This window comes from Malus sylvestris, chromosome 11 (assembly GCF_916048215.2).
Source record: "Malus sylvestris chromosome 11, drMalSylv7.2, whole genome shotgun sequence".
NCBI lineage: Eukaryota > Viridiplantae > Streptophyta > Magnoliopsida > Rosales > Rosaceae > Malus > Malus sylvestris.
Genome location: NC_062270.1, coordinates 2,439,135 through 2,564,778, shown reverse-complemented (window position 1 = coordinate 2,564,778; position 125,644 = coordinate 2,439,135). Strand labels below are relative to the sequence as shown.

Here is a 125,644-nt window from a genome sequence, read left to right as displayed (position 1 = left end):
ATTCACTACACCTTTATTTGTTATTTTTCATTAAAACTAAAAAAAAAAATTTGAACTTTTCTTTAGTTTTCTTTATAAAAAAAATTTCCAAACAACGTAAATTTATTTTTCTACATTTTAAATATTAGTACTATACGCGTTTCAGTGTGTGTGTTTTTAATGTATATAAAAAGCTAAAAACTACGTGTAAAAATCACCTCCTAAGATCAAAAGGTTTGTAATACGTTATCAGATATGCCCTAAATTTTTGGGGAAAAAACAAAAAAAACACACTCACACACACACAAAATTTCCAAATTCCCTTCCTATCCTTCCGATGTCCCTTTGACCAAAAACAGAGAGCTTCTGTAGAGAGGCTCCTTCTTCTACCTCTCCAAACCCCTCGCACTTTTCCACCCCAATTTTCCATCACTTTCCCGAGAAAATTCACCCACAAATCCAAATGGCCACTCGCATCGCCCTCCGCCTCAAATCCCACCTCCTCCGCACCACAACCCCGATCCACCACCACCCGGTATTCAAATCTCCACCTTCCATCTTCTCTCCCCTCTCCACCCCCCATCTCCGCCCTCCATCAAATCCCCACCTCCCCTTCACTCTCCGCTTCCTCTCCACCGCCCGCCGCGGTCCGACCCGCCCCAAACCCGTCGACATCGGCGCCCGGGCTCGCCAGCTCCAAACCCGCCGCCTCTGGACCTACGCCCTGACCTTCAGCTGCATCGCCGGATTCATTGTCATCGTCCTCAACAGCTTCCAAGACCAGCTCGTCTTCTACGTCACCCCAACCGACGCTATCGAGAAATACTCCGCAAACCCTAGCAAGAGCAAGTTCCGGGTCGGCGGCCTCGTCCTCGAAGGTAGCGTCGTCCAGCCGTCTTCCTCGCCGGAGATGGAGTTCGTCGTCACCGATTTGATGACCGATATCTTGGTCCGGTACAAGGGATCATTGCCCGATTTGTTCCGGGAGGGCCACTCGGTGGTGGTGGAGGGATTTGTGAAGCCTTTCACGGAGGAGATTCGGAGGGAGATTTCGACGAAAAGCATATCGGAGAAGGCTAGGAGCGGCGAGTGCTACTTTGCCGCTACAGAGGTTTTGGCCAAGCATGACGAGAAGTACATGCCAGGTGAAGTAGCTGCCGCCATAGAGAAGAATAAGAAGAAGCTGGAGGAGACAGGTGCCGGTGCCGGTGAAGGTGAAGGTGAAGCTGCTAAAGATGGTAAAGATGCTAAGAGCGAGTAGATTGATGGGTATGAGTTAAATTTTGTATCTTTTTCTATTATATTTCGATTTTGTTAGTATATATTAGGTCGTACCCAGTGCACAAGGCTCCCGCTTTACGCAGGGTTTGGGAGAGGTGAATGTCGGCTAGCCTTACCCCCATTTATGGAGAGGCTGCTCCCAATGTTAGTATATATTAGGTGATTGGAGAAATAGGTTACACTTGGATAGTTGGATAATTGGATAATTGATTCAAAAGGATTAATCTTTAGGTGAGGGAATAGGCATTGGTGCTCAGGAAAAGAGATGAATTTTTGGAAATTTGAGGCTTTAGAGTTTCGAATTTTGTTGTTGTAGTGATATAATCTCACTGTTGAATTCTATAATTCTTCATTTTGAATTAGTAAACCAATAATGCCATTAATTGGGAATGGCATAGCGAAATTGGAATTCTTGGCAGGAGTTGTATGAATTTGATAACTTTGAGAATTTACATTCGAGATGTTTCATATTGTCAAGAACATAGAGATGAATCTGCTTTTTTCTCCTTTATGTTCGGTGTGAATTGTGTGTTGTAATCTTTAGAGGCAGTTTGATAACTATTTCGTTTTTAATTTTTAGTTTTTGTTTCACTTTTTTGAAATTGAAATCTTGTTTGGTAACTGAGAACTGAAAGTGAAATGGTTATTAAACGGCCCCTCAGCAACACGAATCACTAGTTCATTATGAATTGTCTGAACAGTTTGTTATTGTGGCATACATTTTGGTTTTTTTGAAGCATTTGTTGTGTTCTATCAGTAGAATTGTTTGAGTATCATCTGGATTACAGTTGAGCTACTTCTCAGATATTGTGAGTTTGCATCTTTGTAGAACCCATCTTCCTACCCTCTACAATGTCTAAGGTTTAGCTTCCAGCACTCTGTACTATGGAGGCACTGTGCACCTCCCGCCAGTAAGAAGCCGAACTTAGGCCCAACACGAACTTCAAACTCTAGAAATACTGAGCCAAGTTATCGGTTAGTTAGAAATCATTCATCAAGACATGGATGTTGTTGGTTGTTTTTCGACAACCAACCTTCGAGGATTAGTTATAATGTTATATATTGCTGGATGACGAGTTTAGAGGATCAGCAAAATCTGAAATATTTGTGCTGATTCTTGGTTGAGGTCAAACAACAAGGCAAAGGTTGTGCCGGAGATTCCCGTATATGGCTACAGTGCGGTAGCCATATACTGGAATTTCTTGTGTCTAGACCAATAGCCATATACTGGAATTTCTTATGTCTACAGTGCGGTAGCCATATACCGGAGATTCCCGTATATGGCTACAGTGCGGTAGCCAAAAAATCCGAAATATTTGAGACCAACAAGAAGTTAGAATTGCTATTGGTGTAGACACAACGGGAAATTCAAGTAAGAATTCCCCTACACAACACCATTGCCATTGTTAGATATATGAATACTCTAGGATGGTTTGATTTTAGCATTCTCGAGCGGACGCTGGCTGCGAGTTCGGTTCTTATTTGCCCGGAGGTTATGAATTTATGTGAGTACGAATGTTAAATGTAATTCTTCTGAACAGTTCTCGTCCCGGTTAGCTTCAAAAGTAGGCATTGTGTATAAGTTAGCTTCTAAACGTCAAATACTTGGTAGAATGTTGCCAGATCGGGGCCAAAGAGATGGCCATGGCCGCTAGACTGCGGCCACTGGCGCTAGAAATGTAATATTGAAGGCCAAAAATAGCAGATTCAGACCACTACTGTATATATATTATGATGAAAGCAGTATAACATCCACAACAAATGGTGAAATCCATCTCCAAAAGAATACAAAAAAAATACCACAACAGTTAAATAGCGGTCTCGGTCTCAAATCTCCCTAATGCCTCAGCAGCGCAAAGAGAGAGAGGAGCACCAAAGAGTAAACAAAAGCGCCAGAAATCGTCACTGGAACTCCGGCTCCAGCGTCCAATGCCGGTGATGGTGCCGGCGCACCATCCTGAGCCGTAACTGAGACAAGCACAATGGCGATTACCATCAAGAACACAGCTTTGCAGATGCTAACTTGCGCCATTTCTAGAGAGGGAGAACAGATAATGGATTGACTGAACTGTAAGAGAGAGAGAGAGAGAGAGATTGTGTTTCTGTTGAGTTGAAAACCTGGAGAGACATGTATTTATAGACCCTTTTAATTTTAATTTTTGTAAATAAACTTAAAAATCTTCAATTTTTGTTTTATGAGAACGAGGATGGTAACGTTAGGAATTGGATCCCCTCATGAGCAAATGATGAGGATCCTCTTGACTTACTAACACGGACCGTTAGATTTTGATCCAACGACTACAATTATTATAATTTTTAGATGAACTTTTTATTTGTAGCCGTTTGATCAAAATTCAACAGTCCGTATTAATGGATTACGAGGATCTCCATCATTGTTCAGGAGGGGATCTAATTCCGGTAACGAATACGTCATGGGCCCCCACGATTGGAAGGTGACATGTCAGCCTTTTGCTTCTTTTCTGTGGTCCCCATAACGGCTCTATTGGTCGGTGGTTGTCTTTGTTGAATAGGGTGGCGATATCTAGACCGTTGAGTAAAGAAAGTTTAACAATGATGCTTTACCAAAGAAAATAAAAGAAAGAAGGAAAGTGTCGACTTGTTTTCACTTCCAAGATTTCTTCATGGGAGATTTTATTTAAAGGAAAACTAAATAAAATGGTTTGAAAATTTTGAGTTTTAACGATAAGGATAAAATAAAGGGTAAAATAAATAATATCATGTTTGACTTTTTAGTGTAAAAATGTAATTTTTAGTTAAAGTGAATAGTATCGTGAGTTTTTCGTTAAAACTCGATTTATTTAAATCCTATATTATTTTACTCTACAGTCAACTTTGTATTTACATTCAACCACCACAGGGTGGCAGGTTGAGGACGAATTTTAGATTCGTATTTCACACGGTATGTTTTAAGTTCGATTATTAGCTCTAGTGAATTTCACGATGGTGCTCAAGGGAAGGATAAAATGCCTCAGTGAGTCTTCCCGACCTCCGAAATGGTGGATTGTTATGACGAATCTGTCAAGTGGTCCCTTTTTTTTCTTTTAAAAAAAAAAAAAAAAACTTAGTATTCTACGACTAGCGTGGTTGAGTACTCTTATCTAAGTTTTCCTTCAAAAATTACTTATAGTTATATAAGACAAACATTTCAAGAAAATTAAGCACGTACTATTAAGAAATTTAATTTGTTTAGGTGTTAAGATAATCCAACATTAACTTATACGGATTTGATGCTTATTAGGTGTCAATTTGATAAAATAAGGTTGATGATCTAAAAATGCCATGAGTTCGATAATTTGATGATAAATGATTCACATTAGGTGGATCCAATTTGAATGTGATCCTTTTATAGGTTTATTGGTGACGGAATTAAGTTTTTACACTTGCCACATCAGATAGCTACATAATTGTAGCACAAGAATGTGATCTCTTTAGCATTTTTTTTTTAATATGTAATTATGCATGCTATTACCCTCACATACAGCAACACAACACTAATTGAGGTCGGTTCTACGAATTCTAGGACGTCATTGGGTCAGTTTTGCACCATGACTTTTGTTAGCTACAAGTACTCTATATCTTTTCTTAAAGTTAATTTCCAAGTCTTTTTAGGTTTTCATCTACCCTTTTTGCGCCGAGCCTCCATCTTATAGTTGCATCTTCTAACCAGAACATTTGTGAGTCTTAATTCATATGTTCAAGCCACCTTATCTGATTTTCTTTCATATTACCCTCACATACAATGATACAAAAATGGGTATGAATATTGTTCGTAAATCCTCCCATAATCTTGACATTTATTACTTAATTTGTTAGTTTGTTATACCCATGCATGTAGGCGTTGTTAATGCAAAAACCATACACGTACGTATTAACCCTTCCAAACCTCACACAAAATCCAACAGATTTCATCCCAAAAATAACAAAACCCTCCTCCGTCGAAAACTATATATATCTCCGTCTGCCCTCCTATCTTCCTCAGGACAGCTACCGACTTCTACAAGCCTCTCCTAACATTCCAATTGGAAGGCTTGTTTTCGATCCATCGACGGACCACACGCCACCCGCAAAATGGCCATGAAGAAGATTGCCTTGGTTGTCCTGGTGGTTGCTGTCTGCATGTCCGCAGCTATGGCAGCTGCACCTCTAAAGGCTGCAGCTGCTACCCCAGCTGCCACCCCTGCGGCAGCTCCCGTCTCCGATGCTTCTGTTCCAGCACCTAATGGAAGCAACATGAACGCCGTTGGATCTCTGATCGGAGCTTCAGTCTTGTCCTTCTTGGCCCTTTACTTGCACTAAATTATCGATGATCAAGTGGAAAAAAAAAGATGAGAGAAATACTTCATCTTTGTAATTAGGGTGTGTACGTGTAATATATTCCCCAGTAAATGAAACTATAGTATTTATTTAAATTTATTCTTCATGATTTACCCTCTTCTTTCCTTCAAGCTTCATATTTATAAAGTCGCGCCAGCCTTAGGTCGGGAAATTTTTTTTATCCTGACGGGAACATAAGTGGTACACCACGTATTTTTATGTAAGTGGTGGAAAATTTTATTTTAAGTTATTAACTTCTTAACATACATATTCTAGAATTTATATAGTAACACGTAATGTACCACTCCATGTGCCAGTCACATTGAAAAATCTCTCCTAGGTCGGCAACTTAATTATTGTCCCGCAAGTTTGTCCATTTGAAAAACCTTCCTTCCGCGACTGCTCCAATGTTGTAGTGTGATGTTCGACAATCAACTCTTCTTGGAATACTCATGTCTTTTTGGGGGTTGATTGGCTTTGTTTCTTGCCTAGCTATTTGAGTTTCCCATAAGCTGATCTCCAAGTATCTTTGGACAAGAATCATAAACTTTTTCCTTCCGTGGACCATGGACCATAATTGCCTCGATTGGATATCATTTTTTTCTCATCACGTTTGAATCTTGACCCCTGTCATTTTAGTTTTTTCCACGTGTAAGATTTCTCAGGACCACCAAAACGGAACAGGATCTTATTCGGATCCTCATACTCAGGATCTGGGGATCAGTTTCATCAGTAATTTTGCAGTTAGAAATCATTATAAATTTTTTATTTAAAATTGAATGCAAATAATACCTAACAAAATATAACAGCACGATTTACAATAAACAACTATGATTAATTGAACATTAGGATTCTCACAAAAAAAAAAAATCCGGAAATGATCGTCATCGCACCAAAATTTCTTTTTTGTGAACCACGTGCCTTGATTTCTCTGAATTGGAGTTGGACCATGGACTGGATCTCGAAGTCTTGAGCTTGGATTGGTTTATTGGACCAACTGCGTGGTCCAATCGTAAAGAAGCGTTAGACCAAGTTATAAAAAATTATAGGCCGCTTGGTCCGGTTGTTTTGTAAGTTAAAAATACAAATAATCACACAAGCCGATGAACAAGTAAACAATGCCAATACTATTGGTGAAACCCTAAATTAACCACGGGACATGGCTTCATAATGAACAAGTAAACCTACTCTCCATATGAGGCATGACTCGTGTTTTTTTTATTTTTTTATTATTACATCAGTATTAACAATGTCATACCAGTTATTGGCCAAACCAAGATCCACGAGCCAGTTTTCGGTTGGCAAACAATGAAAAACGTGAACATATTTCGGTAGAGATGTAACAAAATAGCATAAGCAACCAAATATTTGGACTTCTTTAGGAAAAGGATCCGGCAAGGATCGGGGATCCTAGGGATTCTGCGATCGTTTTTGTTTATCGTACATCGTGTGGTCAAAAACCATTTGGTACTATTTATATTTAATTTTAAATTTTAAAATGATTTCTGACCGTACGATACACAATGAACATACACGATCATAGGATCCCTAAGATCTCCAGGAAAATGATCCGACGAGGATCCTTAAAGTACAAAGCAAAGTAACGTGAAAATATCTTGGCAGAGCTTTATATCTGTAGTTTCTTTCACAAGCAACCGAATAGTTGAAACTTATTTTAGTAGTTCCTGATTAAAAATACAAGGTATATGTAGTCATTGATTGTTGAAATATTGCAGTATTTTTTTTTTAAATGAGGATTAGTTGATGGCTTTGGTATGACAATCTATCCATCCGGGGACTGGGAACACTCAAAGGCATTCAACCTTCTTCTAGCCATTATCGTGTGATTCATTAATACCTGAAATCAAATCTCAATGTGTCGTGTAGACTACGAACTTAGAATTCATCCTAGCTCCTGGACCACCCCGTGGTGGTTGAAATATTGCAATGTTGAAGCGGAGTATTGTTGCTGGCAATTCAAATTTTCATTTGTCTCGTACTAGAAAACGGTGTTGTGTGGAGAGGGTGCGCGTAGTAGTTGGGTATGTTACGTGAATGTCCTAAGACAATTCCTAAACAAAAAAATAAATGTGCATTTGTTTCAATATGTAGGTTGCGTTTAACAAATTATGATCAGATATTAATTAATATTATACGAGTAGGCTAAACCTCACAATGAGCTAGCAATAATGTGGTTCAAATTCGTCTTTGACGAGAATCGAACCTAAGACATCTCACTTACAAATGAAAATGAATACCACTAGACCGTAGTACTAAGTGGTGCTATTATTGGAACTTTAAAAAAGTTATTCTGCAATTTAACTTTCTATATTTAGAAAGAAAAATATACTCATAAGTGCAAAATGATATTTTTGAGTGTTAATGACTCGTTTGGAAGTACTTTTAAAATTGTAGAAAGTGTTTTTTGTGAAACTGTTTTGTAAACCAATATCTAGTAAAATGGAAGTGAAGCACATAACTGGTGCATCTTGCAAGAAATATATTAAGTGTATTTTGAAACCCAAATTTTTTTCTTTCTTTAAAAACGTTTCAGTCATTTCAAAAACACAATGAGCTGAATAACATTCCTATCAATTAAACCAGGCATAATTTAATTTGTTAGCTTTTGTTAGATACAAACTATATTGGGATAGTAGGATGAACGCTGTATAAGTAGGTTGTGTTTAACAAATTATGAGATATTAATAAGGGTGCTATTATTGGAACTTTAAAAAAAATATATTTTGCATTTTTTTTAAACTTTTGATATTTAGAAAAAAAAATATATACTCATCAGAAGTGCAAAATGATTTTTTTGAGTGTCAATGGCTCGTTTGGAAGTGTTTTTAGAATGACGGAAGACATTTTTTGTGAAAATGTATTTTTAAACCAATCTTTAGTAATGGAACTGAATCACATAACTGGTGCATCTTGCAGAAAACAATTAAGTGTTTTTTGAAATCCAAAAATATTTTTCTAAAAGCATTTTCAGTCATTTCAAAAACACTTCCAAACGAGCTCAATAACATTCCTATCAATAAACCAGCCTTAATTTAATTTGTTAGCTTTTGTTAGATACAAACTATATTGGGATAGTAGGGTGAACGCTCTATATGCCATTTATACAAGTCGCTTGCTTATGTTAGTTTGTTATACCATTCTAGACGCCGTAGTTCATGCAAAGCATACAGGTACATACCTTCCCCACCTCAAACAAAAACCCAACAGATTTATTCCAAAAATAGCCAAATGCTCCTCCACAGTTAGAAACTCCAAAGCTATATATAACCCCCAAGCCCCTCCCTAATTTCCTCAGTACAGCTACAAACTACTACGAGATCGATCAATACATACCTCTCTAAATTCTTAACATTCCAATTACAAGGCGTGTTTTCGATCCCTAGACCGACAGCACGCCACCCACAAAATGGCCATGAAGAACATTGCCTTGGTTGTCCTCGTAGTTGCCGTCTGCATCAGCGCAGCAATGGCCGCTGCACCTGTAAAGGGCGCCGCAGCCACCACAGCTGCAGCCACCCCTGCCGCAGCCACCACCGCTGCAGCCACCCCCTCTGCAGCCACCACCGCTGCCACCCCCACCGCTGCAGCTGGCCCTCAAGCTTCTACACCAGCACCTAACGGAAGCAACATGAACGCGGTTGGATCTCTGGTTGGAGCTACACTCTTGTCCTTCTTGGCCATTTACTTGCACTAAATTATTAATCAAGTGATAAAAAAGAATGAGAGAAGTACTTGATCATCTTTAATTAGGGCGTGTGCGTGTACTATATTCCCCAATAAATGAAGCTATAACGCTACTTACACATATTATTCTTGGCCTCGATTCTTTATATCTCTCTTTTCTATCATCTGTTTGCTTCGTTTTGCTATACCACCATTTTAATTAGTGCCATATATAAACGAGCATTACTTTACTATAAACTTTGTGCAGCACGAATTGTATATATAGTCGTTAATGTGCATGGATACGTATATCGATAACACAAAGATAAATTTTGCGAGAAACATCGTGTCCAAGAAAAAAAGTAATGGTTCTTTTTTTTATAGACAATTGAAAATATGATAAAATAAATAACGAATGAAGAAATGTGGGTGGCGATTGAATGATGATGTGAAGTTTTACAAAATAGAGTACTAATTTCCTGAGATTCCACCAGAGGTTCGGATTATGAAGATCTCGTTTTTCTTTTTTGCCTTGGAGATTGAAGATGATCTTCTTCTTCTGCAACAAAGCTGTTACAAAACCAGATTTTCATTCATAGGAAGGTCGATTAGAGCACAGGTTTACGATATCTGGGAGAAGATCTTGACATATGCAGTCAGGAAATATAAATAGCTTTTGATGAGATATAACTAGCGAATTCGATCAGATTTTTTTCACAGTTCATCAGGTTCTTTCAGTTTAAGCACTATCCTAATAAGATCAAGTTTTCTAATCTTGGGCAAGTACTAGCGAATTCGATCAGATTTTTTTCACAGTTCATCAGGTTCTTTCAGTTTAAGCACTATCCTAATAAGATCAAGTTTTCTAATCTTGGGCAAGTCCACATATTTACCTAATGAAACAAGTTGGACTTTGCGTAAAGAGGATTATGATGGAAGGTTGGCCATGCTTGATTTAGCATGAGTCCTAATAATGTTTTGTCCTAAAGGGATGAATGGTGCTTGTAGAAAGCCGGTCTTAGTTTCTTCACTAAGGCGTGTGTTTCAATTGCTTCAACAAACGATCTTCTCCAATGAATTCTTCTCTGTTATCTTCCTTAAGTTCAAAAGAAGTATGACATTTTTCTAATTAAAAGATTGCAGCTAAGTTAATGATATGATCCAAATGTCTTTTAACCAAACAATGCAATGTGCAAGCATAAAGGAGCAAAGGCCCTTGATGTTGAGCAAAGGCCTTCAAATTCCTTTGATGAACGCCGTTCGGATAGAGGTAATCGACAGCTAACAACTGCCGGGCCTTAAAAAAATGTTCCTCTATGTAACTATCTTATCTGGAAGAACACACATATTTCCTGAGTTCAATGCAGGCTGCAGAAAATTTTTGAAAGACAATAACATAAGCATTGTAAATTGTTACCTTTTCCGCCCATGAATCTTTGCACTGAACAATATTTGTGTAATATTATTTTGATTTGCTAACAAAGTCATCTGCAAGAAGGAACGTAGTAAGGAAGAAATGAAAAGAACTTCTGTAAAATTTTTATCTTTTTCTCAAAATTGTGAAGAACAAGAAACCAGCTCCAAATCTCCTCCCCGATTTGCTTTATTGCCGATAATCTTCCATTTTCAAGACCACAGCGCATCGTTCTTACTTCTTCGTTCCATACATGACCGCCTTCGAAGAATCGAAGCGCAAGAGAGTAGCATACAAGTCCAATGAAAGGGAATCATGCAGAAACCATCTGTACTACTCTTAAAGATTAGCTAGACAAGACATGGAAAAAAGAAAAGAACAGAAAGGGTAATGACTGAAAGTACTCAAAGACATGCTTTAAATCAAACATAAATGAGGGATCAAAGTATAAAAAAGAGAGAAGATATGAGGCAAAAGCAAAGGGGGAAAATTAGAACTAATTAGTGACTATTTAGCAAACCTTTTATATTCAAAATTTGTAAAGGCAGTGTTTGCTTGCATTTTGAGGTTCCATGGACATATTCATCATCACTACCATATTTGTGGTTGAAGTGTCACCAATCATATGGCATTCATAGTTTCATTGAGAGTAAAATATAAGTAATCAAATGGAAGTTAAACTATAAAGGCTCGGGTATTGTGGGAAGTCAATTATTTATACCAATTTTTGTAAATAATATGACGTGTTATTGATGATTGAATTATTATTTAAGTATTGATTAAGGTGCATATTTTCTATTGATGACATATCACATGATTTGATAATTTAGTATACCTAGCATACTCATAAAACCTGTGCACAATTATTCAACTATATTTTGTTTAATTTTTAATCTATCATCAAAATTACTTAAGAATTGCTAAGTTTTCTCATAAGATATAATAAATCTGTTGAAACTAAATTGGTCATTACAACAACATATGTGGGTGTAGTCATATTGCCTTGAGCGCATGTACTTCCCATTTTTATACATCCGAGCTCGAGTATTTAATCCACAATGTAGATCAGTTTAAAATATAATACTAATATAAAAATTCCTCAAAACAATATTATTACTTAAAATCTCTAATATTTTTTTCCATAAGTTTTTATTAAACTCGTGATTATGTACATGAATTTGTGATTTATATTTGATAAAATGATAAATACTCACTCTTTGGCAGTCGAAAAGATCTGCTTACATTTTAATAGTAATGTTTAAATTCGTGAATTACCAGTGTTGATTGTTCTACTTCGGCACACTTAGTCCAAACTGGGATGGACCGTATGAAGTCATTGGCATCAGTCGCCCTGACTCTTACACACTTAGAAGCTCCGATGGCAAGACCCTTGGCCATCCATGGAACGCTAATCACTTGAAGTACTACTACAAATAGACTCACGATGTACAAGTGTTGAGCTATAGCCGTTCGGCATCCTATGTAATGAAGGCCATTTGGCAATGAATTCACTAAAGAGGTAATTTAGCCAACTTGGCCCTCACTCTTTTACATTCCTAGCAATGGAACACTCAAGTGTTGAAACCTCAAAGCAGATATATCCAACACGAAACAAAATCTAAGTATGTGTCGACAAGACTATACAAAGAAAGGAACAACCAAACAATGGCTTATATCCAAACAATAGATCTATTCATACACAGCCAAAAAACTTCACTTAAAACAGCTTCACCCAAAAAAAAAAAAAAAAGCTTCCTCCAAAAAGTTTCACCCAGAAAGTTTCATCTACAAAGCTTCACCATCAAAGCTTCACCTAGAAAGCTTCATCTACAAAGCTTCATCTACAAAGCTTCACCATCAAAGCTTCACCTAGAAAGCTTCATCTACAAAGCTTCACCTACAAAGCTTCACCTACAAAGCTTCAACACAAAACCTTGCTCCAAATAAACAAATTTTGTTCACAAAACCCAAGATGCCCTTGAACTTGTACAAAAACACTTGGGTAAACATAAACATTTTTTGTTTTACACCCACAAGGGCCCAAAATTTTCCTTCTTATTTATTCACTTATATATGTTCTCAAACATATTATAATAGATCCAACAACAAGCCAAAGTCCCAAGTTTCATAATGGACAAAAGTACAAGCAATTCATCAATAATGAAGGTGCTACAAAAATTGGAATCTGCCCCAAAATAGAAATCCAACCCAAGAGACTTTTTCTCTCTCTCCCTCTTCCGCCTCCTTTCATCTATCAAATTTCTGCAACCTCTGCTCTTCTCCAATGGAGCTGAATTTTGGACACCCTATAGTTCTTGAGCATATGAACAACTTTCAAGAAGGAACCATTTTTGTTTGAGCGACGGAAATTAAAGTGTTGAAGCTCTAAACATGACAGTCGGATTCTTGCAGATTTCGAAGCTGCTGTGATGTTTCGAAGATCTGGAAGTATTTAACCATTAGTTCATTCTGAATTTTTGATATGTTATGAAAGAGACGATGAGGAACAACTTCAATGAAGAAAGCATGCTGATCTGAACAATAGAAAATGGAGTTTCGAAGCTCACAACAAATCTGACGGGTTGACAGAAAAATAATAACCAGTCACTCATCATACTTGGATTTCTGGAGTTATACTGCTCCGAGGGATCTCAAATTTGGATATGTTGTAGTTCACAAGTTAAGGAACAACTTCGATGAAGAAAGTATGTTGATCTGAGCAAGAGAAAATGGAGTTTTTGAAGCTCACAACAAGTCTGACGCGTTGATATACAAATGACGAACAATCACTCATCATACCTGAATTTCTGGAGTTGTACTGCTCCGATGGATCTCCAATTCGGATATGTTGTAGTTCACGAGCTAAGGAACAACTTTCATGAAGATGGTTTTGCGATCTGAGCCACAGAAAATGGTGTTATATTGAAGAAAAGCTAAAGGAAGACTAAAGGAAAGCAAAAATGGTAAAGCAAAGCAAAAGAAAAGCTAAAGGAAGACAAAATCATGGCACATGATAATGAGTCATACCCTACCCCTCATTGGATTCGAATACACCCATCCTCCAAAATCATGACAAAGGCCACACCCATCCTCCAAAATCATGACAAAGGCCACATTATAGATATCTGTACAAACATTACAAAAAAAAAAAAAAAAAAAAAAAGGCCTAGGCCTCCACTTCTTTGGGCCTAACACATCTTCATAACAAAAAACAGTATATGAAGAAAGAGCCCTGGGTTACCACTTCGAAAAGAAACAAGTGAAGTTTTCCTACTCATGACATTGACTACTAGCTAGACACCTCATTCGGCAACTCTCTTCGCCTGAAGACTTGGGGGACTCCCACCATATGCTACTGCACCTTGATACTCGGCAGTCTCACAACCACTCAGTGACTTGGATTTTTCAAGTCTCCAACCGAGAAGTTTTCCTCACTCGGGAAATTAAGGGAACACTACCTCAAACTACATGCTTCACTCACAAAGCTTCAACAATACAGGTTTCAACAAAAGCAAAAATTCAAAGAACTTTATGAAGAAGGCTTTGGTGTATTTAACACAATATGTTGAAATGAAGCAAAACTTATTTATTAATATTTTCGATAAGCCACAAATATGTACATATACATGAGTCAAAATAAACAAACAAAAGGGAGCCTTCACAAAGGTTGCTTAGGGGAAGTCTCAGCAGTCGGTAGAGCCCCAGAAAGAGAAAGCACCGGAGGGTGGTTATCCGGAGCCTCAGTACTTGACAAAACCCCAGAAGGAGGAGGCATTGGAGGTTCATCATTTGAAGCTTCATTACCAGGTACAGCCCCAGAGGACGAATGCAATAAATGCCTTTGGAACAAACCTACAAACCGCTGATGATCAAGTAAAACCTTACCATCAGATTCCTTCATCTGGTCAAGCTTCCTCTTCATGTTTGTAGCATAGTCATGGGCGAGCCGGTGCAACTGCTTATTCTCATGCTTGAGCCCTCTAATCTCCTGTTTGAGACTCATCACTTCAGCAGCCAATTATTCAACTTGGCGGGTTCTAGCAAATAGGCGTTGGGCCATATTAGACACAGAACCTGCACACTGAACACTAAGAGCCAGAGAGTCCTTAACAGCCAACTCATCAGACCGTTTGGAAAGTAGTCTGTTATCTTTGGGAGTGAGAAGGTTCCTGGCCACCACTGCAGCGGTCATATCATTCTTCATCACAGAATCCCCAACGGTAAGAGGACCAGTAGGGGATATGAAGGATGGGCGCCATATGTTGTCTGGAGAAGGCGTGGCTGTCTCTTCTCCAAGGTTCAAGTCAAAACGACGGTCGGAGGGTCCAGACATTTTCAAATGTGTTGAAGAGGGAAGAAGTCAGACAAATCAAGATCTTAGAAGTGCAAGAAATGAGCTTCTACTGGTAGAGATTCAAGTGTGCTGTGGAACTTAATGCCAGCCTCTATAAAAATCTGCACTCGACGGAGCTTCAGAAATCGAAGAGGCGTTTGCTTTCTCAAAAGCTGGGCTGCTCAGAGACCACGAGGGCCGATCTCAGAAATCGAAGAAGCACCTGCTTTTTCAGCCTCGTCAGCACCTGTCACATGCACACTCAGCTTTGCGGAAATTACGGGCAATCTGTCGAAGATTTCTGGTGAAGTAGAAGGCACGTGAATCTTACTGTTCAATCACCGCTCTCCATATGCACTATCAACTCCTCGGGTACCACATATAACTTTGTCAAAGATCTCTGACAAAGTTTAGGCACGAGAATTTCGAAGTTCCAGCTACCCTACTATTACCCATAAGGGTAAAGGAACAGCACCACTGCTTGACAACTGGAAAGTCCCTATGTGTGTCGACCTCCGTGTTTTGCGGCAAGACAGGTTGGCAAGAACGTCCAACCTTTACTCACATTCGAGAAAAGACTCCCAACATAATTACTTTCTAAAAAACCGGAGTAGCACCGCTTTCCGAATCTCGAGAGTCAGATCCTCGACGGGATTGCTTGTTCGAAAACCGAAGAGGCACAACTCTCAGAACTTCGATAGCCAGATTTCCTTAGATAAAGCTTGTCCGTAATCTTCACACGTAACATCAGCTTTCCAGATACCACATACCACTTTTTCAAAGTGCTCTGACAAAATTAAAACACGTGAAGCTGGCAGCTCCCACTACATTGCTGTGACCAAAAAGGGTAAAGGAATAGCATTACTACTTGTTATTGGGAAATCCCTATATACATTGACCTCCCTCCTCAACGGACAGGAAAACCTGCAAAAATGCTCAACCCTTTCTCGCATTCGAAAAGGCACCCTCAACATAACCTCTCGAAATACTCAGCTTTATTTCCCCCCGATAATACCTCAGCAAATAAGCCACACCAAGAACAAGAGTATCTCATATCATCAGGGTCGAAAGCAAGAGTATCCCATATCATGCTTTCTCCCTGTCTTTGTCTTTGTCCTTGTCCACACCTGCAGGACAAGGAGAAAGAGAGCAGTCAGTCGGAACCTGAAATCAAACCTCCAATTTGGAACTGATTGCCTGGAGCCTTTGCCTGGTTGCTTACTTAGCATTGCTCTCGAGTACTCATCCTCAACTGCTGTCAAGGTCACGAATTCCACCGGCAAATGCCTCATGACAGTTGATCAGATATTGGCTCTTTACACTGAAGCTGCCAAGCGTGGATGAGTCACTATGAAGGAATGTTCTGAATGACCATTTAAATGCAAAGGTTGCACACCACTTCTGCCATGCAAAAGATTGAAGCAGAAGGTTCAACGGTGAGCTGAAACAGATCACTACAGCACGACACCTTTCCATACCACATTCATTATTCCGTCAACAGCAAAACTATCCCATATCATCAAGGTCGAACGTACTCTAGATTTGATGGACTTGTTTTGACCCTCAAATTTTTGAGTCGGCCTTATACTCTGAAAGGCACCAGAAAACCCTCCAGCATAGTTCAAGAATAAGCCTGTGGAAAGTTACTTCTTCAAAAGCAAAAGTATCTCATATCATCTCTTATCCATTTGCTTCTCCTTATCCTGGCAGTTGAATGAGAGACAAGGAGAAGGAGAACAATCAACCGGAAGCCGAAGTCAAACCTCTGATCCTGGGTTGCTTACTTGGAAGTTTGACTGCTTACCTTGTCTGTCACCTCTTTCGGCAGATCTCCTAGCTCGGCGACTTGGGGGACTCCTACTATAGGGTTTGTATCACACTTGACTAAGCCCGAAACTACAACTAAGCTTCAAGTGAAATTGATACATTACCTTGTGCGTCAACATCAGCTAAATACACCATTCCCGGATGGAGGAAAGGTACTTCCAGAGAAGGGCAGATGAAGATCAGACCACACTTCAGTACTTAGAAGTTTCGTGATTACTCAAGGGATTGGATCTTGCAAGTCCCCAACCGAGGAGTTTCCCTCACTCGGGAACTTAGGGGAGCACTGTTTGTACCATACTTGACCAATCCCGAAACTACCGAGCACCGGCCAACGCTATACTGTCAAGGACCCAGAAGAGTTCCCCTCCGACCAGGAGGCCAATCACTACTCGACACGTGTCAAGATTAGAAGCCAATCATAGCGCAGCACGTGTCGACATCAAGAACCAATCATAACATGACACATGTCAATGTGACAAAGCTACAAGTTTTTCTATAAATAGGGGTCATTCCCCCACAATATGGCCTAATGCCATTTGTGTTAAATCATTCACAAGAACTCACTAAATTGAGAGCTTGATCCTTTGTACTTGTGTAAGCCCTTCACTACTAATAAGAACTCCTCTACTCCGTGGACGTAGCCAATCTGGGTGAACCACGTACATCCTGTGTTTGCTTCTCTGTCTCTATTCATTTACGTACTTATCCTCACTAGTGACCGAAGCAACCAAGCGAAGGTCACAAAACCTGACACTTTCTGTTGTACCAAAGTCTTCGCTGATTTTGTGCATCAACAACCAGTATGTTTATTCGTTGTAATTTTTACTCTAAACAAGCTCATGTTATCAAATTCCAAATGGGTTTGGTTTAAATTTTTTTCAGTGTGCCAGGAACAGTTTGGTACATCAAATGTCATAATACAATTAGTCAAATTTTTTTAATTATCCAACAAATTATCTTATTACACTTTTATATCAAACCGTATTTCCATCACATTGAATAATAGTTTTTACTTTGGAAAGAATAAAATCTCAACATTACCATTGTGATTAACCGACCACTACACCTAACCCTTACCAGCATATTTCCCAACCTTTTCGAAGAAAAGGGACAAAAAGGGCAATTCATGAGAGCCAATGGGATCCCGCCACGTCGGACTCATGGTAGAAATAGTAGTTATTAAATTGCACGAGAGGGTCGAACAGGAAAACGAAAAACAGAGAAACACGACTCTCTCTCTCTCTCTGGCTGGCTCTCGCTTTCTCTCTCCTCGGGCGATCCAAAATTTGCTAGGTTAGGGTTTTTGAATATCCCCTAATTTCAATTACTGTTGATTTCTTTGAATTTGGTTTCAAGTTGTCTGCTTTTGATAGAGGGCTTTCTTTGATCTTTGTATTCGATTGCTGCCTCTGATTTTAATTCTTGGTTTTTTTGGATGAACAGGGGCTTCGTGTTCGATGCGATTCTGAGCTCGGGAAATCGGTTTCAGAGGTTCAATTTCAAGAGGTTTTCTTTTAACAGGGTACGATTTCGGTGTATGTGTATGTATATTTATACATGTGCTTGTATAGCTGACCAAGTTCGGGTTTTTTTTGTAGATTTTAGGTGTTTTTTAGGGGTTGTCTGCAAATTTGGGATTTGGAATTTTTGTGTTGATTTAACAGGGTACGATTCCAGGTGTTTTCAGGGGTTATCTGCAAATTTGCAAATTTGGGTTTTTGTGTGGATTATTATTTGAATGATTATTTAGTTCAAATTTGAGAGTCAAGGGTCAGGTATTGGTTAGTTTGTGAAGTTATTGTAATTGCTAGTTGGGGTTGAATTTGAACTTTGGCACAAATGAAGAGGTCTATCATAATTAGATTTCATTTTCATTTTTATTTTGTATTTGAATTTATTCTTTTGTATGTATTTGCTCTCAGTTCGTTGATAGGTGTTTGTGTGGCTTGACTACTAATACTTGTCGTCACGACGAATGTGCATTCGGGTATTGTAATAAAGATTTTGCTTCTGATTTTTAGCTGGTTTCTGTTTTCTTTTATCTTATTGAATTTGCAAGCATATGTCCTTGTGACACAAATTCAAAAAGAATTTTTACTGGTTTAACATCTTTGGATGTTATTAATTTCCGGATTGAAATCTAAACGGTTTCTGTTCAAAGATTAGTTGTGTGGAAATTATAAAGACAATGCAATACCCTGACTTCACATTCCTTGATATTATGTCACATGGAATCGTATAGTCTTAACAAGTTGTGCCTTTCCAACAAGAATTTAGTATTTACATTGCTTATATACAACCAGCATTAAATTATACTGCGAGCATTATTTTAATTATACATGGTGTTCGGTAAGTTATTGCTTGTGTTTGTTCTTTTGATTTCGTGTATAGGGGGCTTGTGAATTTCCGCTTTTACTGAGCTGTCCCCCATTAAATTGCTGGTTTTCAGGTGTTCTCTTTGCAGGTAAGCTGAGTAGATGGAGCACGAGGAGACTGGATGTCAAGCTGCCCCTGAAGGTCCTATTTTGTGCGTAAACAATTGTGGGTTTTTCGGAAGTGCGGCTACTATGAATATGTGTTCCAAGTGTCACAAGGACATGATGTTGAAACAGGAGCAGGCGAAGCTTGCTGCATCATCCTTTGGAAGCATTGTCAACGGAACATCAAGCATCAATGCAAATGAGCCTGTTATTGCTGCTCCTCCTGTGGACATTCAATCTCAGCCAGTAGCACCACAAACTATCAGCTCACAACCATCATTTTCCTTTGGTTCTGGGTCATCTGGTGAGCCAAAGCCAGAGGGCCCGAAACGATGCAGCAGTTGCAACAAGCGGGTTGGATTAACAGGGTTCAATTGTCGGTGTGGTCACCTCTTTTGCGCAGTACATCGTTATTCAGACAAACATGACTGTCCTTACGATTATCGCACTGCTGGACGGGATGCTATTGCGAAAGCCAACCCAGTAGTAAAAGCTGAGAAGCTCGATAAAATCTAAGCCTGGTGCAGTGAAGTTTCATTTTCAAAATTGATGCTTGTTTTCATCCACGGGATGGCTTCAGAGTCTGCAGCGGTATCTTAGCACTTGCCCCATTATAATGTTACATCTACTTAGGCAAGGGTTTAGGCATCTCTGCAGTCTGAAGAACTCTGTATTTGTTATGATTGGAAGAACTCTATGTGTTGCTCCAGTGTCTTTTAAGTTGTAGTCTATGCTGGTTTGGTGGACATGATTCGGGTTAATCTTCGTAATGTGTCCCGGCGCTGTTTATATCGCATTTGTTTCTTCTAGTACATTGTCAGTGGATCTTGTATTGTAAAGTATCGATGTGGTTTCCATGCATAATTCTATTTACTCTTCCTTTTTGGTCGATCGGGTTTTCATGCGTGTTCTTAAAGATTTAGTTCTCAATACGATCATGATCAATTTTTGAACTCAGAATGTAACTGTTGTGAAAGGAAAGAACACTTGACCGGTAAAAGACGCGGAAATTTTCTGGCAGTTAACACGGGAAAAGGACTTGTAGCTCGGCCCTTGTATCCGAGGTTTTGTGTTCAACTCTCTCCTCGGCCCTTGTATTTGAGGTTTTGTGTTCAACTCTCACCTCGTATATCATTGTTGTAAGTGATAGTGTTTGTTCGTTTTTAGTATTAGTAAGTTTTTTACCCGATGTGGAAGTCGCTCCCTCCATGGAGAAATTTTGGGGTTTAGCAACCGGATCACCTGTTTGTATGGAACAAGTCCGAGTGCGGACCACCTTGCTCCCATGGGTGCTGTATACCTTCAAATGGTGGTAATATTCGCTATCCTATTTATCACCGTTTGGTGAGTTTAAATTTTGAAAAATGTGTTGTTCATTCCACAAATTTTAAAATTTAAACTCATATGATAGTAAGACGAGTAAAAATATTCCCTTGTATGTGGTATTGTGTTTATGCCTTCACCATTGTTTTGTTTGTCACTTGTGCGCTGATAAAGGAGGGAATTGAATTCCATCTGGATCCACTTTGTAGGGATCTTAGAAATTCTCACATTTTAATCATTTATCGTGTATCGTATAGTCAAAAATTATTTAAAATTAAACATAAATAGTATCTGACGAAAATTAATTACACAATATACGATAAACAGTTAGGATGTGAGAATCTTTAGGGCTCTTGCAAAATATATCCGCGGAGAATCCCCTTCCGTAAAGGAGAATATATTAGCTCCCTGACAAAAAGGGACAAAAGAGGAAATTAGCGCCAATTGAGGTAAGACCTCCCGCCAATAGAAAACCGCCACGTCGACATAATAATAGAAATGGTCGTTATTAAATTTCACGAGAGCGTCGCACAGGAAAATAGTGAAACACGACTCTCTCTCTCTCTTGCTGGCCCTCGATTTCTCTCTCCTCGGGCGATCCAAAATCTGCTAGGGTTACGGTTTTGAAAATCCCCTAATTTCAATTACTGCTTGATTTGTGTGTATTTGGTTTCAATTTATACTTTGGATCGGGGATTTTTTCGATCTTTCGTATTCGATTGCCGACTCTGATTTTAATTCTTGGTTTTTTTAGGTGAACAGGGGCTTCGTGTTTGATGCGATTCTGAGCTCGGGGGTTTCAGACTTGCAATTTCAAGAGATTTGTTTTTAACCGGGTATGGTTTCTGTGTATGTATATGGATATGTTTATTGTGCTTGCAAAGCTGACCAAGTTCTGTTTTTTTTTTTTTTTATTGATTTTAAGTGTTTTCAGGGGTTCTCTGCAAATTTGCAATTTGGGATGCATGTATATGTATATGATACGACAATAAAAAAATATATTTAAATCATATTTTAACTCTAAATATCCAAATTCAATTTCATTTGATTTGTTGGAGAAGAAAAGTTGGAAATCTAGTCTCTTTATCTGCAAAAAAAGCTCTGTTTCGTATTAATTTCTCATTTAAAAGTGTAAAGGTATCTAAAAGCCGGATACTTGTTTCCCAAATGTGGGATACGTGTATCCATAAAGTTAAATCCGTATCCTTTGACCGTGATATGCGCAACTGAAGTATCTGTGCTTCATAGGTGCTTGTATGGCTGACCAAGTTTGGGTTTTTGTTGATTTAGGTTTCTAATGGGTTCTTTGCAAATTTGCATTTTGGGATTTTTGTGTTGATTACCCAGTTTTTGTTGATTCTAGGGGAAATCTGCAAATTATTAATTTGGGGTTTTTGTGTGGATTATTTATTTGGATGATTAGTCAAAATTTGAGAGTCAAGGGTCAGGTATTGGGTAGTTTGTGAAGTTATTGTAATTGCTAGTGGTGAGAAATCTGAGGTCGAATTTGAACTTTGGGTTTCAGGTGCTCTCTTTGCAGGTAAGTTGAAAAGATGGAGCACGAGGAGACTGGATGTCAATCTGCCCCGGAAGGTCCTATTTTGTGCGTAAACAATTGTGGGTTTTTCGGAAGTGCGGCTACTATGAATATGTGCTCCAAGTGTCACAAGGACATGGTCTTGAAACAGGAGCAGGCGAAGCTTGCTGCATCATCCTTTGGAAGCATTGTCAACAGAACATCAAGCATCAACGCAAATGAGCCTGTTGCTTCTGTGGATGTTCAACCCCATCCAATGGAGCCAAAAACTCTCTCTTCGCAACCATCCTTTTCCTTTGGTTCAGGGTCATCTGGTGAGCCAAAGCCAGAGGGCCCAAAACGTTGCAACACTTGCAACAAGCGGGTTGGATTAACAGGGTTCAATTGTCGGTGTGGCCACCTCTTTTGTGCAGTACATCGTTATTCAGACAAACATGACTGCTCTTACGATTATCTCACTGCTGGACAGGATGCTATTGCGAAAGCCAACCCTGTCGTAAAAGCTGACAAGCTTGGTAAAATCTAAGTGTGGTGCAGTGAAGTTTGATTTCCGAAATTGATGCTTGTTTTCATCCATGAGACGGCTTCAGAGTCTGCAGCGGTATCTTAGCACTTGCCCTATTGTAATATTAGATCCACTGGGGAGGGTAAGGCGAGTTAGACATCTCTGCACTCTGTAGAACTCTGTATTTGTTGCGATTGGGAGAAAGCTTATGTGTTGCTCCAGTGTCTTAAGTTGTAGTCTATGCCGGTTTGATGGACATGGTTCGGGTTAATCTTCGTAATGTGTCTATGCGCTGTTCATATCGCACTTGTTTCTTCTAGTACATTGTCAGTGGATCTTCTATTGTAAAGTATTGATGTGGCTTCCATGCGTATATGTATTTACGATCGATTTTTTATCTATTTTTTGCCGATTGGGTTTTCATGCATGTTCTTAAAGATCTGGTTTTCTATATGATTATGATCAATTTTTGAACTCAAAATGTAACTGTTGTCAAGGGAAAGAAGAACAGTAAGACGGTAGAAGACGTGGAAAATAGCAGTTTTATTGGCGGAAAATGGCAGTAAACGCATGAAAGAGACTTGTAGCTCGGTCCTTGCACCCGAGGTTTTGTGTTCAACCATCCCCTCTTTTCATATCACTGAGCTAATTCACAAGCGAAAATTAGATAACTTCTGAATTGTAAACAATGAACAAGAGAGATTGGGTAAATCATCATACACAAGAACAAAACTACAAAAACTACATGTAAAGTAATGCAGAACTGAAGTTCACAACAAATACTTTACGGTAACAAAATTTCGACTGACAGAGATTCGAGGAGAAATTGTCCACGGTTCTACAATTTCCGTCTTCGATTATTTTCTACTTTGAAAGGGTTCACAAGCCCATGATCTAGCACTACAAAATCCGGTTCAAGTTAGAAAGAAATCCCTTTAGATTCAGCTTCAAGATACTTGCATATCTTCTCCATAACCTCTCTACCCTTGGCACTGTTCTGCACAAACTTCTCAGCGCAGCGTTGTTCAACCTTTTCTGCCATTGATGCCAATGCTGATAAAGGCTTGATTCGAATGCTAGTCTCCTGTCGGCATAATGTCCAGCCATTTGGGTTCTCAGGGTGGGGATCATACCTGATCTTCTCCTCCACCTCTATAAACTTTTCGAGGCTAATATTATTGGTGGCGAGTTGCATTGATCGTGCTTGCGCATCCACAACTGTTGACTCAACGCAGTGGCAGACATCCTGGCGAACAATTTTGCGGACAAACCATGGTCCTGGCGCATGGACAGTGATAACACGTGTGGTGTAAAGCTTTCCTGTGCTGGGATCAAGCTTGTGGTTCAGCGTGTCAACTTCAAGGATATGTGATAGTGTGCGTTTGTTTTCAGCATCAGCAAATTTTTTCCACGATGCAGAAGTCACCCGCTCCCATGGGTGCTTGTATGTGTATTCTTGTGTGTATGCCCTCACCATTGCCTTTGTTTGTCACTCCGTGTGCTGATAAAAGATCATCATATTAGTTAGAAGAAAGAGTAAGATCATATAATGTGTTTTAGCTTCTCAAACATCATGATACATACTAGAAAATTTCAGTTAGAGAGAACTTTAAGAATGAGAGGACTCATTGCTAACGATTTAGCTCATCATAGCCAATGCAACAGACTGCAATCAATTTGACTATTGACAATTTCTAATCAACAACAATTCCAGTGGGTAAATGAAACTAGTAGATACGAGTATTCAGACCACAACTGAATATGATCATTTCACATGGGAACCTATATAACATACCAATCATGCAATTGGGAAACACCAATTAAAAAAAAAAAGTATGCAGAGACTACAATATGACAGTGCTGTTAATTTGGCAAAGTTCGAATTACTGCGTACTATGTGGTCTGGTTACCCAAAACAAAAGCAGCTACCATATAACGTAACTGCGATGACATATTTGTGCTTGATGTTCAATTTTACAGCGACGGAGAACAATACTCTGACATCATAAACTATTCAAGATACCAAAATGCTAGATCAGAGATAAGCTGAAAGAGAACTATAAAGCTAAATTTGAAGTCGAGTACTGGATAGAACAATTCTATTTGTAAGTACATGGATAGATGGTGTCTAATGCCATCAAATGACTAACCACCGAAAATACTGAGAAGCCTTTCTGGATTGATCTTCTCATCTAGACTTTTCACTAGTCGGAGGATACTATTTAGGTTCCAAACTCCTATTACAGCTATTACAGCTGATATTCGTTTACGCTCTCTGCCATATATTAGACTACTATCCTCCTTGATGCACATCTCTAGAACACAAGACACACCAAAACTGACAGTTGTAACAGAATTTCTAGACGACGATGAACAGAATTTCGATTATCACTAATTAAACTCATTGTGCTAACTGAAAACAGTTACACTACAAACTTGCCTACATATGGCATCACAAGCAATATACTAGCAAGCTGAAAAACTAAACGAATCAGGTAGTTATAGCTGGAAAAAGAGCAGCACCACGGGCTTTTATTCACTACAATGAAATTACTATTCTTGCACCGTCGTCCTAGTTTTAATATAACCCCACGCTGGGCTACATTCGTTGTCTAAGCAAGGTGAACATCCCAGAAAACCCAATACTATCTCGCCCAGAAATCAAGTTTCTCCATAGGCAAAAAAAGTGATCCTAATCTTAACCTCCTACGAGCAAACGGAGAAATGGGCAGAATTCAAAAAACCCAAAACCGGATCTTTGAAAAGCCTATGAATTCTCAAGCAACAACATTTAGTTCCTAAGGAATTCAGTAACACTAACCCTAATCTCAAAATTCCTCCACACTTCTTTGTGATATTGAAACACAAAATTGAATCTCACAACAAATAAAGCCATCCAATTTTTTTCACCACATACGCAACAAATCACACTTGCCCCCAAAAAAAAAAATTAAAACAAATCACAGATGTAACTGCAAACCCAGAATTTTTTTTTATCCAAATTCAGAAGCAATTCACAAATGGGTCCTCCAAAATCAGAAATCTATGAACTTTATCCACTGCAGTATCAGCTAAAAACACAAAAAACTCCAATCCCTAGCAAATCAAGAACAGGGCCAATACAAACACGTAAATAAAAAAATTCATCAACTTTTATCAATCCTTAATCCCGATTTGGGTTCAAATTCACAGCGAAAAAATACATAAATCCAGCACACAAAAAAAAGTACCCAGATGAAAAAACAAGAAATAAAAGGATGAATTACATACAAGCTTAGCAGAGACCTTACCTCAACAGAGAAATCAATGAAAGTCTAATGAAAATATTAAAAAAATTATTTATAAAACTTGGAAGAAGCGATTGATGGAGCGCTTTTCTTGTGCTTGTACAAATTGCCCTCCTCCAGTTGATGGCTCTTCTATTTCTTGGGGAAGTGGTTAATGGATTTCTAGCATCGCGGCACTGGTATTTCGCAATCGCCGCTTTAAAATTGTCCTTTTATTCTATTTATTTAATTTATTTTATTATATTGGGACCTTTAATGCTTGCTTGAGGGTCAATTCATTGTAGAGAAGGACCCGAAGACCTTTTGGAAATGGGATATTCACTTATGCTCATAAGCGTTTCTATTAAGAGCAAATCGTACCTTCTAATAAAAATAAAAGCAAGTGTCCATAAGCATTTTAATTTTTGTTTGTCAAACATTTCCTCAAAAGTGTTTTGGATGATTTGAAAACGTTTTTGATTATTTTAAACTTACTTCTAAAAATGTCAATAGTTTGCTGTGATATGGATGTTTGTTTTTTATAACAAAATGTCGATATATAATAGATAATATGCCTATATTCTAACAGCAACCAAAATGTGTCAACATGTTATTAATACATTTTGACAATTTCAATGGATGCAGGGAGAATTTATGCTTTTATGTGTATTGATATTCTACTCCACAACAACAATCCTTTCCAAAAATAGTTTAAAATTTATCAACGTTTATGACGTAGATTAAATCAAACCAAGAAGAAAACCCCGTTATTCCTTAAGTAGTAACCTAATAAAGCACACCTTTGCAAATAAACCAAAAGATTGAAAAATTCTTCCATGCTACGTGGCAGTAAATGCTACGAGGATTTAATGATTTGAATTAATTCGGGTTATTGCTTTTGTTGTGGTTTCAAGTTATCCAATTCTCATAGTATTTAATGATACGTAGCATAGAAGAGAAACCCCAAAAAATCGCATAACACAAAAGATTGGAATGTTAGCAACACAGTCGGTCTTTTGTTATACCACTGGGTGGTGCCAACGACAAACCACAAAACTACAAACTGTACGACCTAACACTTACATATCGAGAAAACACGATCTGAATGTTAATGTTTCCGAGACTTCAATCTGAATGATCTGCAAAAATAGGAGGATCTATAACAAGAAGTTGTCCTTTGCAAATACAAAGGTGGTGTGGTGCTCCAACGGAAGAATTCAAGCCCAAAGTTCCAGACAACGTTTCTGCATCTCGACAAAACTACTCGTACTATCTGATGCAGATTTAATATTTCCGTCGATTGCTACGTGAAGGAATCTAAATCGGGCACACAGATAGTTTCTGGGAGATGGAAGTGGTTGATGGCAAAACTAGCAATAACAAGTGTCTTGCATTTGAAAAGAGCTACAAAGAATCGAATGGCCGGTTCCAGGTTGTCTTTGGTGGATTCGTTTGTGCAACGGAGAAGTTGGACACATTTTTGTGACCAATGAAATTGTAAAGGCACAACTCTCTCTCTGTTTTTTGTGCTCTTGAAGAGGTGCCTTTAGTGCATTATAGATAGTGGTTGCAGAGATGGAAGTGGATGGCTGTAATGCGAGCAAAAGTAAGATCTATCTCTAAAATACACGGCTTGAATAATATAACATGGAGTGAGATTTACATGGTAATTTTAGATCTCATGTTAAGACGAAGAGGAATGTTGAAGGACTCTCAAAAGTGAAATGGACACTTCCTCATATTTTTTGCACAATGTTTTTTAGTGTTGGTAAGAAAATTGACGTTAAGCTATAAGGTGACAGAGAGTCCATGAAGAGTCTCGCTTTAGAGGGAGTTACCTTAGCATTTCCATAATATGGATAATAAGTGATAATGGTGTGGCTTATATATACGGTTTAGCAAAATTCAGTTTACATATTCAACGTTCTTGTAAATATCTCTTCCGTATATACCACACTTTCATGCTCCTATATCCCTGGCCCCATGATCAAGCATTTGCTTTCTAGCTTCATAAGCAGCTCCATAGGCTACACAATTCTGCATCCTTTCATTTAACTCCGTCTCATCAAACCAATCCTTCAACATATTTTTGACCGTCGGGATTCGACTGACACAGATGGTTTATCCGTATTCCAAGATTTTCAGAATGAGGTGGTGTATGGACTCTGGAGGATTCGAGTTTACATTGAAAGAAATTTCCGCCATTGTTTGGTATAATGAGCTCCGCTCATGTAAAACTTGGTAAGAAAAACCCAAAAAACTATTGGTAAAGATATGATAGATCCGCAAACATAAACAACAGCCCACTGGCAAAAACGTAGAAGATGAAAAATGATAATGATGTGGCTGATATAGACGGTTTAGTAAAACACACTTTACATATTCAACATGCCTGTAAATCTCAATTTCTTATATATCACACATTCCTGCTTCTGTATCCCTCGCCATGATCATGCATTTGCACCTGATCCCTCGCCCCATGATCAAGCATTTGCACCTGATCCCTCGCCCCATGATCAAGCATTTGCTTTCTGGCTTCTAAGCAGCCCCATAGGCCCATAGGCTACACAATTTTATATCCTTTCATTTGGCTCCATCTCATCAAACCCATCCTTCAACATCTTTTTTATCGTCGGGATTCGACTGCCACCATCTAGCATGATAACCTCATCAACCATTTACTTTCCAGCTTTGCATCATTGACAACTCGCAGTTTAATGCTCTAAGCCCCTTGTTCACCTCTTTAGAATTGAATCCTTTTTATTCCTCTTTTTTATCTCTAGCATATAAAGCGGTTCACGATTTTCTAATCAAATTACAACCTAAGAAACAAGAATATAGCACTGAAAAATCCTGTATATGCAAGTTACAAAACATGAGGTTGAAAGAGAGGACCTGGATTGTCTGCCCTCCCCATCCCATCCCCTTCCCATGCCCTTCTATTTGAACGGTCACGGTTAAGCCACGTTAACATTTTATATTAATTTTTTAAAGAGATATAAGACAAAAAGCAATGGGAATATAAAATGTTGACGTGGCTTAACCGTGACCGTTCAAATAGGAGGGTATGGGAAGGGGATGGATGGGGAGGGCAGACAATCCAGTGTCCTTACTTTCTATCTCTCATCTTCACTAGTATGAAGTACTTTTCATTTGTACTTTTCAATGGCCAATGCACTCACCTTCAAACTATCTCCCCCAAGATCGAAAAGTAAAGTTTTATTCGGCTCACTATCTTGCCCTCTTTGCAAACTGCTGTAGCGGTTGCAAATTCTTCCATTTTGTTTGTGCTACATCAACGAATGGATCCATTCTAATTAGCTTCCTCCTCCCTGTCCAGAGTTGTCATCTTCTTTAATAGGCGTTTGAACGTGCCAGAGATGGTTTTCCGTCGTCCAAGATTTTCAGAATGAGTTTGTGTATGGACTCTAGAGTATTTGAGTTTACATCGAATGAAATTTCGGTCATTGTTTGGTATAATGGGCTCCGCTAATGTAAAACCTGCTAGGAAAAACCCATAAACTTCTGGTAAAGATATGATATATCGGCCAATAGAAACAACAACCCACTGGCAAAAACATGGAAGAAAAAAAAATATTTATTCTCAACTTAGTTTCCTCCAATATCTCAAATTCTTCAAACAAATCATACCAAGACTTTCTCCCTTAACCTTATCAAATTCTTACATTTTCTTTCATAGAAAAAAAAAAAAAAAAATCTCTGTCTTGATTTTCACCAACTGTAAAATTTAGACTAGCTCTTTACGTAACATTTCATGCCAATTATCATATTCATGATTGAAGAATGATAAATAAGTTCACTCATTTTACATGGTCACTTGTAATTCAGTTTATAACCAATCTAATGTGCATGCCTTGCTGTTGAAGAATAAGTTTAATTTTCCTTTCCCAACAGATTTAGATACAAAAAAAAAAAATGTTCAAGAAATTAAATTTACCTATTACCTTGTTATTGTTATTGAAGCTTATAATGTAGCTAATAATGTATTAGCAGAAAACTCTATAAAATCTAATTTTGATTTCAGGATTGGAAAGGGATGTATATATTTAGGGGTGGATTTTTTTGCCAAATTGCCGTACCAACCGAATTGCCAACCGTGCCATACCGATTTTGTGCCAAATTTTTTGTACCAATCGGTAATGGTACGGTATTGTACCGTACCGAAATTTCATGGTACGGTATTGGTAATGGATACCATTACCACGGTATTACCGTACCATACCAAAAATACAATATAATTTATAATTTATAAATTATATAATAGATAATTATATAACACATATTTATAATATTCCAATAATTTGAAAATAAAACCCTACTTATATTAGTATTGTTGTTGGTGACTTTGATATCTTAAAATTGTGGAAATCAAACACAAAAGAGTTCCTAATTCTTTCACAAAATAGCCAAAATATCTTTGTAACCCCCACTTCTACTGTTGCTAGTGAAAATGCATTTAGCCTAGGGAGAAAGGTTGTGGACCCTTTTAGGGTATCCTTGACTCCTAAAATAATGGAGGCACTAGTGCGTACTAGTGGTTGACTTAGGGCAGATGAAGTAAACTTCTACAAGGAACCAACGAAATATATGCTTCAATTTTACAAGGAAATGAAAGAAGAAAAAACAAGAAAGATATGCTTTAATTTTTTTAGTAAATTTGTTATTAAATGGTTTTCAACTTTAATTTTTCTTGCTACTAATTAATATGTTTTCTTTGTTTGTAATGTATGCTTGACACAAACTCAATCTTCTACAAGTTCAATGCCTCTTCCAAAAGTTTCGACATCTCAAGCTTGAATAACTGATCAATGAATTCTCCTTTTTGAAGTTTACTTCCAATTTTCATTTGGTTTGAAACTTTAATTTCTATTTGGATTGTTAACTTCTATTTGTTTTGGTTCGTAACTTCTATTTGGATTGTAAGCTTAATTTTCATATTGAATCTTGATGCATCATTTGAATTATTATGTGTGTGAATTGTGAATAATGAATAATAGATTAATTTAATTTACAATGTATGAGATAAAGGTACAAAAAAAAAAGTTTTGCCCTTGAATTGGGTTAAAAAAACAAAAACAGATTTTGTCCCAAAACAAAATGGCAATTACCATTGCCATACCATGCCAACCGAACTTTTGGCAATACCGAACTTCGGTATACCGAAAGTTTGGTACGGTAATGGTAATAGATTTTACTAAACCAAAAGTTTGGTACGGTAATTGGTACAAGGGTTTTGGTACGGTAACCGTACCGAACCCACCCCTATATATATTGAGCTAAAACTAGTCGATTTAAAAAACTCCCATGATCTGACAGAGTCTCTCTCTAGGCTCTAGCCACAAGTAATTTTATTGGTTATTTATTTTTATATCATCAAGAGGGGAGAAATTTTGGAGTCCGGCAAGCGATCCGTATAGATCCAGACACCAAAAAAGCCCTTACTCCACTCAATGATTTGTCATGCATTTCCGGCTTATTGTTTGATTAGCGCCTTTTAAAACCATGATGATTATACAAGTGACAGAGCTGAACATCTTCACAACCTCCCGTAGTTTCTGATCTGAAATTGAAACATAGCTTGAAGGTTTTTTTTTTAAATTTTTTTGATGAAAATAATAAAGACCCTTTCTTTTTAGCTGAACCAAGAATAATAAACACCTTAAAAACTTACCATTATTTATCATGAAATTAATAAAATCACCTCAGAAATAAAATTAATCACACATTCAACATTATATCAATTTTGGTTATTGTACACAATCACAATACTTGTACATAAAAATTAATCAATCAATACAACACTGCTCATTTTTCTAAAAGCATTTTTATTAATATAGTTTAGCAAACAATTAACTATTTTATTTTACAATTGTTTATAATCACAACAGGGCATAGGGCATAAGTTGTTTTAAAGCACAACAATACTAAACTAGCCTTAATATTATTGAGGTTCTAATCTAAAACCAATCGCAATACTAGAGTACCAACTGCATGCTTATAAGTCCGTACAATATATCAGTTTATCTCCCACATGATGTAGGACTTTTACATCACATCCTCACATCCATAACCCTGACAAATTTTTTAGCCTCATATACGTGGATACATGTGGTCGTTTGATTTCACGTGTAAGAAAATCCACTTTAATAAGATTAAAAGAGTTAAAGACCACCTGAAACTAAAAGTCACTAGAGTAGCCGAACTTCTTATAATACTTGCATTTGAAAGGTTAACATATACGTGTATTACAATACTTGCATTTGAAACAAGTTGGAAACTCAATTGGAAATAATGTCCATACGGTAACACAAGTAGAATTACATCAGCAGCTGTGCAAAAGGTCTTATGCACACAAAATCTAGGGTTCCAACTTTCACCCATATTCTACTGATCCTACCATGTTTTACCACAACGGGATTAATTTATGGTCAGAGTTCAATGTAAAGATCGAATAAGCAAAATACTAGAACAAAATAAAAGGTCCTCCAGGTCCTTAGTGTAGGCATTGAAAATCAGCTCCTGTTACTTCAGAATCACCCAAAAAAAGGGGTAGTAAACTGTTCCTATCCATCCTCAAGTCCCCCCGATCACAAATTACTAATCTCCCCCACCGCAAGATTACTAATCTCCCCATACAATATCTCAGTATCCGAGCCTCAGTCATTCCACATTGTAAAAATACCCATACCCTCCTCCATTAGGCATATCATAATCAACCTTCACAAGTGCGAGCTCTTCTGCTGAACCCACTCCATTGTTTACTGTTGAATTTGAAGCCAACCCAATTCCAATATTCCCTAAATACCCTCCAGCACTATAGCTCCCACTAGAGCTTCCACTGTTGTGATCCATCACGCCAGAAGAAGAACCCATGTCCATGAGACCTTGAAGCAAAGCTGGGTGTGTACTCTGAAGTCCATAACTATTATAGAATTGCTGGGTAGGATGGTATTGCTGCTGGGTCTGGTGCAACTGAAGCTGGGTTTGAATGTAATTTTGGTATGAAGAAGGGTCATGATGGTGGATGTACTGAGAAATATCATGGTTTTGGAGAGTTAGTAGAGGCTGGGATTGTTGTACATTTTGATCAAGGGTTGACTGAGGCTGCAACAAAGAGTAGGCTTGAAAATTACGACTGGCTGATGTTGATGAACTGGCGGCTCCTGCAGCCGCATACTGAAAGGTGGAGCCGAGAGCTATCATTTCTTCACGTTTTCTGGAAGATTCCAATGCTTGAGCCTCTTTGAGACGCTTTGCTGCCCCTCCTCCTATGGGGAGAGTATTGCTCTCCAAAATGCTCTTCACGTCGTATCGACTCATGTCGAAGTTGGTTACGGCGTTTAGGCCTCGGAATTTTATTGCTGCTATGTCGTAAGCTTCAGCTGCCTCCTCCTCAGTACCTATGTAGAGTTCAATCAATCAAAGTCACATAAATGTGACGAAGAATGATGTTACATGCACCACATTTACTTCAACAAAGTGTCATACACCAAAGAAGTATTACTAGCAAAAGTGGGTATAAAAAAAAAAGCTGAGCTAAAAAAGGTGTTTGATAAAGACTTAAAAATAGCTTATTTTCACAGTTTTAGGTGAAAAAAATTGAAAACGTGAAGCAGCAAAAATGAACTTATTCTCACAATACAGCAGAATCAGTTTTTTTTTCAAAGCACATCATTACCAAACCAGCCCTTATACAAGTAAAAAAAATTACGTATCAACCAAAAATGAGGATACTAATTTATCTAAGTGGGCTTTGCATGAATCCCACATAATCTTATTTATTTTTAATGGGAATATTTATGTGAATATATATTGAGTTGTATATTTGTGATATATACGATCCAATAATTGCATTGTATGCATGGGGTAAGAAACATACTGAAAGTTCCCAAGTATAGATCTTTGTTTCCGGCAACTCTGCCAATCCTTGCTTGCCATCGTCCGTGTTGGTGATGCCTGAACAAAGATTTTGTTTTGTACAATGAGAAATAGAGAAAGAGAGACATGGAGACAAAGCGTGCCTAGCTAGCTAGTTTAGTACCTTGTAACTCCACGATACATGGACGCTCCCCTAGAAAAGCCACTGCTTTTCCTGAAAGTTTAATTAAATGGAAAGAAAAGTTAACACCTTTTAGTGCAAGAAACAATTCTTTAAACAGAAAAAGGTATGAATTACGAAATGGGAAATATGTCTGTTCTATTTCGTTTACCTTCTAATGGCTGCCACAAATTCTTGTCTTGTCATGTTCTTCATCTCCTCCACCTCCTTCTCATAGTTACTGATCTGCAGCAATAGTACAACACTACTTAAAAAGCCATATAGAATATAAACAAAACTCTAGTTATCTTTCCCTTATTTTATTTGGGACACATTGTCAAGCCTTCAATTTTTTTTATTCGCATAAATTAACTTACTGGAAAATTTGTAGTTGTAGATGTTCCCCAATACTTTAGTGCAGCCAAGTCATAAGCCCTAGCTGCTTTCTCTTCTTTGTCATACCCACCTGTTTAAAGTAATTCAAAAGAACAAGAAGAAAAGAAAGGAGATTGCTTTCACATCAAAAATGTTCAAAACCATCAGCTTTTAGAATTCAGAATGGTAAATAACAAATTGTAGCTAGTTAGAATTAGTACTCACCCAAGTAGACTGGAAAAAACCATGCCCGAAACAACAATGACCATGATGAAGATCAAGAAAATGATGATCAGTGAGACATTTGAGGTAAAAAGAACCCTAGCTGTAGGAGAATAAGGCATAAATACCTTGGCGGCCCTTCCTGGATTGTCCTTCCCTTCTGCAACTATTATCCCAAAGATGAGCTTCATACCTTCCTGTCCACCTATGCCTGTTTTATTTATATATATATTTACACATGCAAAATAATTTATGTTAATGTATCAAGAAAATAAATGTTATCTTGGTCACCTGGTAACAAGGAATGCATGGTCACTTATTTTCAGATTTGATATCAAGAGTGAAAGATAAAATAGATAAATTTGATATCAAGGGTTGAAGATAAATATATGTGTTTTTTGATGTTGTAATCTGAGCTCTTGATATAAATTTCAAGAGTGAGTGACCATGAATCCTCGATCACCTGTGACCAAGAAAACAAGACTAGTATTAAGAAAACAAAATTGGATGTAAAAATTGACCTTGTTACACCACGATAAATAGACGTTCTTTGTCCGAATGTGTCCAAAGTCCTCCTTGGGGGAGCTTCCACAGTGGTAACGCTGGTATTATCGGTGCTGGTTTCACATGCTGAAGAACCCTTGCCACTTCCCATTGAGAGAGTCAACGATTGGAGGCTGTTGGATTTTTCTTGGAAATCAAAGTTGCTAGAATTGTCTACAACGGTGTTTTGTACAGAGACTATGTTGTTGCTCGGGAATAAGTAGTCGGAGACAGAATCATTGGCCTGAATATCGTTGAAGGCTACAAGATCTGAGTGGTTCTCGGATTTGCTCACGCCAAGAAAATCAGCCACCTTTGGAACTTCGTCGCTTCCTTGAGTATTAATCAAATGCCACTCTACAAAATCACAAAGTGTATAAAAGAGAGAGACAGATAGAGAGAAGAAAAAGGAAAAAAATAAAACGGACAAAAAATATGCATGGAAAGAAAGAAGAATTACCTTGGTTTTGGAAATCCATGGTATCACTTACTAACCCTAGAGAGAACTGATGAGAATGAGAAGGGTGGAGTTGTGATGGCAAGGAAGAATTAGTAGGAGAAAGAGGAAAGGAAAGCCAGTTGTTTGAATTCATTGACCCCATTTTTCTTTGATTGAACTCTTCTCCAAGAACTCAAAGACCTCTCCTGCACAAGGAAATAAAAATGTTAAGACAATATTCAAAGAAACCCCAAAAAAAAAAAAAAACTAGCGGTGTCCGCAAGCTAGAGAGGAGAAGAAGTGATGATATATAGATGTTTACCCAGGTGACTATATATAGCTAGGGTTTCGAAGAGTGGTGAAGCAGAAAATCTCTCTCTCTCTCTCTCTCTCTAGATTTTATGTATAGAGAAGAATGTAGTTTTGAGAAGATGAGAGAAGAGGGGAGGAGACTGAAAAGAGAGAATCTTGACAAGGATACAAGGTATACTTATATGAATTAGCATAAACTAGGTAGCTAGGGTTGCTATAGTCTTACTCTATATGTCAAACAATGACAAAAAATTAAATAATATTATATAAAAATGTGTTTGTCACCCCTTTGGCATTGGTCATTTTAGGCTGGTCTAACTCTGACTGATCTGACTCTTAACACCATATTCCAACATTTCAGAATCAAGTATTACCACAATAATTATATAAAAAAATATGTTTCTAATTATATAAAATTAGTGTTTGCTATCTCAATCACCATAAACTAAATTAAAGAGACACGAGTGTCACACTAAACTACAAGCCGAGCTCCAAATCAGTCTTTGTACTCAGACAAACCCTAAATTCCAATTTGGAAAAGTCCAACCAAACCTCTTTCTCTCTCTCTCTCTACCCACTAGGGTTTATTGGAACTCTCGACCTCGTAAAGTGCAACAAATGACTCCCGAAGGCCCAGCATTCCCACACTCTACAAATCATCTCCCACTCTCAAACTCTACGTAAAGTTAAACTAGTAGATTATAGATATATCTATACAAACCCAACCGACCTCTCACTCTCTCTCTCTGTTCTTTCACATTTATCTGCAAAGGGATAAATATACTGAGATTTTTTATAAGGTGATCGAAACAATTTTAAAACAGAAGAGAAGATCTGCAAAATTGGGGTGCTCTCACCACCAAAGAAAACCCAGTTTGTGGATCCCCGAGTCCTGCATGTGTTAACTAAAGATGTGAGTGTACGGACAGCAATATATAAACCTAAAAAATCCGACATATTTAATATTAAAAAGGTCTTGGCTAAGGAGTAAGGATTACTCGACTGTTCAAAAATCACACCAAACTCTCTGCTGCTTCCATTAAAAAAATTGGATTGATTCTGAAAAGAAACTTAAGAAAAGATTGAAGGATTTAGCTAGCTAGTTTTTGGTTTCCGCAAAGAATTCTGTTGACCACCAAATTGGTTTGCGTACCCGTCAAAAGATGGGAGCAGATATTTGTTAATTAAATAACTTCTGCTAATGTCCTGTCCACAGTTAGAAGCTTGTATTGTGTTGTGCCATCCAGTTAAGCGTCCAGGTTAAAAAAAATGGAGTTTTAATGAAAAGTCCACGATACTATTTATTTTAACAAAAAATCACATTTTTACACTAAAAAATCAAACTTGGTACTATTCACTTTACCTTTTATTTTGTCCTTATCATTAAACTCAAAATTTTCAAGCCCTTTTCATTAGTTTTCCTTTAAAAAAAATATTAAAGGTCTCTTTAAACTAATTGGAAAATTATCCACAAGTTAATTAGCCTCCGCTAGTATTATATAGAGTTACACTGCACACCCTTACTGACCAAAACATACATTCTAATAGATAAACAAGAGCTAGCATATCTTTTCTTCTTCTAATTGAAATGATAGTCCTACTAAAATAAAGATACTATTGAGCTAGGGTTGGTGTGACGGCTATTCTACAAGGCAAGGGTTGTTCACAAACTTTTGTTTATACCTGAACACTGGTTTGTGTTACAATATTATAGCAAATTATATTGAATGGAACAATAATATTATGTGTCGATATTTCAAATTTGTGTGTGCGTATTTTCAGTCTTCTAAGAAGCCGTTGGAGAATTAATCTTTCTCTGTTCTTTGGCAACTTTGAAAGCCTAAAGGAAGCACTTGTACATTGCATATGCACAGATACGTGTTTATAAATATAACACCGCATCCTGATGCATTCATTATAGAGAGATGTATATAGTTAACAATAAGTACTATTATAGGATACAAAATAAATCCCATATTATATGATAGAGAGTGAGAGAAAGGGGAGGAGGAGGAGCAGGAGTAAATCTGCTGCGAAGAATTTACACCTTTTCAAAACTTTTGGATTTATTTAAATTTTATATGACTTCTGATGAATAGACAGTCTGCTTTCAGAACTGCTGGAATCAATGGTGGTCTTTTTCCAGCTGATCAGCTGCATATTCAGAGAGTTTTCAGAATTAAGATTATACAAGTTCACTAGTACTCATTCACTAGATCCAAAAGTGAGAATCTTTTAGCCCCAGAAATATGCTGCTGAAAAATCAAAATGAACTACAAAAATAAAAATAAAAACAAATTTAAAGAAAATCACCTGCCATTGTTGATGATGACACAGTTCCCGCCATATTCTCGGACATAAATATAATCCTATTTGACTGAAGTGCACCACAATAAGGGGGCAAAAACCCACGTCTATCGTTTTCAACTGATTAAAAAAAGATCAAAACCCTTCAACCGAAAACTGCAAAAGAAGAAATAAATCAAATTAATAAAAACCAAACAAAACCAAATTCATAGCTTCGTTTTCACATTTTAATTTGTACAAGCTAAAAAACTAACCTGAAAAAAATTGCAAAGAAGATCTAAACTAAATGTAATTTTCAAGAAATTAACCGAACACCTCACTCTCTCTCTCTCTGCTTTCTTCTTGAAACATGTGGACTGAGAGGGTTAATATTAGAGAGAGGGAGAGAGAGAGAGGGTGGTGCATAACTTAGCATCAAGGCGTTTCAAGTTCTGTGTGCCACGTATCTGCTATATTTATGCGATTGAGAGCCGTTGGTTTGAATTTAGTTGCAGCCAGGCGAGCCAATTATCCCATTTGCATGCTTGCACAAAGATACACAAAACCAGAAGGAACTTTGACCATAGTATGACCACGATACCTATCTAATCTTTTGCTTTTACTATACTGCCCTCCAGTGCTTAATTTGCATTTAGTGCTACATTATTTTTAGCTAATTTTTAATGCTCCATTTATTTCTCTGAGAAAACAAAGTTGAAACAATGATCAACAAGAAAAAACAAAGTCGAAACTTTACTTTTTCTTTTGCTTTCGGTTTTTTATTCCTCTTCAATTGTGTTTCTGTGTGGATACTAGTTGAATGGATATGATATATGTTGGAACCAACTTAACTTCGAGTTGTATTGTAGTAGTTTTATGAAAATAGCCTGCAAGATCAGAAGACTTTGACATTGGAAAGGTACCAGTTGGGGTGGTTCTCAAGGACTTTTCAACAACTAAATCGATAAGCTTGCATTAATGGTATATTTACCTATTAATAGAGAAGTAAGTATTATTGTTTACTAAATCTAATGAATCAAAGTCGAATTATTTAGAAAAAGAAGGAAGGTTACACGGTAGCCGGAGCAAGGATTTCGGTTCACCACAATGCCCCTGCTGCCTTCCAAATTCCAAGCCCTCAGTCTTCTATTTCTGCACACCAAGTCCAGCATATATGCATGAATTTCATCATCACTGCCATCCAAACGATCCAAAGATATTTTGTAAAATTGATAGATCCCACAATATTTATCCACCTCTCCTATGTATAAATCCCTATGAATCTAGATGCAATATTGTAATGCATGCACCTGCTTAAATAAAGTTGTCTTAAAATTTGTTAAAACATGTACATGCGCGGAACCCAAACAAATTGGATTGATCATCCACTGTTGTGGGCTTGGAATTTGGACTTGGAAGGCAGCAGGGGCATTGTAGTGAACATGAACAAGTAAATAAGGTCATTTTAGGGGAAAGAAGGTCACGAGGATCCATATAAAATATTGAGCGTTTCCAGGTGTTGGGAGGAAACGCCGGGAAAGTGCTCGTGTTGCCTCGAAATGAAGCACTTGATGAAAAGGCAAAGTATATTATTTTGGGAAGCCCTTTGTTTTCTCGCATAAACCGGTTAGGGATATCATGGAATCGGGTTATTTTGAAAACAACTACTTGTGTGCTTGCAATTGATGAATTAATACACTAATAAGAATTGTAAAATAAAGTTTTAGGAGATTTGATTTAAGTTAATAATAATTTAAGGAATTGTTATTGGCACTTAAAATTCTCATTTTGCACTTCAAACTTTCTATATTTAGAAAGAAAAATACACTTATAAGAAGTGTAAAATGAGATTTTTGAAGTCTCAATAACAACTTATATTTCAGTTAATGATCATTTCAATTTTTTGCATAAGTCAATCAAAACAATTCTCCTCTTCAATTCATCAACAAAGGCAATTTTCCTCTTGCACTAAGATCAGTCTACTTGCTAAACATTTCCTTCATTGACCTTTATTTTTTCTTCATTGGTCTCTCTTTAAAAGCATAAAGTGTTGATGGACTCAATCTTAATGTTAAAATATTTTAAAGGTGGTGGGTTTGAGTATTTTGATTTTCTCCTCCAATGCGAAAAGTTTAGACCAATATTCTTACATTTTGAGTCTTAAGATTTGTGTTTTACATTTTGGGTATGTGAATTAATTGGTGGTGGGTGGACCCAAACTCAAATCTTATTTGTTTTTATTGAATAATATTTTTTCCTTGAGGTGATCATATGTCCTTTAACATCAACAAAAAAATTGATCTAGTGGTATTTGGTTCACTTGGTTGGACTTCTTAGATTCAACTCTCAAGAATGGTGAGGGTAATATTATATTTTTGGTATTTGTCTTCACATGCTGGGTAGTTAATAGAGAAAATAAGGCGTTGAGATCTCAACACACTTCTTCATGTGTGATATCATTTAAGTCTAGCATGTAGACATTTTGAGTACGTGATGTAGGAGCACGTGGGCTCAACACGTAGGGTAACTTGCTCTGATACCATTAATGAAAAAGTTTCATAATAAAATTAATTGGCAGCATAGAGAATAATTCAACTTTATAAGCACATATACAGTTCATTAATTCACAAATTTATTAAATTTACATGTTGGAATGTGCATTCCATACTGGCTCAACACATAGTGTAACTACTCTGATACTATAAATGAAGTTATGGAACTTTAACGAAAAACTCCCGGTACTATTCACTTTAACAAAAAATCACATTTTTACACTAAAAAGTCAATATTGGTACTATTCACTTTACCCTTTATTTTGTCCTTATCGTTAAAACTCAAAGTTTACAAGTCATTTTCATTAGTTTTCCTATGAAATTATGGTTTCACAATAAAATTAATTGACAATATAAAAAATAATTAACTCGTTATAAGCGCATATAAAGTTCATTAATTCCAAATATGGAATGCACATTCCCAGCATGTAGATTTAATAAACTTGTGAATTAATCCTTAACATAAGTACTGTATTCAAGTTAAGTAAAAATGTCTTCTGAGTAATGATATAGTTAGGGTTCTCCGCCATTACCAATTGAATTGTACTTTTTGGGTGAGATCACCCCCGGAACATATTGTAATCAACTCACGTATGTGTATATAATTATTTATACTACGTACCTCAATATGAATAAGTAGTTTTTCAATATTTTAATACATAAATTAATAATAACACGTAACGTTATATATCATATAATAATTTCTTTTATATAGGAATGTTGATGCACAAAATCGAGTGGACAGGTACTATAAGTTAATGCACAAAATCCGATTGACTGGAGGAACATTTCTCTTATATTGAAATAGAACTGACAAGGCGCTCTTCGTATCGCTTCCCACTAACTGAGCCAAATGTTGATGCACAAAATTGGGTGGTATTGGCCGGCCTAAGAGACTCTCCGATACTTAAGTTAGCAAAGTATATTTATGGCGTCATGTGGGCATGTTTAGTGATAATCTAGTATGTGAATAGTAAATGCGATTAAGCTTTTGGAAGGAGTAGAAGTTAGCCTTTTATAGAGGCAAAGTTGGAGGAGATTTTTTAATTGGCAATGTGAGATTGAATGCACTTAATGTGGTGTTGTCACTTGTCGAATTGTGATTAGCCTCTAAGTTGAAGGAAAATCTCCCATTAGTTATGGGAGTAGCCACGTGTCTTGGTTATCACTTGTTGTGAGGTTATTTCATGTACCTCAGTAAGGACCCTTCAAAACGTTTAGGAGGAGAAATTTTTCATTGTTACGGGAACACGGATGGTACGTACCACGTATTTTTATAGATGTGGTAGGAAATTTTATTTTTTAAGTTATTAACTTTTTTAACACACATATCCCACCATTTGTAGTGACACGTGGTGTATCATTTCGTGTACGTGTCACACTGAAAAATCTCTCGTCCAAGAGGCTTCCTAGTTGGCCGATACTCAATTGTTTTGGGTCCATATATACAATATTGTACAAATAAGAAAGGAAAACTTATGTGACAAAAGTACTTATAATGGATGAATTTCTTGAAATCACCATGCATGTCAGTTAATTGTCAAAGAAAAACTATATACGAAGAAATGTTATTATATCTTTAAAAAAAATTATTTTGCACTCTTTATAAGTGTATTTTTGTGTTTAAATATATACAATTTGAAGTGTAAAATAACTATTTTAGCTTGTTAACAACATCCTATCTAAATAGCTAACTATCATATCAAATCAAAACTAAATTATTATTACGTATGAGATGTTTTACTCCATTTTGAAAGTAAATATTGCTTCGACGAAATTAAAAATAAAAGAGAAAGTAACTATCACTAATTGTGCTTCTAGGGATCCACATGCAGATTTAAAAAAGCCATATATAAATGTTCAAACATGCATGCCAATACATGAAGCTAGGAGTACTCTCTAAACGTTCATGGTAAAAGTGGCATTATACACGCACTCTATATTGGATAGGAAGAGTTGCAGAGCCGCAACAGTGGGGAAAACATAAGTAGTAGACATATATTTCTAGATTGGTGGCAGATGATTTAGATATTATATGTTTTTTATTGTTTCCAACTATATACATCGATTATATGCATAATATTCTTGAAATTCCATTAACCACCTCAAGTTGGTAATGCCAACACCTTTTGTGCTTTCAAAACTAAAATATTGACATTCTTTTTCTGAGAAAATCAGTGAAACCTCAATAAACTATGCTATGAAGAGGGCGGGCTTTGGGCTGCTCCTTTGTTGTATGTGTATTATTTTCTAAGTTCTAAAAGAAGTAGAGGTTCGAAATTAGCATCGTACGTAGTTTCTGTTTCGATAGTATATTGAGTATATCTGATGCAGGCATATTGTAGCTATATATTCATCCATTTGTATAAGTGGGTCTAGTCATTGTGAGAGGAAAAAAGTTTGAATTTTCACTTAATATTTGAAAGTGTTTAACTATGATTGAAAGCGCTTTTGATAAAGTGTTTTTGGATTAACCAATCCTTAATAGAAATGCAAGGGAATTTCGTTAAAGTACTTGGAATGCTTCCTATCAGAAGTATACTTAACTAATACTTCTTTTAAAATGAACTTCAAGTACTTTTGAAATTCAAAAATATTTTCACCAAAAGCGATTTCAATTAATTTAAAAACACTTCCAAACAAGTTTTACTAATGACTTATCCGTATAGGGCTTTTAAAAGGACTAGGTATCGTCATTGTGAAACACTGTTCTTAGTGGTGTGTCTTCTAAAAAGTACTTATAAAAAAAGGTGATTTCATAAGGTACTTTTTTAAATAGAAGTAATATAAATAAATCAAAATCAAAATTAATGTACTGGTACATGAACTTCTCTCAATGATTCAAACAACAATTTGATGCAGATATGAGCTATTGTGTCTACTAACATGGACAGGAAAGGAAAGTGTTATAGGCCATAGAGTATGAACCACATGACAAAACAAGCACCCAGTTGATCAAATTGTGTTTCAAAAAGAAAAGGCACGCAATAGCAAATATTGGTGCATTTCAATAGATTAATTTTATGTTTTCACTATTATATGGAAAAGAACAGCTCATTAATGAGAGCCATTTGCATGCCCTCGACAAGCCCTCGTAAGTTATGGGAACTTCTCAATATCGATAACAAGTAAAAGATTAAAAATTAAAAATATCATCTTATTGAACTAATGGGATATCAATATATATATATAGCATGTGCATGACATTGTCTTGTTTTCTGCAACCTAATTAGGAGCTTATTATAATCATATGTTTAAAATAAAAGGAATATGTAATATTAGTAGAGAAATGCTAAGAGGACTCTCCATGAACTTTCTATTACCTTATAGTTTAACGTTAGTTCTTGTGCTAATACTATAATATATTGTGCTAAAAACATGCATAAGGGGATAGTCTATAACGAGTCTCACTTTTGAGAAAGTTATACTTTTAAAAGAGTCTCATTAGCACATCTCATACTAGTATGATACATAAAGGATCCTAGATGGGAGGGAGTAAGAAATCTTCTCAAATTTGACTTTCGCATCGATTGATTCAACTTGAGCATATGAAATTTGTTTTATTTTATGGAGTGACCATAATCATTTCAACTCAACTAGGAGTCTAGGAACATGCATAAATAAAACTTACATTTCCAATTTAAATGTTCTAGAAACTGTATATGAACCAGGAATAATGTACAAATTAACCCTTGATAATATGTTTTATAGGACTTGTTTAGAAGTGTTTTTAAAATGATTGAAAACACTTTTGGTAAAATTGATTTTGAGTTCCAAAAGCACTTTAAATTTTATTGGAACAAACATCAGATATGTGCTTTACATAAGAAAAACAGAAAATTTCAATTAGATTCACAGAGAACAAGAGAACAAAACGGAGCAGCTCTTCTATATTTCATATATCTGCAGTTTGACCCATTACAGACACCTTTCATATACTTGCAATCTCAGTACATTGCCTATGAGATCACAGCTGTGCTTGTTCATCCAGACCTTAACCTCACCCCTAAATTTAAGACATACAAGTGTCCTGACTTGGTTTTACACAACAGACAAAGCACAATTTGAAAAACTAGTCGTTGCTAGTCAACTTGACACCTAAACATCCAAAATTAAAACAAGAAAGAAGCTTTTTTTTTTGGTCAATAACAAGAAAGAAGCTTGAATCAAACTAACCTTCAACAATTATATATACTTCCCAATATCCCATTTCGAATACCAAACTCCCCAGAGCAATCATTTTCATAGGCTAAAAAGCCAAAACCCTAGTATATTTCTCGCTGTCTAAACCAAAAACTAAATTACACCAATATGCCAGGGAAACGCTTGCGATTGGTTCGTTCCTCCACTAGCTTTGACGACATGAGTGTGCTCAATGAGCCGTTGCCGCCACCGGAGCTGCGGATGAAGATGAAGCCACCACGCTATCCAGCTAAGATTCTCATCGAAGGCGATAATGTGCCTCAGTTGGCAATTTTGACATTGCCGTCACCCTATATGAAGAAGGAGAACGATCGAGGACATATTGGAAACTTCCTGGATAGATGTAACTGCTGTAAGAAGATCCTTGGTGAGAAAGACAACATTTATATGTATAGGTACGTAAGTGCAATTGTAATTGCGTCTTTCAGAGTTACTGATGCTTTTATTATTTATTTGGTTCTTTAGCTAAATGAAAAATTAATGGGTAAATACACAAATATGTTTTAGATATTTTTTTCTTTAAACTCTCAAATAAATTATAAATTCAAACCTATGTATGTGGAGGAGTTAAGGTTTTAATTGGAGGATGTTGAAACGATAATTGCTTAACCATGAGGTAATATTCCATGCCGGCGCCATTGACCACATAGCTGTAGCGCCGCCCCTTTATATATTATCCCTCATATTAGATTCTGAGAAATGTTGAGGGAAGATTGTGTTGTTAGAAAGTAATGTAAAGTGATGATTGAATGATTGTTGTGTTTGGTTGCTAAGAAAATATGTGGAAATTGACGCAACAAATGTTTTCCTTGGTGTACATAATTAATACATGGAAGTTAATAAAGTTTCTGCTTGAGAAAAAAAAAAAAAAAAAAAAAGCTAAAGCGTGATGATAATACATAAATTGTCTACCTAAAATGTGTGTAATACTAACAATGATAATTATAATTTAATCAATGAAATATTAACCTATTGATGATGGGATATTGCAGTTCGTTGCGTGCATTTTGTAGCTCTGAGTGCCGTGACAGACAAATTAATGTGGACAAATTGTTATGGACTAGGCCAGGAAGATGAATTGGAGACAGTGACTGAGTCTTCAACAAAAAAAGAAAAGCCATAGCTATAGCACACAAGCAAATTCATCATAGTTAGAATCGTCAGCTCCGTATCAAAGTCATGATCGTCCCTATCATCAAACTACTCCACATTTCATGAATAGTCATCCCCTTTTTTTGGGAGAACCGTGCAATTTTTTCATATACAATGGTTTTTTTGGGAGAAGAAGTCCATCATTAGTTAGTTCGATCTGTAATTTCCTATATATTAGTGTGATAGCACATAGATAATCGTTTAATTAGCGTTTGAACATCATAAGAAATCATTGTTCCCTTCCAAGCTTCATAAATGAAAATATATATGTCCGTTTAACGTATCAACGAACTAAGCAATTGATTTCTGTTCTTCTAACTATACGGAATATATATACCAATTAATTTTTAGTCTAATAATATTTTTCTTTCTAATATGTGTATTGAATGAGATTTTAAAATAGAAATTTTCTAATTTGTTTGTTTTTTTTTTCAAATGATAGATTTTGTTAGATTAGATGTTAAATTAACCACCGACGAGGTTCAAACCCATACCGTCATGCAACGACTCAACACATTTCTACTATTATGGTAAAGAGTCACTTGCAAATGTATCATCACTTGGAACATATCAACTAGAGAAGTCCGTTTTGAACATGTCGTGTGTTGTTGGTTGGGCTTTCTTAAGTGGCTTATATTTTTGAGCCGAACCGAGCGAGATAGCGTGGCTCTTTTAGGGCTTTAAAGATTAGCCCACTGAACAAAATGTTAATTAAACATAATTTCATCACTTACAAAAGAAGAATGACTTGTATAGTATGGGTATACCGTGACAATGAAATAAGTACTTTAGATAAATAATAAGCGTCAACATTATAGTTAGCTGTGCTATACAAGTTCTTCTCCTACAAAAGACAATAAGAATGGTACTCTTGTATTAAAATGAAAAAACGAGGGGGAGATTAGAACAAGCTGCACCACAGAACACGTAACTAAATTTTGGACAATGTCAGCTTTTGTAGCATCAAAGAAAGCGTAATCATGCATGTTCAAGGTTTCATGGACTTTAGACCCCCTTCTTGTGGATTGCACAACCAACTGACCAAGTGCATGACTGAGTTGGTACTAAGCAAGGGAATCAAACTGAATACATACTACTTTAGAACATGAGCTAATTAATTTGATGATCGTCCCTTGCTTTATCTTAGAAGTTGTACAAACTAGAGGGTTGAGAAGAGAAGAGAAAAGAGGTTTCAATGAGAATGCGGAAGCGCCGGATCGTTTCTTGGCGAGGACCATGTGATAATTGAAGAAATGCAGCAGAAAATGTAGAAGAATTTAGAGAGAGCTCGAGAGTTTTGTGAATTATACTTTCTTGATTATCAAGTAACTATTTTTACAAAGGGTCTTATATACTAAACACTATGAAGCTTGCTAGTTAAGCTAACACAATGTGTAACCTCCTCATTTCGACAAACTACAATCCTAACGACCTTTATATAACAACCTTCCTTATCTATTGACATGTGGCACAATCTTGACTATTGTTTCCTCTTCACTTGGATCACTAGCTTTGATATTCTTACAATCCTCACAATCATAACAGGATTTCTGCTTATATCTTGTGTGTTGAGTATAAGTATGTGTTGAGAATAAACTCACATTGATGGGAGGAGGAACCTTGCATGGACTTATAAGTAAGTTGGGCTACTCCTCATATTGCCCATTGGTTTTATGGTGAAACCTCAACTTTCTTCTTAGTATTAGAGCAAGTTGTCCCATGTGTGCAGCCCAAGGTCACATGTTCTCTATGTCACCCTGTTTGTGTTGTCCATGTGTTAGGCTTGAGAATTCGCCACACCTAAGGCACATAACGGTGCATGTTGAGAATGAATCTCACATTCATATTATGATAAAACCTCAATTTTCTTCAATATGTCACTACAAGGATTAAAATATATGTAGAGTTACGTACGTAACGCACAATATAACTGATCCAAAATTAATTAGTAGTTGTTATGTTCCTCGACACGTTTAGATGCAAGGTTTGGAATATGTAAATTTTATGACATATTGCATTACTTGCGCTTCAAAACAAAATCTTACCAATAAAAAATTAACAGTATAATTAACAGATCAAGTTGATGAAAAGAAGCATTGCAGATTCAAATAACAATGCAAACTTATTATTTCCTTATTGGAAAGGAAATTCTAATCACTTACATACCTACCTTTCCTAAGTCACCTCGGTATATATAATTATTTTATACAAATTGTTAATTATTAGTATAATCAAGAGGTTATAATCTTATACTAGCTACTACTTAATCATGAAACTAAAAATAATTATAACAATAATCATAATGCCATTGCTTCTTTAATAATTGGAAAAAAAAAAGGAAAAGAAATTAGGATAACATGATTATAATTAAGATAACATGTGTAGGGCTCGTCAAGAAAGTGCTTTTAAATTACTGAAAATGATTGTAGAGAAAATATTTTCCAGTTACAAACACAAAACACTTAAAATGTTTTTCCAGGATTAACTTGCATTTTTACTATGGGTTAATTCCAAAATATTTTCTCTAAATTTTTTTTTTCAATCATTTAAAATCACTTCCCAAACGAGCCGTTGACACGTTCTCTACTCCATTGGCAATGTATCCTAATCGTTTGTAATGATATTCTACTTGAATTCATTCATGTTATCAACCTCCACAATAATAACCATAATAATTAAATACCCAAAAAACGAAAAAAGTAGAGAAAGAAAAAAGGCTACCAAAAGCAGAGTGATCAGCTGGCTCTCCCCTTTTTCCAGTAGTGAGAGTGTGGTGGCACAAACGTACTAAAACTATCGATATCGTCTTTGTTCATCATGAAAATGCCCAAGCATACGAGTTGGATGCAACTAGCTGCACACAACAGATAAATTTTTGCAGAATCGTCATGCTCCATGAGAAAGCATGCAAAATAACCGTACCATATTTCAGTGCTTTTCTCATTTTCTGACAGTTGATCGAGCACAGGTCCACTATGTCTATGTATGAATTAGCTTGAATACAAATTTTATGAACCTTCTTAAGCATCTTCAAGAGATTAGTTATATCACTTTGCACAGCTATTTGAACTGAAAAAACCCAAAAACCTTGTTCTGAGAAACTAGTTATACCTCAAGTTAAAATAGCTATTCTTTGCATTCTTCATCCTTTGCCCCAATCTCCACTACCTCCCACGTTATTAAACTAAAAAAAGATCTATAATTACTCAAAATAGCTAGTGTTGTTGGAGATGCTAAGTTAAAATGGGTAGCCAAAATAGTTTTTGGAGTTTGAATACCAACTAAATTAACAAAATTGTAACACTAGTTGTTGGAGATGCTTTGTTTGGGGGTCCCTTCACGATCAAGGAGATTGTGCAATCATTTGGTGTAACAAATAAAACAGAATATATGTTTTAAATAAGAGGAAATTGGAGTAAGGATTCCTAAATTTTGATCCAATTAGAGTTTTGGTTTCTGAACTATAAAAATCTGTTAGTATTGGTCCATGAACTTATCACAAATCACAATAATGTGGAATAATGCCCCTTTTGAGCAACCTCTTTAAAACTTCCGTCCAAAGTAGTAAAGGTGTTTAAGTGGAAGATAAGAGATAAGAGTTCTAATGGTATTACACTAAATAACCATTACTTTGTATTGTGAGGAATTTAAAGATTAATATTCGCGAATTTTTAATTCTAGTGCGCCCAAAACTCCTTATACAAAACAGAAAACAAAAGAACCATAAAAACTTCATTCTTTCATAGGCTAGCTAGAAGTGATACATAATATGTCATGTTGTGAAATTATGAATTTAATTTGTTGAATGATTTTATGAGTTTTTTATATAAGATATCATACTGTTCATCTATACTATAATATGACTAATATATATATAACATACACACACACACACACACTTGTGTGTGTAATACATACTGTAATGTTAATTCATGCACACGCAAATAGTTAGGTAATGGTCTAGCTCTTACCAGTCCCCTGCTTCTTACTTGTATTTTACATTTGATTACTGAAATCAATCACAAAAGCAATTAAGAATTCTTGTCTATATATAAACTCTCTACAAGGTTTTTCAAATGAATAAAGGTAATGGGTTTCTTTTGATGGTGGAATCATGGCCGACAAGGGCATCATCGAGTATGAAAAGCTATTTTCTTTAAAGTTATCTATGTTCCAAACTTTGACATGGGTGGAGGAATATAATTAGTAGTTTCTCTTATTTCCTTTCACTTTTGAGCTTAGGTGGAAGTTGCATTTTCTCCCACCAAATGATGGCAGACAGGAACACATCTAATGAAACTTCAAAGGTGGAATTTATAAGGGAGATTTTAAACAATTCTGGGTGGGGCTATAGTGTTCCCAACATATATTGACTCAAAAGATAAACCCTAAAAGAAAACAGTGAACAAAGATTTTGTGTAACCTAAAGTTGGAATACACGGGGTAGGTTTTAGGTGATCCTTTTTCCAAAGAATTCCTTGTTTATTGTTGGCGATGGCTTAACATCAAAATCACATCATAATTTCTCCTTCTCTATCACAACACAAGCAAACACATCACCCCACACAAACACACCCCCACCTCCTTCAGCCTGCTAAAAGATCTTGGAGGATTAACCTTATATATGGTTCCTATATCTTGCCAGCAAAACTGCATTGTCCATGACGTAATTGTCATAGAAATCATACATCACTGCCATAAAATACTATTTTCCCGACGAACCAAATTTTGTTGGACAAACTTTCTTTGCCCGACGAAATTTAAATTTGGTTGCACAAAATAAGGAAACGTTCAATATTTTTTTCATCATGTCCAATATTATGTATATTTCATTGACAGACTAGTACGTTTTTCTATCTGTTTGAGGTATGCAAATGCACAATGAGCTGAAGTATATACTCAAAGTAGTATATAGATAATTTATTAGGTAGGAGATTTTGGTTGAGTGGTTCTATTGGAGAATGTCATGCACCTCCATGTCGTCTAACTAGTTGCTTCATCTCCCCTTTATATAGTCATCAACTACCATCACTGTCATTAACCTCATCCAATCCAAAGATTGTCAAATATTTAAAACCCTATTTGTCTATTAAATTGTAATGAAACTCCAAATAAGTCCTATAATAAATACTAAGGGAAAATTAGGCTCACATCCTTCTTGTTATTACTCCATTGATTAAAATCCTATTCATTTTCAATTTTTGATCAAGGTCCTTGGGTATTAATAACATCATTAATTATTTGAATAATAAAATATTTATATTTTTAAATATATTCCTTTAATGTTAAAAATGTTACAATTAATATATTTATATTTATGGTTAATTTTTTTTTATCATATTTTTTTTTAGTTTGTACCTATTTTTAGTTTGCAAATATTTTTTAACTTGTACCAATTTTCTTTTCATTTTTAATTTGTACCCATATATTAGTTTCTTTTTGTGCCCATATTTTTCAAAGTTTTATTTATGTTTGTATCCATGTGTATACCGTCACGTAACATTATATATTTAATCAATGATAGAAAAATTACATATGGTATATTTATGATTTATGCCTAAACTTTGTATTATATATTTATATTTTTAGTTTGTACCCACTTTTAATTTGCAAACTATTTTTTTTTTAAATTTGTAGTATTTTCTTCTTAATTTTATTTTGTACCAATGTATTAATTTCTTTTAGCACCTATATTTTTAAAAATTCATTTGTATTCATAATTTTTAATCTTTTATCTGTACCTTAATTTATTTCTAATGTACCCATTCTTCTTTATTAATGTACCACTTTATTATATGTGAAATGTACCAATAAAAAAATTCAAACATTTTGATTGAATAAATGGATAAAAACTATGTAAAAATAAGAAATAATAAATGGCAAAAGAATGTATCCATAATGTTAAAAAAATCCCTCAATATATGTATCCATAGTGTTAAAAATCCCTCATTATAATACTGTTAGAAACGGTTACAATAAAAAAATTCAAACATTTTGAGTGAATAAATGGATAAAAACTATGTAAAAATAAGAAATAATAAATGGCAGAAGAATGTATCCATAGTGTTAAAAAAATTGGTACATTTTACAAAAAAATTGGTACATTTCACATATAATAAGGTGGTATATTTTATTATTCAAATAATTAATGATGTAATTAATACCCAAGGACATTGATGAAAAAAATGAAAATGAATAGGGTTTTAATCAATGGAGTAATAAAAAGAAGGATGTGAACCTAATTTTCCCAAATACTAAACATAATTATTAAATTATAGTAGTCCTCTAGTTTGTAGCCATCATGACAATCTTTATTTCATCAATTAATAAAATTATATTCGTTGTAATTGATTTGTTAGTTAGTTTGTTACTCTTCGTATATAAAATTGTATGCATACTTTTTAACTTTTCTAATAAATATAAGAATCCTTATAAGTCTAGGTTTAACTCTCTCCAGTTCATCCAACTCCCTCTTAGAGCAGCTCCAATGGGAGCTCGTGCTCGAGGTACAGTGGGCGGAACATGGCTTGATTGCCCGAGTGGGGAGGTCCAGTGTGTGCTGGCGAGCGAGACCGAGTGGGCCCGAGGGAGAGGCCTGGCAGGAGTTGCTAACCCAAGAGCCCGAGGTGGAGGTGATGCACATTGACGTTAGGGTGAAGATGCATGGATTTTCCCGTCCGGGAGGAGCTTGAGTCTCGGTTCTGGTCGTCGGACATCATCTCATAGAGGGTTTGGGACTGGATCGATCGAATCAGAGGCTGATTTGACTTGGCGAGTTGCGACGACAGCGGTTAGGGAGAATAAGGGTAGGAGAGGGGCTTGGAGGGCAAGGAGGTGGGGGAATAGAGCTTGGAGAGGGATCTTGACGGCGAGAAGGAGAGGGTTTGACTGGAGATGAAGCCCTGTTTGATCATGGTGGAGACCTCCCTTGATTTCAGCGCGTTCTTGGCTGCCATTGGAGGGGTGGAGATGCAAATGACAATTACTGTTCATTAAGAGCAGTTATTGTTCACTAGGTGGATTGAATAGTGAATAGCCCGGGGGGGGCCTTAGCAACGGTGGAACTGCTCTTAGACTGGTCATGGACTGACGCAATGATGCATATATATTCTTTCCCTCACCCAAAGGTAAATACCTTTTTTAAATAGAACCACCGGTGAAAGCAAACACACAACACATTGTCCCTATCTACATGTCATGCCCATTGTCTCTCTATATACCCTTAGATTATGTGACACTCCTATGAACATCACATTCAAGGCCCCCCAAAGAAATACGAACAACATAAAAGACAAGGGTTTAGCTTCACTTGTGAGTAATATAGCCAAAGTTCATGAAGGGCAGTCCTTAATCTATGGACCCAGCTTAACGCGACATACGACATTTCCCTAAATTTGATCAAACGTATTCTAATTAAGCAAATCATTATATGTTGGCTAACTAATTAAGAAAGGTATTCATCTTATCTAATACTAATTGGTAGTGCAGCACACATGATCACTTTAATTAAAAATGAAAATAACATAATTTAAAGAGAGAATATTTTTTTTTTAAATTGGGTAAAGTTAAATCTCGATGAATTTAATAAAGTGGAGAATATATCTATACATAAAATAATTGGATATATAGATTAAGCGCTAATCAGTTATTAACTCAACATGACGCTAATCACTCGTATGAGTTATAATATTTATATAATCTAAACCAATCATGATATTTCCAAATTGAGTCAAATTTTTGCAAGAATGAAGACCAAAAAAATGAGATGTTCAAATCGTGAGATTATTTTGTGAAAATATATAAATTATTGGTTAGTGCCGTATTAAGTTACTAACCAGCGTTTCAGTACTCTGCCTAAAATAAAGTATAAAGAATGTAGCATTTCAAAAATTAATACAATGAGTAAGAGAATAGGAAGGTGGCGACCGATCGATGACTTTCCAACAACAAACCATGGAAGCTTATAACAAAGAATAGAGTGCACGTTGAGATTTTTCCTTAGATCATGGCAGCTCCCATGTGAGAACCCTACGTTCAAACAGTTTTCTTTGTCATTTCATTTGGCTCTATGCATTTTCTTGTTTTTGTCTTACACGTGTGTCCTCATTTCTTTTGCTTTCTTGGAGAAAAGATCCCGTCCACTTAACCAACTCAATGCACCAAGACACCGAAATTTGTAGAAATTTTTAAATGTGCTGAGAAACACAGCTCAATACATCATGTATCATAATACAAATTGTTGAAAAATTTCATTTTTAAAGTATTCAACCACTTGTGTTATGACATTTGATGTACCAGACTATGTTTTTGACACACTGAAAATCTCTCCTCAATTTGGTATAATTGTTATATTTGTAATGGTAAAAGCACCGAGTGCAATTATTTATATATAAATAAATACAGCCGAAATTAGATGATATTTAGTACCTAAGTTGGCCCCCTCTGAAATCCTACGCACTAAGTAGAAACCTACGTGCAAAACATGACTTAATTACTATAAAGATGTTTCAAAATAATTTGTATCTTATGGACTGAAAAAAAATTTTGCTTCACAGTTATTAATTTAAGTTGCGGTGTTGCATGCATGAAACAATTATGTAAGTTACGTTAAAACAACAAAATGCGTGATAAAGACTAAAACGGGATGTTCACCAGATAAAAAAAGTAAAAAAGAAAAAAAGACTAAAACGGGATCAGCGCACTACTTATACAACTTCGTGCCACATGTAATACGAATGTTGGTCTCGTGATGTGCTACGAAACAAACCAAGTTAACCAACACAGGTGCGATAACATTTCTATTGAATTTGAAATAATCTGTAAGGAATTGTTATTAGTGTTCTAAAAATTTCATTCTATACTCCTTACAAATGTATTACTTTTACTTATAAAAAGTTTGTAGTGAAAAAAAAAACGAGATTTTTAAGTACCAATAACAATTCGTTATATATATTACAAATATCAAGCATTCTGATGTCTTATTGTTGACCCCTTTTTAAAATATTTCCATACATTTCCACTAACGAATAAATGAATATTGATATAGGTACTTATACATATCTACCCCACTCTATTTCCTTAGCTAGAACATGACCAAACTCATAAGTTGGTGCGAGTTCGCTAAAATTAATTTGTTATTTTAGTAAAAAAGTTAAGAACCACCATATTTTGTTTTAACAAAAAAGGGCCCAAGTGGTGGCCGCTTCGTCACTGCAGTTCACCTTTTCTCGGGGAGGGTGGGTCGAAAAAACTCACAATGGTATTTCATCATCTCTCTACTCATGACTATTGTGTAATTCAACTGTGCTAGGAATCGAACCCAATGACATAGAAAATACGAACCTGAAATTCGTTCCAAATCACTGAGTCACCCCATAGTGGTTTAAGAACAACCCTACTAAATCAACAACAGGAAACTTGTAGATTTATAAAGTAATGGATGAACAGAAAAATGCAAGTGTATTTGTACAAATGCTTTTCGAAAAAGAAAAAGGTTGAGTCAATAGGTTACTAGAGTTGGATTCTTTTTTTCTTTTCTTTTTGGTGAGAACTATAGCTGGATTCTCTACTTATTTTGTTCTTACTCAACTTTTGATGAAGGCATATTACTCTACAAATCTGTAACGATTTTGATTCAATATTTTCAATTCTACAATTAAACCCTAAAATACAAATAAGAGTTACTAGATTTGTGACTATAACTCACTAAATATTCTATTTTCCACAGCTAAAAGACTAAGCATTGCATTTTAACCGCAGATATGGTCAAATTGAAAGTTAAGGACAATACTATACAGCTGATTTTGTAAGACAAATATAGAATCTTTTACTCAGTAAACATGAATGGAAATTTCTTTAAAAGTCTTACGTATAAGTGTATATGTACGTGCAAACCCACTATGCACGCTATTTATAGGTTTTTTTTTTCTTAATTCGAGTGATTTTTTTTATTTATACAGAAGTTTTGAAATGAAGAATCGAACTTGAGACTTTGATGGTAAAGTAGATATTTTTAGTCTAAATTAAGAGAAGGAAAGTTGATTTTAAGTGTATGGACATCTCACTCTTTGCTCTAACCAACAATTGACTACACATGTCTCTGCATGCTATTTTAATCTCTGGACTAGGAAAAACACAAAAATGAGTTGTATAACTACGTGTAAACCCAATACGCATGTTATTTATAGGCCTTTCTTTTTTCAATTCGAATGTATTTACAGAAGTTTGGAAATAAAGAATCGAACTTGAGACATCCATTGTAAAAGTAGATACTTTTAATCTAAATTAAGAAGAAGAAATTTGATTTTAAGCGTATGAACATCTCACTCTTCGTTCTAACTAGTTTAACTACATCCGTCTATGCATGCTATTTTAACATCTGAATTGGGAAAAACACAAAAAAGAGTTAAAATTAAAAATTAAAAATACACACACAACTTCATCAATCAATCACTAGCCAAAAATACGCGAAAAACCCGAAACAAAAAAAGAAAAAGAAACCAAAACAAAAGAAACGAAGTTCGCACCATCCCTTCCCTTTCCCTCCTTATATAAGCCAAAAACCAACGCTCAAAACCATCTCTCTCTTTCCGCTGTCTCTTCCCTCTCCCTCAGTCTTTCTAGAACCAGCCATGGACGACTCGCCCTCACCATCCGAAACCTCGCCGGAGCTCGATCTCGAAAACCTCAGGGCCCTTAAAGTCTTAGGCAAGGGAGCAATGGGCACCGTTTTCTTAGTCCACCACCCGTCATCCGACCCCTCCGCCCGCCGCCCGTTCGCTCTCAAAGTCGTCGACAAGTCCGCCCTCCGCTCCAAGCTAGACGCCGAGCGCCGCGCCCGTTGGGAAATCCAGGTCCTGACCAGACTATCCAGCCCGAACCCGCACCCGTTTCTACCCTCCATCATGGGGTCGTTCGAGTCCGACGAGTTCATGGGATGGGCTGTCCCTTACTGCCCCGGCGGCGACCTCAACGTACTCCGATACCGCCAAAACGACCACGTTTTCTCCCCCGCCGTGATCCGATTTTACTTGGCGGAGATTGTCTGCGCGCTCGACCACCTCCATAGCATGGGGATCGCCTACCGAGATTTAAAGCCCGAAAATGTACTCATTCAACAGTCCGGTCACGTGACACTCACGGACTTCGATCTCTCGATAAGCCTCAAGCACCGGACCGTCAAACCAAACGACGCCGTTACGGAAATCGAAGCCCCGGAGGTCCGCCGCAAACACCGGCGGAACCTGACACGTTGGATAACGATTATAAACGACAATCACAAGAACAGCGGCGGTGGGAAGGGGCTGAAGAAGGCCAAGTCGGCCCGAGTCAGCCCGGTGAGTCGACGGAAGCCGAGTTTTTCGGACGGCGAGCGAGCGAACTCGTTTGTCGGGACGGAGGAGTACGTGTCCCCCGAGGTGGTGCGTGGGGAGGGCCACGAGTTCACTGTGGACTGGTGGGCCTTAGGAATTCTAACTTACGAGGCGTTGTACGGTACGACGCCGTTCAAGGGGAAGAACCGGAAGGAGACGTTTCGGAACATCCTGACGAAGACACCGGAGTTTATCGGGAAGCGGACGGCTCTAACGGACTTGATCGAGCGGCTGTTAAACAAGGACCCCACAAAGCGGCTGGGGTACCACCGGGGCGCGTGCGAGATCAAGGAGCATGAGTTCTTTCGCGGGGTCCGGTGGGACCTGCTGACGGAGGTTTTGCGGCCACCGTGCATTCCGTCGCGGGAGGATGGTGATTTAACGGAGAAAGCCACGGCTGGAGGGGGAGTCAGCGTGAGGGAGTATTTTCAAAAGTTACGGTCTCCGCCGTCGATGCCGCCGTCGCCGGATTACCAATTGACCGAGTTCTGACGCACGTGTGGGAGTTGGTGTGCATGTGTAAGGAGAAATACATGCAGAAGTAGGTAACAAAAAAAGTGTATCCTCTGTATATAATAACGGTAGATGGGCTGTAACTTTAAATAGTAATAGACAATAGTTAGCAATAGACTTGTACGATATACGAATTCAAAACGGTGTATAACCTTATTTTCCGGGGTATTTTTTACTCGTGCCACGGCGGCGGTTGTTTGCCACGCTCTAAACTTTTGTTGTTGTAGAAGCGGAATGAATAAAATCTCATTAATCTATCTTAATTAAGTTAGGAGTTATTTTTCCTTACATAAGAAATCGAAAACTTGGCTTGAAAACGCTAATCTAATGGTGTATAGACAGCCGAATTTTGACGATCTCCAAGTACTTGTTCAAACACCAGTGCATCACGTACGTAATTCACCCTGATCTAAACCATTCTTTCTTTAACTTGAGGTTACAGTTCATTCAATTATTCGCGCACGAAGTTTTGTTTGAATGCAAAGAAAAAGGGGTGATAAGATGGGTAAAGTTCGAGCTTTGATTACAAGTTAAAAAAGGTTGTTTTGAAATTGGAAAACCCTTTGTCTAAGGTTCGTTTAACTTCAACTTTACTATGCTTTGATTCTTTTGTTTTTGTTTGATAAAAGTTTAGAGGGAGGGGAGGCTATCCCATCTCAGGATTAGGGCATACTATAAGTCTTTTTGAGGACCTACAGAGGGGGTCTTAGCTTCTCTTTTGATTCTACAAATCGTCTACCAAGAGAAATTGTTGACAGCGAGTCTTGGACTAGCAAAGAGAACGATTCTTATCAACTCAACAAACCTCGTTGGCTAACATGATTTGATTCATTACATTACAAGGAAAAACACATCTTTCTTGAGTGAAAAGTTATTGGTAGGGTCAAGAATTATAATTGACATCATTTTACTCACCAAAAAGATAATTATAGTAACAACTATTTTTGTTCCGTGAAGAGTGGTATATGCCAATTCACGGATGATCATCATAATTAGAAAACTATATATAGTTGGACTAGAAATCATGAATGGCCATTCCTTTTACACGTGCTCAAGCTCATTGGCTTTGAGTGCTTAAATTGATCCATTTTTTATATTGTGTTAGTTTTACTAGTTTCTCTACAGTATGTAAATTTGGATTTAGCCAAGTTTATTTTTACTAGTTTATGGTATGTAAACTTCAAGTTATGTAAGTTGGTCAGAGCAATATACTCTCTTATCTGTACTTAAATTTGAATTTCCCTTCTTTTAGTTAGATGAGTTTAGTGTAAAATATCACTTGTACAAAAAAGAAAACTTGTTTCTAGTCTACATCTCCACTTTAGTTAAGCAGATTTTATGAGTTTGATACTGAATTGTGACGATCTATTGCAATGACATATCATTATAGTGGGCGGATTAACATGTCATAACATTATCTTTATAAATATCTTATTATTTGTCCCAAAAAAAAAAACTTGTATTCATTTCTAATGCTGGTTTAAATCTCTCTAAGCCAAAAGATTATAAATAAACTAAAGAGGTTACTTGTATAAAGATGATCACTTTGGACACAAAAAAGGTGAGAGCTTATGTTATGATTAGGGGACAAAATGTTCTTAAATCACGCTGTTTATTAGTAGATTATGGTCTTAATTAGTTCCAACTTTACCAGTAATTCATACGACTTTAATCCATGGCGCCCGATAGAGAGTTGTATTAGTAATGATTACAACTTTGCCAATAAAAATTGCAATTGTTCAACTTGAAGATGAAATTTTAGTTGTGCGGGAAACACGATCCGGTACATCAAGTGTCATAATACAAGCAATTTGATACTCGAAACAAATTTTTTTTTAACCATTTATATTATAATACTTAGTGTGCCAGGCCGTGTTTTCGGTGACCTGAAAATTTTCTCCAACTTAGAAAATGAAGTATTGGTTGGCAAAGAATTAGGGTTAAATTAGCATAATATTCAGAGCCAGTGAGCCACCAGCTGAATAATTTGCCAGTAAATCCATGCATGGACCATTTGTTGGTAAAGGCCTGAAGGGTGCAATTGAATATAATTTGATAATGAGGGGAAAATATGGAAAATCCCAAAAGCACGTGATCGATTATTTTCCGATAATACAGGGACCACTCGTGTGCAAAAAACAATAAAGTTTACTAGCTTTGGGCACTGTTGCAACTCAGCTTTTACCAGCAAGTGGATGAAATAGTTAGCCTTTAAAAATGGCGGTCTGCAAACTTTCCAAGGACAAGATAGAGAAGATAGTGGCAGTGGTAATTGTTTTTAGAGGATTTTGCACTAACATATATAGTAGTAGTGGACGAGAAGATAATGCTTTGGAGATTGTAACAGTGAATCTGTCAGTGAGCTTTTTTCTAATGACGGTTTAATGCAGATACAGTTAAATTTCTGTAAATTAATAACTTTGAAACTAAGATAAACTTATTAATTTACTAGGCCATTGCCAGTTGCCACCTCCCTCACCTGGGTAAATTTATTAATTTAACGAATATTAAATATTGCGTATTTAGTTTCTTGTTTTACAAAATAACAATTCTATGTATTTGTTTAACTAAGTAAAATGTATAAATTTACTATTTTTTTTTTCAAAAATAGATTGTACATTGTTCAGTGTACTATACATTATCTCATTTTATGAACATTTAACAAACCATAAACTCTACTTAAATAAATAAACGCCATAATAATAGAGAATAATTCATTTATATCGTGAGACTTATATGAATTTTTATAACGTATTATCTTATAAATTTAGTAAATTATTAATTTAGCACGTTATTTTCAAGTCAAAACCGACCAAAAGCATCACTTAATTGAGGTTATTAATTTATTGTATTTGGCCTACAACATGCATGCGTTCTCCTCCCATCCTTGTGTGATTAAGCGAGCACAATACTATACTGATAAAAGAGGTCGAGTTGTACATTTAGATGTTAAATGAATTTTCGGAAGTGAAGATTAAAAACTTGATTAAAAAGAGCTTTTATATTCTCTTACAATACTGCTAAACCAATCATAACCAACTCTAACAAACGTCCAATCAACCACTCGTGTTTGCTCACTCCTACACATTGTTATTAAGTTTGAAGTACAGATACAATAATATATGGAGTCTCTCAATTTATATGATACGTGAATTAACATTTTACGCTTGATTATATATAAACAAAAAAAATTTAAAATTTTACGCTTGATTATATATAAAAAATCACTTTGTACTTGATAAAAGAGTGTATAATGTGAGTTTTTAAGGTTAAAAAAGGAAAAGAAGAACATAAAGGAGGAAAAAAGGAATAATATAATTGACATCAATTATCCGTGTATTATACGGTAGAATATAAGCACACCACTATCCTAAAAACCGGCTTAGAAGGCTGTCTAGGCACTAAGCAAAGGCCAGGGGCCCCGATTAGGGCCTAGGGGTTTACAAAATCGGTGAAGCCTCTAGGCGGTCCTATGCAATTCAAAGTTTTTATGTAAGATTTTTGAAGATAATTTCTTGTAAAATAACTCTGAACTTTCGTTCTTGTAAGTAACTTTGAATACATACAATTTGCAGCCATTTATTTATATGTTTTTCTTATATTATAATAAATTTAATTAAAATTAAAAAACTCACCTAGGCCTCCAAGCACTAAGCTCTTGTCAGTCGTCCGTTTAGCGTCCAACGCTTTTTAAAACCTTGGAAGCACACACATGTATAGTACGTAGGGTAAAGGAAGATCACATCAAAGAGCAAAATATATAACTAGATATAGAAAAACAAACCCACAGTAGTAGGGCAATTACAAAAATGGAAAATCCATAGCAAAGACGACAATAGAATCAATATATATATACAATGTCAGTACTTGTTTGACAGTACGTAGCATCTGGTGCTCAACCTAAACAAGAAATGCTGGAATCGGATGCCAATTAACATGCAATACACACGAACATATTATTCTATTTGTCGGTTAATTTATTAGGGCTACCGGCTACGTGTTGAATAACTATTGTTGTTTCTTTTTCTTGTGACTGGAGAGCTAGACTTTAAGGCCCACAAACACTGAATTTGAGTGACGGAAAACCAAATGCAATCTTTGTCTTCTACCTCTGGGCTCTAGGGTTAATTGCCTCTTCTGCGTTTTTATTAGGAATGGTCCTTGCACTAGAAAACAACCTGGTTTTCCGACTATGCATGAATCGGGCAACGGCGAGGCTTTTAGGTCTAGCCCTAGCTACGCTACCATACAATGTCTAATTTCTGCAAAGAAGAATAAAAAATTAAATGTAATATTAATTCCAAAATTTGGATCGAATGTGAAGGTAAAAGATATTAGATAAGCATGTAATATTAGGAGATTAGATTGCCATGTCAGCATTGCTACATATGCAGTGGCGTATGGGTTAAGCTAGAGGTTTTCAATTCACTTGTATAAATAGCATTTCCCTCCTTTTCTAGTAAGTAAGTCGGTATTGTAATAATTGTTTCTAGAGAGAGAAATACAATTGAGAATAGTTTTCTTCTTCCTTAAGCTTTTCTACTTCCTTTACATCTGCAATTCTTGAGTTCATCCATGGATGTTAAGATGGTATCCTGAGATTCTTACAAGGGACACTCAAGTGTGGATTGACTTTGACTGTAGCTTCTCATTAATTATCTCTCGCTGCCTATAGTGACTCTGACTGGGCAGCAGATTTGAATACTAGAAGATCCATCGCTGGCTATGTTGTGTATTTGGGGGATAGTCCTATCTCTTGGCAATCTAAAAAGCAAGCATCAGTGTCCAGGAGCTCTACTGAGGCTGAACATAGAGCTTTGGCACATACAACTGCGGATATAGCATGGATTCGGCAGATACTCAAAGATCTTTATGAGTTCTTGTCTACACCTCCAATCATATAATGTGATAATTAATCTGTGATTGCCTTAAGTCTAAGTCTGGTTCAACATTCTCATATTAAGCATTTGGAAACGGATGTTCACTTTATTCGAGAATGAGTGCAGAAGGGTGATTTGGTTGTGCAGTATATCCCAACTCAAGATCAAGTGGCTGATGTTCTTACCACAGGACTTCATGGTCCTGATTTTCTTAAACACTGTTTCAATCTTAGGCTTGGTTACCCTAGTTAAGATTGAGGGAGGTATTAGATAAGCATGTAATATTAGCATATTAGATTGCCATGTCAGCATTGCCACATGTGCATTGGCGTATGGGTTAAGCTATAGGTTTTCAATTCACTTGTATAAAAAACATTTCCCTCCTTTTCTCTATTATTGTACGTGATAACTGTTTCTAGATAGAGAAATACAATTGAGAATAGTTTTCTTATTCCTTAAGCTTTTTTGTTTCCTTTACATCTGCAATTCTTGAGTTCATCCATGGATGTTAAGAAAAGAGTCCTACATCAATGAAAGAAGAAACCTTGCAAGAGCTTATAAGAGGTTGGACTACTCCATATATTACCAATTGGTTTTATGGTGGAATCCCAACTTTTTTCATGGTATCAGAGCAGTTAAGTTGGGCCACGTGTGAAGCTCAATGGCCAAACCTGCTCCAAGTCACCAAATTTGTGTTGCCCACGTGTTTAGCTTGAAATTTCACCACACATGAGGAGTTGTGTGAGGATATGAAGGTAAAAGAGTTCCACATAAATGAAATGAGAAACCTTGCAAGGCTTTATAAAGGTTGGGCTACTCCTCATATTGTTGGTTTTACAATGAAATGTCAATTTTCTTCAGATGCTAAGTACCCCAGTTTTAGAATTTTGCCATTTGAGATTAATAGAATAGAAAAGCTTCACAAACACTGAAAGGCCATGGCGACTGAAAGTAAATTATGTGACATTGGGTTCATTAATTTGCTAGCTTCCTCTAATTAAAATTGTTTTACGATAATTTTAACTAAGTTGTGAAGATGTGAGCTAAATATTGCGATTTAGGGAAATGATTGTTTAATCTTGTTTGTAGTTTTCTCTTGATTTATTCAATCCGATGATTTAAGTCAATTGACTAGAAGAATACTACTTCTGCTTAATTAATATTTTCCCTTGTCATCGATCTCAAGCAAATTATGCACAAACAAATTAGCTAGCAAGCCTTTACACAATTGATTTGTTCTTTCTTTCATTTTCTCCTTTAATTTTTGTACCATGGCTAGGCATGGGAAACCTATCTCTGCAATCATGCCATGCGTTTTATTTTTTGACGTTGAACATATGGAATCTTTATACACCGATAAATCGAATTGAACCATATTTTGTATAAGTTGTTTAAGGGGGGCAAACCTCATACTCAAGTTAAGGAAGCTTTATAGCTTTTAGACTAAACATAGTCAAAGAAAAGCTTTTAGAATTTGACGATGATCACCAATAATTCCAATATATATCTATATCTTCTTCCATCTCATCCAATAATGTGGTATACATGTTTAGTGTACCACAATGCACCATGATGGTTTTGAGTAGGAGAAAAATTAGGTTTCCTTTCCGACGGTATAGAACAACTCTTTTTAATGCATGGTCGGTTTCATAGGTTGAATATCTATTGTTTAGGGTTACGAGAGGTCTTCCACTTAATTAAGTTGAATACACTTTCAAACCCTTTATGGGCTATCTTTTCAACTTAGCAAAAGCAGACAGGACCCACTCTATATAGTGTATATTTTCTCTACATTACTATCAGCGATAAGAACGGGCAATTATGTGATGTTACTATTCCACTTTAGTGGTAACACGTGAATTTGTTAATATATCATAAAAGTTAAAAATATTAACTTTATTGTCTATTCTTATTAAAACATATGATATGATACACCACGTTGTGTTGATACCTATAAAAATTTATTTGTAGGCTTTTCATTCAAGAAGAGAAAAGTAAAAATGTTCGTAGTAAATCAACTTTCCCCATATATATCTCACTTTACATTCTTTACACTTGTCCTAATTAGCCTTTTTTTTTCCTAAAAGCAAAATTTTCGTAGGCAAGCCTCTACTTATAGTTACAGTCCTCAAACAAAATGTTTACAATAAAGTCTGGTGGTTCTTCAAACCACAAGCAAGGGCTACTGAAAAAAGAAAAGAAAAAAAGATTGAACTGGGCAAGGAGGTGGGCAACTTCATTAGCTTGGCATCTAATATGGGTGAATAGAACTCCAATGATCCCCGAAGAAAGAGCTTTTGAGTCCTCCATAAAATGTCCAACAAGAAGCAAATCAATGGAAGAAGATCTTAACGCTTGGGTGATCTGGAGCAAATCTCTCTCGACAATAACTTTCTCAAAACCTTAGAGTGAAATAATTATGTGAAATATTGGGTCTCCTTTTACATATAACTTGAAAACAATTCCAATCAAGAACGGGGAGGCAGAAAAACAAAGTAACTTAGACTTCTTTAGCATATAAGTCCAAAGAAACAGGAATATTGATTTGAGGAGGATGTGCAAGTGCAATCCAGCTCACAACTTGTTAGAATATTTCACGATTTAATTACTTTAAAATGCATGTCAACAAATTTATTCTCTAGTTCCAAAAATATCTCTGAGATTATTTAGGAACTTGAAAGTACTAGCACTAGCTGGTTTCTTGTAGGAAATATGGATCGATTGCATAGAATGGTCACGTATGAACTTCAAAATCAACAAGGGCTTTATTTAAGGTAGGAAGTTTGTCCCAAAGAAAATCACATAGGACAATTTCGAGGTAGAAAAAGAGCACCACACATGACACAAACTAAAAACCAAAGAACGATGATGCTTTTTCATAAGCATTGTACAACTCTACTTACTACCAGCAACATCCTCCTAGAGTCGAGATCTTCTCCGAATCTCTGTGTTTAGAGTCCAAGGACTGGGAATCCAGACCGTTGAAGAGAGAGAAAAAGAGATCTGGACCCTTGGTTTATGTAAAGTGAATCAAGAGAATGAGCTAATGAGGATCACATAATTTAAAATAAGTGGTCAAGATGTCCAGATCTGTCAGCATCGAACATAGAGGTCCAGATCCTCCTACCCGAAGATAAACAAAGTTAGAAATGAAAAAAAATTGAATTAAATATATTTTCTGTTTTCCTTTTCCCAACACTTCCAAGGAAGGAAAAAGTTTATTTCATTCCCAATGAACTCATTTACTCAAACCAAAGTTGGGCCTAAACTATCAACAACTATTGGGTTTTGTCAAAAATTAAAAAAAAACAACCATTGGGCTTTACACTTGTTTTTGGGCTTTTTCCCTCCTCCTTTTCTGATAAACATTAAATAAAAAAATAAAAACCCCCAAGCTTTTGGTTACCGAAGCAAAAAAAATCAAAACCTACTCGCGGCTTCTTCCTCCCGATTTCGGAGCTTCTCTCTCTTCCACTCTCTCTCCTCCATTGAAGCACCTCCTTGCCCAGGTATCCTTATCTTCTCTCCGTAATTATTTATTTATTTAATTATTTGAAAGTTTGAGCTTCTGTGTAAAATTCTTGAGCTTTCGATTTCCTGCAGTTTTCAGTTTTGTACGATTTTAGGGTTTTTGGATAATTTCGTGATTTAGCGATTTAGGGTTTAGTTGTTCTGTAAAAGGCGTTAAATACACACACACACATATATATATATATATATAATATATATATATATATATATATATATATATATATATATATAATATATATAAAGTTATGGAATTTATTTCCTATTGTTCTCGAAAGCTCAGAATTCAATTTGCAGCTTGAATCCTTTAACTCTGTATACTGTTTTCTGATCTCGTAAATGGAAAAGTGAAAGAGTGGTTATTTTTCAATCTCGCTGGAACCTAGATTCGTCTTAGGGAAATTGAAACACCCGAAATTGCGAATATGTGATTACGGAACATCATAATTAAGTAAATCAAGCATACAACATATGGTAATTCTGCTCATTGTGGATGGTTATATATGTGTCTGTCCTCTCTAGTATCATAGTCGAGAAAGTTTTCGTGAATTATATGCATTATACTTGTGTTGGATCATTCAGCACCACTATAGGCGCAAACACTAATGGTGTGGTGTCATTTATGGCAGGGATTTGAGTAACGGGTGTTGGAAATTGGTGAGCTGTTGGTTTTTCAGTCTCTTGTGAAGTTTTCATCTGTATAAGATAATGGCTAGAAGATATAGTAGCGATTCAAGTGATGATGATGTGAGAGGTGAATATCGTCATCGTAGAAGTAGAACTAAGCGACATGATGAGCGTCATAGAGATGTGGACAGGGAGAAGTCCACTGAGAGGGATCCTAGAGGTAGAGAAAGTTCTGATGAAGAAGGGGAGTTGATAGAGAGAGACAGGGGCAGCCAGAGGAATGAAAGAAAGCCTGAGAATGGGCGTAGAGAACGAGAAAAAGGTAATTACCGGGATGAAAGGGATAAACCACATAGGCGTGAGAATGAACGTAGAGGGGTAGATACTGATGGCGCTCATAGAAGTAGGGGTCGTGATTCACGTCACTATTCAGAGCACAAGGATGAAAGGGAAGAGCACAGAACATTAGAATGGAAAAATGATAAAAGAGATGATGATCAGAGAAGGGGGCATAAAAACCAGGAAGATGAAAGACGAGAAGGAGAAGACAGTAGAACTTTGAGGGAAAAGAATGCAAATTCAATACCTCAAGGACGGTCGCAAGAAGGGAACATGAATGCTGATGTGGCAAAATCAGGAAAGAGTGGTGGAGTTTACATTCCCCCGTTTAAGTTGGCCCGTATGATGAAAGAGGTTGAAGATAAAAGCAGTGTTCAGTATCAGCGACTGACATGGGATGCCCTTCGAAAGAGCATCAATGGTCTTGTGAACAAGGTCAATGCTGCAAACATAAAAAATATAATTCCTGAAATTTTTGCTGAGAATCTGATTCGTGGAAGGGGCCTTTTCTGCCGATCCTGCATGAAATCACAGATGGCATCTCCAGGTTTCACTGATGTGTTTGCAGCCTTGGTTGCTGTTGTCAACACAAAGTTTCCCGAGGTTGGTGAACTTTTGTTGAGAAGAATTGTCTTACAGCTTAAAAGAGCATTCAAGCGGAATGACAAGGTGCGTTTTTTCCCATGCTTTATTATTGTACTTCCACTATTTTATGTTTATTCTCAGAAATTTTACGCACTCTCATGCTAAGTATTGAGCCTTCGACTCAGCCTCCACTCTCGTTTTTGAAAGGAGGAGTTCTCACTACGCCCAAGGGTTGTTGGCTTATTTAATAATGTGTTGGAAGACTGAATATATCTTTTACATATATTGATTCTAATCCTCTTCTTTAACTGGCTCTACTCTGTGATCAGCCGCAACTACTAGCTGCCGTTAAATTTATAGCGCATCTGGTCAACCAGCAAGTAGCTCATGAGATTATTGCCTTGGAATTACTCACTGTTCTGCTGGAGAACCCTACGGATGACAGTGTTGAAGTTGCTGTTGGCTTTGTCACTGAATGTGGATCATTACTGCAGGACCTTTCGCCTAAAGGGTTGCACGGTGGGTATGCTGTTTGATTGGTAGCATTTATGTGCTTTCTTGGTTTTATTCATTAATGTGATCCATGTTTTATATGAACAATATATTTCTATATGCTTATCATGCATTGCATCTTACTAATAATTGGGAGCAGCCTCTCCATAAATGGGGGTAAGGCTAGCCGACATTCACCTCTCCCAGACCCTGCGTAAAGCGGGAGCCTTGTGCACTGGGTACGACCTTTTATCAACTCATCAGTAGACAAATTAAATTGATCTGTATGGGATACTATAAGACCAGTTAAAGTTAGTACAATTATTTTATAAAATTGATTGTATTGGATGCTATAGTAAGTGAATTTTCACTCTGGTCACCTGGGTTCTGCTCTTGGTTATTCCACTGTCTCAATTATTTTGAACTTTATCTTGTATGGGGTTTGTAGTTCTTTTTATTTTTCAGGGAGTTGTTTGACATTGCTCTTAACATTGGAACTTTTGCAGGCATCTTTGAACGCTTTCGTGGAATTCTTCATGAGGGAGAAATAGACAAGAGAGTTCAATATCTGATTGAAAACTTATTTGCAATACGGAAAGCGAAGTTTCAGGTGTTGTGGCTTGATTCTATTTGTTTTTATAATGGTAAACTATATAGCAACGAAGAATACTGAGAGCTTACAATTTATTGTTTCATATCCATATGCAGGGGCACCCAGCTGTTCGTCCAGAACTGGACCTTGTAGAGCAGGAAGACCAGTTGACACATGAAATTTCTCTTGAAGAGGAAATAGATTCAGAAGTTACCCTTGGTATGTCTTATGGTGGTAATTTATTCATAGCTTTTTGACTTGCCTAGGGTTATATTCGTTGTAGATGTTAACATTTTGTTTTGTCTTCATTTAGATCTTTTCAAGGCCGATCCTAATTTCCTTGAGAATGAGAAGCGCTATGAAGAACTGAAGAAAGCTATACTTGGTGAGGATTCTGAAGATGAAGAAGGTTCTGATGCAGCTTCAGATGGTGAAGATGACGATGATGACGATGATGAGGAATCTGAGGAAGAGGATGAGGAGCAGATGCAGATAAGAGATGAGACAGAGACAAATCTTGTGAATCTTAGAAGAACTATCTATCTTACAATCATGTCCAGTGTAGATTTTGAGGAGGCAGGTCATAAGCTCCTGAAGATTAAACTTGAGCCTGGTCAAGAGGTGAGTGATACAAGTCATGCATGATGTAGCTATCTTATTTCACATGATAACTTGGCAACTAGAGGTGTCTTTGTGCCATACTTTGAATGAACTAAAATATTAGTATCAGTGTAAAACTGCTTTGTGCTAGGCCAATCTGTTAACCACAATCTTGTGATGTGAATTTAAATTATCATTATATGAATTTATAGAATCGGAATAAAATTGTAAGTATATGAATCATGCTTTAGACCCAAGAGTAGCAATTTAACAACAAAGCTTTTGAAATTCTGTGAGTACATAGTGTTTATCTTGATTGACTTTCAATTTAGTTCAAGAATGATAATCTGTTTTATTTGACCTTGATTTCTCATAAAAAGTAATAACGTCTTGATTTGACCTTTTACAGATGGAACTGTGTGTCATGCTTTTGGAATGTTGCAGTCAAGAAAGAACCTACCTCCGATATTATGGTCTTTTGGGCCAAAGGTTCTGCATGATCAACAAAGTCCACCAGGAAAATTTTGAGAAATGCTTTGTGCAACAGTATTCCATGATCCACCGGCTTGAAACAAATAAGCTACGGAATGTTGCAAAGTTTTTCGCCCATTTACTCGGCACAGACGCCCTTCCTTGGCATGTGTTGGCCTATATACGATTGACTGAAGAGGATACTACTTCTTCTTCTCGTATTTTTATCAAGATCCTTTTCCAGGTAACAAAAGAGAAATGTTATATTTCTACATTTCTGTTTGGTTTTCTGAAGCCTATTGCTTGTTACAATGTTGACAATTATTAGTTTACTTCTACCTCTGAAATAATTATTTTATTTCCAAATCATTTTAACTGACTGGCAATGATAAGTCTGATTGAGAAAAAGAAGGCGAAAAGATCATGAGATAAAAATGCATAATGTGGCTTAGTTAATAATAGGTTTGAATCACATATATATCTGATAGGTTGAGGTTTGCCAACAATCATTAGTGACCTCTGCCTCTGAATAAATCCTTGTCCATGTAAACGTTGTTTTGAATACCATGAGGTGAGACTTAGGCCCATGTTTGTGTTTATTTTCTGAAACTTAATGTTTGAAATATCATTACCTACAAATTGACGCCTGTTTCTGTGGTAATTTCTTAAGTTGTGATGTATTTAACCTGTCTGAAGATTATTTCTTAGAGAATGTTGGCTTGCATATTGTATACAGTTATGATTTTCTATTGTTTCTGGTGTGCAGGAATTGTCGGAGCATCTTGGTATCCGTTTGCTAAATGAGCGGCTCACAGATCCTGCAATGCAGGAGTCTTATGATTCTATCTTCCCAAAGGATAATCCCAAGAACACCCGCTTTGCCATTAATTTTTTCACATCCATTGGGCTTGGTGGCATCACCGAGAACCTGCGCGAGTACTTGAAGCATATGCCACGACTCATTATGGAACAACAAAAACAAGTGTCTGACTCAGAATCAGATGAAGAAGAATCTGGGAGCTCTGGTTCATCAGATTCAGGATCTAGTTCTGAGTCTGAATCAGAATCATCAAGCTCTTCTGAAAGTGATAGGGACAAAAGACGCAAGAAGCGTAGGAGTGAAAGCAAGAGGGACGAAAGACATGAGAAGCGCAGGAGGAGAGATTAAAGTTCTGTTACCGCCTCGGAATTACATATCACGTTTTGGATTTTGATGTTAAGAATCTGAAATTTTTTCACTTCCGCTTCTAGTTGTAAGGGTATATTGTTTTCAACTGATTCTGGTCTGCTATCAGCCCCCTTCAAAACTCTGCTTGTCAAGCTCTATCTCCAGATCGTCTGCAGGATATTCGGTTTGTTCCTCCCTCTGCTCCTCGAGTTCCGGATGTACTCCCACCAAGGAAGAGGTTCTCCTGAGTTGAAAATTTCCTCGTACCGGTTGGTGGAATGTTAATACAGATGGTTGCAGGAATGCTGTGTGGATCATGTAACTAGCTTCAAATTTCACTTGCACTTTGCTAGTTCTAATTTCTACAGCCTTTTAGTTGTTGTACTAGTTTTCCAGTTTTGACATTGTATGAGAAATGAAACTTGGAGTCTTTCACAGAATCTCTCTCTCTCTCTCTCTCTCTCTCTCTCTCTCTCTCTCTCTCTCTCTCTGTGCGCGATTTTTATTGCACTTGGTGATTTGCTACGCACTTATAATAAGTGGGGTGCCTTATTAATCCGAGGGCTTACAACATGCTTAATTTGACCTCACACGCTAAATGGTACCAAATGACGGTGGACAAACTAGACACCTTGTCATTAGGCTGAATAATCATTTTAATGTCCTGCTTGGTTTGTATTAACTTTATTGTTTTTGATGTAGTTGAAACTTTAACTTGTAATGTTCTGCTTGGTTTGTATCAACTTTATCGTTTTTGATGTAGTTGAAACTTTAACTTTTATCTAAGTCACTTGATTTTGATGGAATTACAACCCTTGCACTCTTCCTAGAAAGTAGCGTCTAAGCATCAATGCAATAGTCTGATGTAGAATAGTTAACGAATCAGATCATGTCGCAACTCCGTAGGTGTAAACCGGCAAAAAAACATATTGGGTTTTCTTAAGTTACCCCGATGGTCGATTGAAGCCTATAATACGCTGTTTCAAGTAGAACAATGAGAGAAACAAATTACGCTATTTGTTCATGATTTGAAGGCATTTTTTTTTCGTTTTAATGTCATTTACTATGTCATACCTGCGATTTAATATAAATTTACAAGTACTTTTGTAATCTTTTGCTTTACTTATTTTTCAAGCTAGAGTTATTTTGAACAAACGGGATAGCAATAATGTAGTTCAAATTCATTTTTGACGAGAATCGAACCTAAGACATTTTAATTACAAATGAAGAGGAATATCACTAGACTGTAATACTAAGTGGCATAAACTAGAGTTATTTAAGCTGGAGAGTTTTCCATCCCTATTATTTCTAGGGTTTACCGATGATTTCCTCCCATCTTGTAGCTTTCGCCACGTCATAATCTCTTTCATAATTTTAAGCCATGAATCATTTTCTAATACTTGCTCCTATGTTGTCATTGTTGCCATCCTCATTCAAGTACGAGAGATTTTTCAATATGCTAATAATACGATCTGATACACAAAGTATCATAATACAAGTGGTTGAATACTTGAAACAAAATTCATAACTACTTGTATTATGATACTTGATATACCTAACCGTGTTTCTGGCATATTAAAAAAGTTCTCCAACTGCACAATGACTAATTTTGTAGGTCCACGAATGAATTTTATTGAACTTCCTAATTGTTTGTTCTTCATTTTGTCTTAGAAAAGTAGAGATTTTTGCTCACACCCTTATCTTTCCCTCTGAGTAATGAATGATCCCAACCTCCACATGGAGTCAGAAAATGCAAATTAGTTTGTTTGAAAGCAACATAAACCAACCACTTCTGAACTTTCAGGATCCTCAACAGCCTTGCAAGCAATGCTAAGTACAAACGACAGCAACAATACATCTCTCTCTCTCTCTCTCTCTATATATATATATATATATATATAGGTTACAACTATTTGGATAAGAATGTGCAAGGAATTTGTTGCTCAAGTAATTAAGAACGTTAATTTATTTCCGTACCTGATGTCCTATGTTTATCTTTCTTCTTGCAATATCGCATTTGGAGAGAAATAAAATAAGATGGATACATCTATACATATATAAATGTATAACTTTGTATTGAACTCATTATAAATATATATTATTCTTAACATCTATATAAGTCAAACTTAAGAACTTATTTATCCAAATGAAAACAAATACTACTAGATAGAGTCGATCTAACTCTTTTTAGGGGGCAGATCGATTATTTTGCAACTTGTTAGCAGATAAGAAAAAAAATCAAAAGACAACGAAGTTGGTACTGCATGCTGCATATATGTCCCACCACAACAACATGTAGCAGAGCCAAAAAAAGAAAAAAAAAGAAAGTGCATGACTTTGAGCTCACCTCACTGTGATTTTACTTCTTGGGCAGTGCGCAATACCTGATGTAATCATTTGTTCGCATCGAAAAATTCCTTCAGTCGGCAGTACTGACAGATTCAGAATTTTATTTTATGAGGTTAAGATGTAAACATGTTGAATAAAATTTTAAGCTGAAATAACAATTAACGTCGAACAATATACATTTATTCATAATTTAAGATAAAATATTACAAGTTACTACGTACGTTATGAAACTTTTAGTTTTGTTGTAACATGAGAAAAACCAAACATTTTCTTCAAATTTTGTTCGTATGTTTTAAGGACTATGCAACATTTACTAGCTAGAGGAATAAAAGAGAGAATTACAAATTGTAATTACCTAAGATTTTAATCATGTGATGTAACAATTGGAAGAAAAATTCCTTGGAAGTGAGTAGAATCAATTCTTGGAGGTCAAGACAGCTGTACGATGCAAAGATACCGCCAATATGAATTCTTGGAGGTTATCTTAGTGATATATGAAAACTAATCAAAGCTATTTTGTTGTAAAGCAAAAAGTCCACAACCTTTCCCAGAAAGAAAAGAACCAATGGAAGTGGAGAATTAAATAGAGACTAGCACGGTAATTGAATTACTGGTTTTATTGTTAAAGTAGGAGTTGGAGAAGGTCTCCATGTTGAGTTTTAGGCTTTGTTTTACCCGTTGAAGCTAAAGTTAGAAATTTCTCTCATCTTATTGTGGAGGTTGATTCTGCTTTGGTGGTCTCTATCATTCATGGTTCTTCTAACCTTAATCATCCTCTTTATGGTCTTGTCTCGAAGTGCAAAAGTTTGATCATAGAGAACTGGAGTTGCAATTTGCAACATGTTCATAGAGAGCATAATTTTGCAGCTGACGAGTTAGCCAAGTTGGGTTTCAATAGGAGATGGATTTTCTAGAGTTTGCGGAGCCTCCTCCCTGTTTAGTTCAAACTTTTTCCGATGACTAATGTGTAGTCGCTAAAGCTAGATTAATTGTTCTTCTGCGTTTTTTTCTCTTTTTCTTCCATGTTACCAAAAAAAAAAAAAAAAACCAAAAAATATTTTATCCTCTCATGCGTAATTGTGAATTATCTGAGTGTGATAAAATGAAGTTTTTATCCTCTCATGCGGTTCATATTATAAATATGTGGATGAAATTCTTATACAATTTTAAGTAATCTAACGACACGGAAAATAATTAACTGAAATAAAAATTCAGAGGAGCGTCGAAAATTTCTTATATCCACTAAATAATGAGTAAAATAAATAAGAGAAAAATGAAGTAAACGGTTGAAATTTCAGTTGAAAAAGGAGCGAAAAGAAGGCCATTTGTTAGGAATAATAGGAGATCCCAAAACTTCAAAAGTGGGGGTTGCTGTGGTGCCGTTTTCTTGTGCGTCTTTCATCTTCTCTTCCGAGATATTTCAGATGGCCCTCAACCCCCAACCCTTCGCTCGGTCAAACCTGCCTCAAAACACGACACCGTATCCGTGATCTTCACCTCACTTCCCTCTCTGTATACGTCTGTGTAACTGTGTATGTATAGATGGATAGATATAGTAAATATATATAGAATCTGTAGAACTATTGACCCAAAGAATGACCATTTCTTTGCTTTCACGCGGGGTGGTTTTGGGTATAGCTTGTAATCTTGGACTCAAGCTTCACTCTATCTACTTTCTGTGTTTGTATATATAGAAGATTAACCACTCTCTCACTCTCACTTTCTCACTCCCACATGTGCTTCTGTTCTTATCTTTTTCTTGCTCTCTCTCTCTCTCTCTCTCTTATAGATTATACAATTGTTCTTTGACTTTGGAGAAAGTTGTTTCTGGGTTTTGCGAAAAACAGATGCTTTGAATTTTTTTAATTGGATTTTGAGCTCAAAGTGCCTGTTTTCTGGTGCTTTGTGCTCTTATCTTATTGAATTTTGTGACTTTCAGAGGTTTTTCTTTGTTGGGTTTTTGTTAAAAATTGAATCTTTTGATTGATTTGTGACTTTCTGAGGTTTTAATTGTTGGGTTTTGGTAAAGTTTGAACCTTTTGATAATTGGCTGTTGTATGTGAAGTTGACTGAATTTTGACTGTTTGCTGGGGGTTTTTTGGTGGTTATATATAATCACATTTGGGAAATTTTAATCCGGGGTTTTGAAGAAAATGAAGGGTTTTGTGTTTTTCGATTTGTTAGCTGTGTTTGTAGTCTTTCTGCTATGTGGTTTTGCTGTGGGGAAGGAATGTACAAACAGTCCTACTCAGCTTTCATCGCATACTTACCGGTATGATCTCTTATCTTCCCACAATGAAACACTCAAGGAGGAGATGTTCTCACACTACCACTTGATACCTACCGATGATTCGGCGTGGATGGATTTGCTCCCAAGAAAGTTACTGAGGGATGAAGATGAAATTGAATGGGGAATGATGTACCGGAAAATGAAAGCTTTGGGTGGTTTTGAGGCATCCGGAGATTTTCTTAAGGAAGTGCCATTGCATGATGTGAGGTTGCATCCAACTTCACAACATGGAAGGGCACAGCAAACAAATTTGGAGTACTTATTGATGTTGGATTCAGATAGTTTAATTTGGAGCTTTCGTCAGACAGCGGGTTTGTCAACCCCCGGAACACCATACAAGGGGTGGGAGGACCCGACTTGTGAGCTTCGGGGACATTTCGTTGGTTAGTCTTGTTTGTTAACTCATTCCCTTTGTTTTCTCTGTCAACATAATCATAGCTTTAGTGTAATTTCTCTGTTTCTCGCATGTTAATACATTTCTTCATTGATATTGTCTTCTTATAGTCTATACGATGTGACTGTTTGTACCTCGATTTTAGTTTGGAGAACACTTGCACATTGTTCCGATTTTTTTGGGAATGAATGATATACTATAGATGCATTCCCTGCCTCCACATTCTACTGCCTTTGTCTCTGATATATAACTGAAATTCAGCAATGATGTTGCTTTTAATTGCTATTTTAATTTTTGAAAATTCGGGTCGTGTGGATCTGTATAAAGAACGGCTTGCTTTTGTATTTTGAAGGGCATTACTTGAGTGCAACAGCACAAATGTGGGCTAGCACTCATAACCAGACCCTCAAAGATAAAATGTCTGCAATAGTGGACAATCTATCTCTTTGTCAGAAGAAAATTGGCAGTGGATATCTTTCTGCTTTTCCATCTGAAGAATTTGATCGATTTGAAGCTGTTAAGCCTGTCTGGGCTCCTTATTACACCATTCACAAGGTAGAATCTACTTCGTTTGTTACCTATTGCCATTACTTTGTTTTGATTCGAAGGGACGCGTCATTAGCTTTTCTGACTTATCTACTTTGACAGATATTGGCAGGCCTATTGGATCAGTATACATTTGCTGATAATGCTCAAGCATTGAAAATGGTGACGTGGATGGTTGAGTACTTTTACAACCGTGTTCAGAATGTGATATCGAAGTACAGTGTAGAAAGGCATTATACGGCACTTAACGAAGAAACTGGGGGGATGAATGATGTTCTCTATAAGCTATATGCTATTACGGTGCGTAAGATTTCTTGTAAAGTACTCTTGGCACTTCTTTCAGATCGTTCATTCTATGTGCAGACAGTTAATTGTGTCTTTGACCTAGTTGAAATTAGCATTAGTAGGAACTACCATTCATATATACAAGGACCTTTCTTTGAAAATATGCTATCTGGGAGATTACACTGCTTATGTATGTCATATGCCCCTTTCTAAACATTAGGAAAAAGCCCATGTGGAAGTTTCATGGAATTTACTATTTTGATGGCAACCGTATCAGAACTCAGGTTTCCATTGATATGTGAACTACTTTATAGACTTACAGTATTTTGAGCACTAGAGTTGTGACATTGACCTTTCTTGTTACTATGCTCAGGGAGATGCAAAGCATTTATTGTTGGCTCATCTTTTCGACAAACCATGCTTTCTGGGAGTGTTGGCAGTGCAGGTAACCATTATTTTCGGTTCAGTATGTCTAGCGAGACCCTAGGTTTCTTGCATATTTTGTATTCCTCTCTCTTTCTGTTGGTAAACACCAGCTATGACAGCTAAATTTCTTTCTTCTCTGAACCTTTTCTTTTAGAATCCCTCTCATCAAAGTAGTTTTGATATTTGTAGGCTGAGGACATATCTGGTTTTCATGCTAACACACATATCCCAATTGTTATCGGTGCTCAAATGCGATATGAAGTCACTGGTGATCCACTTTATAAGGTAAATGATCTATTCATCTTACAGACTATCTGAACTATGATTCAACAAAACCTAAGATCCTTTCTAAGGTTTATGTTTGACCTCAACAAATCGGCTTTCCCCCCCTTGCACACCATTCAAATTTTGTGTATGTTACTTCTCTTCTTATAAAACAGCATTGCACTTGCGTTTTTAATTTTTAATTTTTATTCTTTTTACCATCTTTTCTATTTCCTTAGTGTCTATACCATTGGTATTATGGTGGTTTATTCTGTCATTTATTAAAATATCTGAAATTTTCAGGAAATGAGTTCTTTCTTTATGAACATTGTTAACTCTTCTCATAGCTATGCAACCGGAGGGACATCAGTCGGCGAGTTCTGGTACTAAAATTCAGATATTAATGTTTCATTTTCAGCTCATTCATAATAAGCTCTTCCTTTTGCCTGAATCCTAGTACTACTGTGAGGATAAGTAGTTATAAAGTCTTAACATGGGTCCTGAATTGTTTGGATTTGCTTTCCTCAACTTGTGAGCAGGTCCGACCCTAAAAGGTTGGCAAGCACTCTAAAAACAGAGAACGAGGAGTCGTGCACAACTTATAACATGCTGAAGGTATGCCAGTTGTAACCGTTCTCAAGGCTGATGGATTTTTATGAGTTATGCGAAAAGTTGATTGATTGATTGATTTACATTTAAATATATTTCATTTCATAGAGCTAGAACCGGTGCTGGGGTACCTTATATATTACACATAGCAGTTATAATTTAGTGTATTGTCAATAATTTAGTGTAGTGCATGAGTTCATCATTATCGATTGAGTTTTGCTGTTATGTACGATAAAGGCCTTGTTTCTGCTGCTCCTTTAGCACATCTTGATGATTTTGTAGGTCTCTCGCCACCTGTTTAGATGGACCAAAGAAACAGCATATGCGGATTATTATGAGCGAGCTCTGACAAATGGCGTGCTAGGCATCCAAAGAGGGACAGAGCCTGGAGTCATGATTTACATGCTTCCACTAGGTCGTGGAACTTCCAAGGCCAGAAGTTACCATGGTTGGGGAAAACCGTTCGACTCTTTCTGGTGCTGCTATGGCACTGGTGCGGGATTCTTAAATTTCCTTGTCCCTTTTGTCTTTTCCGCATTACAGATTTCTTCTGAAACCGTCATGATCTATATATCGTGATGATGTGCCTTCTCATTTTCAATTTGTTCTGATGGAAGAAAAATTTAGATTGTGTCTCGACTTGTTCCTGTTATAGGTACTGTGTAACAACTGTCAGTTATGTCTAACTTCTTGATGCTTTTGTAGGAATTGAGTCATTCTCAAAGCTAGGAGATTCCATATATTTTGAAGAGGAGAAAGAAGCTCCTGCACTTTTCATTATCCAGTATATCTCAAGCTTTCTTGATTGGAAATCCGGACAAATTGCGCTTAATCAGACAGTTGATCCTGCCAATTCAAGGGATCCTTACCTTAGAGTCACGCTAACATTTTCTTCAGCGGAGGTATATATTACATTGTCATTAACATTATCACACAGTCGGTGTTCACAATTCATCCTTCTGCCATCTTATTGCTTAGTCTTTCAGTTGCAATTTTGTTTCTACTGTTTCTCTGGTATGCTCGGCAGCTCTCTTATTTTCATAAGGATTTGTGAAACACTTTCAAGGACATCGTAAACACGTCCTCCAATATTTGACACTCATTTAGAAACCTGTAAAAGAGTCATCCTTGTCTATAAACAAACATGTGTATGTTTCGGTTTATAGATTCACTAAAACAAACATATATACTGTCATTTTGTCTCGTGTCCTTGTAAGTCTAACATAGAATTTTATACTGGATCTAAATGATGCAGGGGACAGGCATATCATCTACGTTGAACTTGCGAATTCCAATTTGGACAGATTCAACTGGTGCAAAAGCAGCATTGAATGGTCAAACTCTGAGTGTTCCAGCTCCAGGTGAGAGATATACTCACAGTTTCCCCTCTATTTCTGCAGTTGGAGTCAGTTCAATGTTCATTAGAAACCTCTTTCCTTTGTATTTTGGGTGCAAACTATAGGATCAACTGATATTATTTTTGTGTTCGTATTGCAGGTAGTTTCCTAACAGTCACAAGAAAATGGAGTCCTGGTGACGTTTTGACGCTTCAGCTACCCTTTAGTCTAAGAACAGAGGCTATTAAAGGTAGTTTATAGTACATTCCTATCGATGAACAAAATATTTTGTTTTGTGAATGATATATAACTGACAAAGCCCTTTGAACAAAACTCAGATGATCGGCCTGAGTATGCTTCGATTCAAGCAATTCTTTATGGTCCATATCTGCTAGCGGCTCATACCAGTGGCAACTGGGACATTAAGACCGGCTCTGTTAGGTCTGTTTCTGACTGGATAACTCCAATCCCTTCCTCATACAATAACTTCTTGGTTTCTCTATCTCAAGAGTCTGGAAGCTCAAGTTTCGTCATAGCCAACTTAAACGAATCAATTGTACTGGACAAGTTTCCTGAAACCGGCACTGATGCGGCTAATCATGCCACTTTCAGGCTCGTTATAAATTACTTGTCCACAAAACTCTCTTCAGCAAATGATGTTAAAGGCAAATCGGTCATGCTAGAACTCTTTGATCTTCCAGGAAAGGTTGTAGTGCAGCAAGGGAAAGACAAGAACCTGGGTATAGCGGACATGTCCACTAGTAAAGACACTTCAGCTTTTCTTTTGGTTCCAGGTTTGGATGGAAAAAACACCACAGTATCCTTAGAGTCCGAAAGCAACGCAGGTTGCTATGTGTGTAGCGAAACAGTTAAGGCGAATGCAGGCTTGAAGCTCGTCTGCAGTTCAGAGTCATCGGGCGCCGGATTCAATCAGGCAGCCAGCTTTGTGATGAACAATGGAATAAGTCAGTATCATCCTATCAGCTTTGTTGCTAAAGGGACACCAAGGAACTTTCTTCTAGCGCCATTGTCGACCTTCAAGGATGAATCTTATTCCGCTTATCTCAACATTTCGACCTGATAAGTAGGGTTTGGATTGTTGAAGCCGGAGCTGAACTATGCGATAGACAAACTATTTGTGATGGTTTTTCTCGGGATGGCACTGGTTGCTTCAAATTATTCATCGCTTCTGCACATAGGGCGGGATGAATTTATTCATTCAGGATTCTTATTAGGGATCACAGGGCTTAGAAGTTGGGTAAAAACAGTTATTTATTCTAGTAATTATCTTGTATATTCTCAGCTTTCTAATTGATTAGGGTTCTTGCCATTTGTATCCATGCCATTAAGAAATAATCACTGTAGCTTAGATACTGCAGTGTACTCTTGTTCATGAAGAGTATTCAGGGTTTGAAATATGTAATGAGGAAAGCTTGGCTCCTTATTATTGAAGTAGGATTTCCTCCTCAAGCTACTTTGTGATCGATTCACATAACTTCGTGTTTATGATTAAAACCGTTTATATTATAAATCATTTCGTAAAGATCATGTCTACAAAAATCAATTTAAAACAGAGGTCGTTCAGTCAATTAGCTACAGCAATAGATAAATTTCTAAATTCGATTTATAAGGACACGAGACAAAATATATCATATATATAAGAACACAAAAAAAAAAAATCACAAAAATCGAAATAACACAAAAAATCTTGTCCATGTCATTATGTACAAATAGAATTGATTACAACATTTCTAATCAAAACACAAAATCAGTAGAGTACTATACAAGCAATAAAAAGGGACTACATTGTAATTTTCTTTTACTAAAAATTGTGTTAGTAGGATAAATGATTATTTTTAGGGGGAAGGGGAATTGAACCCACACGAGGGTACATAAGTATGATTGTTTTTCGTCATTACGATAAAGCGCAATATGCGGCACTAAATTATAGTTCACATACGACTTAATGTTTGGTTAGTGTTTCGAAAATTCTACTTTACTTACAAATTTGACTCTCAGCAGTCCGAACTGTCTATTTTCTCTAGCACGCGTGGGACAAACGTGACGTAGTGACCTTGGCTTTTTTCTTGGAACACTATAGTAAACAAGAAAAAATAGGCCGAATTTTCTAAACGGGCCCTTCTTAGTATGAAAACCTAATAAGCTTTTGGGCCTTTCTATATATAACGTTTCGCCTAGGGTTTGAATTTTTTCGTCATCATTTTAGGGTTTTGGGGTTTCAGTGCAGAGCTTCAGACGTCAGCCATGGCGAAGAAGAGGAATGGGTGGTTTAGGAGTGAGGTGCTTAAAAAAAAAACACCCATGAAAAAAAGCTGTGAGGGTTTTAGGTGTTTGGTAAACTAAAAAAAAAAAGGCTTATTTTGGAAGCTGCTGTGAGAATAAGCTGAAATCAAAAGAAAAGCTGAAGCAGCTATTTGCAGCTTTGGAAAACTCGCTTTTTTTCAAAGCACACGGAGCTACAGTGCTCCTTTAATGAAAAGACCCACTATCAGACTACTTTTTTTTTCCAAATGCACTTTTACAAAAAAAAATTACCAAATTCTGCTGATTTATTTCACAACCGCTTATTCTCATAGCACAGCCGTTTTTTTTCAAAGCACAGCAATACCAAACCAGCCCGAAGAGGAGCCGAGTCAGAACAGAAGAGTGCGTCGCCAGAGAGTACACCATCAACCTCATGGATGGTATATCTTCAACCCCTTTAAATTTCTGCGTCTTTTTCTTTATTTCTAGCCTTAATTTTTATCTGAAGTTATTACATTGCAACTGCGAATAATTATGGTTGTATATGGACTCAAAATTTAGATGCTATTTTGCTTGGAGTTAATATTAAACTCCAATATTAATTGAAAAAATATGTGCTTTTTATAGTAATTTGAGTTGGAAGTGAAGAAGAACATTTCTTGGATTTAAGATTAACATTAATTTTAGGATGATAATTAAGCTAAATTTGCTTGTATCCACTAGTTCAATGTGTTGGATGTATGTCAACAATCTGTGATAAAATTATATATACTAATAAATAATAAATGCGAATAGAAAAATTAACAGAGTATGAAAAAAACAAAAATATAAAAACAGACAACTTGAAAGATCAAGGCTTGCGTACCGCAATGTCCTTGAAACATAAATTTCGTCCCTACTCAGTGCTTTTTAGTTCTACGGAGGTCTGCTTCACCAGGATTCAACGATCAAGTTAGAATTCCAGTACCGGAAAACTTAACTTCTGTTCTCTCAGTAAGAAGGTTTAGGAATGTAGAAGAAGAATTTGATATTTTTATGTGTTCTAAATACCATGCAGATGAATGTATATATAATAGGTTTATACTTGTTCGCAACATGTATGAAAATGGGGTGCGTTTGTTGGAAGTCATCTTTCACAGAGGAGTGCTTTGCTCTGCATTCTTTCATCTCAACAGACTTCATTTGAAAAGATGAGTCTGTTGATAAAAAATTAAGTAATTAATTAAATTCAAAATTAATTAAAAATTAATTAATTAAATCCGAAAATAATTAATTTAATTATTAGAGCCCAAGCCCAAGGTCTATCTTTGGATAATTAATTATATATTAATTATAATTAATTAGTACACCTCAAAGCCCAACCCTAAGGATGAGCCTAATTTTATTCTCCAAGGCCTATCACTCCAATCACTTGTTATAAGGCACAAAGCCTTATAAAGTGAGGAAACCTTTTGGGAATGGCCAATGTGGGACAATGAAATTTCTACTTAAAATTTCCAACACAATGGAGATTCCATTTCCATGTTTAAATGTTTACGTGCAACAAGCGATGAAAATACGAAATGAACTACCTTTCTGAGTTTGTGGTTGAACTGTTTCTAGTAGATACATTTACATGCATTAATTGTGAAAACTTTACTTAGTTTAGTCCCCGACAACTGATATTTGTAGTAAAAAAAACTTTATACTTAGTTTAGTCCGCAATTAATTATAATTAGTTTTGTTCATCAATCAATATTGTGTTAATTATCACATTTCTAACAAAGGTGGGACTCATCTATGTGAACACACACAAGTTTTCTGCGTGTTGAGATGGCACAAGTAGCACTACTCTTCCGTGAGTAATTAACACATTTTGTTTGATTTTTGGTGGCGCTTATAGAGAACAACCCATCAAATGAAGGGCAAGCTCACGATGCTCCAAATACAGATTTCTTACTTCCATTTCGTTGCTACTGTACGCGCAAACGAGTAGGGTTCATTTAATTCTTAACTTTTTCTTTTTAAGAAACCTCTGTGGTTATTTTTTAATCTGATGATCAACATATATACCTATATATACACTATGCAATTAAGAAGCTAGTTCCTGATGACTAAATATTTTTAGTTATGACAAATTGTAGGTAGATGTAGTTGATTTGTGGAGAAAAACATGATCAAACGGACGAATTATGGAGTGATTCAAATTGGAGGACGTTCGTGTGTTCCTTAGCTTGTTCGTGTCAAAATTTGGAATTTTTCTACCAAGCGATTATTTTCTGCCGATTTATTAAAGAAACAGTGCGCGTTACTGGAAAGTGACGTTTCTGAACTTAAATTGCGTTTTTGGAGCTCGAGATGACTGCAAATGGGTTCGTGGCCTTCTTGAGAAGTGTTCAGGATAATCCAAGCTTTAAATCCAGCTATTTGGGCCAGTTTTGGAGCTGATTTGGGTCCAAAACGTGGTTGTACAGATTTCTAAGCGAATTTATCAAAGTCAATTTAGGATTATGTTTCCTAATTTATTTCAATTTATTCAGTTTCCTAGTCTTATTCTAAGAACTTTTACTAGGAGGATTTTATGTATGGCACGTTTATGTACCCGTAATTGAAATCAATTTACGGAATTAGATTCCGATTACGGCATACACCTTTGTTTACATGATCTTGGGGAGTCAAAATACATGTGGAGTCCACATGCATTAAGGAATCCAACTCCTAATTTTGGAGGAATTGAACTCCCTACATAAAGGAGGCATTTCAATTCCTTGTGACTTGAGGAATCCGGAATGGATTTTATTTACCAATTATGCCCTTACTTGTTTTTAATTATCCCAACATTGTCCTTCATTTGACACTTATTATGCCATCTTTTAATAAATAAATAAAACATATTTATATATTTTTATATAGATGAATTTTATCATATAAATTTCAATTAATTAGTATGAAAATAATTTATTTATGTAAAGGCAATTTAGTAATCAACCTAGTTTTCATTTCGATTGAAGTGAATTAGTAAACAATTTATGAAAGCTCAAGGAGTCGCTCAAGCACATCATCTTATCCTGGAACAAAAATCTTTTTGGATTAGAAATGTTTAAAAGGTGTAGCAAAATTGAATTCTTCTCGTAATATTGCTCAGCCCGCCTCCCTGTAACCTTTGCAAGTCCATCTCTGTTTTCTCAAATAATTTCTGGTAGGGACTGCAAAAGAGTTGTTTAAGTCTGCGTAGTTGTGTAAACTGGGAAATCCCGAATGTATGTTTAGAAAACCCAGATGATACTGTGTGATGCGCTTGTGGAGCTTGTTTTCACTTGTCTTTGAGGTTTTCTTTCTGTCTACATATGTTGTACTGTTTTACTGTCCGTTGAAGATTTATCATTAAACTCCCTTTTTCTTAAAAACATAAAATCTCCTCTGGCAAAGGCATTCCGCACTCGAGAGTCGAGACATAAATGCTGATAGCACTTTCCTAAACTCATAAGTGGCATTCTTTGGAAGGACATGCCGTTATTTTTTGCAAGGTTCATACTTACAATATCATGCTCTGATACCGCATATTTGCTGGGCTACCACTATTCTCAAAAGCTTAAACTATTACGGTATGAAGATTAATTACTTCATTTTGTACCACATATATTTATAACAACTAGGAGCTTTCTCTTTCATTACGAAGGGACAAAGTACAGATGTATTCATAGTTCATACCCTTAGCTGTTCTATACCTTGCAGGACAACAATTCAAGTACCTGGTCGGGATAGCAGCATTGCCAACTAATTAGTACAAGACACCCCAGCAGGATATTATGCTCACACGTATTAATGTAGAGTTGATGTTTAAATAGTCTTAAGGCTCCACAACAACAGGATGTTTTTGCCAGAAATTATACTGAGGAAATTATTTATATGTACGTATCATCAACTTCCCAACAATTTAGGCTTCTTGTGAAAGTAGAAAAGCTAACAGTTTCATCTGTTAATTTGAGAAGGTACTTTTCAAGCCAATGAAACTATAAAGAAACAATCAATATGTGATATTAAGGTTACATAGCAGGTTTATGAAGCATAGAAGGGAAACTGCAGTAAACAGCAAACGAAACAGACTTGAGAGAAATTAGTTTTGACTGCAGATCAGTTTCAGCATGCGAGATTCAGAAGGAATAGTAGTTGGACTGCTCTTACCTTTATTTCACACTCCTCGGAGTTTTCTTTGAGTCTGAATGAATGTAGCATCTTCATTTTAGCTTTTGATAAGTTCATAACAATGGTAAGTCATCCATCAGCAATATCCAACTTCATCTCAGCCTGAACATGGAGATCCACACAAGATCCATGAGATTAGGAATGCATTTTGTGCTTAACTAAAATGAACATAATAAGAAAGTCCAGATACGTACCGATTGCACAATGCAGGACGAGGCATATCTGAGCTGCATTTATCACTTTGTTACATACATGCACTAATTGAACCAATAGAATGCAAACTGGAACTGATAGACATAGTATTATCAGTGACAATAATCCTTTCCTGACAATCAGTCAAACATGCACAATATGCAGGTCGCTAGTCAGTAATTCCAAAAGATCTGATTCCTCCGGTATGTTTTTTTCAAATATACTGAAATTAACTTCCTATAAGTCCATTCCCTTTGCCTCTGGAACTCCAAAAATGCCTCTGAGCTTGCATGAAAGTCTCCTTTTCCCAAAACTTCAAACACAAATGGATCCGTTAACACCAATGGGGAATCATCCAAATTCATTTTATTGAGGGCAAAATACAAATTCCGTCCTAGTCTTCTATCCAAGTATGCATCAACAACACAGCCGCAAGTCACAAGATCGGGAACAACTTTCTCATGTTTCATGTGTTCAAGGCTAAGATGGAGATCCCACAGTAGAGACATCTTTGAAAAGGCCAGAGCACGGATATTAAATGTAGTAAGATCGGGGTGGAAACCAGCTTCCACCATTCTCAAAAATTCTCTTTGTAAGCTTTTCATCTTAAAATTCGCAGCAAAGGATAACAACAAAAGGTTCCACAGAAGATTTCCCAAGTTTCTTCTACCTAGACCTACATCCTTCAGGAACTCAGCTAATCCATAAAACTTCCTGCGCTTCAGATACGCAAATGACATTGCCCGGATTCCCTCTTCCTCTATCAGAAACCTAGACCTTTTAAGGTGGCCATAAGCGGTCTCCATCTCGGTCAGGGAACCAAAAATGCTATAGTATCTGATAAAGGCATTTCCAGTGGCAGAGTCCACCGGGAAACCCATTGAAATCATTTCTTTCAATGCACCTTCCATCAATTCAAGCTGGCCTCCCTTCCCAAAACAAGCGATAGCTAGCGAGTAAACCTCCGGAAACAAACTCAAATACCTCCTAGCCCTCAGCTGGCCCAAAATTTCATTCACTTTTTCAAAACATCCCGCATTTCCATAAACATCAAATAACTGCGAAACAACTTGAATACTAGGCACAAAAGAAGTACGTAACATTTCGTTCCACACTTCTTCCGCTTGAGGAAAAAGGCCATTGTTGGCATGGCACAGCATCAAAGCAGATAGAGTGGAGTTGCTGGGCAAAAGACCATCTGATTTCATTTCGAGTAAAAGCTCCTGAGCTACATGAGGCAACTTTTGCCTACTTAAACTCCGAATTATCCGCACGCAATCTACATAAGTAGCTTGGCCATTAAAACACTCATCCCGCTTCCATTTCCGGATTATCTGTTGCAAGCACAGCCCAAATAAAGGGATATCCTTGAAGAAATCTAAAGCAATATCATAATCTTCAACTCATTTTACACAAATGATGGGTAATTAAAGAGTTCCAAGACACTAATATGTACACTCTTTGCACAAAAGTGACAGTTTTTTCTTCGGATAATCAAACACTAGATCAAGAAATTCATAAAATTCATAAACCTGCTAAAACAAATTACGGGCATTTGTTGAATCGAAATTTGATTAAAAAATACAAGTCCCAATTCTGCAAATACAGTAAAATGTTCATGAGAGAGAGAGAGAGACCGACCTTGCGTGCTAATGCTCGATTTGGGTTGAGAGAAGCTGAAGCACGTATTGGGCTCAGAAGAACCGTGACCTCCATTTCCTGACACAGCTGACAAATTTGAACCCTCCGTTTAATGCATTTGGATATTAATACTACATTTGGAAATGCTCCATTGAAATGTTTTTTTTTCCCGATAATTTTTAAATAAAGATTAAATAGTTTCATGTATAATATTTGCACGCTGAAAATACTTTATTCAATATTAATTGACGCATAAATTTATATATTTATTATTCGTTAATTGTTTAGATATAAATGAACAACTTCTTTCTATAGTATTGATATCTGATTGAAATTACAAATGAAAGAAATGCATCTTTTCGTTATGAGACCTGCTTACGTTATTTGTTGTGTGTTTGTAAATTTAGGACGTGTCAATAAATCAATTTGGTCACTGAGAATTTTTTTTAACTACTAATAATTATACGGGTTTGGTACTGTATACCCTTGGTAATGATACCATTATTGTATCAAAAATGTATAATTTGGTATAAATACTGTATTATTTCCAATTAGACAAAATTTCAATACAAATTTAGGATGGTACGGTTGGTTAGATAATTTGGTAAAAAGTTTCATCCTAACCATATACGTGAGATGTGCATGTAGGAGGACTTGTTTGCACATACATGGTTAGTTAGTGGGTAGCAATTGTAATAACGGAAATCACTGGCTCCATATATTCATTAATTATAAGGAAAACTAATGAAAATGGTTTGAAAATTTTGAGTTTTAATGATAAGGACAAAATAAAGGGTAAAGTGAATAGTACCAGGATTGACTTTTTAGTGTAAAAATGTGGTTTTTCGTTAAAGTGAACAGTACCGGGTGCTTTTCGCTAAAGTTCCCTTAATTATATGGCGGAATGCAATTGAAATTGAGCATAAAATTGTTAATCAGAAACAAAAGTATTAAGTAATAAGACTCAACCATTGGAAGATGAAAACGGAGAGAATGAATAACTAGATTTGATGCATTTCTTAGAGTTGAGTCCTTGCAACACTTATTCTCTAGACAAAAATTCTTCACGTTTTAAACTTTAAATACAAGGAAAATTAATGAAAAATGCTTAAAAACTTTGAGTTTTAACGATAAGGATAAAATAAAGGGTAAAATAAATAGTACCAGGTTTGACTTTTTAGTGTAAAAATATGATTTTTCGTTAAAATGAACAGTATCGCGAGCTTTTCGTTAAAACTCCCTTAAATAAAATCTGAATATCAAATTGACTATCAAATAGACAAGTACGTGACCTACTATTATCAAAATATTTACAAATGTGCCATACCACCTTAAATATGTTAACAAATTTAATTACCCACAATAATTAAGGCAATTAAGTGCCTTATTATTACAAAGTTATCCACTCATGAGTTTCTCACGTTATTTTAATACTTGTCTTACAATCATGTCTTTCAATTTTTAGGCGCATTTCGCCTCCCATCCAGCTTTTCAATTATGCATCCGGAACTCCTACCAGGGGTTTACAATATGGTTCAAAACCCTAAAAGATCAAACCTATGAGAGACAAGCAAGCTAGCTCGGCTAGTTTCAATCAAACAAGCAGCTTGAAGGTCATTTTGTTCCACATTCCGGAGAAATTATTCTGGGATGATTCGCTCATGGTTTGTTGGTAACTATCCATCTTCGAAGCAGAGCGCAATCTTAGACGCATGGTTAAGGGCAATTGTGGGAACCATGATTTTTTTGGACCATAACGTATGGCACCTTAGTTGGCAAGAAGGACGGCAATGTCCATAGCCTGTGAAGCGCAATTCGATAGTCTTACTCTTGCAGGCTAGGATTAAGCCCATTACTGATACTACTTGTCTCTCAAGTAAGCAAATCCTAATTAGAGTTATCCAATTTCTTAGTGCAATGGGTCCTCATACCTTTTGTCATCAATTTTGGTAGTACTTATGAGAGTGATGGGCTCTGGGTTGGGTGGGGATTGGAATTTGCTATTTTTGGAGACGAATGAGGAAAGTAAGAAGAAGAAAGGGCTTGGGAGGGGAGGTTGAGTTAGATTTACAAATGAGATGTTTGTGCCAAATTTTTTTCTCTAATTTTAAGTAAGGATAATTTAGAAATATTACGGGTTTCCAGAAAACTACGTAAATTTAATTATGGGTGTCCAAAGAAATAGGGACCAAAAACGGATAAAGCAGCTAAACTATAAGGCAAGTAAAGCCTATCCGGGCCATAAAAGTGCACGGCAAGCCCATGCAAAGGGTTTGTCCAAAGAAAAAAAAAAGTACACCACTCTTTAATAAATTATGACATGGTAAGCCGTGTCACATGTGACTTATATATGGGTTGACATGTACGCTACATTTGCACCACAATGGTGAGAAAAAAAAAACCCATCAATTTTGTAGAAGATTAGACATTCTAATAAACAAAAGATACAAATTGATACAATTTTAAAACCTCATGATTGCATTATAAGAAAATGAGAAGGTCATAACACATTTTGAAAACTTTCTCAAAATGTAATTAGTTGAATAAAAAATGGAGTTTTAACAAAAAGCCCACGATATTATTCACCTTAATGAAAAACCACATTTTTACACTAAAAAGTCAAACCTGGTACTATTCACTTTACCCTTTATTTTGTCTTTATCATTAAAACTCAAAGTTTTCAAGCAATTTTCATTAGTTTTCCTAATAAAAAACCTATGTTGGATTGGACTGTGCCTTTTGGGCTTGGGTCGAGAATGATGACCCATATACATGAGGAGGACCTCCGTGCCCATGTTGTTTCACTATTGAGTCACCGATCCACGTCAACCACTTGGCACACGAGTTTAAGCAGCAAATTGAGGGGTGATTTGGGAGTGAGGTGCTTAAAAAAAAAGCACCCATGAAAAAAAGCTGTGAGGGTTTTAGGTGTTTGGCAAAAAAAAAAGGGCTTATTTTGGAAGCTGTTGTGAGAATAAGCTGAAATCAAAGGAAAAAGCTGAAGCAGCTTTGGAAAACTGATTTTTTTTCAAAGCACACGGAGCTACAGTGCTCCTTTAATGAAAAAACCCACTATCAGACTGTTTTTTTTTTTTCCAAAAACACTTTTACAAAAAAGTTTACCGAACACTCTACTGATTTATTTCACAGCCGCTTATTCTCACAGCACAGCCGCTTATTCTTACAGCAGTTTTTTTTCAAAGCACAACAATACCAAACCAGCCCTGAGAGTGCCCGAATATAATAATCCAAGATTGTAGAAGCTTTTTAGTTTATAGCAGCTAAAAAAAAAAGACCAATTTTTTCATGGGAGCGTACCAGCGGCTAAAACCCTAGACCTCTCTCAGTAAGTACAAGTCTTTCTCTCAAACCTTTAAGACCCCCATCTCTGCAATGTAGCTACATTTTCTCATATCACACACTTTTTTTTTTCTTTCAAAAATTTGGAAGAAGATGAAAACAAAATGCTCAGCTGATCGGAAGAGCAAATGGGTCAAATGAGTGCTGTACATCTGAAAGCCTCAATAACACTTGCCCATTTTATCTCTCTTTCCTTTTAGCAATTTTCACCTGAGTGAAAAGGTGGTCTTCTTCCCAAATTTGTTGAGATACTAGTGGGCTTTTGAATTTTTTTGTTCTTTTTTTTTTTTTTTGGGGATAAAATTTGGGATATGCTTTTGGAAGCTGTAAAAGTATTTGGGAAATTTTGGGTTTCTTGTGAAATGTTCATGGGTCATTTTTGTATCCTTGTATTTTGGTGTGTTTTGTTGTGGGTAATGCGAGTTGGGATTTTTTTTTCTTATTTTCTTTCTCAATTTCTTAAGGAAAAATTAATATCCGGTCTCTAGTTACTAATGTTCATTGACTAAAACCTTATTAGTTTTTAGAATTTAATCTAAGTCCCAAGCATTAACATAATAATGAATTTACATGTTAGTTACATAATTTTTTAAAATAAAAATTAATAATTAATTTAGAATTTTAATACTCACACCTTTATTAAACATCTAACTAATTTTCAATTCAAAACATTTCAAAAATAAATAAATAAATAAATTAGAATAAGTTTCTACCCATTAGCTTTTTTAAAAAATGTTTTCAATTTTTTAATCTTATATGTACCCATTCATGTAATTTTTTCAAATTTTTAATCTTAAAATGTACTCTTTTAAATATACCAATTTGTTATATTTTTATATAAAATCTATTCTTTTTTTTTTTCTAATCCATTTTTAAACTTATATGGTTACATTCTTTTTTCTTTGATTTGAGAATGTATCAATGTGAACTTTAATCGAAGAAATTTACTGATGTTATTAAGCCTAATATCTTTTTTTTTTTTGTGATTTTGAAGAATGTACCTATGTTTTGGTATAATAATTTTTTGGTTAATTTTGATGAATGTACCTATGTTTATATATATACACACACACAATAGTACATTTATATTTTAATATTTTTAATCTCACAAATTATGGTTTTTTATTTAAAATCTCATTAATATTTCATTTTTCAATTTAAAAAATATAGGAATATACATAGAAATAAATTATCACATTAATTTCAAGGATTTTGATCAAAAATTGAAAACCAACAAGGTTTCAATATGTTGATGCACAAAACCGGAGGTCTTGGAACAATGTAAATCCGACCGTGAATCGGCAAGAAAGTAAATAACACAGGATGTATCGTGGTTCACCCCAAGATTTGTGCTACGTCCACACTGATTGTATTTCTCTGACTGTATGTATGGATTACAAGGGTGAGGGGGAGTCCTCTAGAGAAGGAGAGAGTTTGAGAGAGCCTCTGTGTATGTGAGAGGGTTGTGAGGGTGAGAGCTTGAAGGTTGTGAGGATGAGAGCTTGAGGGGGTGAGGAGGTCTTAGAATTGTAAGGGTGAGGATGCCTTTTTATAGACTAAGGGCTCCTCCCTTTTTTACATATTTGCCCATTCCTTTATTACATAATTACATTTAAGTCCTCCGAGTATTTATACGAGATCTAAATACGGATGCCCTAAGTATGGTACAAATAGTAGTCCCCCAAGTCTTCAATCAAGAGAGTATTTTGGCTAGAGACTTGAAATTCAGTCCATGTGTAGACCGAAATAACTAGATGTTGTCTTGAACTGATGCTCGATATGAGGCGGTGGTCAATCTGAAGTGATGCTCAACTAGAAGTAGCACATGTTGCTAGGCTGCTCTGCTTGTGGCTTATGTTGCCTTGGCTGGCTCGGCTTGTGGCGTTGAAGGTGAGGGAGTCCTTTTTATAGAATAAGGGCTCGCTCATCAATACATAAATGATGGGTTAGAGTCGATGTTCGCGGTGAGGCGGTTGCTCATCAGGCGGTGATGTTCTCTAATGATGATGAAGGAGTCCCTTTTATAAAATAAGGGCTCGCTCCTCAGTACATGAATAATGGGTTAGGAGTGATGATCGCGGCGATGCGTTTGCTCAGTAGGCGGCGATGCTCTCTAATGATGGTGATGGAGTCCCTTTTATAGAATAAGGGCTCGCTCCTCAATACATGAATAATGGGCTAGAGTTTATGCTCTCTAATGATGGTGAGGGAGTCCATTTTATAAAATAAGGGCTCACTCCTCAATACATGAATAATGGGCTAGAGTCCCCCAAGTATTTTTCATGAGGCCCAGTTGAGGCCCAATATATGGTACATAATGTAGTCCTTCAAGTCTTCAGTCAATAAAGTTTGTTGGCTAGAGACTTGAAATTCGAACCATGTATGGGCCGAAGTGACGGTTGTTCGGAGGCAGTATTTGTATACCCTGCACTGAAACTTTATAGGTGAAGCTTTGCAAGTAAAGCTTTTGAAGCTAGAGCTCTTTAAATGAAGCTTTTGAAGCTGATTGACATGAGTGATGCTCATGAATGTTTATGTTAATTGACATGAGTGATGCTCATAGATGTTGACATGAGTGATGCTCAATGTTGACATGAGTGATGCTCATGAATGTTGACATGAATGATGATCATGAATGTTTATGTATGATTAACATAAGTGATGGTCATGAATGTTTATGTATGATTAACATGAGTGATGTATGATTAACATGAGTGATGCTCATGAATGTTTATGTATGATTAACATGAGTGATGCTCATGAATATTTATGTATGATTGACATAAATAATGCTCATGTATGATTTTGAAGTACTGGATGTACTTTTGATCACTTGGTTGGTGATAATACCGGCAGGGTGCCGAATAAATTTGGAGTACTTGACGTACTTTTGATCACCTGGTTGGTGATAATAGTGGCAGGGTGCCGAATAATATTTTGTAGTACTGGACGTACTTTTGATCACTGGTTGGTGATAATAGAGGGCCTGGCTCTTTTAGGCATATGGGCCTTCGCCCTCTACATAACATTCTAGCCCATTATTTTGGGTTTGCCGTTTTTTATTTTATTTTATTTTTTTATTATTACCCTCTGATGGGGTTTATACAGATATCTGCAAAAGATAAGAACAGTAAATTACATCATTCAAAAAAGCTGCTGCAAAAGGTGGGTATGGCAGATGATTAGATAATGGGATAGTATCTGTACAATTGAAGTTTGGGTAGTGGTATGGCCGATGGCTGCAGAAGCTTTTGATTTTACTTTCTCTTTTCCTTTCCACTTTTCCTTTCTGCATGGTCCACGAGTCCCCCGCAATTATCTCTGGTCCTCCGCAATTATCTATGTCCACCCATGTTTTATGGCCTTTGGAGACCATCTGACTTTAAGCTTTTAATTTCCATTGCTTTTCTTTGCTTTTCTCTAGAATGACATCTACTTGGACAACCCAAAACCATATGGAATATTGTTAGCCTTGTCGAACCCTAATCTGGCACCAAAGTAGAAGGCAACAAACACTAGTCAGGCGTCACTATGAACAGCAACCAAAGATAGCCCTTCTTTTTCTGCCATGCTCTCACGTGCAAAATTGCTTTCTCAAAAGTTGGGCTGCTCAGAGAGGGCTGCTCAAAGACCACGAAGGCCGATCTCAGAAATCAAAGAAGCTTGCTTTCTCAAAAGCTGGGCTGCTCAGAGACCACGAGGGCCGATCTCAGAAATCGAAGAGGCACCTGCTTTTTCAGCCTTGTCAGCACCTGTCACATGCACACTCAGCTTTGCGGAAATTACGGGCATTCTGTCGAAGATTTCTAGTGAAATAGAAAGCACGTGAATCTTACTGTTCAATCACCCACTTTCCACACGCACCATCAGCTCATGGGTACCACAGATAACTTTGTCAAAGATCTCTGACAAAGTTTAGACACGTAAAGCTTGCAGGTCCCACTACATCGCTATGACCAAGAAGGGTAAAAGAATAACAAAGAAACAGCATTAACAAAGTTTAGACACATAAATTTTGAAGGTCTAGCTACTATATTATTACCCATAAGGGTAAAGGAACATCACCACTGTTGGATAATTGGAAAGTCCCTGTGTGTCAACCTCTGTACTCTGTGGCAAGGTAGACTAGCAAACATGCCCAACCTTTACTCACATTTGAGAAAACACTCCCAACAAGATTGCTTGCTCCAAAATCGAAAAGGCACCGTCCTCCGAATCTCGGGAGCCAGACTCCCAACATGATTAAGGTCGTACCCAGTGCACAAGGCTCCCGCTTTACACAGGGTCTGGGAGATGTGAATGTCGGCTAGCTTTACCCTCATTTATGGAGAGGCTGCTCCCAAGTCTCGAACCCGAGACCTACCGCTCATGGGCGAAGGCACTTGCCATCATACCAAGTGCGACCTCTAGACTCCCAACATAATTACTTTCTCAAAAATAGAAGAGACACCGCTCTCCGAATCTCGAGAGCCAGACTCCCAACAGGATTGCTTTCTCAAAAATCGAAGAGGTACCGTTCTCCGAATCTCGAAAGCCAGATCCCCGACATGATTGCTTGTTCGAAAATCGAATAGGCACCGCTTTCTGAACTTCGAGAGCCAGATCTCCTTGGATAAAGTTTGTCTGTAAACTTCACACACAACATCAGCTTTCCAGATACCACAGACCACTTTTTCAAAGTGCTCTGACAAAGTTAAAACGCGTGAAGCTGGCAGCTCCCACTACCGTGCTATGACTAAGCAGGGTAAAGGAATATCATTACTACTTGTTAGGGAGACTCCTATATATGTTGACCTCCATCCTCAACGGACAGGCAGACCTGCAAAAATGCTCAACCCTTCCTCATATCTGAGAAGGCACTTCTAACGAAGCCTCTCGAAATACTCAGTTTTCTTTCCCTCCGATAATACCTCTGCAAACAAGCTACACCAGAGCAAGAATATCTCATATCATTAGGGTTAAAAGCAAGAGTATCCCATATCATGCTTTTTCCCTATCTTTTCCTTTGGCCTTGTTCTTACCTGCAAGACAAGGAGAAAGAGAGCAATCAGTCAGCACTTGGAATCAAGCTTCCCGTCAGGAACCGACTGCCTGGATCCCTTTACCTGATTACTTACCTGGCATTGCTCTCGAGTACTCATCTTCAACATCTTATGCTTCCAGAGAAGATACCACATCTGCCTGAGGAATAGATAGGGAAAGTGAGAAGGATACAAGGAAGCATGTGGAGACAAGCGTAACAGAACACGTGCCGATACATCAACTACTTTGTCAACAGCAAAAGTATCCCATATCAGCAGGGTCGAACGTACTCTAGATTTGATGGACTTGTTTTGACCCTCAAACTCTTCGTTCGGCCTTATACTCTGGAGGAAACCAGAAAACCCTCCAGCCCAGTTCAAGAATAAGCCTGTGGAAAGTTACTTCTTCAAAAGTAAAAGTATCTCATATCATCTCTTCTTCTTTTTCTTCTCTTTATCCTTCATGCTGCCTGCAAGATAGGGAGAATGAGAACAATCAGTCGGAACTCGAAATCAAACTTCTGATCTGGGACTGATTGCTTGGAGCTCTGATTGCTTACCTTGTCTGTCACCTCTTTCAGCGACTGATTGCTTGGAGCTCTGATTGCTTACCTTGTCTGTCACCTCTTTCAACAGATCCCTTAGCTCGGCGACTTGGGGGACTCCTACTTCATGGTTTGTATCGAGCTTGACCAAGCTTGAAACTACAAGTAAGCTTCAAGTGAAATTGATACATTACCTTGTGCATCTCCACCAGTTAAAGATACCATCCCTGGATGGAGGAAGAGTACTTCCAAAGAAGATGCCATATCTACCTATGAGACAGATAAGGCAAGTGAAGACGATACCACACTTCGGTACTTAGAAGTTTCGTGATTACGAGATCAGTCTCCCACAATATTTCCTAATGTCATTTGTACTAAATCATTCACTTGTACTCACTAAAGGAGAGCTTGAACCTATGTACTTGTGTAAACCCTTCACAATTAATGAGAACTCTACTATGTGGACGTAGCCAATCTGGGTGAACCACGTACATCTTGTGTTTGCTTTCCTGTCTCTATCCATTTACATATTTATCCACACTAATGACCGGAGCAATCTAGCAAAGATCACAAACTTAATACTTTCTGTTGTGGTCATATTCAAGATGATATTCCTTGGTGTATGCTTTTCGCAAACGATATAGTGTTGATAGATGAAACTCAGGAAGGGGTAAATGCGAAGCATAACCTTTGGAGAGAAGTGTTGGAATCTAAAGGTCTTCGCCTAAGCCGATAAAAAACAGAATATATGGAGTGCAAGTTCAATGCAAATGGATGCCAAAATGAGTTAGGCGTGAGGATCAGATATCAGGAAATACCAAAGAGCGACCGTTTTCGCTACCTAGGATCTATCTTACAAAAGAACGGAGAATTAGATAGAGATCTCAACCATAAAATACAAGTTGGATGGATGAAGTGGGAGAGTGCATCTGGCGTGTTGTGTGACCGTCGTAGGCCACTGAAGGCGGTGAAGCATCAACACGTACACAAAATGGGTGTAGTGGAGATGAGGATGCTTCGTTGGATGTGTAGGCACACGAGAAAGGATAAGATTAGGAATATGGATATCCGAGGTAAAGTAAGAGTAGCCGAAATTGAAGGAAAGATGAGAGAAAATCGGTTACGGTGGTTTGGACATGCGCAAAGAATGCCTACTGACGCTCCGGTTCGAAGATGTGACTACGGGATAGAGGTTCAGGGCCGAAGGGGTAGAGGAATACCTAGGAAAACTTTGAAAGACCCTAAGAAAAGACTTAGAGTACTTGGATCTAACGGAGGACATGACACAAAACCGAGCGCAATGGCATTCTAGGATTCATATAGCCGACCCCACTTAGTGGGAAAAGACTTTGTTGTTGTTGTTGTTGTTGGTGTGTGAGAGCTATTGGGTGTATTGGGCATTTGGGTTGTGAGTTTGCCAACACTTTGTAAACTCCCATTTGGTTGATAGTGGATTATTGGGTGAGCTTCTACTGCTCCGAGAACGTACTCCAGGGGTGCGTTTGGTACGTGGGACGGGACGGGACGGAACGGGACGAGGCGTTCCGTCCCGCGTTTGGTGCGCCAAAAATGGGTGGAACGGGTTGTTCCACGGGACAGATTTTGGGTGTTTTTGCATTCCACCTCCCCCCTGGAACGGGTTTGTTCCACGTCTGTGGAACACAATGTTTTACCATTTTAAGACAAATATACCCCATGTCTTTTTCAAAAATTACACCTTCGTTCCGTCCCGTCCCGTCCCGTCCCGTTCCGTCCCGTCTGCGTACCAAACGCACCCCAGTTACACTGATTGTTGAGGAACCTCGTTAAAATCTTGGTGTCTTTAATATTTTGTTTTTGCATTCAATTTGATATATTTCATGTGGATTAGCTTGAGTTGGTTCCATAAGGTTTGGTGCTATCTTATCACAACACTCTCTGCAAGCTGAAGGCTCTCTCTAACCCATCCCTTCCCACCCCACAGAGCCGTCGATCCCATGAATGCAACCCGATGTAATGGTCAGCCCAACAGTCACCGAGGTTCCTCCAGAGGGTCTGGGGATTAGGCACCACGGTCCTCGATGAATCATAGCCTCCCTACCACTCTCCAAGAGGAGGCACTGTTTCTGTAACTCGGATTCTAATGCAGTATCTATCATTAGTTCATAACTTTCTTGTGCCTCAAGATTTTTTGTTCCTTTTTTTCTTCTGTGACCATAGTTTTGGTTTGAGGTGGCCATTACTTGTTTCTTCTGGCATCACGAGATCATATGACATATGCTATCAGAAATACTGGATATAAATTGATACGTTTATCTCGCCAGGCGGCAACCGTTCCACTACACGTTCTCAATTACTGTTCACCGTTTCGGACCCCTCTTCTTGAATGTAAATTGTACAGCTGGGCTTTGGGAGAGTCATCTCTCACTAATGCTTCACGTGTGATGTCTTGTTTTGATGTACTTGAATGCTTGAAACTGATATCAAAGCTCAGTCTGTGAAGTGTACGTGAGAACAACTTACAGGATTATCAGACTGTGGCGCTCCATTCAATAATGCATTATAATGTGTGTGTGTGCATTATTGGAGAGAACGTCATGTGGCGTTAACCTGTTTCATATAAGTAAATATATTGGTGTATGTCAACAGCTATGCAAATAGTCAAATGGGGTTGTGCGAACCTTGTGGATATAGATGGGTTGTAGGCTTGTTCCCACATTTTGGCCGCATGTTTGGTGCTAGTGTGGGATTCTATTGGATTACTCATTAGATTTGAGGTTTCTTGAAGTGAAAAATGAACGTATGACGTTCAAATTTTTTTTTCAAGTTGAAGGAATTAGATGTTTTAAGGCGATGAATTCGTACTGCTTTGTGGGATTGAAAATGTTATATTTCCTTCATTAACTAATCCGTTTTTAATTATAACATAAACAAAATTTAAAAGCTGGCATATTCATTTCTTCGCTCAAGTTTCAACATACAATATGCGTTGAATCTAATTAGTGATCTTGTACTACTCTCTCCTAGTCTAGAAGGACTACTCTGTTGGAGAAAATGTTTAGTGGTACAGCCTGATCTCATCACATGTAAAGCAACTTATACGAGTGTGAGATTAATATAAATCGAGATAAAACAAAATTGAAGTGATATTCGCATGTTTGTGAAAACTATCATACAAATGACATGATCATTTTGTTGCCATATTAAAGATCTTCTCATTTAAAAACCTAGCCCTGGGTAAACTGTTTTAGGTTAGAAAACATTTTTAAAATGAAGGAAAAAGGTTTTTTCGAATCTCAAAAGTCGTATGTAATTCCTTCAATTATTGACATTCCAAAAGCTAAGAAAAAAGAAAGAAAAAAAAAACTATTTCATCTTTTTCAACTTATAAAATGGAAAATTGACTTCTTCTAAAAGAACATTTTGCATTTTCTTGGTCGATGGTCACATCAATTTGCATGAAATTGAGAGATTTTTTAGTGTGATCGGAATACAGAGTAATACATTAAGTATTATTATAAAAATTATAATATATATGTATTAAAAAGTTAATAACTTAAAAAATAAAATTTGCATCATTAAAATAAAAATACGTTATGTATCATCTATGTTTCGATCATAATGAAATTTTTTTTCTGATCGACATAATTTGATATTTCCCTTTTCAGTCATGAGTCAAACATAATTAGTGGGCCACAACCTAATGCTCTCCATATATTCATGCAAAATTACGTGCATGAAAAGAAAACAATTCAATTGTCCTATTAATAGCGGTTTAACAAATGATAAATGATAAAGAGCGACTAAACACACTGGACTCTTTGCTTTGCGAGAGTCCAAGAATATTTATGGTACGCAACTTTAATTTATTATGCAAAGATGTTTTCATGAATCGAACATGTAACATTTGAGTCATAAAGTGGTAACTTTTTTGTTGCACAAAGACCTTGAAGAATGTCAAAGTTGCATGATAAAATCAATATGTGAAATAATTCAACTTACTTGTAAGTCCATATAAGCCTCTTCTTCCAACAATGTGGGATTCATTCTCAACTGACACAATCTCTAACAAACGATATGATATCTTTACTAAATAGGTTTAAACAACAACAACAAAATTCAAACTTAAAAGCACACTTCTTGACGAACTTGGCTGAACTCAAATTTGAATAACAACTTTTAGATTCAATAAAAATTGACCGTAATTAAGTGCAGTAAACACACCAATACAACATAATACAAACACCTTCGCAATCTAATGTTTAAGCTAGCAAGTTTTTAGTGGCTTGCCACATAAGCAATCGTTGTAACTAAAAGACGACGCCTCGAGGTGATCGAACGGCGGCCCGGCCGGAATCCGCCCGCAGAGGTGGTTGTGGCTCAAATCCAAGTGCCCGATATACGAAGCCGAAATGATAGATTTCGGGATAGCTCCCCTCAACTTATTGAACGCTAAATCGATCGCCGTGAAGTAGGATCTCGGCCCAAAAACATCCGGTATCAGGCCCGAGAGAGAGTTTTGGCTCAAGTTCAAGTTACTAATGGCCGATACAATCAAACTTGGCGGTATACGACCTGATATATTGTTGCAATCGAGATTTAGCGTCGCAAGAACCGCCATTTTGCCAATCGTAGCGGGAATCGGACCCGAAAGCTTGTTCAAGGAAAGATCCAGATCCGCGAGCCGGTAAATTTGGGAGATCGAACTTGGAATTGTACCCGTGATCAAGTTTCGGCTCAGCAAAGCCCGGCTCAGCATCCCAAGTCGGCCGAAATCTTGGGGCAACTCGCCCGAAATTTTGTTGTTTCGGAGGTCCAGGTGCATGAGGCTGGAGAGGTTGGTGAGTGATGCCGGAATTGGGCCAGAAATGAGATTATCGGCGACGTTGAGGACCGTGAGACGGTGGAGCCGGCCGATTCCTGACGGAATCTCACCGGAAATTTTGTTTCCGATGAGGTCGAGGATTCGGAGGAAGGGGAGCGTAGTAATGCATTTTGGAATCTCACCCGTAATTCCCTTCCAGTCGGCGATGGTGACGCTGGAGAGACGGGTGAGGCGGCAGATGGCGGGGGAGATCGTTCCGGTCATGTATCCTGTCCGGTGGGTCTTCTCATAAATCGGGTCTTCGGACTCGCCCCGGAGGTTTATGTCAGCAACACGGCGGGACTGCGGGTCGCAGCTGATGCCTTTCCAGTTGTGGCAGCAGTTGGTGCCGACCCAAGAGTTAAAGATCCCATGTTTCGACTCGTGGAGCGCCGACTTGAACGCCATCAGGGCTGCCAGGTCTGAAGGCGGACAGCCCTGGACGGCCCATGTAACGGCGAAGAGCGTAGCGGCCACCGCCGTTACGTAAAGACGCACAGCTCCCATTTTTCGAAAGGATTGAAAACTTTTTGTTTACAAAAGTGTGTGTTTTTGTGTGTGAGAGTTACATATATAAGTGAAGAAGTGGAGATGTATGTTGAGCAGTGTGATGTCAGGTTTCGGAACTTGATGTTGGGAAGAGGAGATGGGCGTGGGTTCACTGAGTTTCAGTAGGTTTATATATAAGATGAGGGAGACTATTTTTTGTGACGGTTTTGCCCCTACCGTGGGTTTTTCAGGGTTTATTAGCTTGGATTGACTTGGGTGATGGGTGATTGAACTTTCAAGACTTGGAGTATATATGACAAGAGTATCATTTTCATTTCATATGCTTCCTGGAATTTTCATTGTATTATTGCCACTTCACAGGATTGATTCACGCAACATATTATAGTAGTGTATAAGTTAGAAGATTTGGAGAGTTCATGCTCACAAACTATGGATTAAAATAGTTGATACAGTTTTAAGTTGCGGATTGCCTCGTTGAATTAGAGTCGTTCTTTTTCTTTCAAATTTTTTCCCTCTTTTTAGTAAGTGCAAAATGATTTTTCAAAGTCCAAACGACAACTTTCTTTATTTTAGGCAATGAGAAAAAAACTTACTTTTTGAGTATAAGGTCAAGGTAAAGTTTAAATATGTACAAAAATCCTAAATATACGTATGAGGTAATTGGATTGTATTTCTATTTTATTAATATGATCGATTTAGGAGAAGAGCAGAAAGGGTTAGATTGAAATTTGAGTATTAAGGTGGGGCTTAAAAATAATAATTGAAATATGAGATATATACAGCTCAAAAACATGGGAGCATATGAGATATATACAGCTCAAAAACATGGGAGCTTATGGGATCAGGTGGGGGAAGAAGATAAGCATTGGGGGTGTGTCTATGTGGCTAAATTGGGCTGGGAGTACGTTGAGAGTTGGAGCACGTGGCAGCTTGAGGTCCATAGATTAAATCATTTTACAGGTTTTAGAGAGGGAGAATGTTAGGGTTGTTTTCATAAATTTTCTGTCAGGATATTAAGGCCATGTATGGTGTATCTGCATAAAATAAGGTCTGACTTTGAGTTAGTATCATCGAATCGGTTGGCCGTATGGAACAAAACAAATAAAGTAATTGTCGTCGAAGGGGAAGAGACTTTCTTTTTTTTTGATACAAGTGATTGTGAGAGGAAAAAACTCGAACTCGGGACCTCATTTGTAAAAATAATACTCTTTATATTGAATTACATGCAGAAAAGAAAGAAGTTAAACACCAAGAACTTGAGAAGATCTCTCCTACTCTAAGCATATAGATATTTAGTCTTGCTATTAGATTCCACACTAATAAGGCAGACAATGTAAGTTAGGAGATGACAAGTTTCACCGAACAAACATTTCATAGAGTAAAAACTATAGACAAAACTTGGGTAAATTATATAGTAGCCCCTTAGGTTTAAGGTCTATTATAACCTCATACAACATCTTTAAAACGTTTCACTTTCATACATCTCGTACTATTTTATTTCAAAATAATACCTCCGTTATATTTTCCATCCATTGATCCATTAAGTGCTGAAATGGCTGCCACATTTGTGCCACGTGGCTGCCAAATATGTGCCGCGTGGCAAAAATAATAATTTTTTATTTTTTAAAAAAAAAGCTAAATCTTCTAAATTAAAAATAAAAAATAAAAAAAAACTAAAACCTTATCCCCCTCTTCCTCCTATCTTATCCCCGCAATCCCCAAACCCAGAAACCTCTCCTTTTTTCTTCCCATCTTCATCTTGTTCCCCCTGCAACCCAGAAAAAAAAAATAGCCCTTCAATTCATCTTCCCCATCCCTCCTCCTCCTCATCATGTCGTCTCCCCCATCTTTATCTTCTTCCCCCTGCAACCCAGAAAAAAAAAAAAACCAAATCCCGTCATCACCCGGTTCGTGAGGTGGGAGGAATGGGTGTGGATTTAAGGAGTGGGGGTGTATAGAGGAGGGAAGAGGGTGGGTGCAGAGGAAGGGATGTGGGTTTCTGGGTAAGGTGGGTCGCAGGAGGGGGTTCTGCGGGTGAGGAAGCGTCCCGGGGCGTTTTGCGGGTGAGGGGGGTCGCCGGGGGGGGGGGGTGGTTTTTCTGGGTAAGGTGGGTCGCCCAGGGGGGATGGATTTTCTTTTTGGGCTTTTGGTTTGGGGGGTTCACGGGGGTGGGTGATTTCTCTCAGCTTTTGGTTTTTTTTTTCAAAAAAAATTAAAAAATTATTTTGCCACGTGGGGTTGTAATAGACCTTAAACATGAGGGGCTGCTATATAATTTACCCATAGAACTATGACAAAAAAACAACCGTTAGATAGAACTAAAAGGGAAAACAAGAAAAAGGAATATATATATATATATATATATATATATATAGTTTAATGTCAGTTTACTACCTTGAAGTTTCGTGGTTTTCAACATTTGGTACATGAAATTTTTTTCATCCGAGAATCATACCTCAAGTCTTAATTTTGGGACAGTTTCATACATCTGTTAAGTTTTCCGTTAGAACTTCTATTAACTGATGACATGGCGCCCACGTGAAAAATAATTGAGTGCCATATGTCAATATGGGCCCCCACTTCAATATTAAAAAAATATACAAAAACACAAAAAAAAAAAAAAAAATCCCCACCCGTCTTCTACCTCTCCCAACCCCCTCCCTTCCTTCCTTCTTCCATCTGCAACCCGCACCTTCTCCCCCAAGCTCACTCCAACCACCAAAACCAATCTCCCCCAACCTTCATTCTTTCCCTTTGCGACCCGCACCCTTTCTCCCAACCTTCCTTCACCACCAAAACTAGTCTCCGCCAACCCGCACCCTCTCTTCCTTCTTCCCTTTGATCCAAAACAAAACGTAAACAATACGAAGAAAATGCAACCAAGTTCCAAAACAAAACAAAATGCAACCAAGTTCGGAACTTGCAAAACCCACACCGAAAACCCAATCACGAAAACAAAAAAAAACCCCTTTTTGCAATCCCACTATCTAATTTTTCAGATCATCCAAACAAAAAACAGAGAATCGAATAAAGTAAGCTTTTTTCTCTTTATTGAAGTGAGAGTAGGAGTCGAAGTAATAGTCAGAGCTTGTTTTGCCATCGGCTTCGACAAAGGAGACCTCCGGCTCGCCCATGGAGTCATCGATGACCTTGTCGAGCTCAGGGTCGCACATGGACTCGTCAATGTTGGATCTGAGGGAAGAAGGAAGGGAGGGTGCGAGTTGGGGAATACTGGTTTTGGTGGCTGGAGTGAGCTTGGGGGAGACTGGTTTTGGGGGAGAGGGTGCGAGCAGAGGGAAGAAGGAAGGGAGGGGTTGGGTGAGGTAGAAGACGGGTGGGGAAATTTTTTTTATTTTATGTGTTTTTGTATTTTTTAAAATTTTTAATATTGCAGTGGGCCCATATTGACACATGGTGCTCAGTTATTGTCCACGTAAGTGCTACGTCATCAGTTAACAGAGGTTATAACGGAAAACTTAACGGACATATGAAACTATCCCAAAATTAAGACTTGAGGTATGACTTTGGGATGAAAAAAATTTCATGTACCAAATATTGAAAACCACAAAATTTCAAGATAGTAAACTACCCTATATATATATCCGCCCAAGCAATCTATTTTTGTACTTGATTGGATGAGCACTTCCCTTTTTTGTCATTGTCTTTGCAATCATGCTTAGATGATTATGACACTAGATGAATATCGACTTTGACACTATTCTTTTAACCATTTGCACTTTAGATGAAATTGTGAACACGGAAAATTCCTGAAACGAAAGAGACAAGAACAACGTGCACAAACAAAATATTTGTATTTGATGATTTTGGGTTACAATCTCTCTCAAATTTGATCCTCTGATTCGATCTCCGTAAGGTGTTGATTGGTGGATGTACGATTGATCCAAGGGCCGTCGAGGCTTGATCTTGGATGAACTGTTGGAAGTTTCTTCAAAGGGCCGTGGGCTTGATCTTTGAAGGTGGATTTGAGCGAATCTTCAAGGAGCCGTTGGGGCTTGATCTTGAAGAACAGTGATGAACGTATCTTCAAGGGCTTTTGGGCTTGATCTTGAAGAACAGTGATGAACGGATCTTCAAGGGCTTTTGGGCTTGATCTTGAAGAACGGTTGGATGTGTGGATTTGTCGACGTTTGTTGATCCAAAGGGCCGTTGGGGCTTGATCTTGGATGAACGGATGATGAACGATGGTACTTTCTTCAAGGGCCGTCGGGGCTTGATCTTGAATTGGTGGAAGTTCTTCAAGGGCCGTTGGGGCTTGATCTTGGAAGAACGATGAACAAAGAACGAAGAAGGCTTTCTTGATTCTTCGGGAACCTGGATGCTTGAGAGCTTCGGAGTTTCAAAGCTTCAGAGCTTCGAGGTGTGATATGAATTAGTCCCTCCCAAATGAATGAAATGGGCTTGTATTTATAGAAATTTCCAAGGCCTAATTTTAAATATAATATTCCAGATGAAATAAGTCGTTTCTGCCAGGTGTTGACACGTGTCCTATTTGATAACTTTTCCAACTCATTTCAATTTCCGTTGAGTCACACGCTACGTGGAAAATTTATGTAATACATGAGCGTTGAAACTTTGATTTATCGGTCAACATTTATTTACCGAAATTTCAATGTCTACAAATGCCCCCACTTCAAGTCGCGTCGTGTACATGTGTTTGTCGCGTGTATGAGATGCGTTTTGAAGTCCCTTACTGTAGACGTCGATCCAAGGGCCGTCGAGGCTTGATCTTGAATTGGGCTGGAGATTTCTTCAAGGGCCGTTGAGGCTTGATCTTGAATTGGGCTTGAGATTTCTTCAAGGGCCGTTGAGGCTTGTTTTTGAACTTTCGTTTGAAATTTCTTTAAGGGTCGTCGATGCTTGATCTTGAAGGTTGAAATTGGACCACAAGGAGCTTCATGTGGTAGATGATCTTTGGCTTTGGTAGTGGGTGAATCGGCACGTATTTTGTTGCGCTTGTTGACTTTCCACAGCTTTGATCTTGAACTGGGTTGAAGGATTTTCTGGATTCCTCCAATTGTTGATTTTCCACAGCTTATTCTTGAACTAGGTTTTGATTCAAGGGTGGTAGACACTTAAATCTTGAATCGGACTTGTGATTTCTTCCAAGGCCGTTGAGGCTTGATTTTGAATTTGGCTGGAAGCTTCTTCAAGGGCCGTTGAGGCTTAATTCTTGAAGGCTGACTCGAACACATGGCAAGCAGGCACGAGGTGAAGGTGACGACTTGTTGCTTTGTTCAATCTTTCTAATTCACACCTAAGCAGTTTGGTCAACGGTATGATCTTCAAGATTGATGAGCTCTTCTTCCAGTTGGTGACCTGGTTTTTAAAGTTTTGATTCAAGGGTGGTGAATCGACACGTGCAGCCCACAACGTCTAGTAAGTCGACCGAAGAATTTGAGGGTCAAAACGAGTCCTTCATCTCAGATTCTTTCTGCCGAGTTGACTGTGCATACTGCCTTCTTCTCTGCTTGTTTCTTCAGGCAGATATGGCAGCTTCTCGAGTTCTTTAGCTCGGACTCTTTCTGCTAAGTTGACTGTGCAGACTGCATTCTTCTCTGCTTGTTTCTTCAGCACGTTGTCTCCATATGCTGCAAGGTATCATTTTCACTTGCCTTATCTGTTCTCCAGGCAGATGTGACAGCTTCTATGGAAGTACAGCAGCAGTGGGAGACGAGTACTCGAGAGCAGTGCTAGGCAGGCAATCAGGGAAGGGTTCCAAGCAGTCGGTTCCTTACCCGAGTTTGAGTGGAAGTTCCGGCATATTGTTTTCTTTATCCTTGTCTTTGTAGGTAGGAGCAAGGACAAAGGAAACGACAGGGAGAACGCATGATATGAGATACTCTTGCTTTCTACCCTGGTGATATGAGATACTTTTGCTTTGAAGTTATTGGCTTACAGAGGTACCCCAAGGAATAAGGAACACTAAGTGACTCGAGAGGCTTCGTTGGGAAGACATTCTCGGAGATGAAGAAAGGTTCTGTATGTCTGCCTTACTATGGAAGGTGAAGGTGGACAGTTATAGGAGGTCCCTTAATACCTGTAGAGGTACTATTCTTTCACTTGTGTCGGCAACTAACGCGTGATTGAACAGTAAACTTTCACGTGCTTTCTCATTCACCGAAAATCTTCGACAAATTGCCCGTGATTTGCGCAAAGTTGAGTGTGCATATGACAGGTGATGATGCGGCTGAAAAAGACTGGCGCCTCTTCGATATCTGGGATCGGCGCTTCGACAAATTACCCGTGATTTCCGTAAAGCTGAGTTTGCGTGTGACGGGTGCCGACGCGTCTGGAAAAGCAAGATGCTTCTCCGATTTCTGAGCTTGCCTCTTCGATTTTTGAATGGCATCTTCGAATTCTGAGCTCGCCTCTTCGATCTCTGAAATCCCGTCGAGTACTGATTTTTTATAGAGGCAGGCAGTTCATTTCAAAGCACACTTGAATTTTTGCTTGTACCTTCTTGCACTTCTAAGATCTCGATTTGTCCGACCTCTTCTTTCTTTAACACCTTTGAAAATGTTTGGCCCCTCCGATCGTCGTTTTGACTTAAATCTTGGTGAAGAGGCAGTCCCTTCTTCTCCAGACAACATATGGCGCCCATCCTTCATATCCCCCACTGGTCCTCTTACCGTTGGGGATTCAGTGGTGAAGAATGATATGACCGCTGCGGTGGTGGCCCGGAACCTTGTCACTCCTAGAGATAACAGACTACTTTCCAAACGGTCTGATGAGTTGGCTGTTAAGGATTCTCTGGCTCTCAGTGTGCAGTGTGCAGGTTCTGTGTCTAATATGGCCCAACGCCTATTTGCTCGAACCCGTCAAGTTGAATCATTGGCGGCTGAAGTGATGAGTCTCAAACAGGAGATTAGATGGCTCAAGCAGGAGAACAAACAGTTGCATAAGCTCGCACATAGCTATGCGACAAACATGAAGAGGAAGATTGACCAGATGCAGGAATCTGATGGTCAGATTTTACTTGATCATCAGAGGTTTGTGGGTTTGTTCCAGCAGCATTTGCCTTCGTCTTCTGGGGCTGTACCGCTTAATGAAGCCTCAAATGATCAACCTTCGGTGCCTCTTCTTCCTGGAGTTCCGCCGAGTGGTGTGACTTCAAACAGTCAACCTCCGACGTCTCTTTTTCCTAGAGCTCCGCCGAGTACTGAGACACCACCTGAGCAATGAAGACTCCTTCCCGTTTGTTTGCACATTTATTAATTTTTTTTTTTTGTATGTAGAATGCAAATTTATGTAAAATTTCCAGAAAAAATAAATAAAATGGACTTTTATTTCTCTTAATGCTTTTTTTTTTTTTTTTTTTTTTTTTGCACATGGTGCCAGATGCACCATCCATTTTTTTATATTTTCCTTTCTTTTCCCCTGTTTTATTTTTTTTTGCACATGGTGCCAGAGCACCAAATATCAAACAATTTTCCCTTTAATCATGGTGCCAGACGCACCAAAGATCAAACTTTTTATTTTTTTATTTTTTTGCAATTTTTTTTTCTGCACATGGTGCCTCATGCACCACCAGAAACTTTTGATCTGTCATGGGGCTGTTCCCCATCTTTGATCCACCATCCCATTTTCTATTATTATTTTATTTTTTATAAATTTGGATGATGGGCTGGGGAATTTTGCAGGGAAGGATGAAGGCGACGTAGAGCTGGAGTCGAGGCTTCATGACCGGCTAGTCGTTTGACGGCGGTTATTGAAGTTCTTCGTCGTTGCTGTTTGCCACTGCCACTACACGACCATTGCACTGCCACTGCATTCTTGTTGCCCTGCACCGCCGCCATTGTACTGCCGTTGCTGTGGATTGGTGTTGATATGTTGAAGACGGTAGAAAGCTTTAAGCATGGTCAAGCTTGGGGACAACTAAGATGCTTTTTCAAAGTGCTAGCAGAAGCAGCCTGAGAAACAGAATCACCAGTTCGGCAGATCTCAACCGGTGAACGAACCCCTCCATGCCCAAAAATTGACAAACTCTGAAGCGGAACCATAGCCTTCTATTTGCCTACTGTGTTGCCGGACTCAACAAGCCCTATCAGAGGTGGCAAAACACCTTCAGAAACAAGCCAATTTTTTGCAGCTTCCAGATTTTGCATGTGAGCAAATTACCGTCACAGTCTTCTCTCGCTCCTCCCGCCTCTTGGTGCTCTTTCTGCTTCATGACTTTATTAGCATCGGGTCTGATTTTCACCGATGGAAGACTCAGCATCGAAGGGACGGATGGTACAGACGACATCGAGCAGAACGGCGAGGAAATGACCGGGGCAGGTGAACTGGTTGCTGCTTGAGGTTGGAGAAATGAACACAATTTCTGATTTTAGAGAGAGAATGCTGAGATAGATGAGAGACATCTCTCATGTTCTAAACAGAAGTGGCTGGAGGCTTGAAGAAGAAGCTTAGGGTTTCTTCCTGATTTGCAGATGCCGAAACTTTGAAGCGTATTTTTTTTTGTAAGTTTGGGACCTCTGGACCGGCAGCTTAGGGTGTTCCCTTCTCTCAGCTATACACTGAACCCGAATGTCCTAGTGTTTGCTCGGATCTGTGATCTGCTCCGGAGTACCCATGAGCTCCACCATCCTAATTGGAAAATTGAGGTCCGCATCAGAATCTTGGGTAACTTGAATCTTGGCTCCCGACTGAGTCTGTAGATACTTGATAGTCTCCCCACCTTTACCAATAATGACACCAACCCTGCCATTGGGAACCTCAATCTTTTTGCTCGATCCCTGGAAACCACCGTAAGATACCGGGATTGAAGAAGGAGCTGGGTTTGAGAAGTGAGGCTTCAAATCTGGCGGACCAGAGCTAAAGCCCTTTGTGAATAGAATCGGAGCCACCATTGTCAACCCTAGAGCGCTTAGCATCCCCGCCGTTCAACAACCGAGCTGCGATCACCCATTGATTTCATGCTTCCGGAGGCTCCGGTAGTCGGAGAGAAGCTCGTCGATGAAGCTTGCTTGGCAGGGAGGAAGGAGTGTACCATGGGATCTGGAAGTTGGTCTTGGCCTTGGGGCCGCGAAGGATGCGAGCGGCGGCATCGTAGGCTCGGGCGGGGAGAGGGTCGGTGTTGGCGGAAACTAAGGTGATGATGGCGGATAGTATAACCTCTGGCAGGTCGTTGATGGTGGTGGCCATGGCGGTATGTTTTCCCCAACGCGCTTGCCGGTGGCCCGCTCTTGCTTCGGAGGGAGGGAGAATGAGGAAGGCGAGGGCTGAGGACGCTTGCAATCCGAGGAGAAGGCTATGATGGAGAGTTTTGGGAAAGAAGGGTCTTTTGGGCTGCCCAGGCTTTGGGCTTCACAGGCACAATCACGTGCCTTCTTGCTGAATTTTTTTTTCTTCTTTTTTTGTAAATACATAAAACATATATCTCCCATTTTTTTTCTTTTTTTGGTACAAAGAAATTGTAATAGCATTAAAACTTTTAATAAAATTTTTATTCCTTATTTTGGTGTGACTGAACTCAAATTTTGAATATTCGAGCTGCCTACGTACCCCTCCAAAGAAGAGATCAAGTCGTAACGTAGTTCAAATACATTTTTTTTTCTTTGTTATTTTCTTTTGTTATTTTCTTTTGGTGGTGCCGTTTGCAGTTTCAACTCGTTGAGGCAAGGAGCGTTGTGCCATGCAGTTTAGGCTCGTGCGGACAAGGAGCTCGTGTCCTACAGTTTAGGCTTGTGCGGACAAGGAGCTTTTGGTTCGTGTAGTTTAGGCTCGTGCGAACAAGGAGCATTGTGTCGTTTGCAGTTTCAACTCGTGCAGACAAGGAGCATTTAGTGCCGTGTTGCAGTTTCAGCTCGTGCAGGCAAGGAGCGTTGGTGTCGTTCGCAGTTTCAACTCGTGCAGACAAGGAGCATTTGGTGTCATTCAGTTTCAGCTCGTGCAGGCGAGGAGCTTTGGTTCGTGCAGTTTAGGCTCGTGTGAACAAGGAGCATTATGCCATGCAGTTTAGGCTCGTGCAGGCGAGGAGCCTTGGTTCGTGCAGTTTAGGCTCGTGCGAACAAGGAGCATGGTGAATTTGTCAAGCAATTTTGGAGAGGCGTTCCTCAAAATCTTGATAGCAAGGAGCCTTGACCGAGTGATTGAAGAAGTCTTCGGGCAAGAAATCACGCATCGTGATGGGGATGGACGATCTATATGTCGAAATTTCATCATCTTCAACACGTTCACGTTGCTTTGAAGGTTGACAAGAGCTGTTTTGCCCCCTTTCCGATTGGCGGACTTGTGGAGGAGACGTATGCTTCTTGTGCAATTTCTTAGGAGTGACTTGAGTCCATCCTTCAACTTTGCTTGTCTTGGAGGATGCCCCCAGCGGTTGAGGTGAAAACTTTGAGTTGGAAGAGCCAGAAGTGAAGGTGGTATAGTTTGACTTCACCACATCGTCAAGATCTAGCTCGATGATTCCTTTCTGAGCCAGCTTCATGATGAGATCTTTCAGCACGAAACATTTTTCTGTCGGATGACTGATGAAGCGGTGGAATTTACAGTACCTTGGACTGTCGGTACGATTCATCTCTTCCGGCCGTCTGCACTCAGGCAAACTGATCACCTTCTTGTCCAACAGGTCATCCAGCATGGCAATTACATCAGAGTCGGGGAATGGATAAGTCTTTTCCTCAAACTCCTTCAAAGTGCGTCTACGCATCTCTTGATCACGAAAAGCTTCGGTTTGAATCGCCTTGCCTCGTGTGGATATTTTGACAGGAGATGTGTTGACCGTCATCGCTTCCTTGGTGGGTTTCCATGCAGCCTTTTCCACCTTTGTCCAAAGAACTTTGTCGTTCTTGTAGTCGGCGATCGGTTCTTTCTTCCCATGATGGGCGATGCTCAACTCCATGTCATGGGCGCGAGTGGCCAATTCCTCGAAGGTCCGCGGTTTAATGCCTTGAAGGATGTATTGCAAACCCCATTGCATGTCTTGGATGCACATCTCGATTGAAGAGGTTTCCGAGAGCCTGTCTTTACAGTTGAGGCTTAGAGTGCGCCATCTATTGATGTAGTCAATGACTGGCTCGTCCTTCCACTGCTTTGTGCTTGTTAGCTCTAGCATGCTCACAGTGCGGCGGGTGCTGTAGAAGCGATTGAGGAATTCCCGCTCCAATTGCTCCCAACTGTTGATGGACTCAGGCTCCAAATCCGTGTACCACTCAAAGGCGTTTCCTTTCAGCGAGCGCACAAACTGCTTGGCGAGGTAGTCCCTTTCGGTTCCTGCGTTGTTGCAAGTTTCAACGAAGTGGGCAACGTGCTGTTTCGGGTTTCCCTTTCCATCAAATTGCATGAACTTTGGTGGTTGATAACCCCTCGGCATCCTTAAGGCGTCGATCTTCTTTGAATACGGCTTTGAGTACAACCCGGAGGTATATGAGCTCACTTCGTACTGTGCCTTGATGGTGTTGGTGATCATCTCTTGCAGCTGCTGGATAGAAAGAGATCCCATGAGTGCCGCTGCTTGGTCTGGCTCCGGCTTTGCATCGTTTTTCTTCACCTGAGGCTCATCTTCTGGGTTAGGGTTCTCGTCGTCCTGTGGCTCCAGTCGGCTGACGAGTGCAGCGATTTGCAAGTCTTTTTCTTCCACAGTTCGGGTTAGCCTTGCGATTGCTTCATTCATTTGAGCCAGTTGTTCTTCAACTGAGGTAACGCCGATAGTCATGACTTGTGCGACCAATAGACGTGACTTTCCTTTAGACATCCAGGATGCTGATGAAGAACGTCGTTGGCTACTTTGGGATGTCATCTTGTGTGTCTCAGCATCATGCTTCGGTGCCCCCAGCGAGGTCAGGTTGATGACAGACTCACATCTTGGATGCTCCCCTTGCTCTTTTAGCGGCACCAATTTTGAAGTGGCATGTTGAGGAGCGGTTGTGGCGCCAATGGATTGTCCATTTGCGGCAGAAGTGCTTAGGATCCTTCCCTCAATGGTTGCAAGAACGGCTTGTCCCTTGCTTGATGTCATTGACTTTGAGGTGTGCTTGGATTCCTTGAACGAAGAAAGAGATGAGAGGTAGAGATTGTCCCACTGGGCGTGCCAATTTGTGAACACGGAAAATTCCTGAAACGAAAGAGACAAGAACAACGTGCACAAACAAAATATTTGTATTTGATGATTTTGGGTTACAATCTCTCTCAAATTTGATCCTCTGATTCGATCTCCGTAAGGTGTTGATTGGTGGATGTGCGATTGATCCAAGGGTCGTCGAGGCTTGATCTTGGATGAACTGTTGGAAGTTTCTTCAAAGGGCCGTGGGCTTGATCTTTGAAGGTGGATTTGAGCGGATCTTCAAGGAGCCGTTGGGGCTTGATCTTGAAGAACAGTGATGAACGTATCTTCAAGGGCTTTTGGGCTTGATCTTGAAGAACGGTTGGATGTGTGGATTTGTCGACGTTTGTTGATCCAAAGGGCCGTTGGGGCTTGATCTTGGATGAACGGATGATGAACGATGGTACTTTCTTCAAGGGCCATCGGGGCTTGATCTTGAATTGGTGGAAGTTCTTCAAGGGCCGTTGGGGCTTGATCTTGGATGAACGGATGATGAACGATGGTACTTTCTTCAAGGGCCATCGGGGCTTGATCTTGAATTGGTGGAAGTTCTTCAAGGGCCGTTGGGGCTTGATCTTGGAAGAACGATGAACGAAGAACGAAGAAGGCTTTCTTGATTCTTCGGGAACCTGGATGCTTGAGAGCTTCGGAGTTTCAAAGCTTCAGAGCTTCGAGGTGTGATATGAATTAGTCCCTCCCAAATGAATGAAATGGGCTTGTATTTATAGAAATTTCCAAGGCCTAATTTTAAATATAATATTCCAGATGAAATAAGTCGTTTCTGCCAGGTGTTGACACGTGTCCTATTTGATAACTTTTCCAACTCATTTCAATTTCCGTTGAGTCACACGCTACGTGGAAAATTTATGTAATACATGAGCGTTGAAACTTTGATTTATCGGTCAACATTTATTTACCGAAATTTCGATGTCTACAGAAATATTATACTGATTTTTTTTTTGTTACATTTGGATAAAAAAATGCAGAAAGCTGAAAAACGAGTGTCAAAACCGCTAGCCGAGACCATTGAAAGTGCAATGTAAGGTTTCTTCCCATTGTTTCTTGTGTTCTATTAATTGTGATGAAGAAAAAACATGTTGAGTGTTTGATCAAATTCAATGAATTTTTAGTGCTATTATGCTTGAGTTAGGAGAAGGTTAATTAATTGTCCAAATTTTGGGTTTCGAAAATGTGAATGATAGCTACGTCTTTTTGGATTGTCCCTACCAGTACCTGAATCTTTGTCTCCCCAATTAGGATCACCAATTTTGGTTTTTTTCAGAGTGGTCAATTATAATAAATGACCAATAAATACAAGATAATTTATAGAGGAAATTTTCCCATATGGCTTTCAATTAGGGTTTATGTATCATTGGATGGTCCAAATGCCCTATCATCAAACAGTAGAAACAGGCCGATGCTAAGATTGGAGATCATGTTCTGTGGACCATCGCTTGATCTTGCATGTGGATGAGGATGATCGTCATGTGAGGACAAGCAGTCACCATTGGTCCATGTTAGGAGGATTTCAAACAAATGAAAAGTTATGTCGATTGGATTTGGGAAAGATTTGAAAAGCATGCATATCTCCAGTTAGATTTTCATGATTTTGATTTATTCTACTGCTTGGATTACTTCACTATATGTCTTACATAGTTTAACTGATTTTAAATATTCATGTTCTTCATGCATATTTTAAGCACCATACATTTATATGTTCGTAACGAGACTTCTTGTTTTAGTGGTAGAACACTTGCTCTAAATAATTAATTATACGCAACTTCTAAATTTACTGACAGAGTACTTGTCTCTCTCTTCCCTTAAAACTGAATCAAAAGAGAAAAACATATCTATATATGTATGATTGGTAATCGTTTTAACAATTCGACGCTGTAGCTGCTTGTTTTTCTTGTTCCAAGAATTTTGATTTTTCAGCTGCTGAATTCTGCCGCTATTTTTAGGCTGGTTACAAGCTTTTCTGTCTAATTTTCTTGAGCTCACTTTAGTTATCCCAAAAATTATATTTATATAGTAATATTTTAGTTACACCCCGGAACATGCCGATTTAGGGTTACAAGTTCATAGGAATTATAACACATGTAGCCATAATCTAGTGTTAATTATATGACTAAAGAAGTTGAACTAGAATTGGTGGTTTTTGATATCAATAAAATTCCGCTCATACAATTGAGGTTTTCCAAAGTAAATAAATAAATAAGTATGAGCATCTCCTATACATAGAGCTTTTAAGGGAAGATATCCTAATTTTTTTAAATGAGGATTAGTTTCGAACTTCAACGACCCGAATCGTCGATTTTCAAAGTTGCACCTCGTAGATCATCCTTACAAAATATTAACCAAATCGAAAATATTTGAGACATCTAATTGAGTTCAAAGAAACTGACGAACACTAAAAAACATTGAAATTTCATTGTTATTAAATGGGGATATAGTTTCGGTTTGAATTGAATTTTATAATTTATAAATCGAGACATACAAAATAGACGGTTCAGATCGTTAAACTTCGATGTGGAGTAGTAGCCACAGTTAATCCTTTGTTTTTCAGGAAAACTAATGAAAATGGTTTGAAAACTTTGAGTTTTAAGGATAATGACAAAATAAAGGGTAAAGTGAATAGTATTAGGTTTGACTTTTTAGTGTAAAAATGTGTTTTTTCGTTGAAGTGAATAGTACCGTAAACTTTTTGTTAAAACTCTTTTTTTTAATGAGTAAAGGGTCTGGATACCTATAATATAAAATTTGTAATATTGTTACTTAACAATTATCTTTGTCGGTGCCATATCATATGAATTCCTTGCTGCAAAGTGTTAAAATCCGTTTCAAAAGAATGTCGTTTCCTAAAAAAAGGCATGATATTTCAGTACCTTTTCCCATTGCAGATCATATTTATATTAGAGGCAAAAGTTCATGATCTAAAAGGAGAAAAGGTAAGTAAAGGACACGATTGCATTGCAGCAATTATTGAGATGCATGGAACTCAGTAAAGTAGTACATTAAGCAGCTTCCCTTTTAACCCGGTACGATTGTGCTCATCTACCAAAAAAACCCTACAGTCGTCGACCCCAATCTTTATGTGGTCAATCCTGCTCTCTCTCCGTCTTTAGCAGTGGTTGTTCTTTTTCTTTGTCAAGAAAAACCTTTATATTTGTAATCGCTCTCTCCTTCTTTTATATAATTTGTATGCTATTTATTAACTTCAACAAAATAATAATGAAATTATACCATGTTTAATTTGATCAACAATGCATAAACTTAGGATTCATGATTGAATTATTGACTTCAAGAACCTTATCCTGAAGATGCTCGTTTCGTTTTTGGGAAACATGAAATGACTTAAGAACATATGGATTTGTTTCTCCTAAAATTTTGCATTATAATCTGGCCGACAAAACTAGCCGACATGCATGTTAAATAATAAAATTGATGAAATTGTTTATTCCCCTTTCCCAAACTTAATTAGAAAAATGATTTAAGATACTGTTTAAATTAGTTCCCAAATACAACAATTGCATCTCTTTCACCGAAAAAAAAAAGAAGTTTGCATCGGATCCACTATTTTATATAATGGTTTTTTTATCACAAATAGTCTTTAAATTGACCATTACCATCAATATGATCTCTGAAATTGAAAATCAATCAATGTAGTCCTTGAAAATAGATGTCGCAAATTAATGTTGTCATTCCGTCACAATTCTATTAAAAATTCTATTAAGTGTTGATTTGGCAAATAAATGAATCTCATAAGTCATTTTTCTCACAAATGGTCCTTGAAATTGACATGCGACATCAAAATGATTTCTGAAATTGAAAATCGATCAATGTAGTCCCGCATAGTAAGTGTCCCAAATCAATGTAGTCCTTCCGTCATAATTTTGTCAAAAATTATGTTATGTGCTGATGTAACACATAAATGAATCACACAAGTCTAATTAAATTTTAAAAAATACAAATAGGTTTAATAATTTAATAGTTAATAAAAAGTTGTGAACCCAAAAACCAAGTCCTACAATCACCTCCGATCCCAGTCCATATTCCCCAACCTCCTTCGTTGTCTATCCTCTAAAAAAAATCTCAATACATTCATCTTTACACACTTTGACACCCTTCACCGAATTGAACCTAAATTGAGATCACCTTTGGAGATGACTTGGCTGATTGGCAACGACTTCTGGGACATCATCGTTAACATTTAGGCGATCAACATCCTCACAACCTTAGGCTATCAAAATTCCATTGTGCAAAAAGGTATTTAGACCACTTTTTAAATAATTATTAAACCCACATTAGCATATAACAATTTTTTTTACAGAATTGTGGACCAAGGATCATATTGATTTGAGACACCTATTTTTAAGGACTACATTCATCGATTTTCAATTTTAAGGTGTCGGTCAATTTCAAGGACCATATTAATGGTGTGAGTCAATTTCAGGGACCATTTGTAATAAAAACTTATAAATCTTGTGGGGCCCATTTATATGCCACATCAGCACTTAACGGAATTTTTAATAGAATTGTGACTGAATGACCACATTGATTTGTGACACCTATTTTTAGGGACTATCTTGATAGTGAGGGTCCATTTTAGGGACCATTTGTGATAACAACCCTTTATATAATCTAGAGGGGCCCTAGCGTAACAGAGCGCTATTGTCATCGAAAAGTCATTAGTTCAGATTGTAAAAATAATATTTTTACAAAACAAGAGTAATGTTGCGGACAATAGACGTTCTCTTCTCTTCAACCCTCGCAAAGTAGGGGGGCCTTAAGGGTTTAACTATATTCTTTGACAATATATATGTGACAAGAAAAGGGTTTATAACTGGATTCTCTGTCTTGGGTTAGCAGTAACAGCTCATACAAATGAAGGGAATCTTGTATTTTATTTTATTTTTCTGTTATGAATATCAATTGAATTTAGATTGACCAAACTACAATCATGCCTTCTCTCAAGCTAGTGATATGATCGTATGATTACCTATGTATGTATATGCATGTGGTGTGCATGTGCGAGAGATCTCCAACTCCACCAGAAGCTCATTGGGAAGATTAGTTAATTAATTAATTAAGGAAGTTTTAACAAAACACTCCCGATAATGTTCAATTGTAACGAAAAATAACATTTTTACCTTTCCTTGTACTATTCACTCTCACATTTATTTGTCATTTTTTCCATTAAATCTAAAAATTTTGAGGACTTTTCGTTAGTTTTCCTATTAATTTCTTACATCCCACATCGCCAAGGAGTGTGAATCTTTTAAGCCTTATATGTATATTCTCATCTCTACCTAGCATGAGACCTCTTGGGACCTCATTGACTTCGGGTTTCATAAGAACTCCGAAGTTAAGCGAGAATGGGCCAAAAAATTCTCAACATGGGTGACCCATTGGGAAGTTACTCGTGGTTCCCATAAATAAAACCGTAAAGGCATGGTTGGTGTCTAAAGCGAACAATATCGTGCTACGGTAGAATCGAGCTTGGGATATGGTGGGGACTCCGGGTCCGGGTCGGGAGCCCACCCCCTGTTTTGTCCCCTGGTTCCCTCCCTTTTTTTTATTTTTTTCTTTCTTCTGAAAAGTTTCTCTTTCTCTCCTTCAGCTCATTGTAAGATCCCACATCGATCAACGGAGATAGGGTGATGTATCTTATATGTACATGCTACACTCCCTATAGCACGAGGTCTTTTGGGAACTCATTGGCTTCGGGTTCCATCGGGACTCCGAAGTTAAGCGAGATTGGGCGAGTGACTCATTGAGAAGTTCTCGTCTGAGTTCCTAGAAACAAAATCGTAAGGATGTGGCCGGGGCCCAAAGCGGACAATATCGTTTTACGGCAGAGTCGAGACTAGGATGTGACATAATTAATTAGTTTTGTTGATGCACAAAATCAGTGAGGACTTTGGTACAACAGAAAGTGTCAAGTTTGTGACATTCGCTAGATTGCTTCGGTCACTAGTCTTGATAAGTATGTAAATGGATAGAGACATGGAAGCAAACACAAGATGTACGTGGTTCACCCAGATTGGCTACGTCCACAGAGTAGAGGAGTTTTCATTAATTGTGAAGGGTTTACACAAGTGCATAGGTTCAAGTTCTCCTTTAGTGAGTACTGGTGAATGATTTAATACAAAGACATTAGGAAATATTGTGAAACAATGATCTCTATTTATATAAGAGAGTTTATAGTTTCATTCTGACATTGACACGTGTTGTGTTGTGATTGGCTTATGATGTCGACACGTGTCGCGCTATGATTGACCTTCTGGTTTGAGGGAAACTCTTCTGGTTCCTTGACAGTATAACATTGACCAGTACTCAGTAGTTTCGAGATTGGTCAAGTATGATACAAACAAGTTTCAAACAAAGATGTAAGTGTAATCCAATTTCATGTTATAATATTACATAATACAAAATGCTGTCGTGGTTCTAAAATGAAATTCTTCTTCTTTATTTTTTATTTTAATCAGCAAAGAAAGAGGAATTCAGGCTTAACATATATTTTAACATTGAAAAGAAAGATATCAATGCCTATAAGTTAGTTGGTTAAGACATTAAACACGTGGCGTGGCAATGGGGTGGGTGGGCCGTCGTCGAAACAAACAAATTATTTTGAGCCCTTGGTATCCTGAACTTAAGCTTCAAAAGTCTTGCAAATTGATGTTAAATTATGTGTACATATTGGATTAAAGTGACGACCCTTTTTTTTTTTTTTTGCGTGGAAACGATATCGTGCTTATTGAAATAAATTTGAAGGATTTAACAGTAATCAAACACACCCCACTTTTTACAAGACCAGAAATCGACCAAAACCGTTCAGTTTACTTACAATTATTTGTACTTATTTTAGATGCTTTTTTATTTTATAAATTAACCTGCAGAGCCATAAATAAACCCACCGCAATCATCACACTATTAGATCTCAATGGTATTTTACATCAAGAATAAACAACAACAAACAACAAAAACAAATTCTTATTTCATTACATGGGGTTGGTTGTATAAATTCTAGTACACAATTACGCTTGATTTTGCTCTTCCGTTAGCTCTATATACTCCATGTATTTTCTTCTACCCATTTTGTCATGAGTTTCTGCATATCTCATAATCACATTTTCTAACTTAAGCATCTGTAAGTCTTCATTTCACATATTCAAACCGTCTTAACTGATTTCTCTTATCTTATCTTCAATTGTGGTCACTCCATCAAAAATAAAGAAGATTAAGAAATGAAAAAAAAAAAAATTCCTTCTCCTAGCCCCACCATTATTCTCGCATTTACCATTATATGATGATCTTATATATATTTTGGCAATGGCATCAACACAAATCCTACCAACCCACATTGCCAATGAATTTATTTTTCACAGTTTCCTTATTGCCACCACAACCACACGTGAAAATTTTGAGATCATTCATTTTATTTTGTTTAATAAAATTTATTAAACAATATTATTCAGCAAAAAACAGCAGTTGGATTTGATATATATACTGCAGGAATTAATTATTATGTTAGTAAATAAAAAATAGCTTTCTCCTGCCGCGGTTTGGGTGGTATCTAGGGCAGTCAACAACAGCAGGACCTGCCAGAAAAACAAGCCCCACGTTCATGAGGGTTGATAGGCAGACAGTTGGGAATTTGCATGTGAAATGCGTAGGACATGCCCCTAACCAGAGCAATTTTAGGGTTCTTTGATAATCTTCAACTGAACAATGACTAAATGGCTATAGTTTTGATACTTTAATATATTAATATTTTAATGAATAATATATGGTTATATTTGCCTTCATCTCTAACTGAGGACCAAATGGTCATATGGCTCGTTTCAGCTTTGTCATAGAAAACCGTCTCCAACCGAGGGCCAAATGACCATAGGGTCAGACATAATTTATTATTTAAATTTAATGTTATTTAATGTTGTTTCATATTGTTTAATGTTGTTTCATGCTACTTAATTTAATTTAATTTAATGTTGTATAATGGCTTAAGAAGTTATAGGAAAAAAATAGCATTAAAAAAATTAATTTTGTAAAAAAAAAAAAAGGCCTACCATTCTTGTCGGATATAACCGACAAGAATAAGTACAATGCTGTTGGTTATGTCCCGATAAGAATCCTCAAAATTTTGGCCTGGCCCGGGGCTGGCTGGCTAGCTCATTTGAGCCAGCCGGTTGGCATTTTGGCCCCTTTTTGTCCAGTGGGGCCAACAAGCCATTTGGCCTAAACCTCGGTTGGAGATGGTTTCCGGGTTAATTTCGGCCTCCTAGCCCTCTGGACCCTTCGATTAGAGATAATCTTAATTACCTGCTTCATTATTATTTCTCTTTTATATTTCACCCTAATTATCTTGCACCTGAAGGCACGCTTAAATGTTCTGTCGCGTAATCATTTTATTATTTATTTGATCTTTCATGAAAAGTTGGAAAAAAAAATATATTTTGTATATCCAGTTTTTCAAGAACTGGTTGAGGATTTTCCTGAAAGTTGTTTGAATTTCTTGGTTGGTTTCTTGGGTTGGGAATTTGAAACATATTTTCATGATCACCCATGCTAAAATATTTTAGGATTTTCAGTTGCTAGATATGTTGAACATGTTCACAATTTTTTGTAGTTGTTGTCGAATGCAAAGGACTCATGTGGACCTTCAATATTCAGCAAAAAGTAACTGAATATTTGAGAATTTTTTATTGCTGGCTATTAAACCGTTACATAATTTTCGATTGGTTATTATTAATTGGGACTCACGATTGCATCAAGTTAGAGAAAGTCAAGTCTTTTCATAAATAAAACCCTACGTCAATCATAGTTAGACTATAAAATGAAAGAATTGTAGCTTGTGTATATCCCAATTTGGACTTGAATTGAGAACATATGGGTATTTGCTAAGCTCATAAGATTGCCTATTCTCATCTTAGTTGCCACTTTCCACTTTTTCAATGTAGGATATCGTTTCGTCAAAATGTTGATCAAAGGCCTAAAGTAGGCAAAAGGGGTCAAGGGGGGGAGGTATTGGAAAGCCCAATAGCCGCATGTGGAATGTGGATAGCTTGGTTTTTCGGTAAAGGAAAAGCCCTATTGTCGGTCTATGATCTACTATTCAAAGTCTTTGGATTTGCATACCTGGTTGCTAACAAAAAATTTGGCAGAAACAGTGAAGCCTGATGGCCATATAGCCCATCTTCTAAACCAAAGAACCATAGCATTTCCTCCTCCTTAACTCCAAAAGGGAAGGACCACAAGTCTTAACAGAAAAGGCAAACAAAGCTATTGCTGTTGTGTGCAGCTCTAAATGCCTTGGTGACACGAGAAGCAACTATTTGTGTCGTCGTTGGTTTGCTCAGTTTTGGGAGAGAATCTATTCTTGCATCTGGATTCCACTATTATGATCATGACTCATGCGAACTCTCCACTGTATGACATTTGACTCTATTCGACTTTGCTCCACACCACCTGGCCAACAATGCATGGTCGATATAATTCGTACCTTTCAATGATCCATTCCTATGGATTCCATTATCCCCGTACCACTTTATGTACAATTTATTCTCTTCTCATCTCTCACATTAGCTAGTCACTTCCCTCCAAAACCTACAAACAAATTCCATCGGACACCAAAAGTTTTAATTACTAATCCAAGTCTTGTCCAGTCATTTATAGCTACGTAAGTGTCTCACAACATACCTTTTGTCGATAGGTGACTATGAATTATTCATGCATGCGTAAACGACTAATAAAAATAAAATGCTTAATCAATATGTACGAGAACTTTAATCTATAATCTTATGTAAATTACATATGTTTTTGCTTTTAGTACTAGGAAACAACTGCATACCTTATTTGCTAGCTAGGACATGTATTTTATTTAGGGTGGTTTCCGTAACCCAAGTCTCATGCACGCTCAGTCATCCATTGCCATGCTTCTCACAATAAGCATTTTATCATTCTGTGGCTAAGAATCCTGATGCATTCGTAGACAACTAATAGAAACTTCACGACTGGTTTTCCCTTTGTAAGCTTCCGTTATAGCTGTCTTAGTACTAAGAAACAACTGCATATATACCTCACTCACTAAGTGCCAAAGGTTGAGTTTGTCGCAAATAACAAAGAGTTATTGGCACTTCATAAGTCTTTTCCAACTAGTTCTTCAGCAAATCATGGAAGTCATGAATCATGATGTTTTCAGCAAGAGTATGACTAAATATTGCCAGTCTATTTTTAGCCTTGAACTTTATAAACTTCTCAATCACTGCATATACGTGTGTGTGTGTGTGTGTATATCATGATTTCAGCAAGAGCATGAAGTCTATTTTTAGCTTTAAACTTTATAAACTTCTTAATCACTGCATATACAGACATGATACATATATCTGTGTGCGTGTGTGTGTATATATATTATTTTATATATAACCAAGTCAAAATCATTAGGTTAATCATGAACAAGAACATTGAGGATCTCCTTGTATTATAGACTGCAATATTTTTTCTTACTGCAGTGAGTTTGATCTCAAATGTGATGCATGCGTCATGATAATCAAGCTCACATTCATTTCCATCGAAATCAAAAGAGGGCCAAATTCAAAAAAAGAAAATATAATATATAATATATAAATAAAAAACAGGGACAAATTCAAATACATCAACTATCAAGTCAGCTTCCAATTTATTAATGTCTTCTTTAAATGTGTGGCACAAATGGCCTTTCGCTTTATAAAATTGCTTTAGCTTTGACAAATGTGCGGACACCATGAGTTCTTCATTTTATAAATGAACCGGCGTTGAAAAAAAAAACGTGTGGGGACAATGACTAAGAATTAAGGAAAATTAAAGAAAATAATTTGAAAATTTTGAGTTTTAATGATAAAAACAAAATAAATGGTAAAGTGAATAATATCATAATTTACTTTTTAGTGTAAAAATGTAATTTTTCGTTAAAGTGAACAATACCAAGAACTTTTCGTTAAAATTCCTTAAGAATTATCACTAATTCTACTGGGGCTTATATGGTTTTTCTTTTTTCATTTAAACGAAATTATAAACTTAAACTCTACCTAACATTTAAGAATATAATCGCATGCTAACCAATTTTGAAAGGAAAAAGCAAAATCATTGTTGTTCATGTTACGGATTGCAGTATGAGACTCATATATTTTTTTTCTCCATGTGTTAACAAACGCATAAAACATGAGAAATTTGAATTTTTTTCTTGAATGAGTAAACATGTCA

General features: G+C 37.3%; 13 protein-coding genes and 2 long non-coding RNA genes across 26 annotated transcripts; 9 read left to right on the top strand and 6 right to left on the bottom strand.

Annotated features, from left to right (window-relative positions):
* The first annotated feature begins 244 nt into the window (after positions 1–244).
* On the top strand, positions 245–1,663 carry LOC126591426 (cytochrome c-type biogenesis protein CcmE homolog, mitochondrial-like). Its single transcript, XM_050257105.1, has 2 exons — positions 245–1,307; positions 1,420–1,663. Exon 1 carries the CDS (start codon positions 443–445, stop codon positions 1,238–1,240), a length of 798 nt encoding a protein of 265 aa, XP_050113062.1. The 5' UTR covers positions 245–442; the 3' UTR covers positions 1,241–1,307; positions 1,420–1,663.
* Positions 1,664–5,245: 3,582 nt separating this feature from the next.
* Positions 5,246–5,694, top strand: LOC126590766 (uncharacterized). Its single transcript, XM_050256268.1, has one exon. The coding sequence runs from the start codon at positions 5,350–5,352 to the stop codon at positions 5,575–5,577; it is 228 nt and encodes a 75-aa protein (XP_050112225.1). The 5' UTR covers positions 5,246–5,349; the 3' UTR covers positions 5,578–5,694.
* A 3,202-nt stretch (positions 5,695–8,896) lies between these two features.
* Positions 8,897–9,426, top strand: LOC126588696 (uncharacterized). The gene has a single exon (XM_050253805.1). It carries the CDS (start codon positions 9,023–9,025, stop codon positions 9,308–9,310), a length of 288 nt encoding a protein of 95 aa, XP_050109762.1. The 5' UTR covers positions 8,897–9,022; the 3' UTR covers positions 9,311–9,426.
* Positions 9,427–9,538: 112 nt separating this feature from the next.
* LOC126588697 (uncharacterized) lies at positions 9,539–11,157 on the bottom strand. The gene is made up of 2 exons (XR_007611557.1): positions 10,697–11,157; positions 9,539–9,849 (listed from the first exon to the last, which is right to left on the bottom strand). It is a non-coding gene; the product is annotated as an uncharacterized LOC126588697 (long non-coding RNA).
* Positions 11,158–12,696: 1,539 nt separating this feature from the next.
* LOC126588515 (uncharacterized) lies at positions 12,697–13,712 on the bottom strand. Of its 4 annotated transcripts, none has more exons than XR_007611494.1 (3): positions 13,493–13,712; positions 13,261–13,408; positions 12,697–13,135 (listed from the first exon to the last, which is right to left on the bottom strand). It is a non-coding gene; the product is annotated as an uncharacterized LOC126588515 (long non-coding RNA). The 4 variants fall into 4 exon arrangements; XR_007611495.1 differs by having other exon boundaries at positions 12,697–13,227; positions 13,311–13,408; XR_007611496.1 differs by having other exon boundaries at positions 13,311–13,408.
* A 4,318-nt stretch (positions 13,713–18,030) lies between these two features.
* Positions 18,031–20,222, top strand: LOC126588506 (zinc finger A20 and AN1 domain-containing stress-associated protein 8-like). Its single transcript, XM_050253606.1, has 3 exons — positions 18,031–18,146; positions 18,297–18,375; positions 19,303–20,222. The coding sequence occupies exon 3, from the start codon at positions 19,331–19,333 to the stop codon at positions 19,847–19,849; it is 519 nt and encodes a 172-aa protein (XP_050109563.1). The 5' UTR covers positions 18,031–18,146; positions 18,297–18,375; positions 19,303–19,330; the 3' UTR covers positions 19,850–20,222.
* A 934-nt stretch (positions 20,223–21,156) lies between these two features.
* LOC126588507 (zinc finger A20 and AN1 domain-containing stress-associated protein 8-like) lies at positions 21,157–23,121 on the top strand. 5 transcript variants are annotated; one of them, XM_050253611.1, is made up of 3 exons: positions 21,157–21,270; positions 21,411–21,492; positions 22,197–23,121. In XM_050253611.1, the coding sequence occupies exon 3, from the start codon at positions 22,210–22,212 to the stop codon at positions 22,717–22,719; it is 510 nt and encodes a 169-aa protein (XP_050109568.1). In that variant the 5' UTR covers positions 21,157–21,270; positions 21,411–21,492; positions 22,197–22,209; the 3' UTR covers positions 22,720–23,121. The 5 variants fall into 5 exon arrangements, with proteins under 5 accessions (XP_050109568.1, XP_050109564.1, XP_050109567.1 ...); XM_050253607.1 differs by having other exon boundaries at positions 22,182–23,121; XM_050253610.1 differs by having other exon boundaries at positions 21,179–21,276.
* A 279-nt stretch (positions 23,122–23,400) lies between these two features.
* Positions 23,401–26,211, bottom strand: LOC126588505 (uncharacterized). Its single transcript, XM_050253605.1, has 2 exons — positions 25,989–26,211; positions 23,401–24,199 (listed from the first exon to the last, which is right to left on the bottom strand). Exon 2 carries the CDS (start codon positions 24,173–24,175, stop codon positions 23,618–23,620), a length of 558 nt encoding a protein of 185 aa, XP_050109562.1. The 5' UTR covers positions 24,176–24,199; positions 25,989–26,211; the 3' UTR covers positions 23,401–23,617.
* A 6,279-nt stretch (positions 26,212–32,490) lies between these two features.
* Positions 32,491–36,080, bottom strand: LOC126588492 (AP2-like ethylene-responsive transcription factor PLT2). Its single transcript, XM_050253584.1, has 10 exons — positions 35,925–36,080; positions 35,624–35,808; positions 35,142–35,520; positions 34,749–34,831; positions 34,624–34,632; positions 34,401–34,489; positions 34,196–34,269; positions 34,027–34,077; positions 33,865–33,941; positions 32,491–33,385 (listed from the first exon to the last, which is right to left on the bottom strand). Exons 2-10 carry the CDS (start codon positions 35,763–35,765, stop codon positions 32,646–32,648), a joined length of 1,644 nt encoding a protein of 547 aa, XP_050109541.1. The 5' UTR covers positions 35,766–35,808; positions 35,925–36,080; the 3' UTR covers positions 32,491–32,645.
* An 8,967-nt stretch (positions 36,081–45,047) lies between these two features.
* LOC126588513 (uncharacterized) lies at positions 45,048–46,156 on the top strand. 2 transcript variants are annotated; one of them, XM_050253618.1, is made up of 2 exons: positions 45,048–45,322; positions 45,948–46,156. In XM_050253618.1, exons 1-2 carry the CDS (start codon positions 45,064–45,066, stop codon positions 46,076–46,078), a joined length of 390 nt encoding a protein of 129 aa, XP_050109575.1. In that variant the 5' UTR covers positions 45,048–45,063; the 3' UTR covers positions 46,079–46,156. The 2 variants fall into 2 exon arrangements, with proteins under 2 accessions (XP_050109575.1, XP_050109576.1); XM_050253619.1 differs by having other exon boundaries at positions 45,048–45,350.
* Positions 46,157–56,463: 10,307 nt separating this feature from the next.
* Positions 56,464–58,160, top strand: LOC126588502 (serine/threonine-protein kinase UCN-like). The gene has a single exon (XM_050253600.1). The coding sequence runs from the start codon at positions 56,739–56,741 to the stop codon at positions 57,969–57,971; it is 1,233 nt and encodes a 410-aa protein (XP_050109557.1). The 5' UTR covers positions 56,464–56,738; the 3' UTR covers positions 57,972–58,160.
* Positions 58,161–66,243: 8,083 nt separating this feature from the next.
* Positions 66,244–71,714, top strand: LOC126588490 (uncharacterized). The gene is made up of 8 exons (XM_050253582.1): positions 66,244–66,381; positions 67,030–68,035; positions 68,281–68,470; positions 68,950–69,053; positions 69,152–69,254; positions 69,349–69,656; positions 70,045–70,350; positions 70,873–71,714. The coding sequence occupies exons 2-8, from the start codon at positions 67,109–67,111 to the stop codon at positions 71,272–71,274; spliced, it is 2,340 nt and encodes a 779-aa protein (XP_050109539.1). The 5' UTR covers positions 66,244–66,381; positions 67,030–67,108; the 3' UTR covers positions 71,275–71,714.
* A 3,235-nt stretch (positions 71,715–74,949) lies between these two features.
* On the top strand, positions 74,950–81,317 carry LOC126588484 (uncharacterized). 2 transcript variants are annotated; one of them, XM_050253574.1, is made up of 13 exons: positions 74,950–76,296; positions 76,660–76,862; positions 76,956–77,153; positions 77,512–77,583; positions 77,754–77,849; positions 78,132–78,211; positions 78,368–78,443; positions 78,720–78,930; positions 79,143–79,339; positions 79,693–79,798; positions 79,935–80,024; positions 80,113–80,215; positions 80,387–81,317. In XM_050253574.1, exons 1-13 carry the CDS (start codon positions 75,777–75,779, stop codon positions 80,853–80,855), a joined length of 2,421 nt encoding a protein of 806 aa, XP_050109531.1. In that variant the 5' UTR covers positions 74,950–75,776; the 3' UTR covers positions 80,856–81,317. The 2 variants fall into 2 exon arrangements, with proteins under 2 accessions (XP_050109531.1, XP_050109530.1); XM_050253573.1 differs by having other exon boundaries at positions 80,113–81,317.
* A 4,343-nt stretch (positions 81,318–85,660) lies between these two features.
* Positions 85,661–88,210, bottom strand: LOC126588501 (pentatricopeptide repeat-containing protein At3g42630-like). 3 transcript variants are annotated; one of them, XM_050253598.1, is made up of 4 exons: positions 88,058–88,210; positions 86,419–87,750; positions 86,204–86,326; positions 85,661–85,770 (listed from the first exon to the last, which is right to left on the bottom strand). In XM_050253598.1, the coding sequence occupies exons 1-2, from the start codon at positions 88,130–88,132 to the stop codon at positions 86,590–86,592; spliced, it is 1,236 nt and encodes a 411-aa protein (XP_050109555.1). In that variant the 5' UTR covers positions 88,133–88,210; the 3' UTR covers positions 85,661–85,770; positions 86,204–86,326; positions 86,419–86,589. The 3 variants fall into 3 exon arrangements, with proteins under 3 accessions (XP_050109555.1, XP_050109556.1, XP_050109554.1); XM_050253599.1 differs by lacking the exon at positions 85,661–85,770 and having other exon boundaries at positions 85,821–86,326; positions 86,419–86,463; positions 86,507–87,750; XM_050253597.1 differs by lacking the exon at positions 85,661–85,770 and having other exon boundaries at positions 85,821–86,326.
* A 12,818-nt stretch (positions 88,211–101,028) lies between these two features.
* Positions 101,029–102,499, bottom strand: LOC126588503 (DNA damage-repair/toleration protein DRT100-like). The gene has a single exon (XM_050253601.1). It carries the CDS (start codon positions 102,331–102,333, stop codon positions 101,230–101,232), a length of 1,104 nt encoding a protein of 367 aa, XP_050109558.1. The 5' UTR covers positions 102,334–102,499; the 3' UTR covers positions 101,029–101,229.
* Positions 102,500–125,644: the final 23,145 nt, after the last annotated feature.

Excerpts from the sequence above, each read along its gene's own strand:
- LOC126591426 (XM_050257105.1), top strand. The coding sequence starts at position 443 with ATGGCCACTCGCATCGCCCTCCGCCTCAAATCCCACCTCCTCCGCACC.
- LOC126590766 (XM_050256268.1), top strand. The coding sequence starts at position 5,350 with ATGGCCATGAAGAAGATTGCCTTGGTTGTCCTGGTGGTTGCTGTCTGC.
- LOC126588696 (XM_050253805.1), top strand. The coding sequence starts at position 9,023 with ATGGCCATGAAGAACATTGCCTTGGTTGTCCTCGTAGTTGCCGTCTGC.
- LOC126588506 (XM_050253606.1), top strand. The coding sequence starts at position 19,331 with ATGGAGCACGAGGAGACTGGATGTCAAGCTGCCCCTGAAGGTCCTATT.
- LOC126588507 (XM_050253611.1), top strand. The coding sequence starts at position 22,210 with ATGGAGCACGAGGAGACTGGATGTCAATCTGCCCCGGAAGGTCCTATT.
- LOC126588505 (XM_050253605.1), bottom strand. The coding sequence starts at position 24,175 with ATGGTGAGGGCATACACACAAGAATACACATACAAGCACCCATGGGAG.
- LOC126588492 (XM_050253584.1), bottom strand. The coding sequence starts at position 35,765 with ATGGGGTCAATGAATTCAAACAACTGGCTTTCCTTTCCTCTTTCTCCT. Across the intron at positions 34,270-34,400 it reads CTACAACTACAAATTTTCCA|ATCAGTAACTATGAGAAGGA; the intron begins GTAAGTTAATTT and ends CTATTGCTGCAG. Across the intron at positions 34,078-34,195 it reads TTTGTGGCAGCCATTAGAAG|GAAAAGCAGTGGCTTTTCTA; the intron begins GTAAACGAAATA and ends TTAAACTTTCAG.
- LOC126588513 (XM_050253618.1), top strand. The coding sequence starts at position 45,064 with ATGCCAGGGAAACGCTTGCGATTGGTTCGTTCCTCCACTAGCTTTGAC. Across the intron at positions 45,323-45,947 it reads CTGCTGTAAGAAGATCCTTG|TTCGTTGCGTGCATTTTGTA; the intron begins GTGAGAAAGACA and ends GGGATATTGCAG.
- LOC126588502 (XM_050253600.1), top strand. The coding sequence starts at position 56,739 with ATGGACGACTCGCCCTCACCATCCGAAACCTCGCCGGAGCTCGATCTC.
- LOC126588490 (XM_050253582.1), top strand. The coding sequence starts at position 67,109 with ATGGCTAGAAGATATAGTAGCGATTCAAGTGATGATGATGTGAGAGGT. Across the intron at positions 68,471-68,949 it reads TTCGCCTAAAGGGTTGCACG|GCATCTTTGAACGCTTTCGT; the intron begins GTGGGTATGCTG and ends GAACTTTTGCAG. Across the intron at positions 69,054-69,151 it reads TACGGAAAGCGAAGTTTCAG|GGGCACCCAGCTGTTCGTCC; the intron begins GTGTTGTGGCTT and ends ATCCATATGCAG.
- LOC126588484 (XM_050253573.1), top strand. The coding sequence starts at position 75,777 with ATGAAGGGTTTTGTGTTTTTCGATTTGTTAGCTGTGTTTGTAGTCTTT. Across the intron at positions 76,297-76,659 it reads GCTTCGGGGACATTTCGTTG|GGCATTACTTGAGTGCAACA; the intron begins GTTAGTCTTGTT and ends TGTATTTTGAAG. Across the intron at positions 78,444-78,719 it reads CAACTTATAACATGCTGAAG|GTCTCTCGCCACCTGTTTAG; the intron begins GTATGCCAGTTG and ends ATGATTTTGTAG.
- LOC126588501 (XM_050253598.1), bottom strand. The coding sequence starts at position 88,132 with ATGGAGGTCACGGTTCTTCTGAGCCCAATACGTGCTTCAGCTTCTCTC. Across the intron at positions 87,751-88,057 it reads ATCGAGCATTAGCACGCAAG|ATAATCCGGAAATGGAAGCG; the intron begins GTCGGTCTCTCT and ends TGCTTGCAACAG.
- LOC126588503 (XM_050253601.1), bottom strand. The coding sequence starts at position 102,333 with ATGGGAGCTGTGCGTCTTTACGTAACGGCGGTGGCCGCTACGCTCTTC.